Raw genomic sequence first — 142,542 nt, 5'->3', positions numbered from 1 at the left:
GGGCGGGTCTGGCACAGTGTAGTTCCTTGAGCAGGCAATACGCTCTCAATGGCGCTGAGCCTTGGAAATGGACGGTCGTACCGATGCGCATTGTTCATGATTAGGCTATCATTTCAATTTAAAAGCGTCCCTTAAACTATCGATAACACGTCATTTTATGTTTCTCCAATAAGGACCATTCATTATTTGTAGGGACGGATGGCGAGATCATTTACGTATATTTCTTTCCAAGCAGACAGACTTTGCGAACCAGAGTAATAAGACGTACATTAACCGATCTGTTGTTTCTTTGCCAATTTTATTTCTAGACGTCATTATTATAAATCGATTTTGTGACCAAACACCTTCCTGCGACCCAGGAGTTTAGAACACTGGGTGTTTTTGTGAACAAAGACTTGGCCTTTGGTGGCAGGAGCGTAAAGGTCGGTACAGGTTTTTTAAGGGCGGTCGGAAGTAACGAATGACAACCGCACGAGTCATTCAAATGAAAAGGGGGTGAGTAACACACATCCACGAAACTTCCACATCAAAAATAAAAGGAAGCCGTATCCCTAGTCACAGAACTTGTCTCATAACCAAACAATATGAGTTTGAATCCCCCCCGGATGTGAAGGTGCCCGGGCACTACGTATCTCTGCGGGAAGCCTCCAAATCAGTGTCATTTCCTTTCCCCTCTCAGAACGCAACAATCAATTTCCACTCCTAAATGTCACAGTTGACACCAGCGTGCTGCCTTTTTTTGTCGGCTTTTGAGAAAGACACCGCGAAAATAACGACCAATTTACCCAGCTCCAGGTTATGATGGTCTGAATTTATGTCTGTCGTCCTCGTCTGCATTTTCACCATGCGTGCGGTTTTTCCTTTTCTTTATAAAAGTCAACACCAAGTGTAAAAAAAGAGAGAGGATAGAATAGGATAGAATGCCATACGTGAAAGAGCAGCTCAATACTAAGTCGGGGAAGAGACAGATAATGACCTCCTTTACCAGGGGCTGAAATCAAAGTGAAATCATAATCCTGATCATCTTAACTTTTTTGGAATATAATTAAAACACGTAAAAAGTGAACGTTTAAATGCATCAGGAATTGACGACGTCGGAAGGGATTTGGGGAGAAAAAATAGGAAACGGTGTCAAAAACAATGATCATCATTTTTAATGACGTTACATTACATCATTTCGGAGGCACGCAAAACAAATAAATTAGCGGACGCATCCGTCCCAAGCAGTTTACAGTAAGTACATTTGGCTGCGGTCTTTCTGCGTCTCCTGTGAGGAAGGTCCAAGATTCGAGATTCAAGAACAGCCCCGAGAGAGAAAAGCTGTGGGAGAGAGGGCCATTGTGGCGACGCCGGCCACAGGATCAAGTCAGCGAGTCAGAGAAGTGGGAACAGTGGTGTTCTCAGCAGTAATGGAGAGGTAAAAGATTGAGTGTATTGTCAAGATTGAGCTGTTTTCGCTGCACAGACATCCAGAGTGTTTTTGAGATGCGCAGGGTGTGCATGGTCGGAGTGCAAGGTCTGTCATTCACTGACTCTTTGTTATTTCGCGGTCGAAGTGTGTGCTTCATTTGGTGTTTCTTTGGGGCTTGCAGAAACCCCATGAGTGAAGCTGGGGCATTTTCCTGCTCCCCTATCGGGCCCTGACCTCCAGTCCTCCTCCTGAGCTTCAAAAGAACTTCAACTGTCTCTCAACGTTGTCCTATCCCATAAATTGATCATTTCATACCGAAGTCTGGGTGAGGTGCCACTGAGGAAGTAATGAGCAGTCAATCCGGCGCTTGGTCAGTTACGTTAACAGTGGTATATTTACAGTATGTATTTGAATTACCTTTGGGTAGTTGTAATTCATATTTGACAATAGTCAAACACATGACTGTTTCACTGTTCTGACTGCTCCTACAGTATGCTTGACGGATGTGCCAGGCGATATTACGTCTTATGCTATTTCCCTGACCACACACTGAGATCTCATACCATCTACTGTGCAAAACCTCATTAAATATGTATGTAATCTATGACCAGCAGAAGGCTACAAGCGAAGGGGGCAGTTGAGATGCCCAGCAACATTGAAATGCCCTTTTTTTACATTTCTACCACCTGATCAGATGCATAGTAGGACTGATGAATTAATCAGTGTCATGAATCAGTGATGGGTCAGCAGCGGAGAGCATATTAATGGAGGCTTGTATGCAACACACATAGCCTTACCTGTAATGGCTCAAGACAGGTGCCAAAAGTTGTTTCATACAATTGCACAATTACGCTCATTTTAGGCATTGGGTCTGCACGCATTAATCATTTCTTATAGAGGAAAATATATATTTTTAAAGTATATCAACATTTTCAATATCTCCTGTATATTGAACAATTTCGACATTGATTACATCACGAAATGGGGCTTTCAATCCACCTCAAAGTAATGAAAGGTCCAGCTAGAGCAGCTCCCGAGCCGCATGTAGCTCTTTTGCCCCTCCCCAGTCGCTCTCTGTGACTTTGACAAAAAATTAAATCAAAATGGATAACGGTCATTTTTTCACATTTTAATTTTAATTTATTGTAGGATTTAAGTGATTTGAGTGTTACATTCTTCAATTGTAAAAATGTGTAGCCTATACACCAGGGGTGGGCAGACTACAGCTGGCGGGCCAGATATGGCATTGGTTAATCCGGCCCGCGAGGCATTTACATTTACAACAATCCTATAATATATTAAAATTTGTAGCATTCGTTTCACTGTTATTTTCCTGTAATACTTAATGGTACCACCAGATGTCAAGTCACTCTTCTTCACTTTATCTGATCGTCACGTGTGCGTCACCCATAACAAAATGAGTGGACAAAAAAAAGTTTGAGAAGTCACTTCAGCTGGCATCGCGTCCCCTGTCATTCCATCATGAGACAGCACCGCAGGAATTACAATTGGAACTGATTGATCTCCAGTCTGACTCTGTCCAAAAGGAGAGGCTCCGTCATACCGGATACGTTTTATGCTTCAACCGAATGAGACAAAGTTTTCAAACATCCGACAGTTGGCACAGAAGATGCTGGTGTCTTTTGGCTCTACCTAATAAGAGGAGATAAGAGGAAATAGATTTCACATATATTATACACTTTATGCTTGCTCATTTTTCAGCTCATCTGCTCATGCTCCGGCCCGCCGGTCAGTTTTAAAAACTTAATGTGGCTCTCGAGCCAAAAACTTTGCCCACCCCTGCTTAAAAAAATTAACATTTCAGTCGACTGAAATGTGCGACAGCAGGTTTAAGTTTTCCGAGTTACGCATCTGCTTTGTAAGCGCGGCACAGGAAGGTGACGAGGCACGTCCTCACGTGCCGAGCACCCAATCAAAAAGGAGTATTTGGCCCCTTACTGGCGCGCATGCAGACACTACAGCCAAAGGGAGAGTAGCTACGCGTTCCAAATCCCTGAAAAAGAAAAGTCTCGGAGGAAAATAAATAATTACAAAAGTGCGGGGACCGATTTGTTTGCTTTCACCGCCAACGCTGCTGGCTTACCGCTATGCTTGATCTGCGGCGAGAAATGGGCAAACAAAAAAAGGTAATATTGAAAGACGTTTCCAGAACATAAACGCGGAATTTGTTCAAATGTATCTGGCCGGGGATGATAGAAAGAGAGCGATTTTCGGAAACGCGGCGGAAAGCAGAGCAAATGTACTTTTAATAAATTTTAAGAACATAAATAAAGACATTTCCAACATAAATCGATGTGGCAAAGGCACATGTTGGTGTATAAAAAATTCAACAGAACGCAGGAAATGAAGTGTTTCACGCTCAAAATGTTATGAGGGCGGACGCCCATACCCCCGCCCGCTTCATGTGTCCCCCCCCCCAATGTTCAAAGAAAAGCTAAGCCACTGCTCCAGTCAGCGGGAGCTTCCAGCCAAATCACCGGAGACGTCTCTTCAGCGTCCTGCCTCTCATTTGCGCTTGCACTTTTTCCCAAAAATGGCTCTTTTGATAGTAAAGGTTGCTGACCCCCTGAGCTAGAGCAATTTAAATTAAATCAAACCATGCAGCCGTTACCTCTTCAAAATGAATAAGCTCACAGTGACGCTAGCATATGATGTGTTTTAGGTTTGAAATGTCCACAATTTGATTCTACACCAAATTAATAGAAAAAGCAGTCAGTGGATGCAGAGTAATTAGGTCAGGCTTTTGGTTAAAAATAAAAAATAAAAAATGCTCATTCTAGACGCAATGCAACAGCCCAGTTACATCAGCTCTGCCAATGAAATGTTAAAAATTATAGTGCAAAGATGAACATAAAGAGAGTGAAAATTATTCATTTACGTAACATATTTTGGAGACAAGCGTATGTTCAATTCAGTACAATGGACAGCTCCAACACGCATGGTGTTTTCGACCCAATGGCGACCTCGTCTTCTAACTGCTATCAATGACTATCATGGAACTATAAGTCAATCTCACAGCAGCGGGACCAGAACTTCCTTCTGTCCGTGCTGCTGCGATAGATATCTAAAAGTTGAAATCTAAAGTTGTAGCAACTGATCGTTTGTAATTGTACATTCAACCTATACGTTAAGTACTGGAGGTAAGTTAAGGTAGGTTTCATTTAGGAGTATTTAAATGTACATTTAATGCAGCACAGACAATTAATTCTATTCTATAATTATAGAACCCAGAATCACGATTGTGGTGCCTCGTGATTACGCACATTTTAGTATTTTTAGAGCTTATAGAGCTTATTGTGCGAAATCACCGGGTGTCATGACATTTCAAGCTTCAAGATTCAAGGGGTTTATTTGTCCCATACATATACATACTTCCATACATATATGCAATGAAATGCCTTTACAACGCACCTGGAGATTATGCACAACAGTTACGAAACCGAACATAACGGCTAACCTAATTCCTACCTGGCTAAATAACTGAAACTAACTGATTCCTAAAACGTAATGCAGTTAGTGAATAGAATAATATAAATAAAATTAAATAAAAATTAAATAAGACTCAAAAATATAATACAAAGGGGGGGGTACAAAATTGAAGGGAATAGAGTTATATACAGGGATAGGATATTTGTATTTACAGATATGTGCAGTAAAAATATTTACAGTACAGTATACAACAGCACGACACAGCAATACAGTAACACCCAACAGAACAGCAATACAGCGCAGTATACAGTAACCCAGAACAGTGATAAAGTATGCAGTACAGTATGCGACATACTGCATGTATGTATGACCGTATGTATATGTATGTGACAAACAACCTCTAAAACTTGAGCTTGAACTTGAACTTGTGTAGGGAGCACATTTAAACATACAGTATCTGGCAAGGGGATATAAAAGTACACAATGTCTTTTTCACTTTGTAACAATAGAATATGTCATTGTAGGTAGATTAATGGGTAGATCCATCAAGGAATTATTTAACATTTCATTTTCTCCCGTGGCGCCTCGGCCGCTCCATGAGTTCAAGGGGGTTTAGCATGATCAATACCATAGTGTTTGAATCATCTCTTTATTTTTTTGTCGTTTTATTCCTGATACAGATCTGTTTGAAAATGATCAAAACAAATGCGCTGTGGTTCAGAATGACTTGTGACCTCAGATCACGTAGAACGACGCCTCATGTTGCGTAGAGGGAGACAACACAGCAAAAAATGAACGGATTCACGTAAAGAGCTGAATAAAACATACTACAATTAACGTGCGCGCGTGTGTGTGTGTGTGTGCGTGCGTACGTGTGTGCGTGCGTGTGTGCGTGCGTGCGTGCATGTTTTGCATTATGAGTACATAATATCAATATTCATGGAACCACACAAACAATTCCACTGATGGCAATTATTCTCTTTGTAGACGTGCCATCGCTGCTGCAGATATACTGGTCTGCCTTTCTTCCCCTTTTTGGTGACTCTTTGACTCTCTGCATTATCACTGAGCACACAGTGACAAACACACACACACGCACGCACACACACACACACACACACACACACACGGCAGCACGGCATTAAGGTTCCCACCAACAAGGAGGAGCAGCACATTTTTTTTTATCTGCTCCATTATAAATAAAAATGTAACATACAGTATGTAAATCAGGTCCCCGTCCGGTAAGCGCTGGAGTGGGAGTCGTCACGTCGTTACCTCGACGAGGTAGGCAGCGAGCTCACGGTGTCTGGCGCCCCAGCATCCATCCACACATCCCCCAGCATTACTTGTGCGGCGGATGGGAGGCATTTGCATTAAATTGATTCTTTAATTATGCAAAGCTGCACTTCAAGGCGCTCCCAGGGTTAATGAGGGCCCCTGTGCACAAGAATAAGAAGTAAATAAAGAGGATAAGAGGTAAGTGATGTTCTTCAGTAGAAGAATCGAGGAGCCCCCTCTCTGGCTGGTGTATGGGTGGGGTAAGACCCGGGCTGTTTGTTCTCTCTTTTTTCTTTTTTCTTTAAGGGCCACTATGTTTAATGACGTTCAATCTGTTAAACACATAACTGTCTCACTGTGGGAAAACAGCGCCGTGTTGGATGACAGGGCAGGGCGGGGGGCGGGGGTTAACAATTTCAATTATCCGACTCTCATTATCGTCTATAATTACAGATGTAGAGAATTGATGAGGCGACGTGGTGGTTGTTTACTAATGTGCGGCGGATCATCGCATGAGACGGAGCGATGGCGAAGCCCATACTGACAAACGAGTGAATCCGTACGGTTGGAGCGGGACGGCGTGAGCCTCGGCGGCGGTGGCGCGTCGTTTTTTCCGACGTTTGCGGCCCCCGCTGAGGTTTGGTCTGAGGATTTCCCGCCGTCAAACGGGATGTCTCAATACAGTTCAATCTGTTTACTTTCCATTTATTTTCCATTTCCATCATCGGTATTAAAGATAGCAGAGGAGGCAATTTGATTTCACAGAGTGTGAAATGCCGGTTGGAAGTACTGTGTGTGCGCGGCCCCGCCGCTCTCAGCCAGTTGATCCGCGGCATCTCGATGCCGCCGGGTATATTGTCGAGCGCCGTGAAAATTGAAACACGAAATGCTTCATAAATTATGGAAACCACTTTGGGTGCACCTGTGTCAGCGCGAAATAATCAAAAGAGTTGGTTTAGTCAGCCAAAACAAAGACAAAGTCGTGACGATAACGGCCGCCTCGACTCCAGACCCGACATCGGAATACGCGCGGTCCACTCGCGGTGTTTTCGAGCGTCTCTCGGAGTGGATAAAAGGGTGCCGGGTTCAGTTATTTCTCTCTCTCGCGGACAAATATCTTTGCCTTATTTGACTTTGAAAGACAGCAGCGGTGGAGAAAGCAAAGCTGTTGAGGAGAAGAAAAAAAAGAAATAAATGAGTCCTGCTCCTGCGGAAAACGCTGGTCTCGTTGGGGGGCCGGAGAGCTCGCGACATTCGACACATTTCGGCGTGTTCCAGCCGTCGATGTGATGCGAGCGGGGACGGGCCCGCGTATCACTTTTCCAACGGCGGTCGGCTTCGTAAAAGCTTTAGTCGGTCGCAGCGGTTTGGCATCCATTAGTCACAATGGATGTTCCGCCGTTTATTCTTTTGCCGAGGCGGACGTACGGTTAATCATCCTGGTCGGCCCCGCTCAGGAGCTGGTGGAGCGCTGGGGCGGCTTTCGTCACCTCTCACCCTGATTATTGTTGCTCCCTTTTTTTTATTCCTCGTCCACAAGCGGCTTCATTCTGGCTCAACTTGTCGACGGCCCAGCAAGGCTTCTGACCGAGACCGGACATAGAGAGCATATTAATCCTCACAGAGGGTTTTCTGTGTGACTCAGAATTTGATTCATGAGCCTCACCCTCAACCCCAACATTTCTGATCTTTTAATCCCCATTTATCACACAAGGGCCCCTCGGATCCCTTGAGTAAAAGCTTGTAAAGCTGATAAAAGAAGGGGGGAAATGTGCTTTTACTGTTCTAGCTCATGTCAACTGAGTCGGTTTTACATTTTTAAATGTGCCCTTTAAACCCTCCCTGTGTACCGTTGGCACATGTATTTAGAATTTGGGTGTTTTCAACGCATGTGCTGAGTGCTGCATTGTAAAGAAGGCAGTACAAATGAAGGAAGAAGAGAAAGAGCTGTCACAGACTGCGAGCGGGGAGAGGTTTTGTTTTGCATGGGTGGGTTTTTTTTTTTATTGTCACTTTGCGGTGCCCTTTAACTCTCCCTAGCGCGGCTGTGGGGCGACTCTACAAACAATCCAGTTGATTAGGAAACACACCGGTGCAGAATTCCTAACTACACTCAAGCTTTTCGATTGGACGATACATATACAAATATATACAAATATACAGACCTGGGCAAATTTGTTGGTACCCTTACAGCTCATTGAAACAATGTTTCATTCGTCCTGGAAATGTTCTCATGTATACCTGCATGCCTTTGGTATGTTATAGATGAAAGCAAAGAAACTGAAAAGATAAATGATTGCTACAGAGATCAATTACATTCTAAAATGGCCTGGACAGATAGAAAATATTCTAAATAATTGGATTATAGTGATATTTCAAACCAACTGGTTTCTATAATTGGTATCACACATGTCTTCAGTCTTATAATCCGTCATTCAGCCTATTTAAATGGGGAAAAGTAGTCACTCTGCTGTTTGGTATCATCATGTGCACCACACTGAACATGGACCAGAGAAAGCGAAGTAGAGGGTTGTCTGAGAAGATCAGACAGAAAGTTATAGACAAGCATGTTAAAGGTAAAGGCTATAAGACCATCTCCAAGCAGCTTGATGTTTCTGTGACTACAGTTGCAAATACTATTAAGAAGTTTAAGGTCCATTGGACTGTAGCCAACCTCCCTGGACGTGGCCGCAAGAGGAAAATTGACCCCAGATTGAACAGAAGGATAGTGCGCCTGGTAGAAAGAGCCAAGGACAACTTCCAAAGAGGTACAAGCTGAACTCCAAGGTCAAGGTGCATCTGTGTCTGATCGCACCATCCGTCGCTTTTTGAGAGACAGTGGGCTCCATTGAAGAAGACCCAGGAGGACTCCACTTTTGAAAGAAAAACATAAAAAAGCCAGACTGGGATTTGCTGAAGTGCATATTGACAAGCCACAATGCTTCTGGGAGAATGTCCTTTGGACAGATGGGTCAAAACTGGAGCTTTTTGGCAAGTCACATCAGCTCTATGTTCACAGACGAAAAAATGAAGCTTTCAAAGAAAAGAACACCATACCTACTGTGAAACACCATCATCAAGTTTGCTGGTGACACAGTCGTGGTGGGCCTGATCACCGACGAGGATGAGAAGGCCTACCGTGACGAGGTGGCTGACCTGTCACTCTGGTGCCAGGACAACAGCCTCCTCCTGAACGTCGGCAAAACTAAGACGCTGATTGTGGACTTCAGGAGGGGATTACAACCAAGGACACACGCGCTGTTGGTGATTAATGGAACTTCTGTCGACAGGGTGAGCAGCTTCAAATACCTGGGAGTCCACATCACGGAGGATTTAACATGGACTTTACATACAGACACTCTGGTGAGAAAGGCGAGGCAGTGACTTTACCACCTCAGGCAGCTAAAGAAATTCAGGGTCTCGGTGAGAATCCTCAAGTCCTTCTACTCTGGAGTGTTGGAGAGCATCCTGACAGGCGCCACCACTGCCTGGTTTGGGGTGTTCTGCTCAGGACAGGCGGACCCTGCAGAGGGTGGTGTGTTCAGCCGAACGTACCACTGGAACTACCCTCCCCTCCCTGCCGGACTTATACACCAGTAGGTGTAGTGGCAGAGCATGAGCAGATCATGAAGGATCCTCATCACCCCAACAACGGACTGTTCCAGCTACTGTGCTCGGGCAAGTGCCTCCGCAGTCACACAGCGAGGACAGAGAGACTGAGACGGAGTTTCTTCCCTCAAGCCATATGGACTGTCAACGCTGAACTCACCAGGGGTCCTAACAAAAAGCACTGAATCACTCACACAGGCATGGAAGTAGTATACTGTACTGCAAGTTACTGCATCACTGGGTTACTGCATACTGTGCTGTATTGCTGTTCTGTTCGGTGTTCCTGTATTGCTGTGTCATACTGTTGTATACTGTACTGTATATCTCTATACTTTATTCACATGCACCTTACTGCACATATCTGGATATACAAATAGCCTATCCCATATACCTAACTCTATTCCTGTCAATTTTGTACCCCCACTTTGTATTATCTTTTTGAGTCTTATTTTATTTTACATTTTTATTTTATTTATATTATTCTATTCACTAACTGCATTACGATTTAGGAATCAGTTAGTTTCAGTTAGTTAGCCAGGTAGGAATTAGGTTAGCTATTATGTTCGGTTTAGTAACAATTGTGCATAATCTCCAGGTGTGTTGCAATGACATTTCACTGCATATATGTATGAAAGTATGCATATGTATGTGACAAATATACCTCTTGAATCTTGAATCTTGAATATTGAATCTGGAGGAGGAGGCGCGGTTATGTTTTTGGGCTGCTTTGCTGCGTCTGGCACGGGGTGCCTTGAATTTGTGCAGGGCACAATGAAATCTCAAGACTGTCAAGGGATTCTGGAGCGAAACACAGCTAAAAGAACCCAAGAATGGATAAGAACAAAACATTGGACTATTCTGAAGTGGCCTTCTAAGAGCCCGGATCTGAATCCTATCGAACATCTATGAAAGGAGCTGGAGAAGGGACCCTTCAAACCCGAGACAACTGGTGCAGAAGTTTCATCGAGAGCTACAGAAATCCCTTGATTGCGGTGATTGCCTCTAAAGGTTATGCAAAAAAAATATACGGTTAAGGGTCCCATCATTTTTGTCCGTGCCATTTTAGAATATAATTGATCTCTTTATCAATAATTTATCTCTTTTCACAGTTTCTTTGCTTTACTATATGACATAACATAGGCACGCAGGTATACATGAGAAAATTGCTTTTAATTCCATCACTTTTCAGGGGGAATGAACCATTGTTTCAGTGAGCTGTAAGGGTTCCAACAAATTTGTCCACGAAAGTATACAGTATATATACGATACACAGGCAGGAACCGCAGCACGGCGGAGAGGACAGGTGACATGGAGACTTAACCGTGACTTAACCCGGTGACAGTGACCAAGCCTCAGAGAGCCGGCCCGACCGGGAGGCGCAGATGGGACCGGTCTTGTGGACCTGACTGCTTCAAGCCCAAGTCACAAAAGGCGAGAGCAGAACGAAAGCGTGTAAACGTGAATGTCCTCAGCGGTACAGGCGAAGGATTCCGTCTTTCTCCCTCCAGACTCGCGGCGAGGGCAAGGATGAGACGAATGGCGGAGCAGACCATCGCTTAAAACCTCGACCCCCGGATTCTCATGAACCAAGAGTGTCAGGTACTGCGACAGAGCCAACAGTAAACCCGAATACTGTCATTATATTTTATTTGAAGAGTACTCATAACAAAATAATTGAAAACTGATGACATTCGGATCGATGGCAAACAAGGGGAAGTTTGCAAACTGCTGGTAAACTGGTGAATTTACACTGGAAACTCCCACCACAGAAGAAAAAAAACGTTTTACTTTTAGAAAAATAAAAATACATCATGGAGTCAAGGTCTTTTTGCACACAAAATAACTCATACCTGCAGAATTAGGTATTTGAACCATCTGCACGACTCAGAGAAGCTCCGAGAGCGACGATAACGTGCAGCCCGAGGTGACAATGGAGAAAGGAACGGCAGCCGAAGGCATGATAGCAGCCGCGACGGGGAAGTTACGGATAGAGTCAGAGAGAATAAGGAGAAACCCAAAAAACGCTTACGTAGAGCTGAACTCCCTAATAGAGAGAAATGTGCACAGAGAAAAAAATACAGAAAAGTAAGTAATCCAGTCATAGCAGTCCTAGTAATATGAGTGAACCATACTTTTCCGACAATGTTATAGGAGTCTTATAGGTTGTGCTGTAGTGTTTCTTGTGCTTTAGATGTGTTTTTCAACCACTGTGCCGCAAAATAAATTCAAACTCCACTTTAATTGAAATGCCCTTACGTTGCATATCAAAATTGCGAGGCTTTTACTGATTGTGCTGTAGTGTGGTGGGAATACTATATAGTATACCCTGTTAAAAATGTGTGTTGTGGCCAAAAGAAAAGGGTTGGGAAACGCTGCATTGGATGGAAAATGAAACCAGAGACGGCAGACTACAGGGAGCGTCACTGTCCGCAGTCATCAAGAACCAGGGGTTGGCAACAGTCCTTAAAACAATGTAATAAACTGGAAATTCAAAAAGAAATGCGATAAATCATGCGATTCCATCGCATGATTTATTTTAATGGCGTGAATTTAATTTTCGTATTTTTGTAACCCACCCAAGTACTTAGGATCGGAGTGGTATTCCGTGGTTAATTAAAATTCACAGATGAGCAAACTCCAGCTTAGACCAACTATGCAAGTCAAACATCCTCCTTCAAAATAGAACGTGACGCTCGCCCCAGAGACAGAGAGACCTCAAAAGCTTCAGACCGACTAGGAAGTGATTGAATGTTTCTGTGTACGACCAGAAAAACCGTCAGGACGCTTCGGCGCGGTATGGGGCAGTGTGAACTCCTGAATCCAGAGTTTCAGAGTGAAACGTAAAAGGGTGGTTTTAAAATGAAAACAAGACTGAATTGTACAAGCTTTAAAAAAAGACAAAAAACACACCAAACTTATGAAAAGGAAAAGAAATCTGGTGTGCATGCAACATGTTGATGGAGCGCAGCGATGCCGAAGCGCATGAACCATCTGAGCAATGATAATAAAAGGCAAAATAATCAAAAATAGATAGAACGCGATAAATACGACGACGTGACTCGAATCTTCCATTACTGGAGCAAATCCCTCCTCTCTACTCATCCATCACTCCTGTGCAGGGTTTCCGCGGTTAGGGAGGGTGGGTGCTTGCCTCTAATTTGGTATGGTGGTCTGGTACCACCATAAATGCATCTTTTCCCCAACGAAAACACAGCCCTGGAAAACCTTTAACAAGCATCATATAAAGACAGGGAAATCACTTCTAACTAACGTATGTTACTCCAGTAGAACCGCAAGATACGACTCATGTAAAAGGTGCGATAACACGTATCAGTCGACTTTGGAACAATCTCGCCTGATGTGATCGGGCAGCAGAGTCAGTGACTTATTTGAAGTCATGTCTCAAAACCCATTATTTTAGATCTGCTTTTATGTGATGATGGCCCCCTTTCTTTATCTTTTAAATTTTTGAATGATTTATATATTTTATTAGTATTTTTTTACTTTTATTTCTATTTCTAATTAACATCTTGTATCTATTTTTTTGTTTTTTTTGTCTCTTTATCCGCTTTTACAATTAAGTGACTGAATTTAATTACTGTTTATTAATGTTCCTTGGCCTTTTAATCTCAAGATCTTAACACTCTGCTTTTATTTCTCTGTCAAAGCACTTTGTAAACCCTGTTTTTAAAGGTGCCATATAAATAATAATAATAATAATAATAATTATTATTATTATTATTATTATTATTATTATTATTATTATTATTATTATTATTATTATTATTGTTGTTGTTGTTGTTATTATTATTATTATTATTATTATTATTATTATTATTATTATTATTATTATTATATAGTCCCAATTAATCCCGGTCGTGACACGGACTCGGACTAAAGATTGAATGGCGATTTAAAAAGTCAATGTTTATTCTCATGGTTCAGCCGCCTGGAGTCAGTGGAGGGGTGACAGGCTGATTGAGCCTTGGGAGGTAACAGCGTCCTGCCCCGGTGTGTCCAGAGCCCACTGTGACACTAAGGTCAGCCAACACTGACTTTAATAAGGGTTTCACTGTCTGTGGGATCACCGGCCCCTGTGGAATCACTACACGAGGAAGCACACGCACACACACAGACACATAGACACACACACACACACACACACACACACACACACACACACTATATAATATATATACTGAAAACCATGTTATGAGTACGATCCTGGTTTCTTGACCTGTGGGCCACAACACAAGAGATAAGCAATGTCCATGGTGATATATCACACTCACATACACACCTCTGTGGACAGACACGCCCCTGCGAACTGACACACACACACACACACACACACACACACACACACACACACACATACACACACACACACACACACACATATAAACACAAACACATGCACGCACGCAGCTACGCACGCATGCACGCACGCACACAAGCACGCACACACACACACACACACGCATGCACCTGTGGACAGCTGCTCTCCTTCCTCCATACCTGAGTACACCCTGTCCTCCACAGGCGGGCCAAAGGTGACATACAAAGACATCTGATACGAGACGGGCTTCCAAGGATTCCAGTGGAGCTGTTGTAGTTCTAATCCGCCTCCCAGGATGTGTCCACTGCTGCTTTTGAAATCGGCCCAAAATGAAGGCAACCTGAAGAGCCCAAAGAATACGCTGCATTTGATTTGGAAAATAAGAGACATAGATCCATACACACAAATGAACAGATGGATGCACACAGATAAATCCCACAAAATCTTCCCCGAAAGCTCAACCAAGTCAAATAAAGGGGCTGTCTTCAATGTCAAGGTCCTTTTTCAGCAGTCAACGGTGGGCGACGAGGGTAGCCGTCAATAAATCATGATAAATGCCCTCATGAAAGGCCCTTATATACTGAGCTGCTGAACATATTTATGCTGAAGCAAAACTCTTCTTGCATCTTGTTAATAAGTAACCAGAACAACTGCTTACAGCAAGCCAAGTGGGACAAATTGCAAAGTTGCATTATGTTCAGTGGTACCTTAATGTTATTTAGATTGGTGACCTTGTTCCCTTGTAGCTACAATTGACATTCTATTGCTAATATATTATCAATAGAAAAGAAATTGTGAAACAGTAAAACAGATTCAACTCAACAAATCAACGAGTATTTCAGTATCAGACTTGATATATATATATATATATATTTTATTTTTATTTTATTTTTTTTCTCTTAGTCAATTTTCATTTTGGAGTCGCTATCTTTTCGAAGAAACAGTATTTCCTTGTTAAATAGAATATGTTTTGTTCTCCACGAACCTCTGGATCAGCACACCACAGCTTGCAGTGACACTGAACGATCGTAATCTGATGATAATATATGTAAATGGAGTGTATTCTGCTACTCACAAGCTGAGTGCCAGCTGCTGTCATTTGAAGTTGTTGTTGTTGTTGTTGTTATTGTTGTTGGTGTTGATGTTGATGTTGTTGTTTTTATGAAGACTCTTTTATAAAGTTTTTAATGATGTCTGAGTTGATATCAAACCTCCATTCACAACATGGTTTGTAAAGAAATTATATTGTGAAAATGTATTTCTAGAATAGAGCTTTAACTCACACACACGCGCACGCACATACACATACGCACACACGCACGCACATGCACGCACGCGCACACACACACACACAGAAAGTCAATAAATAAATGAATTTATGTCTTGATAATGTCTGTGAATCCGGAAGAAACTGTCAAGTCTGCCACAATGTTCGATAACTCCGTGACTGAAATGTTCCATAGCTGATTTCTGACTATTAAGAAGTGTTGATGTAAGTTCATTTTATTTTTTATAATTATTAAAAATGAAAGAAAATTATGAATAATTGCAATTTAGATTAAAAAAATAATAATAAATCATTTCACAGAATGCCAGTCAGTCGAACCTTGGAGTCGTAAATACGGATAAGAACAAAACCCAAAATACACCAAGACAGTTCGGCAGTTCAGTGCAGAGTGTTTATTTACTCATTGATCAATGTTATTAACTGGTGTTATTTTAAAAAGAAGTTGGTAAAAAAAAATTGAAAAACAATGTTGGTGATTAATCTCTTGGAGTTGTGTGCCAGGCTCCGCTCAGAGCAAAGTGTTGAATGGAAAAATCTTCTGTTCTCTTTGGAGCTTGGCACGTAATGCCTGGTGCACACTATATTTTTTGTTGTTGTTTACATTTAATTTATTTGTTTTAAAGCAATTGCACTTACAGAACATGGCCAAACACTTTACCACACTCTGTGTGCCTATAACCGTGACGGTGTTATGTTGTGTTTCTATGCTCCGAATCCAATTGCCCTTCAGGGATTAATAAAGTTGTAAAAAAAAAACAACCCATGAAAATGCATGTGCACACAAATTGACACATGCACAGACATACACACACACACACACACGCAGGCACGCACGCACGCACGCACGCACGCACGCACACACACACACACACACACACACACACACCATAATGTAACACACACTCACGGACAAGGAGGTCTGCGGTCATTCTAGTGTTTTCTTTTTGGGATTCCTGAGGACTACTGTAGTTGCTAGGCAACCTGCGGAGCCTCAGAACGCGCTGCTATCACTACCGCAGATAAGAGGGGATGCTGCGTGTACGGGGGGATATAAGGCTAGAAAAGCCCATTCAATTAGCCAACATGACTATGTAACAGCTCGGAAGTTGGCACATACTGTAACCTCTTGGATATAAATATTCCCTCCTTGTATAGGGATACAAATCCTATCAGCGGCTGATTAAGTCAACAGCAGATTGGATTAAACAGAAATAGACAGGCATACACTGCATTATATAGCCGGCTGTACGTCACTATCTATTCATGAAAAGACGTGGATCCATATAATCTGCAAACCGCAGCTTTGATCCCGTCTGCGCAGTCAGTCATTCTGCTAATTTGGCGGTTGGGGCAGCCCTAGCAACGATGTGGAAACGATTAAAGCGATCGGAAGATCTCGAGAGAAAGTGAATCACATCCCCATGAATGTAGGTTTGGTTTTTTTTCCAGTTCATTACCGGTCGCAACCCCGCCGCTCTACTTACGGCTCCCCGAGTGGGAGGCGTTCCAAGCCGATCAAAGCGTTTCCAAAGCTTTTGGAGAGTCATCAATCAAACTCTAAAGGGGGGAAATTCCGGCACAAAGCAGCGGTTAACTCATTTAACGGATTGAAGGTAAAACTGTTTAAGTCTCACTTTGCGGCTCGCCGAGGCAATCTCTGCGGAGACCCACAGCAGCACTAACAAAGTGGGGAAGGATCGAAACATAATCAGATCTCAAAGTGCGGAAACAGAGAGGGTAGACGTTGCTCCTTTTTCATATTACAGTTTATTGTGGCCTGTGGTACATATTCATTTCAAAGACTGGGTGTGACAACATGTCAATCACTATGAGACCATCTACAACGTTATGATCATTTCCTTTGCGGCCTGTTTAAAGATATGTATGTACATTTTTATGTACTTATACATTTTTTATTTTCTGTTTTCCATAGGTCCAATGATTTGAGTTCCCAATCTTATGTGAACTTCCTCTCTAATTAACGTATTGATCGCAGCACTCGATTTAGGCGTGCAAGTTACTAGTGTTTTACGAGGAACCTGATTGTGGTGGACGAGAGGGAGAAGAAGAATCTTTAATTGGGTCTGGTCAAGCACCGGATGCGGACCACAGCACGGCTCCCTTTCCCGCGGCCGCCAAGCTGCCTCGAGGCGGACCAATCGGCGCCCCGCCCGGCGCCGATTGGTCCGACTCGAGGCAGGGAGATTTCTTAATGTTCGTCTGTCATGCAGAGGGGAATCGGCGCACGGGCTCGTCAGCAGCCCAGCGGCGGAACGCCATTCCTCCTGCGCCCGAGATGATCAATAGCAACCCCGATATTATAATAATCATCATTCTGTTATTTATACTTGTGGCCAGCGTGCCTTGTTGTTGAAGGTGGCAATAAAAAAATAAAATTCTCGCCATGTCGGCGCACCGCGGACAGAAAGGCTCCGTCTTCCTCCCTGAACCCTAACTTGTGGGCAGAGACCCCCACACCGATGAAGACCAAATCCGTCCAAAACACGTCCGTCTTTTATTTCTTTGTATCTTATGGTGTAAAATAAAGGCCCTTTTAAAACATTTGACCTAAAGCGACTGCCAACCCAAGTGTGATTGGAGGAGTCACACTATACAGTCACACTTGAGAAAAGGTTACCACAAACAGTTGGTCCTTCCATGCGTGTCCAATATATGAGCCTCTTCTTAATCTAAAACTCTCTCCTCATAGAGAAGGGTTGCTGCATGGAGCCCACCCCTTTAAAGTTAGAAGGCGATTCTGCTGGGAAAACCCGTCATTAAAGTTTTGCCTTTTCTCCAGTGATGATGATACTGTACGTGGTGCCTCATTTATATGACGAGTAATGGATGCCTCTACCGAATGCACCGGGTAAGACGACACGGCTGTCTTTTCACTGTCTGCCTCACACGCAGGCAAGAGAAGAAATTAAAATAACAAAGCCTCACGAATCCCCCGGGAATAAATAGCTGGCGTATTATACATTTTGAAATTATTTCTGGCACCATTCAAAAATAAAGTTGGATGTGTCCTGGTATATTTGAATGTCTCATTATCATTCCCTTTATCTAAATGTCCAAATATCCAAGAATATTGGCCCCGTTGTAGCAGAAAGTAACAGTAGTCCAGTGAAGAATGACGTTGATGATGATTGATGGGGTTGATAATGAATTTCAGACACAATGGATGAGTGGATGGAGGGATGGATAGGTGGATGGATGGATGAATGGGTTGATGGATGAATGGATGGATGTTTGGATAATGGATGGATGATAGATGGATAGTTGGATGATGAATGGATGGGTGGATGGATAGGGTATGGATTATTGGATGGATGATGATGGATAGATGGCTGGATGGATGGATGGATGGATGGATGGATGGATGGATGGGTGGGTGGGTGGCTGGATGGATTAATGGATGGATGGATATGATGGATGAATGGATGGATATGATGGATGAATGGATGGATGATGGACCAATGGACTGATGATAGACACATTAAAAAAACAGTCCAGAACATGTGTGCATGCACTCATGTGTGTCCGCCCATTTGACTTTGTACTAAATTGTGTGTGTATGTGTGCGTGGGAGCGTGTGTGTGCCTGTGCGTGTGTGTGTGTAATATATTGAGTTATGGATGTTATTCGTTGCATGTGTTGCTGCTCACATCCCAACAATCACCTTGGATTAGCGTTGGTAATGTGATTTTTACTCGTGTCCGTGTGTATGCGTGGGCACGTGTGTGTGTGTGTGTGTATGTGTGTGTGTGTGTGCGTGCATCTGTGTGTGTAGGTTTCTGTCATGCTACGTTGCTCCCACATAATATATGACATTCCTTCATGGCATTTATGTTTTTTTTGTACATTTTGTTGAACACGATTCGCAGCCAATATTGTTCGGTGCCTCTTGGGGCAGGGAGTCACGTGTGAACGCCTCTCCGGGTGTTTTTCATTAAAAACGCTTGTCTGAGCAGGCAGCTCTACTAATGCAGCGTCTTCAGACTCCTCCAAGCCGAAACGCATTACCACCCTCCAGCTCCTGTAACCCGCAGGTGGAAGTAAGCGGTGCCCTCGGTGCGAACCAATAAAACACACGTGAAAACAAAAGGAGAAACACGGCCGTATCACCGCCGAGGAAAGGATTTGTCGGCGGCACCAGCCGGGCGCTTTTGGCTCGCGGTGATTCAGTTCTTGGAAATGTGAAAGTTCACGGTAAGGAAACAGAAGCACATGAAAAACCAGAAGCACATTCTCTCTAAGCCGACGTGAGATTTTCATGGTGAAAAACATTATTTATTTAAGTTCATCCAAGCTTAGTGGGCTTTGTTTGTCAGCTGCAAACTTAGATGATTAAATTAACAACTTACAACAGATAGATAGATAGATAGACAGACAGACAGACAGACAGACAGAGAGATAGATAGATACTTTATTCATCCCTGAGTAGGAAAAAATAATAATCAAACACAATAAAAATTATAAAAAATAAAACGGATGGAAGAAATATATGGAAAGATTGGAAAATATAACAGTTAACTGCACACAATGAAATATGGCAGTATACAGTAAACCTAGTGATAAACAACCTAAAAATAACGAAAAAAACAATTTAAAAATAGAAGATAAAAATGAAAAAGGCCTAAAGAATGAAAGGTCATGTCTAAAAATAATAGATACGGCCCTATACAACAACCTATGAAATAAACAGTGACGCAAGATAGAAATGGTGATGTACAATAAATCTGTCATTACATATAAGCCTTAAACAGTGCACACCGTTTGGTCGACAAGCCTAAAAACCAAGAGATTCCATGGCAAATGTGCACTTCCGTAGAAACAAAATCCGAAAACGCAGTTTTCGCGAATGCTATGTTTTGAAAAAAATACCTGTTTACGTGTGGACAGGGCCTTGGGAAATGGGATGAGAGAACGACTCGCAGGGCGTCGCCCACTGGAGCTGATTAAAAGACACGAGAGCGTCTGGAGCGATCCGTCACGTTTGTGTTCCAAGTGATCTCGCCCGCTCTCCGTAAACGCCTGTGCATGTTAATCCTGACCTTTTGGGTCTTTTTTTCCTTTTTTTTCTTTTGCGCGCCAATCGACGGAGTCACATTCCCTGTGTTTATAAAAGTACTTGACGGATAAATTAGGTTGATTCGCTTGAACCGGAGCTGCTGCTCTTAATCACGGCGAGGCAGCTCCCGTCGTCCGCGGCGTGAGGGCGGTCCATGCCTCTGGCTTTGGGTGTACGGAGCCAAAATGTTCAAAGCATTTGTGTGTGTTTCATTTTCAATTCCAGGGGTGTCTGAAGTGCTCCTGCAAAGGGGCTGGCTCCAAGACGTTAGAGGGATCTCACATATGGGATCCTATCAGTTCTAATTGTGAGCCAGACAGTTTACTTTATCATTTATTAATAGGTGTATAATACATGACAGGCCAGGATGGATGGATGGTACCCTGGTTCTCCAGTGAGACGGTTTATGGATCACCCCTAATTGCCTGTTGCTCTCGCGGGGGAATAGTTTCATGAGGAGCTCCATCCGCCATTTGGCCTTAGTGGTAGATGCCCAGTCCCAGAGAAAGGGACGTCTGCCTGTCTTTTCCATTAAGGCCCATTTCATTTTTTAGTCATGTTTTTTTTCAATTAGACATTGGTTTGACAGGCCCGACAAAGAGTCTGGTAGAATTCCCCCAATTATTTTGCAGGTTCATGTCCCGCTGTTATACCGTTTGAAAAGAAAGGTTAGTACTTCCATTTCAGTTCTGTACACACAGCCTGGCTGATTGGTTCAGACGGAGCAATGAAATTAGAAAAGGCAGCTCAGACAAAATTAAAAAAAAAAAAAAAAAAAGACGCAAAATATAAAATGTATTCTGAAAAACAAAGACGCATTAATCTGAGTTAAAGCTTATATTATAGAAGGCATTATGCACCGGAGACTGTTTTAACTGAGATGAACTCAGTGATCGCGCCAGTGAATCCCCTAATGGTCACATTACTTCCCACCATGGATGAGTTTACTTCCAAGCTTTGGAAGTTGGACAGTTGTTGCCACCAAGCGGCGGTTATAGGAAACACACCGCTCACCCGAGGCCACAGTTTTCTCCATGCCAAGAGAGGGAGTGCTTAGATCAGTAAGAAAGACTCAGACTGGGAATTTGTCAGTAAAAAAAACCAACATTTATTTCAAACAATTAAAAAAATTGCTTTAAAACAAACAAAAAAAAAAAAACGTGGTCATAAAAAACATGGTGAAGATGCACAACTGCCATTACTGGCGCTGCGCCACACTTCAGCGTGGTCGACAAGCCCTCAGACACGGAGAGACGCCATCAAAACACGAGGGGGCCTTCTGCTCAGCCACAACACGGGCTGCTGCCGCCAGCGCCTCCCGCTCTCTAAAAAGCAGGGAGACCAGCGTCGGGGCTGCAGCGCCGCATGGCCCCGGTGTGGGATAGCGATCAGATCCGTCGCGCCTGCCTTCCGTCCGTCTCCGTTCTGTTGCCACGGTGGCCAAGGTCGGTTGCCGGGTTTAGCCGTCCGAGTTGCCCTGCGTTCGCAGAAGGGGAGGTCAACAATCAGAGGCGGGCTCTGTCCGGTTTGCACTCTTAAAACTATAGAGTGATACGTCCTTGTCTTCCCCCCCTATAACAACAACAACAACAGTAATAATAATAATAATAATACAATCAGGACAGCTGTATACAGCTTTTGTTGATTTTTACCAAAGGTAACAAACTTTTTTTTTACATATTTACATTTATTCAAACAAAATTGCCATGAGGAATATAAGATCACTTAAATGAATGTGGTTAACGTGGGATAAGTTACATTAAAAAAATTTTTAAAAAAAAAAGACATATCCCCATAATAAACGCACTGTATTAATCCCGTGGGCCGCACCAGAGCAAATGTAACGCCCGTTCTGATTGGTTGGCGCAAAGCCCGTTTCCGGTTCCGATTTCTGAACGGTGGCCCTGATTGGCTCCTACCTCAGTCCCCCTCACTCTTTGGCTTTCTTCTCGGAGTTCTGCAGCTTCTCCACTATCTTGCGTTCGTGTCCCCCGGGGTTCGGCCGGTTGGTGTTTTCGCTCGACTCCTTCTTGGTCCGGCCCTTGCGAGCGGCGCCACCTGGGGGCGAGACGTTCAAAAAACAGACACTTGAACGTAAACAAAAAAAAAAACAACAGCAGTCAACTTGGAACGCGAGCGAACCGCGGTTGGAGCGGACAAGACAGGCCACCCCGGCAGGAAAAGAGCGGTGTTACAGCAGCACACATCGAAACAATGGGTAACGATACTGAATGACTAAGAATATTTTAAACATGAATAAATAAAATAGAAAAAAATATGCAATAAACCAAAAACAACAACAACAACAACAACAACAACAACAACAACAATACAGCAAAACAATGATGGCGGCTCACATTCCCAATGACACAAAACACAAACAAACAACGGACGGACGGCGAGGTAAAGACGACGGTATTCTCACTCCACTCCACGTGTCTTACCCGTGTATTTGTCGGATAGGTTATAATACTCATATTCGTCGTAATACTGGTCTTCGAAGTGGGTCGGCTCCATTTTTTTCACGTCCACGAAACTCATGGCTGAAGATGGCGACTTTCCTTCCGAAAACAACAAGCTGTTTTCTGAAATGTTAAAGGTTCCGAAGAACAAAACAACAACAACAACAACAACAACGTCAACGTTCCTCCGTTGAACTTGACCGCAGTCCGTGTTTGGGAGCCGGACCCCGCATGGCTTTATAGCGCTCCGTCGCTCCGCCCCCGCCTCAGTGTCCCCTTTCAAGCAGAGTTGCATCAGTTTTTCGGTTAAAGTTTAATCTCGACTCCGCGTCCAACCGCCCAGCCGTGTCATCCACAAAGGCCGACCGGTTTGAGGTCAAAACGGCGGATATTTTCGTTTTCCTCGGCGTTATTCATTAGCCACCGTGGGTTCCGTCTTCCTCGATTAGGGTGGTGGTCTGGAGTCGGGACAGCGTCTGCGATCTGTTCGTTTAAAGTGGTTATCCGTGAGATTATTTTGTTTAAAAAGAAAAACCCTCATATTCAGGTCATTTTAGACGCCACTTTTTAAGAGACAGCGATGCCATTCGATGCAATTGTGCTAAGCATGTGCTCCTCTATAAGCTGTTTTCATTGTTTGGTGGCGGGGTCCGCCATTCCCCTTCAGGAATGCACTGAAACCACCCAACCAACCTTTTATGAGTGCAACTGTCATACTGTACAAAATGATATTCTACAAATGTCTCGTCCATGGTGATGCATTGGAATATATTTCATTTAATAGTCATCTCCTGGTGACAAATGGGTACGGGCTTGGATATAACTTTTTCCCAAATCAAATTGTTGAACTTCAAGCGAGAGCTGTTTTTGGGACCGAATTGATTCTCGCTGTCCCACAGAGTCCCATACTTTACAATAACCATTCTCACTCTTGGCTCTCTGGGGTTTTCGCTTTCAGAAACAGATAAGATTTCGATCATATTGCACCGATGAACCTCATTAACACCTGTAGTACATAGCTCACCCCTCTCATGTTCAGGACCCTGAACTCATTCTCTGGCCCACCTTTGCACATGAACTGGAGTGTGTGTGTGTGTGTGTGTGTGTGTGTGTGTGTGTGTGTGTGTGTGTGTCAACAGTACACGTGATACTGCCTCTCAGGCAACACATGAATTCAGTTGATTCGCATTATATGAGTATTTAATCAAAATTCTCTTTAAATCAAACTTTGGATCTTTTTTTTTTTTTTAGTTATGGCTCAAAATGTTAACAAATATAACATTGTTAGTGATCTCTAAGGTTGTAACATAGCTCACATATTTGTCATATAGATGAGTCACAGTGCCCACGATGCATCATTTATGAATATACTGATGAACCATCATGCGTGAGTCGTCGTAATTTGGCATTTTGTCACTTGTTGACATTGTTTGTTTCTAAAACTCCATGGCAGTTATGCTTCTGGATTCATCCCCCCCCCCCACACTGTTACACACACTCTGAAGAATATGATCCTTTATGTAAGATTATAAAACATTTAAACATGAACAACTATAAGTTGCCCCGGTGGTTGTGACAGAACCCATTGTAACAGTGAAGTTGATAATAAATACATACGTAATTTAACATCGGAACAAAGTGAATTCTGTTTATGTCTAGAATGTTCCATAAAGGGTTCCCTGCCAAGCGTAGAAAGCGCTTGTTTTTCCTTTCTCTGACTCACTGCCCATCATAAAACCCATAAATACGGTGCCTTCGTCCAAGGCTGCAGGAAAAACAGTCTGAGTAGGAGGAGTTTCACCGTTGCCTCCTCTTGCATTTCTATCTGCTGTTTTCGTGTTCTCCTTGGCCTACTTCACTGGTTCACTGGGAACGTTTTCCCTCCCCTTTCAGTGTGTTGTCGTGCAGGCGTTCGGTTTCCACCTCCGCCCTCAATCTTTATTTGTTCTCTTGGTGTGCTTTCTTCCCTGGCCCTGCCTCTCACTCCCACTCTGTTGGAGCGGACCTCACCATCACATGAGCTTTCTGCAGCACTGTAAATATTTATTCAAATGTGAGCTGGCCTGTCCAAGTTTCCTTCCCTGTGCATGCACGCGCACGCACTCACTCACGCGCACACACACACACACACACACACACACACGCATGCACGCACACACACACACACGCACACCCACGCAGTCTCACATGTACACACACAGCACATTGGCAGACATACTGTAGCACTACAGAGTACAAGCTGCACTGGGAGCAGATAAGCTATCTTTATGACCTTAATTTCTGTTTGTGTGCACTGTTTAATATTAAATCTGACTTTCTGCACACGTGGCGGCAGTCAGCCAGTGAAACAGCTGTCTATAATTCTTTTTTTTTTTTTTTTGCCTTTCTTTTGCTTTAAGTTCTGACTTTTACTTGATATCTTTGACTATCCAATTATTTATTCCTTGACATTTGGTCATATTTAAGCAACACAAGGTCTCTCAGTCCACTTGAATATTGGCATAATGACCATTTTATATGCTGACCCATTTTCTACTTATAGCCAAGTAGTTAAATGGGATATTAACATTTGAAAGTTGTAAGTTGTTCACTGTGAAGTACTCTACCAGAAAGAAAAAACAATCATGTGTTTAATCTGCTGAATGGAATGGTTGCGGTTGCATTACTTATTAACTAATGTTCATTAAGTGTAGTTAACCTTGTTAACAACATCCCACCTTTGAATGTACAGTTACCCACTTCAAAACGATGCACATTTATGTTAAGACATTAATGAGCAACTATCTGACACAACAGGAACAACAAAGCTCCTAGAGATGTCGTTTGGCGACTGAATGCCTGGTTGTGATTGTGTCCCTCTCGCCGATCCGTACAGCGCTCCCTGCTCACCATCTTACGGGCACAGAAGGTAGCCTGAGCTAGCCTGCGGCGAGTCAAAACAGACACGGTAGGTTAGTTCGACTGTAGAGAATACGTTTCAAGCTCAAGATGTTTTTAAAAAAAAATATATATTATTGAGAGCCAAGTGGCTTGTGCAAAACAAGTAAACGCACTTCTTTTAATGAGCACGCTAGAGCTAGCTAGAAAGCGAGCTAGTGCTAAAGCTAAATAATAGTGAAGCGACCACAGCATCGTTTGTTGTGAAACGTAAACATTGTTGGCTCGGGTCCACAATGTGTCGTTTCAATATGCAAACAAACTTTTAACTCAGTTACAGACATGTCAGCGGACACCAAGATAGCTGAGTTGCTGACAGAGCTCCATCAACTTATTAAACAGACTCAGGTGAGTTTGAAGTGAGTGTGTGTAATGTCTACTGTTTCGGGTGTTTAGAGGGACCACCAACCCCAAACATGTCACATAATTCTCTTGGCTCTTTCAGGAGGAGAGGTCACGCAGTGAGCACAATCTGCTCAACATCCAGAAAACACATGAAAGAATGCAGACAGAAAACAAGAGTGAGTGGCTGCATCTTCCACCTGCAGGATGAGGGGAGCAAAAGCTTTAGTCTGACCCCCCCGCCCGCTCCTTTGTTTATTTCTATTTAAATGCGGATGTCCAACATCTGGTGTTGGTAATGGTGCACACGATTGTATTGAATAGTATAGATGCACCGATAAGTACATTTTTTATCGTCTTTCAGTGCATCATATGCATTGAATAATGAAGTTTTAATTTAATATGAAGAGAACATCATCAGACTAAAATCTTATGACATGAGGTATGACATTTTTAAAGGAGTTTTATTTGAAAGAAACATATCAAATTTAACATTACCATATACTGTAGTTCCATGTGATGAAACTCAGTGATGATTTATTTTTACACTGCCCAACGGTTCTTTCTTCCCCTTCCAGCCTCTCCGTACTACCGGACAAAGCTGAGAGGCTTGTACACCACAGCCAAGGCCGATGCGGAGGCAGAATGCAGGTGAGCCATCGCACAATGTAAGCAACTGAGAGAGTGCACACTGCAGAATTCATTGTCATATTATATATATATATATATATATATATTATTATCATATCATCATATTATCCTTCAGCATATCATCAGTATTTTCATGCTTCTGTTCTTTCACAGCATCCTCCGTCATGCGCTCGACAAAATCGCAGAGATCAAGTCGTTATTGGAGGAGAGGCGAATAGGTGCGTGGATGTTTAAGTGTATAATAATACTACTTCAAGTTTTCAAAATGTTTAGTACTCAGAATTGGTAAATGCTAGTTGTTCTGCTGTTATCTTCATGATCAAATTGGGCTCAGAAAGGCAAAATAAATTCAATTTCAATATTTTAATCACACTTACGTTGTCACAGTAGCTGTAAATTCACTCTGAATTAATCTGATTTGAAGGGTCATTTGTAAAATATGTTCATGTTTGTATTTTGTTCCTGTTCCCCAGCTGCTAAGATGGCGGGTGTTTACAGCGACAGTGAGCCTCCCAGGAAAACGATGAGGCGAGGCGTACTCATGACCCTCCTCCAACAATCGGCCATGACGCTCCCGCTTTGGATTGGCAAACCAGGTGACAGGTAGCTGTCGATCAAAGACTCTCGGAGGTTACGAGAAAAAGCACCAGATTGACTACCCCAGTGGGAAGGGGAGAAATGACAGAACATGAAACTTAAAATAGATAATATCAGGGTTTCAATTTTGGACATTTTATCATCACACCCATTTCTCCAAATCAGATGGAAATCAATTCTGTTTTCATTTAATTTCATTATTCTTCCTTTAAATTAATTACACTGAAATTATAATGACGGCTTCTGATGACGGAACGCCCACAGCTTCTCAAACAGAGAGCATGTGATGATATTGTCGCACACCGATTCTCACTGAATGCGCAATTCCATTCAAATCCTCCTGTTATCACTGATCACCAACTTAATCAGTCTATTTTTCCATTAGTTCAGGTCAGGGTGTTGAAGAATCTAAAAAGCAGAAATTTAGCCAAGTAAAAATATGCAAACATAAAACTGGGATACATTATTAAGTGAAGGGATTTGTCCGACCTCCAGCCCTCCCCCGCTGTGCGGAGCGACGCCGGCCAGCAGCGACTACGTGGCCAAGCAGGGCGACAAGGTGGCGGCGCGGGTCAAGGCCGTGGACGGAGATGAGCAGTGGATCCTGGCAGAAGTGGTCAGCTACAGCCACTCCACCAACAAGTACGATGGGCCGTGTTGCTGAAAGTGAACCATTTCATTGATTCATCAGTTAAGGCTATACCTTCATATTTAAGTTTAGAAAGTTTTCAGGAGAAGACGTTTGCGAGTTATTGCATTGGTAAAATTGTTAGGGTTTGAAAGACGGGCATTGCCCTGCCAGATTTAGTCCTCAGAACGTGTTTTCATATTGACAAAGTCTGTTACGTTCAGTTGATATGTTGACATTCTTAATCATTCTGTAATCAATTACAGATCACATTCAAATTGCGGATCATGGTAAAGAAATTTGGTGTCAAAGGGTCTGACAAGAGACTAAATGCTTTTCTTTTTCTTCTCCTCCTCAGGTATGAAGTGGATGATATTGACGAAGAGGGCAAAGAGTGAGTCCTCCCGAATATTGTTGCTAACTTTTAAAGGGCTAGTTAATAAATTGTCATATGGATTATGAGATGAGGTCATCATATCATGGTACACAACTGTTGTGATCCAAATCAATGAGTTCAAGGGGACATCACTTTTCACAGCACTTTAAAAAGGTCACAGTTTCTACACCGTAGGAATTTCAGAAGCAAACGGTCTCTAGGTGCAGTACTCAGCCCGTGTACCGGTCTAATATGCTTCAGCCTCTGTTGAGATCAACATCCATCCCTGCATGCACAAGTCCTCCTCAAAGCATTCAGGGAATTTGTGAAGGTTTCCGTTATGACTTTGGCTGTCGGGACTATTTTGATTTAAAAAAAAAAAAAAATCTCAAGGTGAGGGCTGCAGTTTTTTTTGCATTACTCCTTAGCAAACACACATCATGACAATTGATTGACGTTAACATGCCGTCAACTCTTGAAGTAGTAGTGGTAGTACCATGTTTACGGAAATGTATTGGGTTGAAATATTTCGTGTGTGTGTGCAGGAGACACACACTGAGCAGGAGGCGGGTCATCCCCCTTCCTCAGTGGAAGGCCAACCCAGAGACCGACCCTGAGGCTCTGTTCAGCAAAGATCAGCTGGTGCTGGCTCTCTATCCTCAGACCACCTGCTTCTACCGAGCGCTCATCCACACACCGCCGCACCGGGTCAGTAGCCAACCGGCACCTGCCAACTAGCGCACTCAACTGCAGTGTGTTATACTAAGTTGAAGATGTAGCCACACCCTGATGGCTACCTAGATTGTTCTCGAAAACAGATGATCATCATCATCGTCACCATTTATATGCTGCTCACGGTAAAAATGTCTGCCTGACAGTCAAAGGGGAATATAACCATATGCTTTCCAAAACATAGGTAGTTGTGAGTGCAATCACCTGCATAGTATGACAATGCTCAGGAGATTTGTATGGGAATTTTGGTAAAAATAAACAGATTCAGCGTGCCAATTTGTCCGGCTCAGCACGTCGAGTCCATTAAGACACTGACTTCGCAGATTAGTCAGTAATCACACCCTGGATATGATTTGGAGGGAGAACAAGAATCTTGAAAGCAAAAGGGATGAGACAGAGATGATAACTTGCCACATTCCACCTGGTCAGGCTCGCAACCGGCCTCTTGCTACAAATAAAGTCATCTCATGATAACAACCAAGTGAACCATGTCACTCTCCAGCTTGCCAACTGCTGCTTGTGTGTTTAGCCACAGGATGATTACTCGGTCCTGTTCGAGGACACGTCCTACGCAGACGGGTACTCCCCTCCGCTCAACGTAGCCCAGCGCTACGTGGTGGCCTGTAAGGAGAACAAGAAGAAGTGATCTGAGAAGAAAGAAACGGATAAGAACAAGGACGCAATGAGGAAAGTCTGGAGGAGTCATCATCCAACACAACACTAACTTCTATCTCACAGAACAGATAACTGGGCTGGGTGATAATTTGATGAGATCGTTTATACTCGTTGTAATTATCATTCCACTATAAAATATTTTGTAGTGTCAATGAATGATCTTGAGAACATGTGACCTGAAATTTGTGGTCTGATGAATACATGGGAGAAGTTAAAAAGCAGTGTTTTGTTATTGAAACAATACCTTTTTATAGTTATTACATATGCCATCATATGCTTCAATGTTATAAACCTCAGTTGGGTTTTTTAAGATGTGATTCTGAATATATTTGCAGATGTTCTAGCTGATTATATCGATTTTTCATATCGCCCATCTCTATGAAGTAACAATCAGACATTGGTCCTCAAAACCTCTGTCTTCATGGTTTCCACCATGTGGAGATTCTTCTCAAACTTAAAGCCATTGCCGTGAACGTGTAACTGCACCCACTCATGTGATGGTTATTATCAGCGCATTTTCATGCATCTTCGATATCGATGTTTTATTTGTCTCGTCATTTAAACACCGACCCGTGCGACTTCACACTGTTTGATATTTCTATTGTTTTTGTGTTGTTTGCATGTAAAAAGGCAAATTGTGAAGAGTTTGTAATAATAAAAAACATTGTTTTGTAATTATTTTGAAGTCTCTGGTGAGATTTTATGCTGCTCAAGCACACAGAACACGTTGTTTGCAGTTCCATACCTCCCCCCGGTTCCGTCTCTTTGGCCCCCGAGCAGAATTCTGCTGGGGGCCCTCTGAATCATTTGCCAAAGTTGATTTTAATGATTCATTTATAATTCAAATGTTGATCTTTTTATTTCTCATGGCATTTGTTAAACCATGGATGTGTCAAGTCCGTTATGACTAATCTCATCTTCTATATTTGTGTACTTGAACCTCAGAATCAATATATTTTTTCGTAAAGTTCTTTCATCAGCTTGCATCACCCACGTGAAGGTCGAAAATTCAGATAGTTGTCACAAAAAGCTATATATTTTTTTTTTGCGGGTGGAAAAATAACAAAAAGATTAATAATATAGATCAATATTGTTGATGTTTTCCCATTTCCCCTCAAAGAACAACAAAAGAAAGCTGTAGGCACCATTTATGTTTATTGTTGGTATGTCATTATTTTGTTTAGATATATTTTGCAGTATTTTATTTTTTTCATTTTTCTCAGTTTTGTTTTTTTCCCACCGCTCTGACCCAACTTTGTTTTGTTTTGGTAAATGTTTTGAGAGAAGGAGAGTGCGCAAACAATGCGATCTGATGATGAAGCTAGAGGGGACTGGGGAAATACTAAAAAGAAAGATAGGAAGAGAGGATAGGAACAATTTGTGACAGGAGAGAGTGGAAAAGGAAAACCGGAGTGAGGAGGTAAAATGATAAAAACAAGGAGAAGTGAGGAGAGACAGGGTGAGGAGCACAAGGTAGTATTCAAACTCAAAGAGTGTCAATCACGTTTCAAATCATTCAACCCCAATTGAATTGACCAAGGCTTTGGAAGTAGGGATGGGAGAAATCCTCCATGCTAAAATGCTGTCAGATGCACAAATTGCTTGTGTTCTGTAGATCCACAGCTCAGCCAAAGGCCAAAGCCATTGAACTTAAGGTGATTCGGGTAAAAAAGGAGTGGAAGCATTTGTCCCAGGGAGATAACCCGGGGTGAAAGGAGTGATCTATGGGCTCTCTCTGAAATGATCAATGGAATATTTAGTCAAAGACATAGAAGGGGTCAAAGTTTGTGAGGCTGTTCGATTTAAAAACATCAAGAGACGGAATTAAGCAAGAGCCAATGACAGTGTTGTCATCATTCCAAGAAGAGGTTTTGCCCGAGAGAGTTACATTTGGATATTTGATATTATATATAACATTTGACGATGATATTTTAAGTGCAGCCGTACAGGAGACCTCCTCTGAGATGTCATAAACGTCAGCGATCTGGGCACATAGCAGCGGCCTGCAATTTCTGAGGTTTCATCGATTGCAGTGGAATGCCCGGAGCCTGATTGCGAATGGTCAAGAATGCTGATGTGTGTTGTTTTTTTTTGTCTTTTACCACCCGGGCTTGGAAAGGGCGCGGGCTTTGGACTTCTTGGGGAAGTGATGGAGAAGGGAGGTGAAGACGCGCTCATCCGTTCCCTCCCCCGCGCCCTGTCGTGGCATGTCAGACAGGCAGAGGGTCAGGCGTACGGACGTGTACAGAGTTAGGGGCCTAACTTTTTAAAAACTGCCCATTTTAATTATCTATTTGAACTTTGATTTATTTATTTTAGATATACAACTCTGACCTGGATGCAAGTGTTTACTTGAGTTTATTTTGTTTGAATAGTAAAAGCCCCCCCCCCCGTGCTTACGACGGCCCAATTGTTGCAATACATCTTCCACCCACTAGCTGCAGCAGTGAGCGTCTTGCGAGAGCAGCGCGAACAATGCGTGCGGCGAAGAAGAAGCCATCCCGGCTGACGCTTTGAATGCGGAAGTTATCTCTTCCGACGCTTGTTGTTTTGTTGTTGTTGTTTTTTTTGCCGTTTTACGCACAGCTGACCTGTGGCGCCATCGCAGCGGAAGAAGGAGGAGAGCGGGGAGCGTCGCGGGGATAGAGGTGGGCCGGCCTCCATAAACAGTCTTTTCTGAATTAGTTTCTCCCAAAGCCTGCCGCTCCACGCTCCGGCCAGCAGGGGGAGGGGGCGTGTAGGCGCACGGAAGCTGATTCGGATTCAAACCGACGCAGCAGCAGCAGCAGAAGAAGAAGGAGGAGGAGGCGGAGGCACAAGCGCGCTTTCCCGATGAAAGTTGCTTCCTCTCCTTTCCGTGAGGTTATTTAATTTATCTCGCATCAGTTATCCATTTACCCATTGATCCGTCGGGCTCCCGTGTTTTTGATTTTTATTTTAAATAAGATGAGATATTAAGTTAAATTTGCGTCCGACTAATTGGACCGTCTGGGCTCCCAACCGGAGGTAAACGCAGGATGATTATGATACGCGTGTAATGCAGACTTTGTGTGATCGTTCGTAGTTTAAATCTCCATTTCTTCATGGGGTTGACTCGGGTCAAAGTTTAGAAGTGTATACACGCCTACGCTTAGGATATTCAAACTTCACAACTCCACCCATAACATGTTACCAGACATTTATTTTCGCAAGTCAGATAGGCTCTCTACTTTGTTTACATCAGAAGCCATTTCTAATGGCCAGCTTTAATTCACTTTCTCTGAGTTCCAGTGGGTCAAAATTTTACATACACCATCTTGTATCTGCTTATGAATTCCAAAATATCAACCTAAAGGATCCACCTCAAGTGTATTGAACTATGAGGTTCTAATCTTTGTAATGGTCAACAATGTTGTCGCAAAGGTTTTGTATTCGAATTTTGTTTGTCCAAATTTGCCCCATTGTATTTATGAACTGACAATGTATTAATGTCACTAAAAGGCTTAAAATGTTATCAGTAAATGTTGTACGAGGCTATCAAATTGTTTCCCCCTTTAGATAATTTAAAAGAACAATATTGGACTGGAACTCTACTAATTTTATAGTTAAATTTTCTAAGTATCATTGCTCTAGGCCACGCAATTGTGTTCTTCAATGTTTTTGCTGCATCAGTTGACATCTTTTGGCATTTTTTCCTTCATTAGTGTGCAAGTTCTTTTACGTTTTCCGGAATGATACCAGTGAAACAAACACATTTTATTGTCCGTTTGTCAGTAACATTAATTGGCAGTATTTGAACCTGCCCCCTAGATGTCGGACAGTGACGGTGACCTGGAGGTTGTGAACCCTCCGCCCAAACGCCGTCGCATCATCGATCCATCAGCCTTTGCTGCAGTGCCTATCTACTCCAACAAGGTAAGGCCCAATGGTTACATCAAAAGAAAAAACTCAACTCAACATGTAGAAAATAGAAAAAAAGTAGTTTGAAACTATTTAAACGATTTAACTATTATCCTACTATCCTGGTTTGTGTTTTGTTCTGTATTCATAATGTTCAAATGTTCCACCGGGAACTCAGTCTTCCCTTTCACCGCCAAAGACACTCACAATAATTATAAAACCTAAACTGCCATTTTTCTGGGAATGGTGCATAAGTGAAGTCTCCCTGCCTTTCACCTGTAGTATCTGAGATAGGTTCCGGCCCTCCAAAATCCTAAGCAAGAATAATCAGGTGATAAAGATGGTTACCAACAAGTGAACCGAGGCAGTCATTATTCATATTCATTTTCTTAGTGTCTTTTCTACACTCCTCATACTGCTGAGGTGATACCCAACTACCAGCCGTCGTTACCACATAAAATGGCTACTGAATAGTTATATGCATTTTGGTCATTATGTAAAAATAAGTATTATGTCATTAATTCGGTCAAACCATTATCTCACTAATCTAAATGGACATCATATCTAAGTATGCTGCTATCTTTAGGTGAATGCCTGTCTACAGTTGAAGCCAACAGCTGCAGCACTAGCCAAAAATGGTGCCGCACGTGAGTCCTTCAAGGTTACTTTTTTTTTCCAGCAATTGAATTAAGTATGAAAAGGAAGTGTAAATAAATATTTTTTTTTACAATGTAGAAATACATCTGTGTTGTGTACCTTTTTGTCAGTAGGGCTGAGCATGAAGTTTGGATACCTAAGTAGCTAAACACTTGTCAGAGCCAAAAATCTTCTTGTTTCTGTGATTGTCAAGGTGACCACGCGCACACCGGCAGATGGGGTGATTCCTCTCTCTCCCCAGAGACATGCGGCCTCTTCACAGACTCTGAAGAAGAGGAGAACGAGACGGCAGAAAGAAGCGACGAAAAAGTGTGAGTTGGAAGCTCGGGGTAACATCTCGCACTAGAGAGGAGGTCAAGCCTTGTGTGTGAATCAAGGGTGCAGTCAAGTCACAATACATCTGCAAATATACATGACACACCAACAAGGTTTCTTGAATCATTCAGGGCTCAACACTAACTTTTATAAGTGGTTGTCAGGCTGCCATTAGATTTTGTTTGCTGAAACTGAAAATATGGTTGCCATTTTAAATCACCTTATATTTTGAGTAATTAAGTTTCTGCATCTGCATCTTTCCATTTAAAAGTAGCTCTCCACCAGATGAGGTCTGAGCCATGGTCATTATTAATGCTGTGTGTCTACAAAGATAAGAACTGGTTATTGTATTGTAACCACTTCATCATTTCTTATTATTTTTGAAGCCTATTTGTGTTTGGCTATTTGACAACTGAAAGGTTAGCCACATAAAGCTACCTCTCAATCCCACTGAAAGCACAGTCTGTGCGACTCATGTGTCGTCTCACTGAAGAAAACTCTGGAACACAGCCTGGGTTTGAAAGGAAACCGATAGCCCCGTTCCCACTTGCACTGAAAGCCGTAAATCTACTGGCAATGTTCCTTATTGGCGTCACGTTGAAGGGGGATCCGGTCCCGATGTTCCCTATAAGTCGTTCCGTAAACCCCCCCCCCCCTCGACCCAGTATCATTTTCGAGAAAATGCCAGTACGGCTGTGAATGGAAGCGTAAAAAAGCACAGAAGCACAAATAGTGGGTTTTTATGAATATTTATTTCCTGCAAATATTTTAAAAGTTATTTGTCGGGAAAGGGAAAAACAAAACAAAATTGGGGGGAAAGAGTGAACCGTGGCGCTCTTGTGGAGACGTCTGTGCGGAGACAGGTCTTTGTGTTCTTAAATTGTATTCTCTTTCGTCTTAAAATGCCACTCAGACCCTAGACGTGTCTCTTACAGTTGGGGTGCGGTGCGACTGTGCGCCGATATCAGGCACAAGCGCTTCATTGCAATAATCCATTCATCATTCAATTAAAATCCGTTCATAACTTTTCTCTATCTGGTTTTAGGGAAACCATCCGGTCGCCCTCTCCGCCTCTGCCCCTTGGAAGTCCTGCTGCCAGAGTGTCCAGGCGGGCTAGAAGGAAGATTCAGTAAGTAGGGAGTTGAGCTACAGCTGGGTGATTGTTCAGTTTTATCATGTAGTGTGTGTGGGGGAAGCAGGGCTGAGACATTTGGGCTGAGGCCTTGACCGGTGTGCTGCCGTCATCCAAGCACATTGTAGCCATAGACTGTGACACACTGTATGTAATGATGCGAATCAGTGTGTCAGTTGTATTCTGATGTCATACTTTACATTAGGGATGCTAATTTGACAAAAACTGTGTTTTTAGTTGTTTACACTGTTTAGTGTTGTTTCATTTGGGGGAACGGGGACAGACACGGAGGAACTTTTGCCCCATTCCGTTTGGCATTGGGTACAGCCCTAGAAATAATTGAATAATAATCGCACACACGCAAAATAAATCCCCCATATGTTGAATGGACATCCCAGCGACGAGCAGAGCGACTGAAAAGTTCTGTTTCTCCAGAAGTTTTTTTTTAATAATATTTTTTAAACTGTTTGACCGATAGTATTAATTGGTCAAAATTGTTCTTGTTGGTTAACAGTTAAAAGGTTAATTATTTACATCCCCACCTTACATTTCCCTATAGTTACGTTGAACAAAAGTAAAGTAGATCAGCCACCGTTGGATCATTTAACATTTTATATATAAGGGTGTTTTGTGAAATTACATAATCTTCATTTCCTGACTACGTTACAGCTGAAAGATTATGAACTAAAATATTGAAACATCAACCAAACCTCAAGCAAAGCCTCCTTTAAACAACCGGATACGTTTGTTTCGTTTGCTAGTGGGGGAATCCTACACTGGCCCATCTTAAATTCCTTAAATCCAGGACTCCTACTAGGATGTTTAGCACAATGCTTCTTTGAGTAATGAAATTGGTCCCGGGTTGCCATTTTTCCAAACCACTAATAGCTAACTACCTACAAAATCCTACAGAAGGTCTCTCCATCTCTTCTCCGCTCTTTCTGTGTTTCAGTGAGGTCAACATGAAACTCGGGGCCGTGTCCTCGCTCCTCTCCTGTTCACCAAAGTGGGCGCCACAGAGGGGAACCAGGCAAAGCCAGCGCTTGCGCAATAACCAATCAGCATTGAGCAGCAGGAAAAACGACGATGATGATGATGATGATGATGATGACGATGACGATGACGACGTCATCATTGTGAGCCCCGCCACCAGGTGGAGCTTGACAGTGTGTCTACATTATATAGATCTAATGATATTTGAGTAGATATTGTCTGGGATTTTGGATATCGTACTCTGGTGATTTCTTACTTTAGTAGAGTTAATTAATTACTTTTTTTTATTTTTTTAAGGGAATTAAGACCGTCCTATCTGAATTACTGGAAATATTACTCCCTAAATGACCATCTCATTATTGATATTGAGGTATTTGGTGAAAAATACTGTGATATCTGAATATGTCAATATGGCGCAGCCCTATGTCCAGGTCTCTGAGCCCCCTCCCAGTCAGACAGCAAAGCCCCCTGGTGGAAAGGCTGATCCCCCTTAAGTTCCGCTGTCGAACGGACCTTCATAAAGTCCCCGTTCTGTCCGTAAGTACGGCGAGAGTGCTTTTGAAATACGTCGCTCTTTACTTTTTAACACAAGGCCACTGAAAAGAGATGACTCACCGCTTCAAAGATAATGCAGATTTCACGAGTTGTAGATATAGGGATAAAACACCAAACGTCACTCCCAAGTTTCATTTCAGACCAAACTAAGAAGCCGCGACAGAGCAAAAAAAAAAAAAAAAAAAGTATAACAGAGATGACGTTTACCCACTCATGTCAACCAAAAATATTCATATTGATGCCAGAGTCAATTTGACAATTTACGAAAAACAATCCTGACACCGGATGAACTCTGTTTACATTTTCAGTCGGCACCGCTGAGCGAGGCGGTAGAAGTGCTGTCCGTCAAGCTCAAGGTCCCGCCCTCTCACATCCTGCTCCTGAGGCAGGAGATGGAGCTTTCTACCAAGCGGACGGTCAAGGAGCTCGGCCTCGGCATTGCTGACATCATAGGTATGCGGCGGCGCTCCTTTGTTTCCTTTCGAGTGATTTCGCACTCCGAGTTGGATGGAAGCCGCTTTTAGTCCATGTATGTCTGTTATGTATTATTTGGTCCCTAATGTATGTGCCCCCCCCCCCCCCCCCATTCATTGTGTTTCACTGTTCAGATTGTGTTGTCGTTGGAAACGATAAACAGGAAGCGGAGCCGAGCGGCGGCAGCGACGTCATCACCGTGCGATTTCAGGGACAGGAGCGAGGCTCGGCTCAGGAATACTCCCTCCACAGAGTTGGTGCCACACTGCTTCAGACTGCACCACACGGAAACAATCTGATAACAAATACGTTGCTTATTACAATAGTGACATTGCAGGCGAAAAATCAACAGTCGACTATAATATATATTTCGTGTCACGCTCTTATGTGATTGGGGCCCAAAGTCAACAAAACTTTTTTTTTTTGTTTTGTTTTTTTTGCAAAGACAGTTTAACATAAACGTTGATTAAATTTGTATAACATAGTTGTGGTTGCAGTGGACGAATGGAAATTTTCATTAAATCTGGATCAAACTGCTAAATGAATACTACTTAATTCTATAACTGGTGCATGTTGCCTCGACTACATTGATATCACAGCGACCCTGCACTTTTACTTCCTAATGAAAATGTAATGATAAACGGTCTTTCCATATGTGACCACCGCGGCAAAACGGCAAGAGCCGCCGAATAAGCTGAAAAAACCTTTCGAGAAGGAAAATTAGATTTTTCCAGATTCGTGTTCCGTTGTGGGGTTTTAAATTAAATGTTTTTATTTTTTTTTTATCTCAACGCATTTTCAAAACCGAATTTGATTTATAAATAGTAGATAACTGTTAAACCATTGAGTGAAATATTCCCGTCAGATGACAGGCAGATATCATTCCTCCGTATTCCATGTGATGTGAAGTCACAATGTGAAACCGTTTTCATCGAGTTCAACCTTTAAATCTAAACGTGTTTTGTACACACACCTGGATCCATTGTTGTGTAAGCGGCGTAACACGCCAATGAGAGAGGTGACATCACTCCTGTAAACAAGACGCCGAGCCGGGGGGGGGGGTGAAACGGCACCAAAAGCACCTCAAATCTGCGGCGGGGTCACATATGGTCCGTTTATGTTTCTGTCAGTGACTCACTTGCCTTGTCCGTCTGTCCTCTAGGAGGCGTCGCTGGGCTCCATCATCTCCAAGTATTTGGGAAGCATGTCCGCCACAGCCGGCCGTAAAGTGTGCTTTCTTTTTGACGGCTCGAAGATCGAACTCACTCAAACCCCAGCTCAGCTCGAGATGGAGGACGGCGATGTCATTGAAGTTTGGACTTGATGTATAAGGCGGATGAAAGGAAGGTACTTTGAAGGTGCAGCTCTTACCGGTGCACTTCTCCTTGGGCTTGGTTTTTTTTAAAGGCTGGGATATATTTGGCCCAGATATGCCATTGTTTAATTGTGATGATTAACTCGGGATGGGACATGATACATAATTAGATTGGGAAAACCCAAAAGCCAATGTTTCTCCACATGATGGTCCCACCTCTGACACCAGACCACGCCTAGACACTTGGGTGTCAATATGGAGTCAGCTCACAGACTGTTTATCTCCACAGCCAGCTGAGGACCAAGGCCAGAGCTCCGATATGGAGTCAATCTAAGTGGTGGTATTTGGTGTTGGAATTCATAAATAGCATTTTCCTGCGTGCCAAAGATCTCAGGAATCCCTGTGATGGGCAGGCCCTCAATTTCACATCTTTATTTTTTTAATTTAAATTCAGACAAGTAATGACAAACGACGGTTTGGCATTATGCAGAAAACAGATATTTTGCAGGAAATGAGACGGGAAAGTTAAAGGACCGTAGAAATCATCACGTCACCATTTATTTGCTACTCGGAATAAAAAGGTCCGCTTCAGTCAAAGGGAATATAGCCAGAAGCTTTCCAAAACACAGGGAGTTGTGAGTGCATACGCCAGCTCAATGTGACTGTGTTGCTCAGAAGATTTGTGCGGGAATTTTGGTTAAAAGATAACTGCTTTGGCGTGCCGATTTGTCCGGGCCAAGCATGTCGAGCCCATTCAAAAGCTGATTTCGCAGAGTGGTTACTTATCACACCCTGGATATGATACAAGAGGTAACAAAAAAAGAATCTCGAAAGCAAAACGTACAAGACAGAGATGATAACTTGCCGCATTCCACCTGGTCAGGCTCGCAACCGGCCTCTTGCTACAAATAAAGTCATCTCATGATAACAACCAAGTGAACCATGTCACTCTCCAGCTTGCTAACTGCTGCTTGTGTGTTTAGCCACAGGATGATTACTCGGTCCTGTTCGAGGACACGTCCTACGCAGACGGGTACTCCCCTCCGCTCAACGTAGCCCAGCGCTACGTGGTGGCCTGTAAGGAGAACAAGAAGAAGTGATCTGAGAAGAAAGAAACGGATAAGAACAAGGACGCAATGAGGAAAGTCTATCCCACAGAACAGATAACTGGGCTGGGTGATAATTTGATGAGATCGTTTATACTCGTTGTAATTATCATTCCACTATAAAATATTTTGTAGTGTCAATGAATGATCTTGAGAACATGTGACCTGAAATTTATGGTCTGAGAATACATGGGAGAAGTTAAAAAGCAGTGTTTTGTTATTGAAACAATACCTTTTTATAGTTATTACATATGCCATCATATGATTCAATGTTATAAACCTCAGTTGGGTTTTTTTAAGATGTGATTCTGAATATATTTGCAGATGTTATAGCTGCACCGACTCGTGATGGTTATCAGCGCATTTTCATGCATCTTCGATATCGACGTTTTGTCTCGTCATTTAAACATCGACCCGTGCGACTTCACACTGTTTGATATTTCTTGTTTTTGTGTTGTTTGCATGTAAAAAGGCAAATTGTGAAAAGTATGTAATAATAAAAAACATTGTTTTGTAATTATTTTGAAGTCTCCGTGGTGAGATTTTATGCTGCTCAAGCACACAGAACACGTGGTTTGCCGTTCCATACCTCCCCCCGGTTCTGTCTCTCTGGCCCCCGAGCAGAATTCTGCTGGGGGCCCTCCAAACCATTTGCCAAAGTTGTTTTGAATGATTCATTTATAATTTATAATTAAATAACACCAAGGAAGTTGGTGCGGGGTTTGCCAGCCTCGGTCAACGAGTTCTTCAGAGTGCGTGTCTTCCGAAGCTGCTGCTCCACACTCTCGGCGCCCGAAAGCTGATTCCGATTAACAGCGACAGAGAGGGAGACGCTAACAAGCCGGGGCGCCACCTACCTCACCTGCAGAGGGAGCGCTCGAGCAAAAAGCTTCACCTGAGACGGGTTCAAGCAGCAAAAAGAAGTCAGACAAGGCAATAAACCACAAGGAAAGTGACACAGCCAATTATAGAGCGCTTGTTTCGTTTATTTGTTACTCTGCTTTTATTGATGAATACAAAAATGTCACATCAGATCAGATCAGATCAGAAAATGATATTGATCGCTGCCACAATGTCCAATTTTTAGTTGCCGTTTTAGGATTATTTTCTTATTTTAATTTGATGTACATACGCCAGACCTCTTGCCCTTATTTGTAACTTGACTCTTACTTTTTTTTTTATAATCGACTCTTATTATATTAAAAAAAAAAATATATATATATATTTCCTCCTTCTCTTTGCCTTGTTATTTTATCTTTTACGCCCACTACGCAGCTGTTGCCCCAAGAATTTCATTGCACCGAGTGGCATTGTACGCGTGACAAATAAAACGAACTTTGAACTTTAATCAACTGATGAGAACGGATTTTTTCCTTTTGGAGGGTTAAAGACAAGGAAGTTCATTCTTACCCGGAGGGAAATCACAGCAGCACAGAACAAGCAGAAAATAGAAAGTTAAAAAAAAAGCAAAATATGTGACAGCATCCAAGTACGTAACGGGACGTAGACGATTCAACGCTTCGTTCGTTCTAAATTTAAGCAAATAATAATAAAGAGTTATATTAGAAAAAAACAACTTCTATAAAAACCAATACCAATATAAACATAAGCGGTAACGGCGGAAAAGCTGCTCGGTTAATAACCCACAGGCCACATCGGCCCTTCGTACACGTCCAAGGACACGGGAGAAAAGCTAAACCCCGGGGACAAGGATATGGGGGCTCAGGGGGGCCTACATGTGCTGTGGTCTGGGCTCTTCTGCCTCCCCCTTTCCCTCGCATGGCATCCCCTGCATAGGACTTTATGCAGTCCTTGGCCAGGTGGCCCAGTGACCTGCAGTTGTGGCAGGCCAGAGGCTCGGGGCAGTCGTTCACCTAGTGCCCTGAGGCCTGGGAGAACCTGCACCTCCAGGGGCCGCACGCTCCTTCCGTGTGACCGTGGCCCCCGCACCTTCGACAGAACGCGGGCTGCCTGGCGTAGGTCACGTATCCCCTATTCGCCCCAATGCTGAAGAAGGCTGGGGGTTGCGTCCATCTCTCGACACCTGCGGGATCCTCCCTCAGCAGCACCTGGTAGCCACTTGCCGAGCCAAAACCCGTTGGCGTCGTTGATGCCCCGAGGGGCCGTGAGCAGCTCAGCGTACCCGCCGGGAAGCCTGCCACTGCCTGGTCCGTCTTGTATGGGTCATACACATGTACCGTGACCACCATGAAGTACGGTCTGTCTAGGGGATAGCACGTGCGTAAAGCATCAATCCATCAGCGGAACGCAGTTCAGTACAGACACGGCCTCCCACAGCAAGCAGACATTGCGCAACTCTTAATAATACAGTGTGGCTATGTATTTGTCAGTGTGTATCTAACATTTGGATATAGCTGATTGTATAGTTGTTTACATTTTTTTCTTGGTTAAAATAAAAATACATGTGTATATAAAGAAAATAGATCAAATAAAATAAACAAAAATAACCAAGCAGAAAAATATACATTGGCAATAGTACCAAATTAGAAGCATACTATCATCCATTTTATATAATATTCATAACACAGACACAAACGTTGTACTTTGATGCACTCTGCTGGACAAAACTGGAACTGCATTCACAACATTCACTTATTAAGCAGCCCACTCAGTATAAGTGCATAATTTCAAATAACCACAATACAAGAAACATTCATACATCTATAGAAACGTTTACCTGCAATAATGCGGCACACAACACGAAGAATGGTCAATATTCGTTGGGACAAATACAGCCTCCCTACAAAGAGAGCATGGATTGCAACAGGTAGCCAAAACCCACATGTTAACATTAGGTTTCAACACTGTTATAAAAACACAATGCATTCATTATTTTACACCTGACTTGCAACGGAGCCCAGTTAACATGTGCTCAATCAAAATCTACAAACTACACGTGAATATATGTGCTTTCCACAACTTTTATGGCCGATTTATCCAAGACCATTAAATTATGCGACTTACCACAGTAAGCAGACACTGCGCAACTGTGGGTATCCCAGAATTCCATCACGAAATTGACACAAATCAAATTACCCAGTACCACAGGGTGGCACTGCCCACATCTATGTCAGAATTTAACCAACGTATTCAATTCAAGAGATTATTTGTCACATACATACACATATGGCCATACATATATGCAGTGAAATGTCATAACTCCTGTGATCACGCACAATAAGCTCCATAAACTCTTAAATGACCAATGACCTCTTGACACGGTTTCCCACGCAATCCTCCTCAAACACCTATCCAACCTCCTTGGCGTCACTGGAACAGCTCTGTCATGGGTTCACTCATATCTACCAAACAGGAGTCAGTTTGTCAAGATCAATGGCTCCTCCTCCCCCCCGCGCCCCAGTCAACCATGGCGTCCCTCAAGGCTCTGTGCTCGGTCCAACACTCTTCACCGCTCCCCTTTGGCCAGATCACTCGGCACCACGGTCTCAACTTCCACTGCTACGCTGATGACACACAGCTTTATCTCAGCACCTCACCATGCACTCTGCTCGCCCCACAGCCTCTAGTCAACTGCCTCCATGCCATAAAAACCTGGATGAAAACAAACCGACTCCAACTCAACAGCAAAAAGTCAGAGCTCATGGTTGGGGCCCCAAAGCCGCTGCTCCCGAAGGTCGGAGAACTCCGCCTCCTCGTCGGCGGCTGTTCCATCAAAACATCTCCCGGGGTCCGCAACCTGGGCGTCATCCTGGACTCCACCTTCTCCTTTCAGTCACACATCAGATCCATCACCAAGTCCGCCTTCTATCACCTCAAAAACATCTCCCGTCCCCGTCCCTCGCTCTCGGACTCCGTGGCTGAAGCCCTCATCCACGCTTTCATCACCTCCCGGCCGGACTACTGCAACGCCCTGTCCGGGGTTTCCAGCTAAGCCCTGGACAGGCTCCAGTATGTGCAGAACTCAGCTGCCAGGGTTCTCACCCACACCAAGCCCTGGCAGCGCATCACCCCCACCCCCATCACCCCCACCCTCGCCCCTCACCCCGTCTGGGGCGCCGTTGGCACCGCGCTCCGGTGGGTTATCTCCCAAATAGGAGTCTTGCTGTGTGGAGTTTGCATGTTCTCCCCGTGCTCACATGGGGTTTCCTCCACCTAATGTCAGTAAGGACCCCCACCAAAATAATGCACACATCACCATCGTCTGACCAGCGATGGACACCTGGTACCAGGTCCCCGGGCGCGGAGGAAGGACAAGAGGCCTCATTTCACCGGCCGCCGCCCAAAGAGCATGTGCTTGTGTGTGTGTGTGTATATGCATCTGTTGTAGTGTGGCCTGGCTCCCGGTCAAGATCCGCATCTCCTACAAACGCCTCCTCCTCACATGCCCCATTTCCCCTTCACGCACTCGCCCCCCAATGCCCGTCCGACCTCCTCCATCAGCACACTCCAACCCGGAACTTGCGGTCCTCAAACATGGGTCTGCTGTCCGTCCCCCGTACCACATTACGAACTTTCGGGGACAGAGCTTTCAGCGTGGCAGCCCCCACCGTCCGGAACTCTCTCCCTCCCGTAATTCGAAACGCCCCGACCCTGGACACTTCCAAAACAACCCTCAAGACCCACCTTTTCACCGTGGCCTTCTGCCTTAGTTAGTTAGTTTAGATATTCTTCTGTTTTGTTTTTTGTTCCTCTCTCCCTTAATCTGTCCCCCCCCGCCCTTGCTCCTCTCCTGTAAAGCGACCTTGGGTTCTTCTGAAAGGCGCTATATAAATTTAAGTTATTATTATTATCATTATTATTATTTTTATTATTATTAAAATACTAAACTGTGCGTAATCGACACAAGGTGCTCATACAGGCGGCGCCACAATCGCGATTCGGGGTTTTATAATTATCTAATAGAATGAATTGTCTTTGCTGTATTAAATATACATTTATATCATCCTAAATGAAACACCGTTACATAGCACCTACTATGTTTAGCGGCAGAAAATAAGGATCCTCACATCTTGTGCACAATTAGAAAAAACATAAATGACCTGCAATTGAATTAAGCAATTTGGCACGTTTCATGTGCCTCGCACGTTGGTGTCGGGGAATATAATGAATACATCGACAAACCTGCCGTTCATTGAAAAGCGTAATGCAACGCATGTGCGCCACAGGTGAGGGCTGACTCAACAGGTGAGGGCTGACTCAACAGGTGAGGGCTGACTCAACAGGTGAGGGCTGACTCAACAAGGCTGCAAGTTACGTACATAGTTTACTTTGAAAGGTGATTCCCCACCTAAATGCCTACAATATTGTAATATTTTATATATGAAATAACTACCGGTATATGAATTATCTTTATACATATATACTTTTTTTTAAATAATTACTATGTATATAATAAATAAATAAATAAATATATATATATATAGAGAGAGAGAGAGAGAGAGAGAGAGAGAGAGAGAGAGAGAGAGAGAGAGAGAGAACAGGCATGTTGGCCATGTCAATGAGGAGGACAGCAATAATCACATATATTCAGACAAGCTCATTGAAATATATACATTTCATACGCGTCTCCTTTACTCTCACGGTACAATTGCGATGCGGAACATATCGTGTCGAACTACCGTCGACCATCGGTTTCGTGTCGGACCTCTGAGCAGTGACACACTCAGCCCCGAGTCGCTCAAACTCACTTGCTCGTGGCAAAGCTGTTGCCGTGGTAACCTAGCCGGCATCTTTTCGAGCGGAATATAATACTACTAAACAACAATAATAATAATAATAATAATAATAATAATAATAATAATAATAATAATATCATTAATAATAATGAATATTATCATAACAACAACAATAATAATACTTAATAATACTAGTGCCAAGTGCCAATAATAATACTTACTTAATAATACTTAATCCTGGAGTTAGTTGGGCTTGTGGCATCTCCTCGCTTACAGCGTGACGTCTATTGCCATGTCTCTCAAGGAAAGAAGCAGCAGCAACGAACCCCCACGCCCGACCGTGTGTACGACACATGCAGAACAAAAATGACATAATATCATGTAATATTGATTTCTTTCTTTCCTCCCTCGTCGTGTTTTACAACCCCGCCACACCGCTCGAATCCACGGTCTCGTTCCGAATCTGTTCGCACCTTTGGGAATAACCGCAGACGTTGTATCGCGCTCCGAAATCGGGAGACACGGCCCGGCGCCGTGCCGTGTGACGGAGAGCCTTCGATCGCGTGTCCTACGGACGACGACGCGACGACGCCCCCCGGGGCCCGGGGACCGCGAGCGGCTCGGCCCCTGTGTCGTCATCGACAGAACGCGAAACCCGCCGGCCGCGAGCGCTAAAGTCACGTGAGTCAAAGCGGAAGTCGGGGCAGACCCAACATGGCCGCCGCGACGAGTGGAAGCGTACGCGGTTCCCTGCGTGTGCCAGTGTTTGTTTGACTTCATCAGCCGTTCGCCGGTGTCCTCTGTGAAAACAAACAAACAAACAAACAAACAAACACCAAAAAAAAAGGTCGCACGGCAGTCTCTCTCTGGCCATGAGTTTTTTGACCTGATTTTCGAAAGGACCGCACTGGTCTCGGAGCGGCGACGGGATTTATTGAGAAGCGCCGAGCCGGACTCCTCTCAGGTAAACAAGACAGGCGAGTCATTTGCTTCTCACGGACGCTGACCGACGTCCAACGGGGAAGCACACACTCACGATAGCGATTTTGCTGTCGGGTGATTACGCGGTGGTACCTGCGTTGAACGTCAACCGTTAACCATTCAAAACTGTCGGTAAATACGGGAGCGTTTTAGTTGTGGCGACCATGAAATCGTCTGTGTGTGGGGCGGATTACACTACAAGCCCCGATCCGAACAGGCAAAGGTTGTTCTACACGGTGGTGGGGATATTGCTTGATCTGGTGGCGCTCCTGTTTGAGAACGTTCATACTTTACTGACGCACAATTCGCGTCAATACGTCATGAGTCTTCTCTAAACAATGAACATGTTCTGGAATACATTGTTGACGTGATGTGTCGTCGAAAAAGTCTTCCCTTTCATGAAACCTGGCTACTGTCTGTCCAGACCATCATTCTCAAATCCCCCCGAAGAGTTTGGAAAGAGTCAAAATACTTTCATTTGGTCTTATCCCCACCACACACACACACACACGCACACACGACTGTATTTTCACTGTGTTAGGTTGTGAAACTGGGGTTGTTGACTTCCCGTGCAGACCCCTGTTTCCCTTAGCTAATCACATTATCCCTGTGCACTGGCTGCGATGACCCCCAAAGCTAGTACCAGCTATGAAGGCATCCATGTTGTCATAAAATGGCACGTTTAAGAGCCGTGGTTCTCAAACCTTTCTTCAGTCTACCTCAGATCTTTTCTCACGCTCCTTCACTGACATTGGGAGGAAATGCCAGTGGTTCAATGTACAATAATGACTGTTTTGCTCATCTTACTGTGCTCTCCCTGACCACAGTAGACCGGTATGGACGTTTGGACTCAATCTTATCTTAGAATAAAAATCCTTCTCGGATTGGGGTCCCGGGGACAAAATGTCATCAAATAGGGTCTTTGGCCAAATGTGTATCAAATTGATGTTCCTTCATATGACATTTGAGAGAATCGCTGTTTTAGAGACAAAATAAAGGTGGTTGTTGTTTTTTTCAGTGCAGATAGCTGACACTATCTCTCTGGTCTCTATGTTCTTAATGTACTGGTGTTTGGCTGGCTTTTCCTACCGAGATTACTAAAATGTGATCGTGTTGACACAAAAAATTCTTGTTGCTGTATTTCAACAGTTGGCAAGATAAAATAAAACTTTGTTGGTGAAAAATAGACCTGATCATATCTACTTCAGACTGTGTTGAATATATTGCAGTGGTTTTACATGATAATGAAAGACATTTTGTTCCTTATGTTGCTGTGTAGGGATGTAAACCACAGGTTTCAAAAGAGTTTGATAAGATCTGACATTTGGTGAAATCACTAAATCCACTATGATGCAATACAGAAGACTGCCGGCATCATTGGTCAACCTTTTACAATCATGAGTTGGACACATGCAACTTAAAATGGAGTTGATAGTAACATTATTTTGCTTCCATGTATCATACATAAATTAGCTGAAATTCCTTTTTCAAATCTGAATAACAACATTCTGTAAACATTTACTGTGCCACATTTCTCTGAATTTATAATGATTAAACGCGGTATATGAAAACCATTTTATCTTTTAATGTGAAAACAAACTGGAACGAAAGGTCAATAAGAAGCCCCTTCAGAGTTTTTTATTTTTTTTTTGCTCTGAATTATATTGCAGAGTGTTTATAATATGGGCTTTGATTGTGCACGTTGTCTTGACATTGTAATTCTGTCGTCTTTCGAATTGGTCCAAACCGATGTCTTGATGCATCCACAGAAGCAGCGGCCATGTCTTTGGGCGAGCCCATCACCGACTCGACGCCCTTCCTCTCTGACGACAGTGAGACAGAGGGGGCGGAGGATTTGGGGGCAGAGTCTGGACAGCACAGGGAGGAGGAGCCAGCCAGCGGCGTGTCTGATGTCAGAGCAGTGCTAACCGTAGCTATCCTCTGCTACATCAACCTGCTCAATTACATGGACAGGTTCACTGTAGCCGGTATGCAAGCAGGCCTCACTGGCAGTCATTTGGGATTCATAAAAAATTATTTTCAATAGTTGAGTTGTAAGTGGCTCGTATGAAAGACAAATCGACTAGTTGCTGTTTAGTGGATGAAATGTAACAGAAGCTGATAAATTTTAATGATGATTAAACAAAAAGGAAAAAAAGTTAAGGATGAATGTCTATAGTAATATCATGCACGTTGAGTACCATGTAATTTATGTACTGTGCCCACCCCATTAGGTGTGCTTCCTGACATCGAGAATTACTTTCAAATTGGCGATGGAAAGTCAGGCTTACTACAAACTGGTAAGGAGTAAGGTTGGGTGGTATGGACCAAAAATCACATCTCTGTATTTTTAGGCTGAATGGCGATTCACAATATATACATGTCTGTATTTTATGCGAGGTGGGCCAAAGTTCAGTTGTAAGTCAAAGCCACATGTGAGATGTCACAATCACTTTTATTTGAACAGACTGATGAGAAAATACAATACAAAGACAGGGTTTCCTTCCCTGTTTGAAAACATACACAATTGAATCTTTTGAAATGAAAATCTCTCTTATTCCGTTCGTGAAGTCTTGAATTGAATTTTGCATTGAGTCTCATTCATTCTCATTGGACAGCAGCAGAATGAGCCTATACTGAAACGTAGTTTGTCCATTCTCGGGCCGGGCGAAACTGCCAAAATTTAATATCACAATATTTTTGGATGAATACCTCGATAACGATATGTCTCTGATGACTATTGGTGCTTTTATGAGGTATTCACACACAAGAAATACTTGGAAAAACAATGTTTAGTAATGTGGATTTTCTAACCAAGCAGGCAGAGGCATTGATTAGAGCAGCCAGAATATTGCATCACTTTGCTGTAATGCAGCCTTAAAAACAACAATTAATTATATCTTGGTATTCCGATAACAAAAATCCCAGACACAGACGATATTATATAGATATATCGTCCATCCCTAGTAAGGAGATGCCAAAATAATATTCATTTTCTGTGTCCTACTGAGAACCTGAAACCTGCAAGTAGTCGGCTAAAATAAACAGTTATTTTACTGGATGTTACCGTGACACCTAACCTAACTGTTCTGAATCCTAAACTCATAGTTTTGGCTGACAAACAGTATAGATCTTGTTAGTGTACAGTAGAGCAGAATGATTAAGCGCTTATGTTTTTCTCCATTAGAGAATTTGATATGGTCAACATTTTCTATTTTCTCTAATAAGGATACTGTATTTTGGCCCAATACGGGACCAGTATCGTTATCAGTGTTGGTCCGTCTCAATTGCTAACTGAAAGGAGATGGTCAAGGTGACCAGGGATATGCCTGCAACTCCATTCATTTAGTCACTGCAAATTGTGTCCTGTATTTGGAGACTTTGCTAGTTATGAAATGTGTCAGGATATAAAACAACTGGATAAGACCATTTGAGATAACTAAGACATGCTGTGTCTTCAGTTTTTATTTGCAGTTACATGTTGCTGGCTCCATACTTCGGCTACCTTGGCGACAGGTACAACAGGAAGCACATTATGAGCGGTGGCATCGCTTTCTGGTCGCTAGTTACTCTGGCTAGCTCCTTTACACCTAAAGAGGTGAGTTGAATATGGAATTCTGACACTTATTTGCCATCCTAAGTCTAGGTGAACAATAGTCATGTATTTTTGATTTATTATAATTACTAAAGGTGTCTGCAGTTATGCAGTTAATAAAAAGTGTTAAACAACCTTTAAGAAATTGGAATGTTAAAGTATCATATAAACTTCACTTGAGATGGTGGTTTCATTTGAGGGTGCTGTTGTTTTTTGGGATTTTTCATCCACATTGACAATCTACTGACCATGAAGGCACTGCAGTTGCCTTTCACTTATTCGGCATGCTCGATCTTTGCATTTTTAAAATTGTAACCGGAAAATCCCAATACAGGTACTCCTCACTTAACGACCTACCTGTTTAACGACCGTTCGGACTTAGGACCAGCTCTCTGACCAGTTGGTATTGTACACTGCTTACAATACCGTGTCATCTCAGGGTCAAGCATCTCCTCACGCATTACCCTTTATACGCTGTATACTCTATATACACTGCATATACTATATACACTGTACACACTGTATCCATCTCACCTCATCACCGTTCTCAGCCTCAGCTTCGTTCCCGCAGTCTGTCAGTATTCACTACACTAGCGTTCCCAATGGCCACGCCCCCTTACCCTGAAATAACACGGGTCCTCGCTTATCGACCAATTTGCTTAACGACCTGGTCCTAGGAACGGAACTCGGTCGTTAAGTGAGGAGTACCTGTACTAAAAGAATACATACTGAAGCAGTGGCTAAATGTCATTGTGATATCGAGGTGTGTATGGTGACCCCAAAAACGACCAGTATCCCCCTTCCTAAAGCTGTGATAAACTCAATCTCCCTGTGAGCTTGTATAATCAATAAATAAAATAAATGATGAATAAAGCATATATGCCCCCCACCCCACCCAGCATTTTTGGGCTCTTCTGTGTACACGAGGCCTGGTTGGCGTGGGAGAAGCTAGTTACTCCACCATCGCCCCCACAATCATCGCAGACCTTTATGTCAAGACAAAACGCACACAGATGCTTTCCATCTTCTACTTCGCCATCCCAGTCGGCAGGTGAGATTAACATTATAGCTGGTATCAATATCCTAGTATGTGACTCATTATGAACTGGAATTTCGGTTATCCTAATACGTTATATTTATGTACAGTATATAGCTTAAGTGATGTCTTTTCATGCTCATAATGCTGTATGATAGTAAAGTGGTCCTCCTAACCTGGGAACACTTGGGCAGTATGTCCGTATAACTAATCCGTCTAATATTCACCTTTTTCTCGCCTGCATTAAATGGTCAATGTTTAGAAGCTATTTCTCGCCAATATCATACACTATCTTTGGACTGGGATCTCCGAAATATTGTCACATCATATATTTTTGTTTTTGCCGTTATTACCTAAACTCTTTTTTAGAACTGCTCCTGTGTATTTTGTTTCCAAAACATTATATGCCTATATAGTTAGCTCAACAATATATACTTTTCCCATTCTGTGGTTTGTCAGCGGTCTGGGCTACATAGTGGGGTCCAAGGTGGATAACGTCGCTAAGGACTGGCACTGGGCTCTACGGGTAAGTTCCTCTGAGTTTGGCTGTGTTCACATTTCATATGGAGGGAAAAAGCATTGATGCGTTATAGGCAAGGGCTGGGCGCTTAGTTATTATTGGGTTGAGGGCACAGAACAGACACTTAGAGAAATAAAAGTCTGTAGTTCAGTCACTGGCAGGCTCATGGTGTGTGTCTCTGTGGTGTTCCTCCAGGTGACTCCAGGCCTGGGTCTCATCGCTGTGGTCCTGCTGCTCTTTGTGGTCCAGGAGCCCAGGAGAGGAGCCATCGAGGCCCGGTCAGAGCACCAGCTGCACAGGACCAGTTGGCTGGCAGACCTCAAGGCCCTGCTCAAAAAGTAGGCCTCAACCAGGGCTGCATAACGGGCCTGTCTAGTTGAAGCCAACTATATTAGCTTTTTCCACCTTCATGTGACCAATACCTGCAGTGCATTATAGATCTGATCTATTTTCTAGTGTACCTTTTTACCCTACAGTTAAAATGTAAAAATATTTTCATATGCCTTACCACAGCTCTTGGCATGGTGAATTCAAGAAGGTTACAAAGTGTTAAGCTATTCAAAACTTGGTTGGAATAATATCTTAATTTTTATTTTGATTTAATTTGATAAATGTATTTACCGAGTGCTGAGATGTTAGTAGTTTAAAACTGGGTGAGGGAAGCAATGTTATTGTTGACGGTGTGTAGATGTCATGGATCGGGTGAAATCTGAGACCGAATGCTCTCCAGCTTCCCAATATAATGAGCAGCAAATTTCTCTGTCCAATCATTTCAGTGTTCCAGATCTGTACTGGCTGGTCCATTTTGAACAGAACTGATAACACTGAATAAGGTTTTTGGCCTACGATTGTTTTTAGATATTATGCCAGAAAAGTTGTGAACGATTGCTGACTTTCCAGGTCCATTCATATTTTTATCAGAGGCGTTTCAGGGATCGGATGTGATCATTAAGCCAGGGCAGGGTGTTCGATTTAAGCTTTCTGGTTCTCTAATTTATTTTTTTGGTCCAAAACAAAGACATCTAGTAAATCCACATTCTCTGGGCAGAAACATAGAAAGTACCAGATCAAGGATATGACCTTGGGAATGTGTTGGTTCTTTAACTGATTGTAGCAGGTTAAACGATTCGACAAGGTCCAGGAACTCACCAGACATGAGGTGGGAAGAACAACATACATGGATATTAAAGTCGCCTAGAATAAGGACTCTGAACTCTTATCTATTGTTTGTATGACAGAGTATTTGGTGATACAATTGTTGTTCCCAGGTGGTCTATAAACTAAATACACATTAAAGGAGCAGGAGCTGTTATAAGAAAGCTTAACACCTCAAATGTAATAAAATTACCAAAGGAAATAATTGGGCACTTAAAACATTTCTTAAAAGAAAACAACAACAAACAAACAAACAGCTGAACCACGCCTCTCCCGCAGGGTCAAGGAGGATGGAAATGATTAAAATCCAGGGGGCCACTTACACAGCAGAATCTGCAGGAGCCAACCATGTCTCAGTTACCATGAGAAAGTCCCAAGTTATTCAAAACAGTCAGTTCATTAATTATGAATGACTTGTTACGCGGTGACTTTGCAGTAAGGAGGCCACATGTCTGTCACATCTAGAGTTGAGGGCAGCTGGGCAGATGCCCGGCTGAGCAGACGTAGGTCGGAAGTATTAGCTTACCGCCGAGGCCTTCTGGGGCAACAGGGCCGGTCGTTGCAGATCACCTCAATTGCGGAAACCGGAGGCGACCGACAGGGCGAGCACCGTGCAGGTCAGGAGGTTAAAGCTTTACGGGAGTGCAAGGTCAGATCAGTGTTTGTTGAGAAGAGGTGTGAGCCTTCCTTGGAAGGATGGAGGCCACCTTTTTTTTTTTTTTTTTTTTTTTTTTTTGAAAAGGTATATCTGTCCCCCTATTATGAAGAAGTGGTGTAATATACTTCCCACTTCTGTTGAATTTACATCATTTCGCGGAATGCGGCCGTAGAAACCACTTTGGTAAGGAAAGTTCTAATTCGGTTCTGTCTTCTATGTAAAGAAGGTTTCTTACCTACAGAATAGAATTGACTGAAGGAAGTCTGCTGCATGTATTGCTCTCGAGCAACGTAACACACCTGTTGCAGCTTTCTATATGCCTGATAAGAATGTAGTTCTTTGCAGAGTATGGAGACTTACACGGGTCATGCCTCAATCTGTTAAATGAGTTGAACGTTGCTTTGATGTGCGGTGTTCCTCTTGCAGCCGTAGTTTCATGCTGTCCACCTTCGGTTTCACGGCGGTGGCCTTTGTGACAGGCTCTCTGGCCCTGTGGGCTCCAGCCTTCCTCTTCAGAGCCGCGGTGTTCACGGGGGAGAAGACCCCCTGTGTGCAAGCGCCCTGCGACACCTCTGACAGGTAACCCAACGCGGGGCTGCACCACACATGCACCCACAGCCCCCGCTTTTACGTCACACAGAGACACAGACAGGTTTACACAGACAAGGCTGATTGAATCCCAGAGACCTGATTGACTCATCAAGTAGTCATTACTGGTTGCTTGAAGTGTCATAAGTGTTCGAATGACAGACTCTCAGGGCTCCTATTATGTGTTAAGAGTGATGTCTATGCAACTGAACCGACATTCTAATTGATCTCTTTTCAGTTGAGATTTATATAAAGATTCCATGGCTTTTCATTTCACCAGGAGGTTACAAATAATAATAGCGGTTAGCTCTTATTATTTCTAACTCCCTGTGTGCCTGAAGCAACTAGATCAGTTCTGGTGTTAAAGGGGAAAACGTTGCACAAAAGATACCTTAGTTTCTGATCATAACTGTGCCGGGAAGTCAATCAGAAGTATTTCATAACCTTGATGGTAAATTGTCACCGTATATGAAAATTATTTAACATAAGCTTATTTTGGTGGGGAAAAAAAACTGGGAGAATAGCTAACAATTAAATAGGATCAAAAACTCAGATATCAATTGTGACTTCTGACTAAATAGTTGTCTGAATCTACCCCCACCCCCCGCCACCCCAGTCTGTACTTTGGGATCATCACCTGCGTGACGGGCGTTCTGGGTGTCGCCAGCGGTGCGGAGGTCAGCCGGAGGCTCAGGAAGCGCACAGAGCAGGCCGACCCCCTGGTGTGCGCCGCAGGGCTGCTCCTCTCAGCGCCCTTCCTCTACCTGGCCATCGTCTTCGCCCAGGCCAGCACCATCGCCACATACGTGAGTTTCCTGGGTGCTTAAAGTGGATGTAAAGATTATTTTTTTATTTGGTCTATTTTGACCTGGGATTTTGTCAATTGATGAATAGGATTGTTTCAAGGAACCAAGTCTCCATGTATTTTTCTGTAATACATGCTCGAGGAATACTTTGTTTAATCTCCTCCAGTTTAATGCAAGGGTACGGTTGCCATGTTTGGTCTTAAACGTAATGCTCTGTGTATTTATATCACACCTACTGTAAAGCCACTGCAGCCTATAACTCCACATCCCCTTCTGACTTTCACTGTTCTGTCGACGTCTAACCCTGTGACACCTGAATTTCTGTATCTTATCTTGAATAAACAAACATGCACGTTACGGTTCTTTGGTTGTGCACAATGTCCCAGTTCCTAGTTTAAGGTGTTACGGTGGTGTATTACAATCCAGAGACCAAACAGAAGACAAGGATGTGACATCTAGTTTCCGTCTCTTAGCAGCCCCAGCCTGTTCACACATAACCAGTCAGTTGTAAGGTATCTAAAGTGTTTTCTGTCCGTGTCACTTCAGGTCTTCATCTTCCTGGGAGAGACCTTCCTCTCCATGAACTGGGCCATAGTGGCAGATATATTACTGGTAAGAATGGTTTACACCTCCCATTCGCTCTCTGTAGAACTCTTATTTTACCTCCTATCGCTCCCTTTCCCTCACATTTAATCGACGTAGAATGTGGGGAATATGCTTGGACGCAGGAAAGGGGGACCGTATAAACTTCAATATTGATTGTTGAAGCTTGTTGTCAATTTCCGTCGCTCGGATCTAATGTCTGTTCTGAGCGTCGTGTTTCTCTCTCTCTCCGCAGTACGTCGTGGTTCCCACGCGGCGTGCCACGGCGGAGTCATTCCAGATCGTTCTGTCTCATTTACTAGGCGACGCGGGGAGCCCCTACCTCATAGGAGTGGTATGTAGACACACAACTAAGCAGGGCGGCATGAAGTGCCAGTCTCACTGAGGGCGACAAAATGTGCTTTTGCTTGCTGCACTAGGGCGATTGCCTTACATTTCATTATGCAATTATTATTATTATGTTTTTTATTTTTTTATATAACTTTATTACTCCTACAACGGAGACAGTTTTGCAATTTCTCTGCATTTACCCCTCCTAGTATCTGAAGTATCTAGGAGCAGTGGGCTGCCATATAGAGGTGCCAGGGGGAGCTGGGAATTGAACTGGCAATTACGTTCCGATTACCAGACGACCTGCTCTACCCTTCTGAGCCACTGCCCCCACAATTACTAGATTTGTTGCAGTTTTCCCCACAACCAATAGCAAATAAAATAAATGTACATATTATATGATTAGTATTCATTAGTTATTAAAGTAATATTCAAGATGGTACTCATGAATGCATGAATTATAGTTGTCCAATAATACCTTCACACTTTGTTAGGTGGCAGAGCTTATTGATGTGCCATAAACCAAGTGGAGCCTGATAGGCTCATGAAAGGATAGCTGCTTTAAAAAAACGTGAATCGCCCGAAAAACACCGGGCAGATCTGACACAAGCAGTTCCCAGCGTTTTTGTAAAATGTTGTGTAAGAATATTTTGTTTTATGTAGGTCAGTGCACACAGACAGCTCAACAGGGAGTGTCAACAACAGATTTTTCCATTCTGTCGTTTGTGTGAAGGGCATCATCATGTTTCTATCTTGCGGACTCCAGATCTGCTGCTACATGTTATCTGTAATGTTCTGCTTGTCCTGTCTCATCACCGATCTCAGACACTTTTACCAAGCAGAGCAATAGCAGCAGAAAGGTAGTAAATCAAGTGGTGACACTAAAACCATGAGGGCGGGGGGGAAGAGTTTGCTTCTATTGACGAGCTTCTGTCGTGGCGGCCTGCTGAGTGACTGTCTCTGTGCGTTCAACAGCTCTCTGACAATCTGAGGGAGGCCGATTCGTACCTGTGGCAGTTCCGCTCGCTGCAGCTCTCCCTGCTGCTGTGCTCCTTCGTGGCCGTGGCGGGAGGGGGCTTCTTCCTTGCCACCGCACTCTTCATCAAGGGCGACCGCGACCGCGCTGAGAACTACATCCAAACAGGTAAGGCTTGGCGGGAGGCGGGGTGCAGCCTAAATGCAAATATTTGGGGTCCAAAACTGTATATGTGCAAAAAAAAACAACCCAACTTTTTTATTCGTGTGTAAAATTAAAGTTGGATCATCCTGAAATGTGGGGAAAATAAGCAGAATGTGAAATGTTGATTGTTTTCATTTCTTATTTGTTTGTATTTATTTTTATTTTTTTCTTAAAAGATGATGAGCCAATCGTTGTTCCCAAAAGTGGACGGTCGACTAAGGTGCCCGTGTCCAGCGTGCTGATTTGATGAGGGACGGCAGATGTCACAGGCTCCTTTTTGGGAGAGTTTTGTTCTGATTGAGTCCCCTGTGTTTAACATGGCCGGAGGGACTTGTCTGTTTTTAGGACTGTGGAAACTGTCTTCAAGAGTTTTAGAAAGATATATTTTAAGTTTTTCAGCTTTTTAATAATCTTGTTTTGCCCGGGGAGAAGCTAAAAGCTATTTTTTAGGAGAAGTTTGCATCCACTGATCATCTGGCAGACGACTTGTTTTTCTTTTGTTCTTAAACGCACCAGGCATTCGACTTCATTTATGGAAGTGCTCCTTACCCCAAGGGCTTATGGGAAATGTATCTGCTGGGGGAACACACTGGAGACTCAGAGCGCCCCCTGCTGGCGAGTCTGGACCTTTGTTACTGTCTCTGAGAAGATAAAAAAAAAAAAAAAAAAAGATTTTAACAGTTGGACTTTTTAATTCTCATGAGACAATGCAGAGCATCTGCTGAAACTGAAACATTTTGGGTTGGTGCCAAGGAGCTTGTCCAATCACTGGACCATGATTACATGAATGCAACCTTTATAAATACGTAAATCGAATCCATATTTTAAGTATAACCTCTACTCTTGCAGTATGACAACCAAAAACATTCTACAGCCAACTTTGACTTTTATTTTATTTTTGTAAGTATTGAAATATGTAATTAATCTCTTTTCAAGTGGTTGTATATGGTTGAACGTGTATATTTTAAGAATAACTTGACTACTCTATAGTTTTTGACCTGACAGTTCTGAACCATCTACTAGAAAGGGTGAAATCACCAGGTCCTTCAGTTGTCAACCACTACTTTTATTGTAACTCTGACACTCTGGTGAGTTTTATTTTTCCTTTCATTATGGTTTCACTTCAAACATTGATGGGAAAACTTCAAGCGCATGGTTTATCTGACAGCAGCAGACCCCTGTCATCTACCAAAACAACACTTCACACCTTTATCCTTTCCAAAACTTGCAGGTTTTTTTTTTTTTACCACCAGGTGTTTTTTCGGTGAAGGGGTTGGAGTAGGAAATTTGGATCATTTTGGGGTTTAATCACATTTGAGATTACTTAGAGTGTGAAAGGTTCCAGGCACATTTGCATAAAAACAGGTACATTAAGCAAAAAAAAAAAAATCTTTAAATGATTGTCAGTATGTACAAATGTTTGATAACATCAGTTTTTTTTTTAGACAATAGTGTTTTGTGAAACATTAAAACAACGGGAATTTACTTACTAAACAATTTGCTATGTTTGTGCAGCATGCGCATATTCACACACTACACACCCAACACACACCTCTGTGGTCTGGTGCAGGAATATTATCAACTGCCAATGTGACTAAGCATATACTGTGTATTATATCCTTTAAGTCACATTGGCATATATTATAACACTTCAAGTATTACAAGATTGCCAGGCTGCTTTTAGGTCATTATTATTCTTAATCTGTCATTATTTAACTCTAACAATAAAGGTTTAATAATACATGCAAAATGTAACGGTAAAAATCTGTTTGCACAAAATGTTGCACTTTGGCGGTTCCTCGGGTCAACCGTCCATAAATTTACAGGTAGTAAGAATTAATCCGAATTTCATCATATCAGTTAAGCTATTAAATAATTTACGTACTGCTAGGCATTGTGGATATATGCATTTTGTTTTGTGTTCTTTTCCATGAAGCCTGCGGTTAATAAAAATAAAAAAACTAATTGATTCAGCAGATCCACAGCAGCTCAGAGGAGTAGTGAGCGTTTTCATTCATAAATGCTTTGTAATTGTGTCAGTACAACTAGTGAGCTCAGTGGAGCAGTTCCCATACTAATCCCCAGCATTCCCAGTCTCTGTTATGATCTTCCTTCCATTGGGCAAATGTGGCACCGATGAGACAGATTCATGTTTTTAAAAGTTCTATTCCCTCTAGATTCAATGCTGCAGTAGAACTTGCAGAGTCTGTTACCATAGTAACACATAATTGGCATGGTTTCCTGTTCAACGGTGCTGTTGAGTTGGCGTCCTCTCCTGCACACACATTCTCAGAATTGTCTACTTTAATGAATCGCGTTGAATCAATGTGTTGTGTTACTTGTTTGGTGTTTTCATTTGGCTTTAGTGGGGTCAAATTGAATCCTAGTTGCACTTACAAGTTAAAATATTCCAACCAAAAAGTCAAAGTAATCACACAAACCCTTAAACTTAGTTTTCAAAATTCTATATTTATGGAAAACAAAGCCTATTTTTAAATTGGCTGACATTTTTGTGACTGTTGCTTTCAGCACAAAATGTAATCCTCAAATTTGACCTGAGGCACCCAAGAGGGGCTTCACCTTGACCTTTACCATTATAGGGTAAAGGTCACTTTCTCGCTCACTAAGGGACGACTCCTCGTCTTCGTAGGGAAGGAGGGATGAGAGTGAGTGTCATCTATCTCTCGGCTTCCTCCCCTCCGTGTGGTTTCCTGTTTAGGTGGGAGGATGTGAGCAATTCTTGCTGCAGTCTTCACTCCGTTCTGCACTGAGGTGTGATGGTAGGACTTGGCAGCTCTGAGGTGTTTTATGTAAAAAACAAAAAGGAACAGAGTTGACCTTTGAGATGTGGGCCTGCCACCTTCTCACGCTTACAACATGGTGGAAAGAGTTTATGATAAAGGTTCAAAGATTTAGTTTTTCCTTTAGTCTACTGTTGGAGAAATTGCTAGATGATTATATTTTTCATTCGGCCCCCTATTGCTACTACAACCCTTCATTCAGAGGTATGTCAGTGCTCCAGAATTGGTCATGTTCCTAATAAATCATAATATGATTCTTTATGGAATTCCCGTATGGTTGTTCTATTTCATTGTGATTTTTATTTTTTTAATTTTTAATTATTTGTTTTGGTGTCAACTAGAAAAGGGTGTGAGAATTCAAGAAAGATGACAAATGATTGAAGTGCCTGTGGCGGGAGGTGAAATCAAACGTCTCCAAGAGGCCGTCAGAGGTGGTTGGTTGATGTGACTAGCGGAGCTTCTCGAGTGAAAGGAAGGAGGGTGGGGTTTGAAGCTAGAGAGAGGGAAAGAGAGAGCGACACACAGCATAAGGGGCCGAATAAACAACAAGTTGAGGAAAGTGAAGAAGGTAGAGGATCGTCTCAGCAGTGAGGGGTGAACTCGGCAGCCATGGCAGGTGTTTGCTCTCCATAGACGCCTCATGAAACGCCAGCCAGCGGCTCCTCAAACTGACGGAACTGATCCTCTCCATTCCACTTCTCAGGTGTGGGTGAGTCTACTTTGGTCTTGCTATTGTCTTATCGTCTTGTTTACTGGTGGTGTACTTTGTCGCCTCTAGGAGATGGAGGAGCCATCTTGAGATAGACAAGGTCTCAATACCAAAGTGTTTAAGCACACACGCACTACTAGCTATTTATAAGCTATAAACTAGCTGTTTATTTATTGAGAATGTGCAACAGTCCATTTTTTTTTTTTTTTAAATAGTCAACCAACTTGATATGTGGACTGAAAGACAAAGCAATTTGTTAATTTATTATTTAAACATATTTGCGTTGCATTTAAAATATGAGTGGTTTAAATAGACAATATACAATAAAACAACAGTGGCAACAGCCATGTCCCAATAACATAGAGAGGTGAAATGCCTCTTATGAAAGCACTTATGTTGTGAAAAGTTTAAGCCACCGTCCAATGTGCTTTAAAGCAAATATTTGGACGCCTTACAACATGCCATCCATCTACTCAACTGGTTTGGCCAATCAAGACTATTTACCATCCCAGGCCTTGGACGCGGGTCAGATAAAAATGACAAGCAGTTACCACTCTATATAAGTTTATGTACATGCAAACTGATTATGAAGATCAAGGTTCAATTTTTTAGGAAAATCCGTTGCTGCTTGTTCAACATGGAGCCCGGTACAAGATGGCTGCCAGTCATGTTTAAGTCTTGAATTGCACAGGGAGGCTGAAAAACCCTTTTCGAGGTGCACTGTCATTCCCTCATCGTTTCTACAATTGGATAGGCTTCAATTGGGGCCTCTGGTGTGCGGAAAGCGTTTTTTCCCACGTTCGCTGCGATTGCTCACTGATGACTCCCAGATCTTTACCCCCCCGAACATATATAACTAAACATAACTATCTCAAACACAATACCGAATTCAACAACTTCTAACCTTAAACCTAAACATCCCCAACATTTTGGCACATGGAGAGCTTCTCCAAGGCTGCTGCTTGGTCTTTTTGGGAGTGCTTCAGCACAGAGGTGGACCTTCCAGGCTCACAAATAGAAAGTCCTACCGTACCCCATTTTAAGTCAACCACCTGCAATTGTAGCAGGAGTTAAGAATCAGAGGAATACTCAAAAGTACAAATGCAAAAGAAATCAACTTCATTACATTAATGTTTATTTTTGTTAACTAGTTTCTTTTTTCAAATTTGTCCTTACAGAAAGCATTCCAAATTATGAGAATCATGCAGATGGTAAATTCAACGCTCTTTAACTTGCATGTAGGATCAGACTGAATTAGAAATGTGACATCTCTCATGTCACGTCTCACCATCAAGACTCACGAATGTATGCACAGACGTGGACAAATTTGTTGGTACCCATACAGCTCATTGAAACAATGCTTCATTCCTCCTGAAAAGTGATGAAATTAAAAGCTATTATCTCATGTACACCTGCATGCCTTTGGTATGCCATAGAGTAAAGCAAAGAAACTGTGAAATAGATAAATTATTGCTAAAGAAATCAATAATATTCTAAAATGACCTGGACAGATTTGTTGGTACCCCTTAGAAAAGATTATAAATAATTGGAAGATGAAAATCGGCCCCAGATTGAACAGAAGGATAGTGCGAATGGTAGAGAAAGAGCCAAGGACAACTTCCAAAGAGGTGCAAGCTGAACTCCCAAGGTCAAGGCGCATCGGTGTCTGATCGCACCGTCTGTCTCTTATTGAGTGACAGTGGGCTCCATTGAAGAAGACCCAGGAGGAGTCCACTTTTGAAAGAAAAACATAAAAGAAGCTGTCAACATCATACAACATATCAACAAATTTGTCCACGTCTGTATGCACAAAAACTCCAAAAAGACGTGACAGGCCAAAATCTGAAGTGGGACGATGTGAACTAAAAAGTTATGGTTCCTAGGTCGACATGAACATATTACGATTTTTTTTTTTTTTTTTTAAGTTAAACATTAAATAAGAGCCTGCGTCAATTATTGATTGGAAAAACAAGATAACTGACCCCAGATGATGTTCTAATGTAACGTTTTCCTACGTTACGACAGTCCATGGCAACAGCTCCTGACATGATGATCGGCTGGAGCGGCTACCTGGTCGCTGCAATTGTCCTCCTGTCCATCATCCTGCTGGCGGCAGCCTGCATCGACTGTGGGACCAAGGGCCCGCTAGGTACACAGCCTGACACGTGAAGGCCAAGAAAAACATATATAATAAATTAATTGTTTTTAGTCTTTTCGTCCATGTCTGACCTCATTAGCGTAATCTAACTGTCCTTCACCAAATAACTGCTCAGCGCTTAACTGGACATCCCTCATCCCAAGTATAAGTTAAATACAATTTTTATCTCCTTCCCGTGGAGGCATGGACTTCGCCACACCTCTGAAGGTGTCCTGTGGTTTCTGGCCCTCCATGGATCAGGCTTGTTGTTCCAGGACATCCCAAAGATGCATGATTGGATCGGACCCTAACCCCGCCCATCCACATGATGTAGAAGAAAGCATGATTCCTCGGACCAGGCCTCCTTCTTCCATTGCTCCATGGTCCAGTTCTGACGCTCACGTGCCCATTGTAGGTGCTTTCAGCGGTGGACAGGGGTCAACATGGACACTCTGACCCGTCTGTGGCTACACAGCTCCATACACAGCAAGCTGTGATGCACTGTGTGTTCTGACACCTTTCTATCATAACAGCATCAACTTTTTCAGAAACTTGTGCTACAGAAGCACTTCTGTGGGATCGGACCAGACGGGCGAGCCTTGGTTCCCAACGCGCATCAATTAGCCCTTAAACACCCATGACCCTGTCGCTAGTTTACCGGTTGTCCTTCCTTGGACCACTTTTGGTAGATACTAACCACTGCATACTGCGAACACCTCACAAGACCTGCCGTTTTGGAGATGCTCTGACCCAGTCGTCTAGCCGTCACAATTTGGCCACTTGTCCCAACAAAAGGATCTGCTGCTCACATCTTGGTGCCAGATACCACAGGACACCTTCAGAGGTCTTGTGGAGTCCACGCCTCAACGCGTCTGAGCTGTTTTGGCGGCACGAGTAGTTACACAATATTAGTGGTTATTAGTGGTGGTTTAAATGTTGTGGCTGATCAGTGTAATAAGTGTGTATTAATATTAACCCTTTATCCCCCCAAAATATTTTCTTTTTCTTTCTAGTGTTTATCAGACAAGAACATGCCTCAGACGAATACATACCGTAAGCTCCATTGTTTTTTTTGTTTTTTTTAAGTTTACAATGTAAATCACATGTCATAATCCCTGTGTCTATATATTGCTCCTGTTGTATTTGTGTGGGCTTTGAACTTGTGTATTGATTGTAATTATTTCTACACTGAAAAACAGCAACACAAAAATGTACCAATATTAAATGCAGAATTAAGATTAAATTCTAATTTGACGTTTTAATCAAGTTCATGTTATGTTGATGTGACAAAGTGATCTTACTGTTTAACGATTGTGAATGAACGGCTCACATCCCGGGTTCTCTAATGTTCTCTCTCTTTCAGATCCTTCAGTATTATCCAACCATGTGAGTACGATGCTGTTTAGAGACCGGTCTGGTTCTGTTGTCAGGTGATCGACTGTTGTTTTGTTTTTGTTTTTTTTCCCCTAAAAAAAAAAAATAAAGAAAGCAGGAAGTACAATTCCTGTGTGTTTATTGTTGCCCTAACTTAGACAGAGAAGTCAATACAACACCAATAGCAGAATTTCACTACATTTACCGCTACATTTTTAACTCCCTAATAATATATAAAAGACTGAAGGTAAATGGAGTGGGGCCCCATGTCAATCAAATGCAGATAAATTCTGCGTAAAAGTGTGTGTGTGTGTGTGTGTGTGTGTGTGTGTGTGTGTGTGTGTGTGTGTGTGTGTGTGTGTGTGTGTGTGTGTGTGTGTGTGTGTGTGTGTGTGTGTGTGTGTGTGTGTGTGTGTGTGTGTGTGTGTGTGTGTGTGGGTAGACGGGTTCTCTTTCAAGACAACCACAGAAAGCCATGATGACTCAGTCGCTCTGTGTGTCCCCTCCTCATCCTCCCTCAGTCACAGGGAGGATGAGGAGGGTGACACGTTGGCAACAGTCGCCATTTTCAAACGTAGACACGGAGTAGAATTAAATCCGTTGTTACACTGCATCAAAGTAATTTTTTAATAAGTATTTCTGATTCTGATTCTGAAACACAATCTATTCATTAATTCATCCTTTCTTTTATCCAATTTTTTTTAAATTTATTTTTCTTCCACGTATTTAATGACACAAATCCGGTTCTTCTGGTTGCCGGGGCGATGCTGCAAATGTTCCTGTTTTATTTCTTCGCATCCGCAGACCAGCCGAGCAGCAGCCTGAACAGCATCCATCCGTCCTCAACCCCCTTTTACCACTTGTGAGTTTGGTTTATATTTATAAATCATATTTACCGCTCTATCCGACGCGAAGGGGCCAACCCGCTTCACGTGATGCGCAAGTGTTTTGTTCCACTTCAAAGCAAACCCCAGGTCAACTGAGCTCTGTCTCCTTGTGTCCTCCTCAGCTCGCCGTCGTTGAGTCAAGCTCCAATCATTCGGCACCAGTCCTTCACTCCCACAGAGAACGGTGAGATTTGTTTATTTTTATTCTTCGGCGGGTATTTAGTATTATGCACAAATCTGCTTTGAAATGAGCTATGTTGGTGTAACTGGCTGTCTGCAGACAGCTAGTGTTAGAGTTTGTTCAAGCCTGTGGTGATAAACAGTTTCTTCTTTTTCAATTTGTCTTTACAGAAAGCGTTCCAAGTTATGAGAATCACACAGACGGTAACTTCAACTCTCCTTTACTTGCGCCTAGGATTAGACTGAATTATGAGTCTCTCGTCATAGGACCCCGCGTAGACGGGATTGCATGGACGTTCGTGATAACTCTGAAAAGACGTAAAAGGACAATCTCAACCGGGCCCATGTTAAATATATGGTTGTGGCCGTTAGTTTGATATTTCCATGTTACGAGTTTATTTTATTTTTCTACAATACAACAATACGTCGGAGAAAATGTCGTTCTGAAATCAGAAACAGGAAATGCCCATACTCTTTTCGTTCACACACATGTGAAGCGGAACACCCGAAATAGGGTTGAAGATGAAAATAATAATAACAAATAATAATAATAATTAAAAAAAAAAAATAATAATAAAAACTTTTATGTTCAGTTGACCTGTAACAGCGTTCAGTGGCAAAACTGACCAAAAAGTGTAAGCTACCCATTTCACGTTGAATATAATAAAGAGAAATGACCACAAACAAAAGATCTTAGTGAGACGCTGAAGTCATGGAGGTCAAGCAGACAACACCTGATGAAGCCAAATATCAAACTTGGATCTCTGAATCATCGTGCTGTGATTTGAACCACACGTCCCGCATAAAATGCTAAGTTGAATTCATCTCTCCGTCCCCTCGTCCGTCCACATTTGACTATTTCCATTATCGTCACCGTTTTCCAGGGCCCGACTACGAAAGCCCTGCGGAGGACGAAGACGACAACAACAGAAACTACATGTACGTCTCCGCCTTCTGTGCGGTTATTTCCGCTGCTTTCCCTTCTCGCTCGCGTCCTCACCGTCGCCCTCTGCCTCCCTCGCAGCGAGGTTTTGCCGGATCCGCAGCCGGCTGACGTCCGTCGGTCCAGTCAGAGCCTCGCCTCAAACCAGAGTTCAGGTAGGCTCTCACCTGTCGCCGTGCAGCCGCCATTAAAGGTCCCGAGTGATTTGCTTCAAGTTTTGTTTTTTTGTGTCCCCCCCCCCCCCCCCCCCCCCCCCCCCAAGTGCTTCGTCAGTTGTCAGTACGGCCCCAATTGGAGTGGAAAGAAATCGGTCTTGGCGTCCTTTTGAGTTTTGAGGGGTGTGTGTGTGTGTGTGTGTGTGTGTGTGTGTGTGTGTGTGTGTGTGTGTGTGTGTGTGTGTGTGTGTGTGTGTGTGTGTCTCACTCACAAACATTGAGAAAGGAACCTTCAAATGCTGTTTAAAAAAAAAAAAAAAAGATATATATATATATATATCTTATGTGTTAAATACAGATCAGAGGTGATTAATAAACCTGTAATGCTTTGATTGTCCTGTTGTATTTGTTGTCCACAGTGGAAACCTACGTGAATGTGGGAAAAATGCCTAAGGGAGACGGTGAGTGTTTGTTTGTTTGCTTGTTGCAGCTCCACAAGTCCCTCCGGAGCCGGAAGCCTCTCTGGGAGAACCGGCAGCGACCAACCCTTCACCCCAAACTGTTATCTCTTTACGTTAAATAACATCCTTAGATACAACCCTGTGCGGGGAGAAGTGGCTGTGAAAGTGGCGGTGAAGGCTGTTAAAAGTCTGCATTTTCAGTAGACATAGTTGTTGCTGTACTCTGTTGTTGCTATAAAATGCAATTTCCCCTGCTTATACGGGACTATTTTGACGATCTTCTTACAAAGATCTGTTTTGTCTTCGACACCAGAGTCATACACCTCTGTTCTCCAACAAGACATATTACAAACGTACTTGCAGTCCGTGCAGCCATGACTGTGTTGAGATTGAAGCCTTCTGTCGGGCTTCTTCTCGCATGCGGTCAGATTACCGGCAACGCATGCAAGACGTTTGGAAGTAACACTGAATCTTAGAAACCTTTCTGGCAGCCCACCTGACATGGTCTTGTTGGTCTTATCTACACGTACGCACAAAACTGTATTCCACAGTTTTCTCAATTGCTCCCACGAAATCCTTTTTCCATTTCAATGCTTTCTGGTGCTTTGGGTCGTTGCACGTTGTGTTTCCGTTTGAATGATTTCTAAAGTTCTCGGTCTTTCCTTGGAAGGCATTAGAATCGCCCGGTCCCAGACTTGTACGTTGGTTCAACAACTTGTCCCGAATTCTCTGATCTGTGCACGTTCCAGAGCTGTAGACTCACTCTGCTCCGTCTTTCTCCACAGCAGACGGGGATTACATCAACCTTGCCACCGGTAAATAGTTTACTATTGTTATTTGATGCTGACATGAGTGAAAATCCAATTGTGCCGATTTAAAATAATTCCATCAACAACTGACCACGACATATCACAACAGCCCCAAACACTGCTATGATATGTGACCTTGGAAGGATGCCATGGAAGTCTATATCCACAATGTTAAATTGAGGAAAATAAATAGATGTAGATGTCTGATTCCATAGCTAGAACAATATAATCACTGGGCAGTGAAGTCTCAAGGATGGGCCACAGCACTATTATATAAAGATCAATACATTTTAGCCTGGAAAAATGCCAAGAAGACTAATAATAACAAAAAATGATATGAGTAAAATAATAAAAATAAAATAAGTAAATAAATAAATATAATAAATACATATACTATTTATTTATGTACTTTTTAAAATTCATTTTTATTATAATTATTTTACTCTTATCATTTTTTGCTATAATTATATTTTAATAAAAACAAATTAATAACTAAATAAATAATATAATAAATACACATTTATTTATTTACTTTTTAAAATTAATTATTATTATTATTTTACTCATATTTTTTGTTATTATTAGTCGTCTTGGCATTTTTCAGGCTAAAAGTGTCTGGAACAGGACAATCCCAGAACCCCTGGACATTGAGGTCTTGTTGGAACCTGGGTGTTCTTCTTGTGGCGCAAGTTTTATCCACATCGATCTACATTTGTAGCAGGAATGTGCACAACCGTTGCGAATTTGCCAGAAGTTGATGAACGTTAGCGTATCTTGATCAGTTTTGTGGAGCGGGGCGCCTTGTGACATCATGAACTGATCTCTACACAGAGAGTTGCGCTGCGTAGGCCTGGTTTTCTCCCACACTATTTTACTCTTGTTGAGATTACAAACCGGAGGAGCCGACGCGGCGTTCACGGTTACCTCGGAAATTTGTAACTCACGCTGCGTTTCGCAGAACCGGACGACTGTAATACGTACCTAACACGACTAAATCTTCGTAATTTAATTAGTTTCAGGCGCGGGCTCTTTTGTGACGTAACCATTCAAAGTTATACAAGTCCAAGCTTCGTCTCTCAGAAGTCATTCTCATCCAGCATGGTGTTTGTTCACAGACGATCCCGGCAGGCCTCCAGATCATCCCCGGGACGTCTCCTGCATGAAGGGGACCCTTGTATGTATGTATCAGCCCACTAAGCCAAAAAAAATTACACCAAATATCCACCTATTGTCCAGTACCAGCTGCGCTCGGCTCGCTCTCTCTACTCTGACAGCAAGTTGAGAGAGAGAGAGACACACACACACACACACACACACACACACACACACACACACACACACACACACACACACACACACACACACACACACACACACACACACACACACACACACACACACACACACACACACACACACACCGCTGCAGCGCCTACACAGCCAGTCCTGCCTCCTGGCCGGGGCTAGTGGCTCTGGCTAACGCTGCTAACGGGGAATTGGGACACGCTGTCCCCGTAACTTGTCCTCGGGATCCATTGCTAGCTCTGTTAGCCTTCTCAGAGGCTTTTCAACGAGTCCTCAAGAGGAATATTGTTTTCATTGATGTTAAAAAAAACCCCCAACAAAACCTTTTAATTATGGTTGATATTTACGAGTCATTCTGCTGTTCTCTGCTACCAGCCAAGAAAAGAAGCGTTGTACCTCGTCATGTTATCGCTTTGTTGTATTTACCTTTTAATAATCTAGAATTGTGTCCCAAACCTATTTCTTCGAATGGAGCCAAATAAATGTAGTCATTTATTTCCGCCACATTTTAATGGTGTTTTTTTTATTATGCCACTCACAACAAACTACTATAGAGTAAAGAAACAACATTTCGATTTTGGGACGGTTTACGTTCACTTCGAGTCGGTGGTGGAAAAAGCTAAGTCTGGAGCCCTGCCGAGCCGACGCAGCGTTTAAAGGAAACTCTGAAAACTAACTCGTTCTGCGTGTCACAAAACCCCGAAAACTATGACCGGTCACAAGAGGCGTTGTCATAACGCAGGAAGTTCTAAGATCGAAATTGTTGAAACACCGTTCTTGAGCGTAAGTGCAATACGATGTGTTTTACGGAACCTCGGAAACCTGTAATACGTACCTAACATGACTAAACTGGACCCCGTGTATTGCTGCCTGCAGCTATATTTATTATTATTGTAATTCCAGTACATAGTGGGTATGGGAGACCCCAGTGTTTATATAAAAAAATAAAATAAAATTCTCACCAAAATCCTGGATGGAGCGTTGGTCAACATGGTTTAACAGAGAAAATACCAAGACTGAAGGGGATTTACAGTATCTCAGTGGCTTCTCAAAGAACTGTTTGTTTGCTGTTTTACATCAAAAACCTTAGTGCAGCTGATGGAAGTGTAGGAGGAAAAGTCCATCTGGATCAGAACGCCTGATTCAGCAGTGTGTTGGATGTTGCTTCTGCTTTTGTTGAGGGTGAGCACAGATTTTCAAACTATCTGCACGGGAACTATGAGTGCACTGGATTTAATCTGTACATCTGAGATAACTCGGTCAATAATACCTAAGAATATTCCGCAAATTCCCATCTTTATATGGCTTACATGACTGACGTCACATCCAATTTCTCTGCTTAATTTGTCAGTATTTGTGTGTTTTCATCTGGGAACAATACAGACGATGACGACGACGACGACGACGACGACTATGTCAATCAACCCGCTTTAGGTACGTTTGCCTCTATTAAACGGTTGTGCCCACTCATTACTACCCCAGATCAGTGGTTCTCATACTTTTTTCCTCGAGTGAGCGGTACAAAAACCGTCAGGCATCTAAATTCACCGTACAGATCCGAGACAGATCAGATAGAATTGCTCAGAATGGAGAGAGCAAAACAAAAAGAGTAGCGAGTCGATCGACAACCATGCATGACGTGAACGCAGCCGAAGTTCTTGGATGGAGTTTGCTGGCAGCAAATATGAGATAAGATGTGACTAGTTTACCGATAATCCAGCGCTTTCATCTTTACTCCTTTTATGAATCTTGCTGTACGGCGTCTTCCAAATGTGACAGAACTACTTTCTAATCACTGTTATTTTGACCATTAAATAAAATTAAAAAAAACTAATCTAAAGTTTGTGCTCTTGTATCTTTCCCCAGATGATGACCAAAGCAATGCATAATAGGACAGAAACTGATTTGTGAGGTAATCGCTCCTGTGCTTGCAAAGGGAATTGGTGATTTCAACAGTTGATCTCCCTTTTATTTTAAATCTGATTTTGATGCCCTCTGTTTATTTTTACGAGACATGGGCCAAAACTCAGATAAGCGCAAACATTTGAATTCAGAATCTCACAAATCCCCTTCCAAAGATAAACTTTCTAGAAAGAAACACATTTCTGTCATGTAATGAAATGTATTTGATCAAATCTTGCTAATGAGGAATTTTCCCACTTTTCAGTCTTTTTAATGTAATTGCACTTGCTAAAATATTGTATTGCTCAGTAGCCCGTCTGGTTGTGTTTAGTTTACTTAATGTGATTTTCATTTAGATTTTTCTGACAACTCCTGAGAATTTTTCAGTTTACCTTTTTAATTTTTTACTGTATTTATGTTGTGAAGTGAATTTAAAACTGTCTTCATTTGAAAAGTTTCTTTTTCTAAAATAGTTTAATTAAAAGTGATCGGAACGCTTGCATCACAATGTCTTAGGGATTTTATACCTTGCATTTTGAAAGGACCAAATCTATATTTTTAGATTTTGGAAAATTCAAACAATATGGTGACGACTACATATTAGCTGTATTTTGTACTTGTTAATTTTGTGTTAAATCACTGGAGTTTTCGCCTTTTCATATTGAATAAATGTGTGTATAACTTCAACAAAAATGTGTTTCAGTAGTTTTCTCACCATATCATTCAAATTAAATAAATGCAATCTTGACTCCCAATAATCTGAGAATAAGGTTTAGGATAAAAAAAAAAAAAAAAAATTAACCAGTTTTCCATTACACTTACAGTAAATGTAGTTAAGATACAGATTTACGGTAAACATGAACAATCTTAACATTTTAAAATGAGCGTGTTGGGGAAATAAAACCTGGGGGAGCAATGCTGGAGATTGCCAAGTTCAATTTTTATTGTTTTTTTTTTTTTTTTTTTTTCAATTGTTTCATTATTTTATGAAGAGGGTGGCCTGCAAAAGCAATGTGGCAATTAGGAGAGAAAAGGTGAGGGGGGGGGGGGGTGGGTGGGGGGGGGGGAGGGAGGGAGGAGAGTCATCACATCTTCGTTCCCGTCAGTCCAAAGGTTTTTCGGTGGCTAAAGTTCTTTGTCGTGTTTGCGTCCTCTGTAGAAAAGTCGCTGCGTTCGTATAAAAGAAAAAACCCATAAAATTTTCTCTTCTCCTAAGTTGATTGAAAGTCCACATCTGACATCTGTCTTACTCTCTCTCCTCTTTACTAAAATAACTTGCTAAAAAAAAAAATAATAATAATAAAATGTTTTTTTTTTTTCCTTTATTTGACTTGTTGGGAAGAGGTGGGAATGTGCAGCGTGTGTTGAGGGTTTGTTTGCAGGGCAGACGGGAGGCGCCTCCAGGTTCAGTTTCCAGTCGGATGGAAGGTGAGCGGCTGGGGGGCGTGAGCCTGCACCTGGACAGCTGGGAGACAGACAGAGGGGACGCACAGTCTTAAAAAGGTTCAAGACAGTATTTATTTAATTTTAATTTTTTGGGAGGGGTAAAGCTATAAACGTTTGTTGGCTGTGGGGGTTAAGTGGTTGTTGCCGTATTATTAGGTTTGCTATTTGTTTTTTATTTTTTCCATCAACCCAGGCCTTCTAAAAAAGTTTGCTCATCATGTTCTCATCATTTACAGTGCTGGTCATAAGACACTCACTTTCTCTTGTTTTGATTAACAATCATACTAATTTGAACATAACTGTCATCTCTAATACATGAAGCCTTACTTTTAATTGTTTGTTAATCATTTAGAATACAGAGCCAAAACAGAAAATGTGTCACTGTCCAATTATTTATGGTCAGCAGTGTGTTACCAATTGGGTAAAGTAAAGAAAAATTCATAGTCCGGCAGTTGTTTTATCAGGTAGGGCTCTACTAAACCACATATTAAAAAAAAATATATATAATAATCCACAGCTATTACATTAAACTTCGTAAGCCCACAGTAGGGCTGAACTGTTCCCATCACATGCGGTTGCGTTTCCATCTGGTACAAGTTGTACGTTTATGTCCAACGTCGCCATTGTAGAGACTCACTTCGTAGGGCGAGTCCAACACTTTTCACAATTACGGTATCAAAACGATTTCCGTTTTTTATTTTTTTGGTTTAATACATTTGCAAAAACATCGCCTGTGTCTATCGGAGGGCCCTGAAAAGACAACACGCGTGGTACGGGAACCCTGTCTGCCGAGTCCGGCGCTTTCTCGCGTGCCGGGGGAGTGGAGTGCCTGCCGCTCACCTTGGGAGGGGGTGATGTAGTAGTGTTGGTGCGCTCCCTGCTGGGGGTTGGAACCGGGGGCTTGTTGCTGGGGGGCGTAGTGCAGCATGACTGGGGGTCCGTGGCCCGCTGGGTGGTGGGGTCCCGACATGCCTGCAGCTACATGCGCCTGAGGAGAGGGGTTAGACCAGCTCCATCAGAAAACAATTCTCCATAGACTGACTTGACTAAATTCAAACATCATGCTCGTACTCATCACAGTGTCTCCAAATGTAATATTACCAGATGTTTTGTTTTTTTTACAACCAATATGGGATTTTTAATTTATTTATTTTTACATAAAACGGGGAGTGCCTGCCTATTTTTTGCACGCAGTGCACTGTCGCTCTTACAATATGAACGACAAGCACTCCTGGACGTCCGCTCAGACTTTTTCGCAACTTACCGGAGTACGTGCTGCGATCCCTTTGTCCTGCCGCCGCTGTGTTTACCAATACGCCGGCGGAGGAGAAAGAGAAGAGGCAAACGTACCGGACTTATATGCAGATCTCAGACGAGATACTGCAACCCGCCGCTACCGAGCATTTTACTGGCAAATGTTCAATCCCTGGACAATAAAATGGACGAACTACACGCACGGATTGTTTTCCAGCGGAACATCGCAAACTGCTGTGTGCTGGCGTTCACAGGAACCTGGCTGGACGCTACGGTGCCGGACTCTGCCGTTACTCCGGCTGGATTTTCCATCTCCCGGCACGACAGAACCACGGCGTCAGGGAAACGCAGAGCCGGTGGGGTCTGCATTATGGTTAACGCTCGCTGGGGTTCGGATATATCAGTACTTTCAAAACACTGCTCTCTGGACCTGGAGCTCTTAACTATAAAAGTCCGTTCCTTCTACCTCCTGCGGGAATTCATCTCCGCTATAATCGCGGCAGTCTACATACCCCCGCAGGCGGATGAACCGTGCGCGTTAGAAGACCCTTATGGAGTAATCAATGGACTGGAGAACGTTCACCCTGAGGCAGCTTCTATTGTGGGTGGGGTTGTACTATACACTTGACACAATAAAACGCTTTGAACTTTAAAACAACCAATTACGCCTGTTGATAAGCTTAACGAGAGCTTCTTCATTGTCGAGAGAAAAAGGGCGGAGCTAATCGTTTCTGGGTTATTACAGGACTAGAATCCCACTGAGATGAGTCTCATACCGCGGTTGTTCGGGTGTTTTTATGTGAGCCATTATGAATTAGTAACATGTCACAGCTCTGGTTATTTAGGGAAAACACTTGTTAAAAGGTGTAACATGCTTCAGCACCTGTGTGAGCTGGCTGATCTGGGGGAAGCCGTGCTGAAGGGCCTGGTGGGGGGACAAGCTGTAGGCCTGCATGGGGTAGGAGGCCTGCTGCGAGCTGTGGGGGGGCGGCAGGTTAGAGGGCCCAGACAGCGCCCCCGAGTGGTAGATGGACTGAGGCTGAGGCCCGCCCTGACCAGACTGCAGAGCGGAGGTGGTTAGAAGCTGAAACATTCCATGTCAGACATGACTCAGTATGCACACAGGGTCGCACGACACAAAATGATAAAGATATGAAAATGACTCTGAGCTCTAGACGCGATGCTCAAATTCACATCAAACAGTTGCCTAATATGCAAGGTGGAATATTTCATACCTTCACTAACGGTGATGCAGTTTTTAAAGTAGATTAAGAATTTTTTTTATTTAACATCATTGAGCTGCTTAAATGTTAATTGTAATGCATAAAATATTGTGATAAGTTACAAGATTATACTTTTTTTTTTTCCCCATTTGCTAAGGTTGTGGGTCATTATTTTATCCATCTATTTCCTTTAGTTATGTACACCGATCAGCCATAACCACCACTAATAACCACTAATATTGTGTAGCTCCCCCTCGTGCCGCCAAAACAGCTCTGACCCGTGGAGGCATGGACTCCAAAAGACCTCTGAAGGTGTCCTGTGGTATCTGGCACCAAGACGTTAGCAGCAGATCCTTTAAGTCCTGGCAGCTGAGGTGAGTCCCCCATGGATCAGGCTTGTTGTTGCAGCACATCCCACGGACGATTGATTGATTGGATCGGACCCTAACCCCGCCTATCCACATGATGTAGAAGAAAACGTGATTCTTCAGACCAGGCCACCTTCTTCCATTGCTCCATGGTCCAGTTCTGACGCTCACGTGCCCATTGTAGGTGCTTTCAGCGGTGGACAGGGGTCAACATGGACACTCTGACCCGTCTGTGGCTACGCAGCTCCATACACAGCAAGCTGTGATGCACTGTGTGTTCTGACACCTTTCTATCATAACCAGCATCAACTTTTTCAGCAATTTGTGCTACAGTAGCTCTTCTGTGGGATTGGACCAGACAGACTAGACTTCACTCCCCACACATGTCAATGAGCCCATGACCCTGTTGCCGGTTGTCCTTCCTTGGACCACTTTTGGTAGGTAATAACCACTGCATACCGGGAACACCCCACAAGACCTGCTGTTTTGGAGATGCTCTGACCCAGTTGTCTAGCTGTCACAATGTGGTCCTTGTCAAAGTGGCTCGGATCCTGACGCTTGTCCATTTTTCCTGCTTTCAACACATCAACTATGAGAACTGACTGTTGCTGCCTAATATATCCCACCTCTTGACAGGTGCCATTGGAATGAGATGATCAATGTTATTCACTTCACCTATCAGTTAATGTTGTGGCTGATCGGTGTGTGGGATTAGTGGATAATCGGTTTTCTCGTTTACTACTCGGGGAACAGGATGTTTATGATAAGAACACTTCCTGTGGAGCACCCACCTGAGCGTGGCCCGGGCTGGGAGCAGTGTGCTGAAGGGGGGGCTGAGTCCCTGTGGGGGTGCTGGAGGGCTGGGGGCGGTGCATGGCGCCCGAGTGGTGGGAGAAGGACTGGGGGGCTGAGAGAGAAACTGATTACTTCTGAACTTCAAAGTCATATCGTACACCCCAAAGCCATGTAGGACAATAACAGAGTATGGCCAAATCTCCAGTCACACAGCAGGGCCGTGCACTCTCTTTTTACCGTATATAGCCTGTTGGGGCCCCTGGGGGCCCTCAGCCTGGCCTGGGTATTGGTGGCCTGTAGGGCCCATTGCCTGGGGTGGGGCTCCAGCCGTCAGCATCCTTGCACCCCCCTGTAACACTGAGTACATTGGCTGGAATGACAGAGAAGGAAGGATTTTAAAAAGCCATATTTGTGGATCAGGTACTTTGTGAAGTTTTTTTTTTTAGCACTACATTTACGCAGATGTTTCTTTATAATTTTGTGATAATTCTAAAAGACTAAAGGAGAGGAAGAAGGCAGCCTACCTGTGCATGGTAGTGTGGGGGCGTGGCCTGGAGCAGCTGGCCGTAGTGCAGGTAGGACTGGGGGTACGGAGTGGCCACTAGTGGGGGCCCTGCTGCCGAAGCGGCAGTCTGAATCATAGATGAAGCCTGGGAGACATGGGGGTCTGAACGGGGGCCGACCATCGGCCCCTTGGCTCTAGGGTATTTACCCTGGCTGACTGCCGTCATGGCATACTGGTACATCTGAGGAGCCTGGTGGGGGAGTAAAACCATTAGGACACAGCTCCTCTAGTGGCCAATAATGAAATGTTGCAACTTCAAAAATAGCATAAAACTGGCAGCCGGTTTATACCTGTACAGATTGTCCTTGGAGAGGAAAGGGGGAAACATAGGACAGGTATGGTGTGGGGGGGCTGCTATAGATGGCTCCCGCCCCAGGCTGCCCTGGAAGTGGGGGCAGCACCACGGAGGGGCTGGGGGGAGCTTGGCGAGGCGGGGTGGGGGTGGGCGCAGGCTTTTGCTGCGGACGGCACAGAAAAGAACGAGAAACAGCAGAGAGACAGTCAGTCTCAGGGTGTGCACAGCTTGTAGAATCAAACACGGCACTGTAATCAGTGAAGTCCGAGCAATACTGAGTCCGAACGAGCGTGTGCATGGGTTCATGCAGCAGTCTAGGTGGACTTACCAAGGGGGGCGGTCCTTTGATGGGGAGGAACTCTTTAGCGTTGGGATTCAGAGTAGAGTTTTTCACATGGCTGGAAGGAAATGGGGAAAGAATAAAAATTCACTTTGTTGCATTTTACTTCTCCTTCCTGTCTTCCCATTCCACCGCTGTCACTTCCAAATAGGATTAAATCGCATACTGTTAAAGTGGTATACCATATTCACCCTGATTGCTACTTATGACTACGACAGCAATGGAGAGCGAGTGGTGTCTGCTTTTTTTGACAGCTGTAGGGTAGGTATGCGGAAACATATTTAAACACTCCTAATGGACAAATTTTATTATTCGAGTGTATACTGACATATTTTAAAATCTAGACCCATGAATATAAGATGACCCCACTTTTTCCAAATGTATTTCCAGGAAAAAAAAACAAACCCAGTCTTATATTTGGGTCAATACGGTAGTTGCGGTAGATAGCTTCTCTCTCTTGTTATAGTAGAAAGCATAGAATACGTCCTCATCAGATTCCTTCATTTAGTAAAAACCAGACCTTTCCACACAGTTGTGTTTTTGGAGGCGTGCCGGTCAGCACACCTTCAGATTACATTTGTTTATTCAGATCTAAACAACAGTTTGTTTCAGACTGTACTTACACCGCAGCTACGGCCGTGCTCTCGCCCTCTGGCCTGGGACACTCACTGCCGGGGGCCACGGCCGGCTGAGGGCCTCCTGGCATCGGCCCCTCCGGCCCTGCGGGTGGGGCGGCTGCAGCGGCGGCGGTCGTGGGCGGGGCGGAGAGCTCAGTGGTCTGCTGCAGACCCTGCACAGGGGCCGGTTTGGGGTCAGCGGCCTGGGGGGCCTCTGTGGGGGAGGAGGGGCTAGCGGAGGGGGTGGAACTGGGCTGGAGCTGAGAAGAGGAGTCAGAGAGTTTCCAGGTAAATCTGCTTCCGATGAGTCCTGTTACCTGAATTAAAGCTGAAGGGGGAGAACTTCTATGTGGTCGCGAGCGACTCCGTTCTGTTACACGACGACTCTGCCCAAAATCAATGTTTGATTCCACTTTGTCTTACCCGGAACTCTTTGCCAAACTTGCGGAGCTCCTCGAGCTGGGACCTCTGCTGCACTGAGGGAACTGGGGAGCGGGGACACGCGTCAGCAAAGTCCACAAAGTACCATGTCTGCTTCACTGAGGAATGAGAGAGGGAGAGGCCTCCATACCTTTGCTGTTCTTGCCTTCCTGGGGGCTCAGGGCCTCTGATCGCTCCTTCGCTGCCGAGTTGAGGATTTCATTCACTGGGAGGAAAACAGAGGTGGGACTGAAACCCTTTTGCAAAGAGGAGCTGGGTTCCGGCTGGGTCAGGTGACTAGGCCCATCCTACACACACACTCTGCACGTGTATTTCTGTGATCGCGGAATAAAATACAGGACAGGTCGGCATTTGTCCTGTTCCCTAATTTGAGTTTGATTCCTCTGCCTGTTAGACCATACATGTGTATAATATCGTTATCATGATATGAGACTAGTTATCGTCTGGGATTTTGGTTATTGTAATATCTTGATGTGGTTTAATGTTGTCTCTAAGTAATGCAACTTTCTTAAACTCAGATTTTTCAAGCTGTTCTAATGAAGCCTCTACCTGCTTGGTAATATTATCCACATTGCTAATGATATTTGTAAGTAAACACCCTGTGAAAGCACTATAATCAGATTATTTTTGCATTCTACCCTTTTGACCTGGCGATGACCTTTGGGTGAAGCTTCAACAAGAAGGACTACACCAGTTGTTTCAAGGTCGACCAAGACTTGGAGTGACAGCTCAAAGTTTTTTTGTCCTGTCTATCAAGTGAAGGCACTGATCTTCAGTGCTGCTCTAGAATTGGTCGATTAGAGCAACATGGACGGCGCCAAAAAAAAAAATCCTTTGAGTAGTTGGAAATGCTTTTGCCCAAAATATTTATTGTCACATCACAACTGTATTTGGCAAACTAGAAACTTGGAGGAAACTTTAATGTAATTTTAAATATCATCAAATAAAGTGTGTATAAAACAACTGTCCCAATAAAAAAAAAACATTCAGAGATATAATACTGAAAGGGGTTAGCGGCACAACAAATGTATTATATAAACACTAATATCTAGTCACTGTCCACATTCTGTCTGAAGCCCGATATCATCCGAGGACTTCTGGAAGATAAATCCAGAGCGCTCACCGTCCACGGGAAACAGCGGGGTGGGGCCAGAGGGCTTGGAGTTGGCCAGTGGGACTGAGGAAGAGGAGGAGTCCAGGTACGCAGCACCAGTCACAGGAAGCTCCTGCGGAGGGACGTCTGCTTTCACGGTGCGAGCGACTAACGCACAGAGAGAGGGAGTGATTTTATATATTTTTCAAAATGTGGGAAATAAGCAAATAAATCACCCAATTTGGCTATCCCATTTCCAAGTGGTTAACAAAATAAGGAAGAAAGTACATTTAAAAATCAAAGTGCAATGCTGAGAGAATTAGAATAATTGCAAAATGGTTATAGCGTCGAACCATAGATTGATGCTACAGACGTGAGGGGGAGAGTCTGTACTGCAGTAAATGGTATTGTACTGTGATGTGCACATACTTGCAGGTGACGACTGGGAGGAAGCTGCTCGCAGGTTTCTGTTGTTCTGAAATCTCTGTGATTTGGGAGAAGTTCTAGAAGGGACTGAAACAAAGAGACACACTGTTAGCATGATGCACACACTTGTAAATAAATATATATAATATAGAAGTACTTTCAAGATAAGCTTTCAATGTAATACCAGACAGTCACATATTTGCTTTTCTTTAGTACCAACACTAATAACTTGCATTAAAGGTTAGGATAGTCTTTTTTTTTTTTTTAACTCTTACATTCTTTAATGTTGTTTGGAGTTGTATTTTCTTCTCAAATGGTGTCATTATCAATATAAGCAAACCCCAGATTGTCACCTGAGCCAAGATCAGACTTTCCTTCACTCACACAAGTGCTCTGTGATGCTGTGTGTGAAAAGCTATTAGGGCTGGGCGATATCGATAAAACAAATGCCTCGATTCATTTGTCAATATGGCAGCCTTAAACATTTAAACGTATCACGATATTACAATTACCCAAATCCCAGATGACGTCCACACCCACGAACGCTCTTTGTGACATACCTCCGTTGACCGAGGGGCGGGAGGCATCGGTCTGCGGGTGCGACAGCGTGTGGTTGGAGCAGGGGGGGCTAGCGGCGGCCGGGGGGCTGCCCTGCAGCTGGTGGGGGGAGTAGGCCGTCCTGACTGACAGCGGGCTGCTCCTGTCGGAGGGGGACTTGGGGGAGGAGGTGGGGGCAGGCTGTCGAGGAGAGGCTCCTCCCCTCATGGTGCTGGGGTTGAGGCCCATCTCCCTGGCTCTCTGTGGCAGAGGGATGTACTTCCCCTCCCTGGAAGGAAGAGATGGACCAGAGTGGATAAAAACACGGAGCTGCAGCGTAACGTGAGTGGCCGCATGTCGGAGACATAGTGAGAGGGGTGGAAAGCAGAATTAGGATTTATTGCCTTTCCTCGATATCCAATTACCGGTTTCCCACAGCACGTCAGACAGTCTTTTAATTAGAAGTATTATTGTTTTTGTTTTTTTTATCCCATTCTTCAATCATAAAACAGTGTATGCCATAAAAAAATCCCAATAAAAAAAATGACGTTATAGGTCCCTGGGCACTGCCCTTACTGTTGTGAAACCAAAAGTACAATCCAATGTTATCAGCTATCTGCTTTCGGGGGCAAGGAAGTTAAACAAGTGTAAAGGTCAATGTGGGGAACCTCAGCTTGGATTATTTACCATTGGATTTTGAATACATGGCTAGATGTCTAGATACCAGATAAAGAGATGCTGGTCCTCACCTGGTAGCAGAGCTGAACCCGGGGCTGGCTCTCTCCTCCCTGTCCCTCACCACAGCGCTGTACTTGTCCTCCTCGCTCCTGCCCTCGTCGTTCTCCAGCGACACTCGCCGTCGGTACTGCGAGCTGCTCTCGATCTCGCTGGCGAGCCGGGCGGCACGCGCCTCCCGCTGCCGGTAAACCTCAGACTTTCCCTTCTCCAGAGGTACCCTAGTGGGCCGGGGGGAGGGTGTCCGGTAAATACAGGAGAATAACAGGAATCCATATTGGCAGCAGGTTGATGTGTAATCAGAGGTGGATATAGAGTATTGACATTTTGATCCTAAAGTAGAAGTAACATTACTTGTATCTATAGGATCCTAACCAACTCTCATTCTGAATATGCAACACAAAAAACAATACAAAACACCCTCTAATTTATCAGTATTTCTAAGAACCCAGTTATAGTAAACCAGAGGGATTGCTGTGCAATACTTGATTCTGATTGGTCGCTTGTGAGCTATTGCTGAATAATGACTGATGATCGGTTAATAATGATTAATTAATCTTAGCTGAAGCTCTTCAACTTGGCATACTAATAGTAAATTAATTTCCAATCAATATTCTATGTCAATGTATTGATTTTTTCTTAAACAGCCATCGTGGCTGAGGTGCGCCACTGGCCCGGCTCATCCACACTGTCAGGGAGGTGGAGCAGCTATGTTTTGTATGAGCATCATTACTGGACATTTTGACTGACAAGTTTATAAAATATATATATATATATATATATATATATATATATATATATATATATATATATATATATATATATATATATATATATATATATATAAAAATAATTTTAATTTTATAAAAATTTCCAGGCAAAAAACAGTAATTACAGAGCCAAACATCAAGGAAGGGACATAATGCCATAAAGCCTAATGCACTTTTCCCGCAGTTTCATACCACAACATCAAAGTTACATGGTGCAAGAACAGGCGTTCGGAGGGGTGGGTGGGAATGAAAGAGGTGCCATTCTTCATATTCCAAGTCAGTGCACCATCAAAGTGATTTTGAAGCTGTTATTGTAAGGTGAAAAAAAGAACATAGTGTTGCTTTAATATAAATTGGTTCGCTAAAGGTTTAGGGCTGCCCCCTGGACATCGACGAGTCGAATCATCAGTCGGGGACCCAACCGTCAGTCGACTGAGATTCAAGTCGAGCAAGCTTTGTTTTTAGTTTTTTCCAGTGTGCATTACAATAACAGGATAAAACAAAAGGTGAACATAAATAAGGGGAATCAGAAATATATTTTTCTATTCTAAATAGAAAAAGTACCCACATGACAACATGCGCTGCAGGTTAACTGATGAGAGAGAAGCTGAAACCTCAGGTGGAGTGCTTGGTAAATGAAGCCAGCGTCCATGTCTCAGAAAAAGCAGCCATTCTGCAATTATCTGGGCAGCTTTACTATACATATAAGTTATAACGCAGGCAATAAGTCAGTTTACAATTAAATATATATCTTATGTACATCTCTGCTAGGCTCATCCCACGTACAGTGGTGAAGATGATGGCAGCTCGTCCACTTCATCCTCACATCTGAGGGTGGCACAATATGACACAATGAGAGGTAGTTACGGAGAAAATTAAGGACGGTGCAGCAGTAAGTCCCACTACCAATCAAACTAAAGTTGTGGTCGGGCCACTGAACTGGTGGAGAAGAAACCAAGGCCGCTATCCAAAGCGGTCCACAGTAGCCAAACGCGTATGCTGCATCCCCTCCACGTCCACACCATCGGAGCGAATATTCTCAAAGGCCAGATACATTGACCAAGTAATGTTGACAAAATAGTTTTCCTCTCCCGCAACATGTCAAGGCTGAAGATGAACACTGGATAACATGGGAAAGTGAGGCCACTCATCTGCCTTTTGGTTTAGCCTAGGCCAATCGTATAACTATTTTTCGTGCAGGAAAAAAATGACTGAAAACTGAACAAATGTTTGCATTTTTATCTTAAAGATTAGAGAAATAAAGAAGTAGGCCTGTCCTGTTGAAGAAGAGATGTCAGTTATTCTATAGCAGGCAATGCCATGAATTTCTTTAAAACGTTGACATTTAATAAACGTCTCCATAGGAGCTGGTAAATTCCCACCAAGCTGGGAAAGAGCGATCATGACGCCCATTTTTAAGGCTGAAGCCCCAGACCGAGCAGGCAACTGTAGAACAATTTCTATTCTCTCAAAGGTCCTGGAAAAAATGATTGCAGCACAACTGGTTGACGACCTTGAGAGCAATGAACTTATTTATCCTAAACAATTTGGATTCAGGCCAGGGTACTCAACAGAAACGGCCAACTGCTACCTCACTGAACACATCAAGAGCTCATTAGACAGGGGTAATGTAGTGGGAGTGGTGTTTGTAGATGTTAAAAGGGCTTTGGACTAGGGCTGTACCCGATTCAGAATGTTGTCAGTCTAATCCGATTCATCTGTTCAATGTGAATATTCGACTCTATTTGTTTTAGTTTTTCGCTTTTTTTTTTTTAAAGAAATCATTTTCAACTCCCAACTCAAATTTGATAAACACGTTAAAATGCTATGCAAGAATGTAAAGACAAATCGGAACTCTGTTAGAATGATAAGACATTACATACCTCTTAAGGCAGCTCAACCGTTCATACATACCATGATATTTTCCACAATTATACTATTGTGTTACTGTATGGTGCCAGGCTTCAGTTAACTGGCAAACCCATAACATCACTATACAAACAAGCACTGAAAATAATGGATCAAAAACTAATGAAACGGCACCACTGTATAATTCTGGAAAAATACAAGTTGCTCAGTTACCAAGTTCTCTTTTATCAAATTGATTTGTAAATATTTCAACAATCTCGCCCCAGCTTTACTTTGTCCATATGTGACAAAAACAAATACCAACAGAATCGCCACTAAGGGATCAGGAAATGGCAACTGCGGGGCGGCAAAGCGCAAAACCCCTTTCAGTCAGCCACCTTTTACAGGGGATACATTTTTGGAATGCCCTACCAACTGCAATAAAAACACAAAATGATCTGAAAAGCTTTAATGAAAAGGTAAAATACTGGTTGAAACAAAACAAAACCAAACCTGTACAAACCTACTCAAAGACTACACGCATGCACGCACACCGACGATGAACATATGCACGTACACATATATTACCTTGAATTTGTGAACACACACATGTATGTGCGCGTGCATGCACTAACATGTTGTATGATCATGTAAAGAATGTCACAACTTATTATGTGCTGACTTTAATGTATTTTTTGGTAATGATAATATGCAATGACCATTTTTACCAGGGACAGGGGTCGCAAATTAGGCTTTGCTAGAAATCCTATATGATCCACATCTGTTTCATGTTATAACCTGTAACAGTTGGTTTCTGCATTGTGCCTGACAAATGAACAAATAAAAAATATAAAAAAATAAAATAAAAATAAACAAATAAAAGTATCAGGGTGTTGATGGTGAGAGTGCGGCTCTTCGGGTTTGACTCACGTGTACATGGAGAGGCTGGAGTCGTAGGTGGACTTGACGCCATACGCCTCCTCGTTGAACTTAAACATCTCGTTGGCATCCCAGCCGTTAGACTGAAGCACAACAGGAAGCTCATCAGCAAATTTTAGAAATGCCACATGGAGAAGACAACATTCATTTTGCGGCTGTGGCAAATCCGATTATTGATCAGGCTGGATAAATTAATGGAATCATTTTGTCTCGCATGCTGAACGTAAATACAAATGTATTGATTTTCCTTGCCCACCTGGGGGAGCTGTGGAAAAAACCCGCACAAGCCCAAACATACTGGTTCTTAGCGCCGATAGCTCTGAAAATGAGCACACTGGGAAACTCGATGCCCCTGGAATGTGAATTCTAAGCTGTGGAGCTGAAAGGAGACACTGTGTACTAAACATACCCCAGAGCATGTCAATACCTTTTCTTTCTTCGCAGAAAAGCCCCATGGTAAAATGGTAACGTTGAAATTGTGTTGACATGTATGCTTTGCAGACTTAGAGCAAAAACAGACGTCAGCATTTATTTTTTATTTTACTAATTCATATTAATTTTATTTAGACTTTGACTTTTTTGTTGAAAAAGGTTTTGTTTTTTACGTCAAAATGATAGCTTCACTGTGTAACATAACTTGGATCATGAAAGACGGCGTCAAATGAGTTCACGAGAACCCAGGAAAGCAGACAAACGGCCTGTGACTTCCCACGTATGGGTGCCTGTGCGTCGTCTACTTTCTGTGGAAGGCTGGGTGGGTGTACTAGGAGATGTGTTGGTATGTGTGTGTGTGTGTGTGTGTGTGTGTGTACTCACTGTGTCTGTGTCCAGGTCAAAGTTCTCTCCGTTCTCCTCTCCTCCATCCCAGCGCTGAAGAACCTTTTCTCTGTGTTCACCGTTCAGCCGCGTTGAGGTTATAGCTGTGTCAGTGAAGGTGTCTGCGACGACAATTCATATGATCACTTATGATTATTATTATCAATGGTCATTATGGCATATTCAAATTAGAGAAATATTACAAGGGAAACACCATCTATGAGAAAATGACGAATGCTGACTGAAAAACGAATGCTTCCAATCTGCGTCACTCAATTTTGATAGCTGAGATTTGATGCAATATCAGATTCTCAGTGTCTCAATATCACCTGACACCTGGAGATCAGCCAGTACAACACTCCTCCCAAATTGCAAATTAATTGACTTAAAAAAACAATAACAAATACCGCAGCTCGGCTCGTTCCGACGTACCTCTGATGGCGAAGGTTAGGTCCACGTCACGGCAGGTCATGGTCACCAGGTCGGCGGGACTGAAGACTATGGTGTCCGTGATCTCCTCCATCTTAGGAGCCGCGTTCTGTCCTCCTCCTCCCTCCCCCCCACCGCCACCGCCCCCGTCGCATGCCACGCCCTCGTTCCTCTTATGGACGGCATCCACGGCCAGCTCGCACTGACAGAGCGGAGAGAGAGAGCGCGAAAGACGGTTTTATGGTTTGGCAGCTGGAGCATATCACAAAATCAACAACTTTGTAGGTGCTAAAAAGACGCACTATAAGAAGTATCTGGTGTTTCACCAAATTTAAAAAGGAAGCGGAGGCAGAGTGAATCCGGAGAGCGGTTCTTACCTGGGAGCTTAGTGTCTTGAAGATGCCTTCGTATATGGCGCCATTCTTTACCCTGACATCGCACGTGGAACCCTAATACCAGCAGAGCAGACGACAAGATGTTTAATACTTACTTAATTTAATGACCAGAATGTATTGTACAGACAGCACTTACCACGACAGCTGTAAGATAATGAAGCATCCGGGCATTGTTGTACACGCCTTCGAAAACCTGAACATAAGGAAAAGCCTGTGAGAATAAATGTCGGACTTTCAGTACTTCTGACCAGGGGTAGAAGTAGTAATGAGAAAAATAAATTCAACATTCTACTCAAATAATAAAGTACAGAAGTAGTTCCTAATATATGTACACAAGTAAGAAAAGTAAAAAGTACACCTCCTTTCTATGTGAATCATGCATTCCATCCTTGATGCATTAACATAGTGGTTAAGGTAAAAGTGTTGGTCACATGCTTTTCTTTTATTGTTGGCAGGCTCAATATTGGCCCAAATGTCTCTTTACAAATTGATTGCACCGCCTTCAAAAACAAATTTTTATCTAATCTATCCAGTACCTGCAGGTGTTAAAAAATAATAATTAAAAAATAAATAAAAATAATCCAATAGAGTACAAATGTCTGTCCCATGAAATGGAACTGCTCAAGTAAAATACAAATACCCCACAAAATGTAAAAGTACTTAGTTACTTTCCACCCTTGATCATTTACTTATCATAGAGAACAGTTTCATTTGCCCACTCGTGTGGGTCAAAGCACGGAATCATGTCATCCACTTGAATGACGAACACATTAACTTATGGGGTTTGATCATCTTAAGATCGATCGAAGGACAACTTTTACTGCACATCCCTGCCGCAGCTTTTGACACTCAAAACGTTTTACGTTCGAATTCCACCTTCGCTCCAACAGGTGGGAGACACTCTGTCCCGATGGTGACTCGACTCCTTCAACCGTTTATGGCCATAATGCATTAGAACTAGAGTTGCTTTGTCCCCTTCCTCTCTCTCCCAAACGACAGGAGCCGAATGTGCGGAGGACGATCACCAAAGGAGACACCCGAGAGGGAAAAGGAGGGAAGCGATCGAGAAGACGGGCACATTTTAAATATCACGTGATGTTGCGCTGTCATTGCGTGAGGATATGGATGACAATGTGATGGGAGAGCTATTGAAAAGGTTTTTATTTGTGTGTGTGAAATTGTTGAAATGGTTTGTTGTCCAGTGCATTCTTTTGTTGGTTGTCGGTTTACTTTCTTAAGATGTTGTATTTTGAACGTAATGTTTTAATAACACGATTATTTAAAGAAATAATACAAAGTGGAGTCGATTTTCTAGGGACCCAACCATTGCATAACTACAACCTGTTTTGATAAAAAGCAGATATCACCAGTGACAACTCACAGGAGATGATTGAGTCTGAGACGGTGGCTTCATTGTGTTTCTTAATCTGAAAAGGAAAATAAAGAGATGAAGTTACTCCATGTCGATGCCATCTACCTGTCAAGACATCGGGGGTGCTGCAGTGAGAACAAAAATACAACTAAGTTAGCCTGAAAGCTAAAAGCTCCCCGCAACAAGGGAACACACACATCGGGGCGGATCTGGGATTTTTAAAGCAATCTTCCAAAGCTTATAACACCTATAATCCCACACTGGTTGACAAAGTAAACCGATTTAAACCCCCCGTGGTCACGTTGATGCGTTCTAATTCCAGCCCGGTTAGCAGCTAGCTAGCCGGCTAACCCAGTTAGCAATTTTACGCTCAGCCCGAAAGACACGCTTGACGTTTCCCCAAAGTAATGCCATTTCCACCGTCCAAAAGATGACAGTACGCCACCGGCTTGATAATAAACGTGTACTTTTTCGTCATGTGCATCCCTGTGGTCCCCGTCCTGTAGATTGTGTCAGAAGTCGCACGGTTTGATAGGCCGGGCGCTCGGTAAACCGTTGAAAACAATAACAAAACACGGGCTTTGGGGTGCGCTCGTTTCCCGCAGAGCCCGGCGGCTGCCGACCACGTGACCCAGAGCGGGCTGGCGGGCGGCGTGCGCGTTGCTCCCGCGAACCGCACCGCGTTCGGCCTCGACTCGTCCCGTTTGGGTTTATTGCTCCCCGGACGCTGCCGCGGCGCTCCGGCTCCAGCGGCGTTCGTTTCGAAACCTTCAGAAATCAGCAACTTACCGGCCCCCGCGAGTCGAGGGCTGCGGCGCCCGCGAAGTCCCTTTAACAAGCGCACCAATTGGAAGTCCCGCCCCCGCGGCCACTGGGAGCGCCGAGGGGTCAGCTCCCCCGTCAGTCAACGCTTTCCTCGGCTCCGATTGGCTCGGCGGGTTCGTCGTCGATCTCATGAGGCGGTCTCCGCAATTACCCAGGTACCAACGACCAAGGAGGAGCCCCTCATACATCGAATTAATATTTAGTCCGCTCTGTGTTGACAACAGCCAAATTATACCATAATAATTATTAACCATTTGGACACGACCCGGATCTCCACAAAATTACCACCAATTGGATCTTTGATCGAGAACACACGATTATTTCCAGATTTTATATTGTATATTCTATTTTATATTATATTCTGTTGTATACAGCCGTGCTGTTTGTGAACCTCTGTGTCAGGGATTGTTGGTGGGATTATATTTCAAAGCATGCAAGACTTTCCAAAACATAAAAAGATTATCTAAGGTGTCATAGTTGAGTTCATTCAATTTCAAATCGAGATTCTTATTTCCAAAACAATATTCTTGAATTTTATTTGAAGTAAGATTGTATGTATTTGAAAGACACTTGTGTCCGTTGTCGCCGATACAAACAACTCAAGTGTGAGGGCTGAATGTGCTCCCGAAAGCCATGATCAAAATAAAAAATAAAAATCCAGACTGCGGCTTAGTGGATACGAAAACCTAAATTAAAATCCGGGAATGAAAACTCTTTAAGGGATCGGAAGTAAAATATCAAACATACAGCACCGTTTAAAAACAATATTGCAAATTGTTTTACTGACCTTCAAATTTGATATCAAATTTATGGGTTGATATATATATATATATATATATAATTATTTTTTTTTTTAAAGGAGTATAATTCAAACACTTGTTGGGTTGAGAAACAAAGAACCCCACACAGGAGACCAGAGTGTTTCACTATATTTATATTATATCATTATCATTTGTAGTACCTGAAACTAACCACACGGGGGGAGGGGGGCAACAGCGCCCCCCCCTTGACACACGGTCCCAGCAAAGAGAGAAAAACAGAGAGAAAGGCACAAACAGTTTTCAAACTGAGGGAAAGGACACAAAACATTATGACTCCGAGGGAAAGGTGCGTAAGGAGCATGAATATGAATACCAGACGGAAAAGATGTGAGCGGCGGGTGGAAATGTCAACAGTGACAGGAGCAGAATGACAGAGGGGAGCAGAGTGACTCGAGATGCCTACAGGAGACGAAAAATACAGAAAGGCACAAGGAGAAAAATCAGGTGTCTTCCACGGATGTTCTTCCATTTTCTTCTGCCATGTGTTGTGTGCGTGAGTGCGTGTGTGTGTGTTTTCACAGAACGGAAGAGGGGTTGAGAAGCAGTGTGTATGTGTGTGTGTGAGAGAGAGAGCGAGAGAGAGAGAGAGAGAGAGAAAGAGCAAGAGAGACAACATCTGGAGGACCGTAGCAAAACGTTTCTGTCCAGAGAATAAAATGTAAAAAAAAATTAAAATTAAAAATAAAATTAAAAAAAAAAAAAGGCACAAAGAATCGACAACTGAAATCCAGGATAGAGCTGGAACAAATGTTACATGTACATGGAGGAGGCATACAAAAAAAAAAAAAAAAGTCATCTTTAAAACCAAAATAAAATTAATGCTATTATTCTGACAGTCATTATTATTATTATTATTATTATTATTATTATTATTTTCATCATCAGTATTATTGTTATTGGTTTCATCATCACCATGGATAATAGTTTCAGCTCTGAAAGAAAATACACCTCTCCACCTTGTTTTTCTACTGTATGGTGTAGTGATGAGTGGAGAGGGAGAGAGGGATGTGTTGGTGCTGAGTGTCTGAGGTAATGCTATCCTCCCTGCTCTGTTCTCTCTGGCTACGTTCAGACTGCAGGGAACAGTGGCTCAAGTCAGATTTCTCTTTTGTAACATCTTTCCACGGTGTCCTGTTGTCGTGAGGTGAATACATCGCAGCGCCGGGAAATCAGATTTCTATTCCCATTTCACGATGATGAGAAGATGGGACTTCCCCAGGATATGAGGCTTTAAAGAGGGGGAAGACATGGGTCAGACATTCAACCAAGAATTGCATGGTTTCTGTCATAATGTTTCATCAGCTGATCACCATGTGACCCAGACCTGGCGTTATGGGCAGGCAGGCCCACCCATCCAGCAATTTGGCCCTCCCAGGAGAGATCAGCATCATTTTTTAAATTACCAACAAGAAAAGATCGGTAACGCAACGAGGCGGTCACTCAGCAGGTGCAGCTACACTACAAGAATCAACGTCCGTGAGCAGTTTTGTGGATTCCAGTAATCAAATGGGAACTAGCGTTGACGTTACCACCAAACTAGCAACCGCAGCGGGGACAGATGCAGCCACCACCATGGCTCCCCCCCCTCTCCCTTCTTCTCCTCCACCACCACCATCACAACCACCACTACTACCCGGGCTTGTGTCGCTGTATTCGCTACCAGCAGCTACCTCAGAACCGGATGGCAGTTGTGCATCTGTTAGCAGCCCTTCTCCCAACCGTCATCTTTAAGAATCAAGCAGTGTAACTCCAGATGACCTCAGAGTGGATAAATCCAAAGACAGTTTTTCAGTTTTGACTCTTCTCAGGGAAGAAACACACTTTTGCCAGTGAAAGGTACAAAAGCAGACCCCGAGTCGAGTACTCTGCGAAAGGCGATGCTGCGTACTGTTTCCCCTTGTAGACAGTTTAGGGCACATGCATCATCGGATTTAACGTTTACAGTAAAAGGCTTCAGACTGGAAACATGCCTTACAAAAGGATAAGGGACTGAACGGACACACCTCTTCTAAGCCATCTAGTGTGTGGGAAACGCTGGAGAAAAACAAATGTGCATTGAGATTGGTCAGCAAATCACTACGCTTGTGCACAAAGAGCAGTTGGCGCGCAACAAATATTATGTGGGGCCCCGTCATTGAGATTTTGGCATTTCTGGCTATCGGTCATCTACCTTATAGAGGTGACCGCGACACTTTAGCATGTATGGCACAGTCTGGCAGTGGGTTATTCTAATCAATGTTTGAGTATACTCTCGACAATAATCCAGAGCTGGCAAAAAATTGCCCCTACCATTCCCAAGAATACAACCTGCACAAGTCATGACATACAAAATTAAATAATAGAACCGACGAGCAAACTGGTGACAGGGCATATTGTCGAGCAAATAAGAGACTTTTTACACAATCAAAATCGATGGAACCCGAGACCCAACGGGCTGTGAAAATATTCATATTGTACTGCGTTCTGTTGATGAAAGCTACACCATAAAAGTGAGGCTGTTGACCACGGCAGATGGAGCCGTGGAAAAAGTTTCACACAGGAAATCATTTCGGAACTAAGAAAAGCTGGCCTGAGCACAGACGACATACTCAGCCGAGTTTACGACAACTAATTCAACTTGCTTTTGAGAAGGACCTGACGAAGAAATGCAAGACAGGGTGTAAAGATAGTTTACTGAGATTTCATTTATCTGGGAAACGTCGGCTGCAGCTTCATTAGGCCCAGCCTGAACCACCGAAGTGTAGTAAGAAGGCCACAATCCTATTAGTCATAATCGTTTTTGTGCAAGTTGTTTTCCTGAATTGTCTTCCAGCTTCAAGGTGGTTAATAATATTGGGTCATTTTCAGTGTATGTTTGTCCATGTTTGCCAATATCGAGTAATAGATATGTGAAAGTAGAATAAAATGTCCCGGGAGCTGCACACTGTCATAGTCTTGCTTGTTTGATGTGTAGTGCTGTCCATGGTGCTGTAACAATGTCGCTGTTTTAGTGACTTTGATTTTGACTGACTTAGAGCTCAGACTGTTTGTGGTTGAATTGCAAGGTTTAATAGTGGGGTGAGACTACACGACTTTGACATACTTTGCCATCCTTATAAATAATAGGCTGTACCCAGCATCGGGTCACAATTCATTTATATTGACTGAACTGAATTTTAAGTGTCAACATTACAATAAACAGTAAATAAGCATATCATTTCATCGTCTTTTAACATATAAACCTAAATAATATTGAACTATTCAATATTAATCTGTTGTTGCATTAAAAAGTCTGGGGAAAAAATGACTTTGATTGTCAGGGCCCGCCCATAAAAACAAAATGCCCGGCAAGTTACTTTCCTCTGGCACCGGGACTGACGTGACTATCGCAGCAAATATTCCCTGTTGAAAAAATCAAAAGCTTGGACTTGGACGGAGAGATGGATGGACTCGTCCATCCATCTCTCTGTACCTTATTGGCATCAGTTATTGTAGTTTGTTTGTGTATGCGGGGCACAAAAAATATATTAAAAATTGGTTAAAAATAAATTAAAAACAAAATGAAATTGGGCATTAAAGCTACATGTGATGCAGTTTTTGTGGTGAAGTATAAACCCCAATTCCTATTAGCTTTGGAAGAGGTCCAACACAAGCCCAAGGTAACCGTTAACATAACTCTCCACAGTGCTGATTCTGTAGATGGACTGAACAAAATAAACCAAACTTCCGATCGTAGGCATTCCTCTCAGACAGCGTTGAGAGGATCTGCATGAGAATTGTACAAACACAGAAAATTTAGGCTGTTCTGCGCTAGGTTCTGCAGTCTGAAGGTAGCACACATCGCGGCGAGCACTGTGTGTGCAGGGCATCCATGAGGTAGCAGGCTTCACAGGGCCCAGATCTCTCACAACGTGTGACCCGGGGCCGACGCCGGGCGACAAACCGCCAAAACAACCAAAGAGCAAAGCTTATCTGACAAAATTTTTTTTTAAAGAAATTAGTGTACCGTTTTGTAAAGTCTTAGAAAGTTACAAGTGCGCTTCTCTCCTTTTCTGCAGGTGTTCTCCGTCTATCTCTCTCTCCTGGCGGGCTGGGCAATACGGAGTTAGTCGCGATCGGGTGGGATGTCGACGTCCCGATTTCCGATCATACGGATAAAATCCTATGTTAAAGAGTCCGACTCCCGATTATTACATGGAACAACGTGGCCACGTGCGGTGAAACGCAACTTCCGACCCAACCTTTATCGTGTTTCTTTCCCTAATAAAACTCCCTTTAATATTTCCCACCTGGCATTGTGAGAAATTTCACGTCACGTGTGCACAAAATTGTGCAACGTCATGACAATACACTCAGAAAGAGGATCAACGGTAATATCAGTTTATCGCCCAGCCCTGCTTTCGTGCTAAAACAAACAACTTTTGTTTTTGTTTACTTGTGTTAGTACATCCAACCCCCCCCCCCCCCCACCCCACAACCCCCCTCCCCGGCTCACCTCAGTCTAACAAAATAAAACACTGGTTATTATAAATGGCTATGATGTTCGCTGCCTCATCTGCGCGCACACACACACACACACACACACACACACACACACACACACACACACACACACACACACACACACACACACACACACACACACACACACACACACACACACACACACACACACACACACACCTTCCCTCCCCTCCCCTCTCCTTTCAGAAGAAGGAGTATTGGTTGTCGACAGCTCGGGGGGCTCGCACGCCCTCCCTTTCCTCCCCCTCCCCCCCCCCCCTCCAGCTGGAGGAGAGGCGTCTCTCGCTCCTCCCAGTCCTCTACTGACGCTGCTCCTCCTCCTCCTCCTGCCACCGCCGCCGCTTCGCCCGCACCGCCGACGTCACTGCCGTTCGCTCCCACGCCCACTCTTTCCCCTCCTCCTCCTCCTCCTCCTCCTCCTCCTCCTCCTCCTCCTCCTGCAACACCTCCTCCCCCCAGGTCGCCGTCACTCCCTCGCTCCGGCGGGGGGGTGGGCGGAGGAGGCCGGCCGGGTGGGAGAGGCGGCGGAGGAGGTGGGGGCTGGGGCGGGCTACGGGGTCTGCTGGTCAAGTCTGTGGGGGAGAGGGGAGTAACAGAAAGAAAGAAACAAGAGCGAGAGAAAGAAAAAGGGAAAATTTATTAATAATATGAATGAAGGACGGCAGGAAAGAGGAGGAAGCCAGAGCGTTGGTGGGGAAACAGGGTATAACAACACAGAGTGAGGAAGGGAAAAAAACAGTGAGGTTAAAAAATAATAATAATAAAAAAAAAGAGACAGGATAACGACACACAGAAAGAGAGAGATAGAGAGAGAGAGAGAGAGAGAGAGAGAGAGAGAGAGAGAGAGAGAGAGAGAGAGAGAGAGAGAGAGAGAGAGAGAGAGAGAGAGAGAGAGGGAGAAGGTGAGTTTCAGTGTGTGAAGGCAGAAGTCGGCAGTCATTGGTCCAGAGGAGTCATGAGATCAGTCCAGAGGCGTGCGCGCATGCGCGCACGCGCACACACACACACACACACACACACACACACACACACACACACACACACACACACACACACACACACACACACACACACACACCCTTTAGCCTTATCATTTCTTAGGTCTAACAAGACAGACTAGACATTCTAAACATAAAGTTGTTGTAATTGTTCTGGTCTCCCCCAAGATTCCCATTTCTGTAAAAATAACAATAAAGTGTAGTGCACACTTAGTGTGCACTGCCAGAATCAGAAAGGTATAGACATAAAAAAAGATATATATAGACTAATACAAGACTTCACAAGAAAGCTATTAAAAACTATTGAGTCTGTCTTTTCTTTTACCATTTAAAAAATTTAGTTTGCCTAATTAACCCAGGCTTTCAGTTGATCTGGAGGCATTTGTTCTAATGTTGCAGATATAGGAGAATGAGGAAAACAATAAAAATTAAACAAATAAAATCCTCTCTCACACCATCAAACACTCCACACATGGTCCCTCTCACTTGGTGGGCTGGAGGGGGGAAGGGGGTCTCACTTACACACAGTCAGAGATGGGGGTTGATGGAGAGTCAGGATGGCGCGTGGTGATGACATCACAAACTGTAGGCCGACTGCCAGCCCTGTCCCGGCCTGCAAAGGATGATGGGACGGATTCAACAGACGACAACAACAGCAAAAACAACAACAACAACAACAACAACAACAACAGCCAGGTCAGAGCACCACAGGAGGCATCAGAGCGGAGGGAGTGGATTGGTAGTGAGACGGACTGGAGTGGGAAAGTAAAGTCATGTAAAGAAGTAATTTATATATTTTTTCCTCCTTGTGTTTTAATACCTTTATACTGTATAAAAAAAAAAGATATCTTGAACGCACATATTTATGACTTATGAGGCTCAAACTTTTCTGTCAATTGATTCTACACCGACGGTGGTTGCTGCATTTTCAACATGCCACCGTCTCAATATGCATCAATGCAACTTCCCCAAACTTACTTTGTCATCAATAGCCACTCTTTGCAATTTGTACTAACAAAAAACCTTTCAAGCCTGTAATCCGCCATTTAAATATAAGAAAGATGTATTGAAAAATGTACAGAATAATGAAAAATAAATGAATAACAACTGAAAATAAAAAGGAAAAAAAAATTGTAATACGTTAAAAATTTTCATAGGCTTTAACACAACTACAACCTTTCATATCAGCACACACACCTCCACAAATCCCACCACAATGGTCAAAAGGGCAAGAATGCCCAAAGGGGGAAGAATCCTGGCAATATCAACCCGACCAGTTCCTGTCTATCGGATAGTACCCCGACAAGCAAATGTGCACCTCTGGGATCAGTGTATAAACTTAGAGCAGCTCAAATGAAACATTGACAACAGACATTGATAATAACTTTCGATGCCTAACCTGTGTAAAGGAGAGGGTGGGCTGGCTGAGGAACACGTTTGGGGGGTTTAGTAGGGTGGGGGGCAGAAAGAGGTTTACAGTTGATGTCAAAATGAGACTGAAAGTGGAGGTGGATTGGAGTCAGTTGTTGTAATGGAATGACATTGAGGCGTTACAGTCAAACAGTCGAAACAACATTAAACTGTGAAGTGACCACAGTGCGTGAATGTGTGTTAGATAACTTATTCTGCGGCCCAAAACGGAGGCGCATTTCAACAATAGTTGACAAAATAAGCAATATTTCATACTGAAATGAATGGCAGTTTTTACATATAATTTATTTTCAAGAGACTGTGTTAAATTGTGTGTGTTTTTTTTTATATTGTCTTTACTAAAAACTGCAGATGCAAATGCAGCAACAACTGGTTGACGACTACTTCCTGTTGACCATTCATCAGGAGGTACTAAACAGGGAGTCCCTTAGCTGGTGGGATTTCTACATTAGGCATTTACGAAACAAACAGTTCTGGGGACTATCTAAGGGGAAATAGGAAGTGGGGACATCCCCCAAGCCTAGATACCTTCAAGTAATTTTTTTGTGGTTGCATTTGCACCGCAAGTAGGAACGCTGAAGTGACGTAAGCCAATGGGGTTTCAGCACGAGTTCTGTGTTGAATTTAGTCTAAACCTTCACTGATTTCACCATATCAGTCCACCAAAATCTATTTCTGAACAAATTTGAGGCCAGAAATCAGCAACCCAGTTCCTGAATTTTCACAAATATTCGATCTACAAGGTGAAATTTAAGAGTTTGTTCCAAAGGGGCATTCTTTGTTTCATTCAATCGACGTCAGAAAATAAATACATCTACAATAAAAATAGTATTTTCATTGGTTTTAATTTTTACTGGGTTTTTGTTTGTTTTTTTAATCGCTGCCGAGTGTACGTGGGCTGGTCCCCGCCCAGAGCGACATGACTCGAATGGGGCGGACTGTCCTCATCACCGTGTACTTACATCACTGAAGGTTCCTCTTGTGCCGGTTAGTCCCTGCCCCGGAGTAGGAGCTAAAAAAGTCCCTAAAAGCAGCATTCTAAAAACTAAGATCGTTCCTAGTTCATGGAGTGCGGACCAAAAAAAAAAAAAAAAAAAGAAAAAAAACGGGGGAGTGTTCCTCCAAAAGTTCTTGGAACTATGAAAAAGTTCCTGCGATTCGAAAACGCCTATTGTCCTTGGCCCTTCTCTGCCAAGTGGCCGTCACTGGGGCACAGGTAATTTGTATGTCAGAGTGAGAGCATGCAGAACTGTTTTTAAAAAAACACATAGAATCACATGGCGCGCACACACACACACACACACACACACACACACACACACACACACACACACACACACACACACACACACACACACACACACACACACACACACACACACACACACACACACACACACAATACAATATATATTCAAAATATATATACCAGCAGCCAAGGGACAAGTATGAATATGTGTGGGTGGATTAACAGGACAAACAGACACTGTAATCAAACAGCCTTACATCAGATACACATAGTATAAATCTGCCCATAGAGCTACAAAGGGAATTTAACCCCTCAACCACATGAGTAATGGTGACATGCTCCGCCTATCAGACTAAACTCTCGGTCCACTCCACCAAACAGACATTAACATTATATAAATGAGACCATAAGTGAACTAGTATTCAAACAAGATAACAAAACATTTGGGCGAAGTCAACTTAAAATCCGGTTTGATTAGTATTGCGTATCATTTATCAAAATAATTTTATGCATATATAAGAGAATTCAAAACATGCTTTTCTATTATATATGAGTTTTGCCATAATTAAGCAGCCCAGGATCAAAATGGTTATAATGGAATTGTTTTTGTGGTTTGAATTGAGAGGTACTTGTAAAGAAAAGGAGCCTGTATTGTGCAGACCACAACGTTTCAGAAAACAATAAAGCGTTTTTGTCTCGTACTACAGGAAATAAATGAGTAAGTGCATGCCGCTGTCCGTCGGTTCTTGGGAGAATAACCGTCGTTACACCTAATAGTGCAAACGACAGCAAAACCCAACTTTTAATTTTGATTCCCGCTTTTATGGAATCTGGATTTGTATGGACCCCCCCGTAATTTACTGTACCTGGCTGTCGGATTGCCGTGGCGCCCACGAAGCTGATGAGCGTGACATCGGAGGCCCCCCCGGACTCCAGGGGGATCGGGTGTACGCGGAAATGCTCCAGCATGTCAAAGATGGACTGGAACCAGAGGTGCTGCACCCGGCACTGGCCGTCCTCGTTCAGAGACAGACGCAGGTGCTGGCGGGAAGAGGGAGAACGCAGTTAGAAGTCAAAGCAACTCAACTAGAACGCAATAAACTGTACTGATTCTTACTAGAAAAATCTAGTTTCTTGTTAAGTAAAGTTTCAATTCAGTGTTTAAGTGGCCTATTTGTTTTTACGGTATGACAGTACCTCTACAAGCCTGTATTATACTATATATATATATATATATATATATATATATATATATTGTTCATTAATCTAAATTTTCATTTGACTTGAATGTAATTGTTGGATCTAGAGTTGCTCTTATCGCCTATAACCTAAAGCCCATTTGTTGGAGTTTTGTATATAGTTTGTCTGATGTTTTCAATAAATCTTTCAAAACTAAAAACATTTCTTACATTTCTTGCATTGGCCCACTCCCACTAGCCTACAGCCTCATTCCTTTGTCTGAGAGTGACAGAGAGAGGGAGCCTGCTGCAGATCCACACCTCTTACGGCCCCCACCAGGGGGTCATGAATTTTCAGGTCATTAGCTAACGGCTCATTTCACACCTTGTGTCAACTGAAATAAAGTTGTGATAAAACCTTGTTTTTACCTATTTAGACATCAGATTTGATCAACTATTTTGACTTCATTATATAGCCAAGACCCAGATTAACAACTTTTGTATTGCCAAAACAATTCCTCAATATATTCCAGTGTGTGACGACAACATTTCTGGTGGCAACACAAAATACAAAAACATACTCTTTATATTTTGTGTGTTTTAGATCTATCCAAAAGCGTCATCATGATACTGAGCAAACTATTGATGGCATATCAATGTAGCTGTGATTTTCCTTCATATAGATATATCAACCACTTTGGAGTAAGAGTGTGTTAAGTTGATCATATTTAGATAAATATCAGACCACACCAAAATCACAACCCTTCTCTGAATTCAGCTTGGACTCCAGAGGGTTAAGACCGGACCCAATAATCAGGGATCCAGCACGAAGTGCCAATAAACACTTTTTTTTTAAATGTTATTTATTTATATTGTTTAGATTGTTTACTTGTTTAAATTGTCCAACCTCACAAAAAAGAAAAAGTCATAATGCTTGCTCAGCGTGGCTTAACATATTTAAAAAGGCGCTCCTGGTCCAAACACACCCACACGCACACACACACGCAAGCACACACACACATAACCACACACACACCTTGGCCTTCCCCTGGAAGTTGAAGGTGAGGACGTATTCCCCGCGGCGCGTCTCGCTCTGCCGAACCAGGAAGACTCCGTGGCTGGCGATGCCGCCGGCCAGCACCAGCTGAGCCGCCTTGAGGCGCGACAATGTTCCGTGGAACCACTGGCACTCACTCAGAGGGTGCTCCACCGTCTCGGAGGATGTCACCTCGGAGAACAGGAAGGACCCTATGCGGAGAGTCAGGTCATTCACTTCAGTTTAGTGTGGAGTCTGGTGTTTTATACTGCAGTAGTGAAAGAATTCCACACAACCCTGCTAACAGAATATCAAGAGAAGTTGGATATAAGACAGGGTCACACAGATACCACTTTTTTTACCAATAGTTTGAGTCCTCAATTCAAACTACAAGTATCAGCCACTGCAGAGAAGGTTCTGATCTGAATTTGAACCACAGATTTGAACCGCGGCAAAACAACCAGAAACAATTATACCATTTAACATTTTTATGACAGCCTATTGTCCGGTATTGAACAAAGTTTTCCAACAGCCTCCCTACAATGTGTGCGCCCACACCGGTGTTGCTCCCTGAACTAGTTGAACTAGTTCAGGGAGCACTTTCAATATCACCACAATGGAAGGCAGCGAAAGCAACCCACAGTATTCTCACCGGGGTGAGTGGGCTGGAGCTGAAGTACTGTTGTATTTAGCCATTTTGATGAGAGGACAAATTAAACCGAGAGTATTACCCATCTGTTCAACATGCAACAATACAAGAGGTACTTCTAATGAGTCAATTGTGCGAAAAACCACCTGCGGCTTTATTTGCTATGTCAGCAAATACAACTTAAAGCTTATAGTTAAAAGCATGCAGGGACTTTGGATTGAAAAATGAATTCAGTGTTTGTTTGTTTGACTTGCTTAAGGTTTGCCAATGAGTAAACTGAGGCTTTTGTTGCTTGCTGTATGGACATTTGATTTGTTTACATATGCTGGTGTTCCGTTACTGTTAACACCTGCTTTTCATATGTTTACACATGAAAAGCAGATATGACAGTGCAGGCAGTAGATAGTGCATTTTTATCTACATTAATAAAAAACAGTTCAGACAGTAGTTTTCCACCTGTTATCTGAGTGACAGTTTGGTTAACATGTTCTGCAATTCATAAAAAAAAATTAGATTTGATATAAAATGTGAAATTATTTCAATGTAAACTACGATTTATTAAATCTATTTTCTTACTGTGTGTGTGTGTGTGTGTGTGTGTGTGTGTGTGAGAGCCTGGCATTATGTGCATAGTTGGCAGTCACCTGTGGCATCTGGCGTTTCGGCAAAAGGTGTCCCCAGGCCAGTCCCGCCTCCTCCAAGAATCCGGCCGTCCGGTTCATCAAGGGGAGCTCGAGGCGGTAACTCCGGTGGCAGGGGATCCATCAAGGGGGAGGAGCCTCCAATACCCCCATAACACACTGCTAAGAAACGTTTAAAAGAACAGGGCTATTAAACACATGAAAGCAATAGGCTTGGGCAGATTTAAGATTAAATCGTCAATGGCTGATCGACTCCATCGATCGTGGTTGACATAGATGACGGATGTTTTGTTTTTATCTGCCAGGAAAAATCCGAGCATCGCAACGGAGTAAGTGCAGTTTACCGTGTTCTGAAACTGGAGGAGTGAGGGGAAGAAGTAGAGAGGGGAAGAGGGAGAGAGGGGGCGGAGGCGGAGGCTGAGCCCCCCCCACCACTCAGAGCGGTCGAGTAACCACTGGTGATTGAATCTCGCTTCTCCGCTCTACAGTCCCGTGCAGAGACTTTGAGGGGCAGGTGCTCAAAAATAAATACATAAATACATACATACATAGCCCCAGCTCCGGTTCTAGCCATTTTGCCGCTCTGGGCAAACACAGCAGCACAGCAGAGCGCAGATCACAGGCGCCGCAATGGTGCACATCAGGACATCTGTGATCTGCGCTCTGCTGTGCACCAACATCGTTGGTGCCCCGGAGACACGTTCCTCACATTCATGTTCCTCACCTGGAACATGGCTGTTTTTGTGTACCCCATCCCCAGATAAAATCCTCTATTGACTGCAATCAGCGATTGGAATTTTGCACAATTGCCCAAGCCTAGAATGTAATATAAACAGACACTTCAATCAAATGAGTAAGTAAGTAACATTGAAGGATGTTACTGGAAACAAAAACACCTTTCTGAAAACTTGGAAATGTCGGAAGTTTTTTTGTGGCTTGAATGCACTACTGTAGAATGATGGACATGCTATCTACTTTTCACTGTGCAAGACTATCCAAGAAACCATTTCTTGCCCTAGTTTCAACTGGCATCCTCTGTCTGGACTCACACTTGCATACGATAGGCGCAAACTTTGTTGCTGCCGTTACAGACAGACTAGAACAGATGTGTCTCGTGTGTGTTTGAGCAGAAATACACACCTTGAGAGAGGCGGTCTGCAAACTCCGGCGTGCCACTGATGTCTAGTGGTCCTCCACACATGCCATCAGTGTCTTCTTGTTCACTATAGCGGAGAGCAGGGAGGTATTAAAACTTGAAAATAAATAAATAAATAATAATAAAATAAAACAAACACAAGCACCCACACATCGGCTTTTAGTTCATAAGAGCTTAATTTATTAAAAGGCTTTGGTGTCTTTGGTGATTTTTTGTTTCAATACAAGCAATTTTCTTATTAGGAGGAATTTTTTGCCCTTGACTTTAACAGCTGACCATGATGATACCTTTAATAAACTATATTTTGGGTCTGGTAATAACGATTTCACACCTTATAATCAAAAGTTTAATTTCCTTGCACTCCAACAGGTGAAAGAAGCACAACACTTTGGCTTCATGTTTTCCTCACAGACTATACACACGCGTGCGTGTGCAAGCACGCACACACGCACACACACACGACAAAAGCGAATGTGGAAATTTGTGGAGAAATGAATGTGGAGAAATACACGCAATCAATATTATCTAAAATGTCCTAATGTTAAGACCAATGCCAACTACCCTGAGGCCACGTTACCTCAGACAAATGCCGTTCCTGATGTCGCTCAGCCAGGCCCTCATCTGCACAGCGTCACGTGTCTCGATAACATACTGAACCCCCCCTTCAAGCTGTAAGACAACCACCACACAGGTACTATGTCGGCATTATCCTCCATCAGGCTCCGCATTAGCACACACTCTGCTCTAAGGAGAACCCTGTAGCTGTAAAATGTTATAAATTCCGAATCTTTCAAAAAATTCATTTTTTAGGAACTTTCACTTTTTCCCACGCATTACTAATGATTCTTTCTCAAATATTTATTGTGTGTAAATATCCTATTAACTTACCAATACCAATCCCCAAAATAAATATATATATATGTATATATATATATATTTATTTAAAAAAATGATAAATGAGTTAGCTCTAGGTATAAAAGAAATTGTAGAGAAAATATAACTAAAAACAAAGAGGCACTTATTTGACCAGAAAGTGATGAAGAGGAGTGTTTACCTGCAGGAGGAAGGTGTTCTCCTTGTCTGGGACTTCCAGTGCTGTGGTGCTCCTCACATCCACGATGGAACAGCACGGTACAGTGAGACGAGGCTTGGACGACTGAGAGGACGATAAAAGCAGTAAAGACTTAACCAGTGCTACCATATAGTCTGCGTTGGCATTCGGCATATTTCTACGAGTCCTATTGTAATTCAATTAAAAACACAATATTTTTGCATGTATAGATGTCATTGAAGAGGACCAACTTATATCTTAATTTTAATTGTCCTATTAAATGTGTTGAACCTTACATAGATTTTTTTAACATGGAATCTTGAATTTATAAGCACAATATACATACTGTAGAAAACATTAACCAAGGCCAGAAAGTACATGTGGAAAGGGAGCATAATGTTTTTATAGTGGAATAATTGAGAAGATATGTTCACTACAAAGCCAATGCTAGCCATTGATGTAATCTGGGGGGTGGCATTCAAGACTTATGTTCAGCCTGACAAATAAAAGCCCATTCTGCCAAGTGTTCACAGTCCCAGGTTCAATGTGACTTTTGGAAACAATGCAAAAGAAGCAATGTTCTTTTTTTTTTTTTTTTAATCGTCCAAGCTTAAATTACCATTGCTTTCTAAGGCTTTATTTTTTGCAAAAAGGGAAAGTGAACACATCAATATCAGTATGTGTACATGTTGTTTTTGTTCTATCTTACTTTCCTTTTGTACTTGCTGCTGTAATACATGAATTTCTTATCTTGTCAAAATGTTTAAGACACCTAGCCCTAATGCTTGCCAATCAGCCGATACAACCCAGTAAATCAGTGTTATTATTATTGCTTATTGTTTATTTGCAACACCTTTTCCTGTGAGACTTGAGGACGCTTGCGGAAGCCAAACATGGAGTCTACAGAGAGAGTGGCGCTCACTCACCTTGGGTGGGATGAAGAACTCCAGGTAGTACTCCTCACCGCGCTCAACTCCTTCCTTGTCCCGTTCCCTAAGGACCAGACGACACTTGTGCCAGCGGCCTCCTCTCCACGGCACACTGCCCCCGCTAGCCGGAGGCTGCAGGGGAGCCGACTGCAGCGCATTGCCAGCCGCCGAGGCCGCGCTATTGCTGTCTGTAGTGTGGTGCAGGAGGCCGAAGGAGAAGCCGGGAAAGCTGTGGCTCCCTGCAAACTCATCGCTGGACGAGCTGATACTGACGCCTCCCTCCCGCACCAGCCGGCCCACCTTTCTAGGAGGGCCCACAGCACTGCTGGGAGGGAGCGCTGAGGAGGCGTGGGAGCCCGTGGGCCCGGCGGTGAGGAGTGGCGGAGGTGAGCGGGATAGACGGAGCTTCTCCAGACGCTGGCTCCACTTCTCTTTCTCGCCTCCTTCGCCGTTGCTTCGCCGGCGGTCGCGAGCCGCCTCGAAGAGCGACAGAGAGGTGGCGCTGCTGGAGGAGGATGGGGGCAAAGAGGAGGAGGAGGAGTGGGGCAGGGAGAGGGGAAGTGACAGAGACACAGGCATGGAGGTCGGTGTCGGGGGCTGGGTGCCCGAGTTCCTTTTGGTGGAGGAGGAGGCGGCGTCCTGCACGCCCATGGTGTAGCTGTAGCTGGAAGGCAGTGGGCTCTGGGCGGAGTCACTGGAGGAGCTCCTCCAGTGGAGGATCCCTCGCACGCTGCCACGTACACTGCGGCCCACACTACGCAGGGAGAAGCGCTTCTTCAGTTTGCTTTTGGAGTTGGCCATGCCAGTGCCCTTGGTGCCGGAAGGGGGTGGGGTCGAGGAGGAAGAGGGAGGCAGGATTTGAGTGGAGAGCGATGGGTCTGCATTGTCCTCCGTAGACTCAGGCTCTCTCTCCTCGGGCTCCACGTCTTCCTCTACAGCCACTCTCCCTAGCCAGCTATCCTCTTCCTCCTCAACTGGGGCCTCCTCATTCCCAGCGACCATCACCGTCCCCCGCTCCTCACGCCTTCCGTTGTTCCCCCCGACAGAGGAGGAGCACGAAGAGGAAGAGGACGGAGGCAAGATTTGGGTGTGTGCGTACGAGTCCTGAAATGTCTCACCGCTACGCGTCTCCAACACCAGCTGACCCGACACATGCTTTGCAGATGTCCTTGTGAGGTTAGCTGAGGCACACGGGAAAACAGTTCCTCCTGACATCGGCAGGGGGGAGACCATCTCCTCTTCCAGGGAGGTGGCGTCCGACTGGGGGGGCCAGCTCCCCATGTCCTCCCTCCCGGCAGCACAGTTGGGCATGGGCGTCCCCTCCAGCTCGCTCTGGAAGTGACGGACGAAGCGGTCGGTGAAGCGGCGGCAGAAGGCGGCCGCAGAATCTGGAGAGTAGTGTGGGTTCTCAAGGAGAAAAGCCCGGAAGTGCCGTGCAAAGTCTCCAGCGGCCACGCGGGCGTGCAGCTCACAGAATTTGGTCCAGCTTAGACAAGGCGATGGAGAAGGTGTAGGGGTGTCTGACAGGGAAGAAGGGGCCTGTGGAGGGGGGCTAACCAAGGGGGGCAGCGGAGGTGGCCGAGAAGAGAGGGGCAATAAAGAAGGGGAAGGGGGAGATGGAGATGGAGATGGGGGCAGGGGAGAGGAGTTTGCTGCCCGGGGACTGGGCGGGGTCAACAGAGAGCCGTTCATTCTCCTGATCGGCCGGGGCCACCGACTGACTTATGATGGATCGAATCACTTCCGACCTACGAAAGCAATGTGAAGTGATTGCACAGCTGGGGTAATTGACTGAGCGTAAACACGGCACATTGGTCTAATAATTTACAAATTGGTGTGAACTTTAGTGTTGCCTTCATTTCCATTTAAAACAAAGAGTGCAAACCGCACGGATAATAGACCTAGAAGCGACCAAAATTCAAAAAGGGAAGGCTCTCCGCTACATTCTTTCTAAACATATTTTTCTATTTAAAAAAAGAAAAATAGTCAGTTGCTGGGCAGGAAGGGAATCAAAGGGCAAGGGGAGGGTAGTGTGTGATTCACAAGGCCAATTCCTTCTTCACCACCTACCACAAAGCCAAAGGACAGCTACAGCCTGCAAAATAACACAACACGTAAATAAAAGCACACATTAGGTCTCCAGAGTGAGCACCTGAGTTTCTCTATTAATTTGGTTGTTACAAGCAAATTGTATTACAAGAATTTGGTACAGAAGGCATAAAGGTGGCTTTGTCTAGGTTTTCCTACATTTGAAATTAAAGTGACTTATTGCGAATCATGCATTAGGTAGCATGAAGTACTTGGCTATATGTCAAAACAAAGTTGCTGCATACTAATGGCTGTCGTTAACATACACGAGTGCTGAACGAGATGAATAAAAAGTGATGAATGAGATGGTTGGGATCTCTGAGTTACCACCATCACCTTGGAGGTGATTTGTCAGTCCTGCTCATTCAGCTTTCTTTAATACATGTGTCATAGCGGTAAAACACCCATCTTTTGTTATATTGTATTCTGTATATTATAACCATATCGTTTTCAGCCCTGGTAAACACAGTATTGGTACACATTTCATATTTTTATATGTTTGAAAACTGGTACAATTTCCTATTTTTGACAGTGTGAATTGTTGATGCAGAGTTACAGTTTGGATTTCTTGCATAATGCCATATTCTCCCATTCTGTATTTTCAGTTGTTGTTTTTTAATTCTGTATTTTTTTTGTTAAATTGTATTTTGCAATAACTATTGTTATTACTATATTATTATTGCATATTGTGTGCTGCTGTAACACCTCAATTCCTCTCCGGGGATGAACTACCTATCCATCTATCTATCCATCTATCCACCGTCAGCTAATAACAGCAACCCAATGTCTGCTTGCTGACATGACACATTATCAGCACCCAAACTCGCTGCTTTACCCAACACAGACTGTGGGAGCGACACCGTAATGTGGATAGCGACGTAAAAGCTCAGTATTTTGAATCTGGGCACGTAAGGTCCCAAAGCTAATCTAAGCTAATGACGCTACCGCTAGCCGGCTAACTAACGTTAGCTATTAATAAACCAGCAAGTTAGCTATCAAAAACTGCTCCTCCAACAGTTACAAAGCCGTTCGCCCCTACCTGTAATTCACGCTCTACTCGTATTTCCATCCGCGCATTTCAGTGTAAACGGGCCATGATCCACCATCCTGTCGTCCCTACTAACTGGACAGTCATGTTATAATGGTTGTTGTTGTTGCTAAATATGAATATTGCTGTGCCTTGCCCGCAGCTATCGCGACAGTTGGGGAAGCGGTGCGAGAAAACGCCGAGAAGAACCGATTTCTCGCGCCGCTTCCCCACTCTCGCGATGGCTGCGGGCTTTCGGCGTGTTTTCCCCCCTACACGTCAGGGGCTCGTTCAGCGGTTGCCGGGGCGGGCGTCGGGTTCCGGCGAATCCACACGATTGCGTTGTTGTTGCGGAATAGAATCACCAACAGTTTTGAATCGCATAACTGATTAAATAACCCCTTCCCCACCACAATCAGAAAATGAGCTGTCATTTGAGTGCTCATGAGAAAACAAGGCCAGTTGATTACCACCGATTATGAAAAGCTACTTCTAGACACACACCAAAGTAGTGAGTATTGAGTACAGTGAAAATATCAAAGCATATTTGGAAAACATTTGTTGTTTATTTAAATGTTCAATGGATGGATGCAAAAACACAATGTAAACAAACCACTTTTTAAATGTGGTTCCGTAACATTTTATGAAATCACTTATTTCCTTGAACATAGAGTGCAACAAGTGTTCAGTTAATGGACTTAAAACTAGTAAGCAATCAAACCGATGAGCTCAAAGTCCTAAATAACAATTCACTTTAGTCGACATCTTCAATGGTGGGGCCCTGGGAGCCGGCTCTCGCGTGATCTCCACAGCTGCCTGTGGGCATTCCTCCCTGATACAACTTGGAGATGATGGGGTTGCACACCTTCTCCAGCTCTTTCAGCTGATGTTGGTATTCCTCCGTATCAGCCAGCTGGTTGTTCTCCAGCCAGGAAATGGCCTGATCACACTTCTCGATCACCTTCTTCTTCTCGTCCTCACTCATTTTGCCTTTCATGTTGTCGTCCTGCACGCTGGTCTTCATGTTGAAGGCGTAGGACTCCAGAGAGTTCTTGGCCGTTACCTTCTCCCTCTGGACGTCGTCCTCAGCTTTGTATTTGTCAGCATCCTGCACCATCCTCTCGATCTCTTCCTTGCTGAGCCGGCCCTTGTCGTTGGTGATGGTGATCTTGTTTTCTTTGCCGGTGCTTTTGTCTGCTGCGGAAACGTTCAAAATGCCGTTGGCGTCGATGTCAAAGGTGACCTCGATCTGGGGAACGCCTCTCGGTGCAGGTGGGATTCCCGACAGCTCAAATTTGCCCAACAGGTTGTTGTCCTTGGTCATGGCTCTCTCCCCTTCAAAGACCTGGATAAGGACCCCGGGCTGGTTGTCGGCGTATGTGCTGAAGGTCTGGGTCTGTTTAGTGGGGATGGTGGTGTTGCGTTTAATCAGGGACGTCATGACTCCCCCGGCCGTCTCGATACCCAGGGATAGAGGGGCCACATCCAGGAGCAACAGGTCCTGTACATTCTCAGAGGTATCGCCTGTGAGAATGGCGGCCTGAACAGCGGCGCCATAAGCCACTGCCTCATCTGGGTTGATGCTCTTATTGAGCTCCCTGCCATTAAAGAAGTCCTGCAGCAGCTTCTGAATTTTGGGGATGCGGGTGGAGCCTCCAACCAAGACAATGTCATGGATCTGGCTCTTATCCATTTTGGCATCCCTCAGTGACTTCTCTACAGGTTCCAGCGTTCCCCTGAAGAGGTCTGAGCACATCTCCTCAAAGCGAGCCCTGGTGATGGAGGTGTAGAAGTCAATGCCCTCGTACAGAGAATCAATCTCAATGCTGGCCTGGGAGCTGGACGACAGGGTTCTCTTCGCCCTCTCACAAGCTGTGCGCAGCCTCCTCAAGGCCCTCTTGTTTTGGCTGATGTCCTTCTTGAATTTCCTCTTGAACTCCTCCACAAAGTGGTTGACCATGCGATTGTCAAAGTCCTCTCCACCCAAGTGAGTGTCTCCGGCTGTGGCTTTCACCTCAAAGATGCCGTCATCAATGGTGAGGATGGACACGTCGAAGGTGCCTCCACCCAGGTCAAAGATCAGCACGTTGCGTTCACTGGACTTGCCTTTGTCCAGGCCGTAGGCGATGGCGGCTGCTGTCGGCTCGTTGATTATCCTCAGAACATTTATCCCGGCAATGACACCTGCATCCTTAGTGGCCTGGCGCTGGGAGTCATTGAAGTAAGCTGGAACTGTGATGACAGCGTTGGATACCTTCTGGCCGAGGTAGGCCTCAGCGATCTCCTTCATCTTCACGAGGACCATCGAGGAAATCTCCTCGGGGTTGAAGGATTTGTTCTCCCCCTTGTATTCCACCTGGATTTTGGGCTTTCCTCCGTCACTGACCACCTTAAAGGGCCAGTGCTTCATGTCGGACTGCACCACCGGATCCTCATACTTTCGTCCAATCAGTCGCTTGGCGTCAAACACCGTGTTGTTGGGGTTCATCGCCACCTGGTTCTTGGCCGAGTCTCCAATGAGTCTCTCGGTGTCTGTGAACGCCACATAGCTGGGGGTGGTCCTGTTGCCCTGGTCGTTGGCGATAATTTCCACTTTCCCGTGCTGGAAAACCCCCACACAGGAGTAGGTGGTGCCCAGGTCAATGCCAATAGCTACACCTTTAGCTGCAGACATCTTGCTAAGATAGTTTTCTGTAAATAAACAAAAAACGCAGATCTTATGTGATTTTCATACACAACACATTACTTGTACAGTACGTTCCTTGAGCACGTAGTACACAGCACAATGATAGCTTAACATTATCGTCTCCTTTCGGCTGCTCCCGTTAAGAGGTCACCACAGCCTATCATCTGTCTCAAAAACCTTCTGTTCTGCGCATCTTTCTCCCTTACACCAACCGCCTGCATGGCCTCCCTCACCACATCCATAAACCTTCTCTTTGGCCTTCCGCTTTTTCTCTTGCCTGGCAGCTCCATCCTCAGCATCCTTCTCCCAATGTGTCCAAACCAACTCAATCTCTCACCTCGGCCTCGCTCACTTTTTCACTAAACTGTCCAACCTGAGCTGTCCCTCTAATGTACTTAATCTTAATCCTGTCCATCCTGGTCACTCCCAATGAAAATCTCTACATCCTCAACTCTGCCACCTCCAGTTTAGCCACCTGCCTGTGTGTCAGTGCCACTGCCTCTAAACTGTAGAACATTGCTGGTCTCACTACCGTCCTGTAGACCTTCCCCTTCACTCTTGCTGGAACTCTTCTGTCACAGATCACTCCGGACACTCTTCTCCACCCACTCCACCCTGCCTGTACTCTCTTCTTCACCTCTCTCCCGCACTCCCCGCTGCTTTGGATGCTTTACCCCAAGTACTTGAACTCATCCGCCTTCTCTCCCTCCACTCCTTGCATTCTCAGCTTTTCGCCGCCCTCCCTCCCCATTCAGGCACGTGCATTCTGTCTTACTCCTGCTGACTTTCATTCCTCTTCTCTCTAATGCATGCCTCCACTTCTCCAGGCTCTCCTCAACCTGCTCCCTACAGATCACAATGTCATTTGCGAACATCATAGTCCATAGAGACTCCTGCCTGATTTCATCTGTAACTTGTCTATTACCATTGCAAACAAGAAAGGGCTCAGAGCTGATCCTTGATGCAATCCCACCTCCACTTCGAATGCGTTTATCACGCCGACTGCACACCTAACTACTGTCTGACTGCCCTCATACATATCCTGTACCACTCTTACATACTTCTCTGCCACCCCGACTACCTCATGCAATACCACACTTCCTCTCTCGGCACCCTTTCATATGCTTTCTCTAAATCCACAAAGACGCTGTGCAACTCCCTCTGGCCTTCCTTGTTCTTTTCCATTACCATTCTTAAAGCAAACATTGCAGCTTTAGTACTCTTTCCTGGCATGAAACCATACTGTTGCCCGCTGATCCCCACCTCTCCTCTTAACCTAGCCTCCACTACCCTTTCCCATAGCTTCATGCTGTGGCTGATCAACTTCATTCCCCTGTAGTTACTACAGCTCTGTAGGTCTCCCTAATCTTGAAGATGGGTACCAGTGGACTTCTCCAGTCCTCCGCCATCCTCTCCCTTTCCAGGATGGTGTTAAACAGTCTTGTTAGGAACACCACTGCCATCTCACCTAAACATTTCCATGCTTCCCCAGGTATGTCATCTGGGCCAACTGCCTTTCCACTCTTCATCTTCGTGAATGCTGTTCCCACCTCATCCTTGCTAATTTGCTGCACTTCCACTATCCCCACATCATCCACTCTTCACTCCCTCTCATTTTCTTATTTATCATCTCCTCAAAGTACTCCTTCCACTCTGATCGCTTAATATTATAACTTGTATACATTGTACTAAGTTCAAATAACTAACCTATACTGTATAATTTATATAAATATAGAAATACACATACGACATGTTCATTTAATAAATACAAAGTAAAGTCATTACAAAATTGATTCCAAACATAGTTTACAATGTCTAACCCTTTTTCTTCAAAAACAAAGTAAAATAAATTAATAAAAATAAACAAAACAAGGCAATTCCTGGTCAAACTGTGCTGGCCCACAGCGTGTGTGGACACCAAATGACGATGCCCACTATATGAGATTTACTTTGTGATGTCACAAAGCTAAACGTTTGGAGCAGCTGCTTTCAGTTTCCATCAAAGCCGACACGCACACACAGACTTTCACAATTCGACCAGGAATTGTCTACAGTAGTCATCAAACTTATATGCTCTTATGTTATTAAATCTTTTTGATCAGATTTATAATATTATATACTATTACCTAGTATTAAACTTTTCTTCTTGTTGACTGATGGCAGCTTCTCCAAATCTTCTCCTTTACTGATGGCAACCCCTCCAAATCCTTCTCTTCGTAATCTTCTTATTCTTGACTGACGGCGGCTCCTCCAAACACACAGCTTTATAGGGGGAAAGTTGTGACTTCAAAAAGACATGACATGATGATACCCCCTTGTAGCCGCAGCAACCGGGGGGCGGGGCTATATGGGGAATTCCCCATGTATGTTTACATGTGTTTCCTTTACGACCGGATTTCTGCCGCCCTCGATTGTTTACCACACAAAAAGTGGAAAATCTTGTAAACTGCTGGCCGAAACCTCCCACAAATTTATAGAACACTTATCCATATCAACCCGTTCATTGTGATATATTTTGTGTGTACGTGGCTGAAAAAGTATGGGATGAGTAGCGTGGGGGAATTTTGCTATGGTGATGACACTTAGAATTATTCCATATCTTTATATAATGTATCAAAATACAAAATATATAAAATGATATCACATAATGTGAATTTTATTACAACAAATTTTGGCCTGTACCTACATAAATCATATCAAGGAAACTATATTTAATGCACTTACCAATTGAAATCAATATTGTACAAATCACCTTTATATAAACTTCCAATGCCTCAGGCCACCTCTGCACTTTCAACTTTGGATCAGAAATAAGTGTATATAATTCACGACAAACAAATTTGACAGCTGCAATTGAAATTTTTACATCAACCCTGATTCAATTTGAAAGATACATGCACTGCCTTCCTGCAGATTATGCAAATGTTTTAGGTTTAAAACTCATCTCCTTTGTTTGGTTTAGTGTACAGGGTATTCCTTGAAATTAGGATTTATTAGATACAAGTTTCTCCTTCCAAAGCCCTTATTATTGATGATATCTGTGAAAAAAGTGTTGATTGTTTTCAACGTATAATTGATTATATCGCCTTATGGGATCAATTCACCAATTTGTTAACACTTTAGTATCACTGCATACTGTTTGGTTGGTGTTTATACAATTTCTGACATTAAAACACCATTCTATGTAATAACATTTTATTGGTCATTGTCTGGGTACCATTGGGTGATCCACACCTCCTGACAGTAGTTAGTGACAGCCTCCGTAGCCAGGATGACAACCTAAGCCGACTCTCAAACATCTTCCCTTCCATCACGACCAGTCTTACTAAATTAATGGGAAGCTGATCAACATTGCGATGCCCCTTAACACGCCCACTTCTCTAACCGTATCTGGTGCAATTCTTAGTCCACATTATAATAATGAAATCTGGAAAATGATGTTTGGACAAAAAAACCTCCAAAAAATAAGTCAAAGTTAATTAAAACTTTTATTGCAATGCAGGAGCAACACATCAATGAAAAAATAGTAACAATATTCGACCAGTTTACAGCAGTGACAATTTCCATTTCAATGACATCTTTTCATTGCAAGTACAACAAGAACAAACACATATAAAGACTCATCAGAAATTAGTCCACAGTAAAACAAGACGTTTTCAATTTGGTTCATTGCCATCACACAAACACAAACGTTAACACACAAATATGAAGATAACATGTGAACATCATGTGTCGTAATAACATGAATACATTGTAAACTGTAATGGTAATCAAGCTGATAAGCTCAGAGTCCACAGTAACAATCCATTTAGTCTACTTCTTCAATGGTGGGGCCCTGGGAGCCGCCTCTAGCCTGCGCTCCACAGCTGCCTGTGGGCCTTCCTCCCTGATACAACTTGGAGATGATGGGGTTACACACCTTCTCCAGCTCTTTCAGCTGATGTTGGTATTCCTCCGTATCAGCCAGCTGGTTGTTCTCCAGCCAGGAAATGGTCTGATCACACTTCTCGATCACCTTCTTCTTCTCGTCCTCACTCATTTTGCCTTTCATGTTGTCATCCTGCACGCTGGTCTTCATATTGAAGGCGTAGGACTCCAGAGAGTTCTTGGCCGTTACCTTCTCCCTCTGGACGTCGTCCTCAGCTTTGTATTTGTCAGCATCCTGCACCATCCTCTCGATCTCTTCCTTGCTGAGCCGGCCCTTGTCGTTGGTGATGGTGATCTTGTTTTCTTTGCCGGTGCTTTTGTCTGCTGCGGAAACGTTCAAAATGCCGTTGGCGTCGATGTCAAAGGTGACCTCGATCTGGGGAACGCCTCTCGGTGCAGGTGGGATTCCCGACAGCTCAAATTTGCCCAACAGGTTGTTGTCCTTGGTCATGGCTCTCTCCCCTTCAAAGACCTGGATAAGGACCCCGGGCTGGTTATCGGCGTATGTGCTGAAGGTCTGGGTCTGTTTAGTGGGAATGGTGGTGTTGCGTTTAATCAGGGACGTCATGACTCCCCCGGCCGTCTCGATACCCAGGGATAGAGGGGCCACATCCAGGAGCAACAGGTCCTGTACATTCCCGGAGGTATCGCCTGTGAGAATGGCGGCCTGGACAGCGGCGCCATAAGCCACTGCCTCATCTGGGTTGATGCTCTTATTGAGCTCCCTGCCATTAAAGAAGTCCTGCAGCAGCTTCTGAATTTTGGGGATGCGGGTGGAGCCCCCAACCAGGACAATGTCATGGATCTGGCTCTTGTCCATTTTGGCGTCCCTCAGTGACTTCTCTACAGGTTCCAGCGTTCCCCTGAAGAGGTCTGAGCACATCTCCTCAAAGCGAGCCCTGGTGATGGAGGTGTAGAAGTCAATGCCCTCGTACAGAGAATCAATCTCAATGCTGGCCTGGGAGCTGGACGACAGGGTTCTCTTCGCCCTCTCACAAGCTGTGCGCAGCCTCCTCAAGGCCCTCTTGTTTTGGCTGATGTCCTTCTTGAATTTCCTCTTGAACTCCTCCACAAAGTGGTTGACCATGCGATTGTCAAAGTCCTCTCCACCCAGGTGAGTGTCTCCGGCTGTGGCTTTCACCTCAAAGATGCCGTCATCAATGGTGAGGATGGACACGTCGAAGGTGCCTCCACCCAGGTCAAAGATCAGCACGTTGCGTTCACTGGACTTGCCTTTGTCCAGGCCGTAGGCGATGGCGGCTGCTGTCGGCTCGTTGATTATCCTCAGGACATTCATCCCGGCAATGACACCTGCATCCTTAGTGGCCTGGCGCTGGGAGTCATTGAAGTAAGCTGGAACTGTGATGACAGCGTTGGACACCTTCTGGCCGAGGTAGGCCTCGGCGATCTCCTTCATCTTCACGAGGACCATCGAGGAGATCTCCTCGGGGTTGAAGGATTTGTTCTCCCCCTTGTATTCCACCTGGATTTTGGGCTTTCCTCCGTCACTGACCACCTTAAAGGGCCAGTGCTTCATGTCGGACTGCACCACCGGATCCTCATGCTTTCGTCCAATCAGTCGCTTGGCGTCAAAAACCGTGTTGTTGGGGTTCATCGCCACCTGGTTCTTGGCCGCGTCTCCGATGAGTCTCTCGGTGTCTGTGAACGCCACATAGCTGGGGGTGGTCCTGTTGCCCTGGTCGTTGGCGATGATTTCCACTTTCCCGTGCTGGAAAACCCCCACACAGGAGTAGGTGGTGCCCAGGTCAATGCCAATAGCTACACCTTTAGCCGCAGACATCTTGCTTCAAGGTCGTTTTCTGTAAACAAACAATTATAAAGCGCAGATCTGAGAATGTGATTTTCATTAACAACACAATATTACTTATGAAATACTTGTATTTGGCATGTGGTTCACAGCACAATGATTAGTTAATATTCTTGTGTATTTAAATTGTATTTATGTTCAAATACCAAAAATATGTACTGCATTCTATCTTAGCCCGTGTTATGGTTTCCATGTGTATTTAACTAACTACAAGCTGAAATCATTACAAAATGTATTCCAAAGAGAGGTTGTAGAAAACAAAAAGTTAGAAGAAAACCAGATTACCAACAATCACCAAAACAATATGTTCCAGGTTGAAGGCTAAACTTACCGAAGGTTGAAATGACTTTCCTTCGTCTCTCCTGGTCAGAAAAATAGGAGCGTTGTGCCCGCTGTTCGCTGCTTTCAGGCGGCTGTGTCTCCACTCGGCTGGACCTCCACAACTTCGTGCCAGCGTCCCCCGCAGAACCGTCTTTATACCCACTGGCTCCGTTCGGGACACTCCCAGACGCTTCTCGGAGCTCGACCAATGGGAGCGACGAGCGCCGGTCCCGCTCCCGGTATGACGTCACCCTGCCCAGAAGGAGGGAGAAGCGTCGAGAAGAGTCGAGAAGAGCCTGACGCGACTAGAGCCCGTTGCGACGCGTGTTCGTTAAGACTCCTGTGTACGACGTAACCGTGCGCACCGAGGTGTTGTGGTTTTTAAGTTATGTGTTTCGTTTCGTATTCAGGGAAATTTGCAGTGACTTCAAACAAAGTCGTTTGTCACCATCTGTTAGTTTCGTGGAAAACATGTAGACAGCAAGGCAAGACGCTGCCATGCTGCTTTCAACTAGGGCGAACTGTATTGTATATTATAAAAGGTAAGCACACACGAGTCATCTATTTATTTAATGTTATTATAGTCTTCCATGTAGTAGTGTGCGAGCTTCCTTTCTTATTGAACACAGCGGGAACAGGATCGGACAGTAACGTTCTCAGCTGCCAGGATGCGTTTTTCCTGCTGTATTGGAGGTGATTGTAAGACAAAAAAAACAAAACAATTTAAAAACTTGTGTGATGGTTTTCTTTTTTTTTTTAAATCTACAATTTCTTTGGACCTTTTCTCCGTAAATCGCAGTGAACGTGTTCTTGTTGGGACAGAAAACCGTCAGATATTATAGTTTACGCTACACGGTTAAACTAAAGTGGACAACAGAGCTCTCTTTTGGCCAAATCACGCAATTGCATTTCCAAAACAATAAAGAAAACGCGCTAATGTGACGGGGAAAACAACAAAAAGAGAAACAGTATCAATACATCCAGGTATTGTGCCTTTCAAGAACGGTCGTTTATTTAGCCTATAAAACCGCAGTTTTGTGAAAGAGTACACATTTCTTCCAAAAGTCTTCTAAATGTAGAAATAACAACGACCCATAATTGAAGAAAAACACGAAGTTTGGACGAGAACTTTCGAGAAGGGAACGAGGACGCTTCCCGACGCTTCTCAGAGCTCGACCAATGGGAGCAACGAGCGCTGATTTTAGTTCCGGTATGACGTCACACGCCTCAGACAGCGATAGAAGCGTCGAGAAATGTGACGCAAATACTGTGAAAAGCGTTGCGACTCCAAACTTTTATTATTTCTGTCCGTTAAGAATATATTGGGCAACCGTTTGTAGTCTTTATTATTTTGGTTTGATACTGAGTGTTTTTTCATCTTAAAATGGTTGCCTCTATATTATTCAGTACATGGGAAGCACGTGGTTTTTCTTCCGAAAACTTTTGTTATTGATGAATAAATTATACATCAACGAAAGGTTTAATAAGAAATTCATGTACAGTATATATTTAAATTATAACCCAATCCGCAAACCATTCACGGAAATTAAACAAACTATTTAAAATTGTATTACAGTATAATATAATCTATATTTGTTTTTATTCAATGCATTTTGCTTGTTTTATTTTGTTATTACTATTTGATGGTCTTTTATTTATGTAAAGCAATTTGAGTTGCATTCTGTGTATGAAATGTGCTTTTCAAGTAAAAGCTGTTATGATTTCGATTGTTGATAAATATAACAGTAACAAATATATACATAACAAATATGATAAATAATACCAGCCAGGTAAATTTGATTGTAGAATTGACTTTTTTAAAGAGATCGTTTGTCGGTCTTCAAATTAACTGACTGGATTTTTTTGTTTTGTACATCCCTGCACTACTGTTCAGGTTTTTTTTTACTTAAACAAAGACAAATATACTGATCATATTGCACACATTGTTAATATTTCCCATACTCTGCTATTCTGTATTATAAATATTTCTATCTCTATTCTATTTTGTTTTAATACTAATATTTACTTTCCAAGACGTTTTTGTAGTACTTGCTTTTTTACTTATACTCCTATTATTGTCTATGTTGTATGTTATGCACCAACAAACCACAGCAAATTCCTTGTGTGTGAAAACTTACTTGGCGAATAAAGTGAATCTGATTCAGATTATTACACAGTGTGCTAGATGTGGCAATAAAATCTGGACAGTGTGTTAGAATAAAGATTTGTTTGAGAAAATGTTCCAGGTTGAAAGTAAAGGAAATGGAGGAAAGGTGTAAATAAAATAACTTCACCTAACCGTCGAAAATATAGCTAAGAATTGTATTACAACCTTTGGCCTGCACCTACATCAATCACATAAAGGAAACTATATTCAATACATTTACCAGCAGAAATCATTAATGTACAAATCACCTTTGTATCAACTTCCAATGCCTCAGGCTCCCTCTGAACTTACAACTTTGGAATCAGAAATAAGCGTATATAATTCACGACTAAAAGTAAATTTGACAACTTCAATTTTTACATCAACCATGATTCAATTTGAAAGATACATGCACTGCCTTCCTGCCGATTATGCAAATGTTTTCGGTTTAAAACTCATCTCCTTTGTTTGGTTTAGTGTACAGAGTATTCCTTGAAATTTGGGTTTATTAGAATAAGTTTCTCCTTTCAAAGCCCTTATTATTGATGATATGTGAAAAAAGTGTTGATTGTTTTCAACGTCTAATTGATTAGATCGCCTTATGGGATCAATTCACCAGTTTGTTAACACTATAGTATCACTGCAACATTCAAGATTCAAGAGGTTTATTCGTCACATACATATACATACTTTCATACATATATGCAATGAAATGTAATGCAGTGATTTGCGGTGATAACACATAATATGTCAGAGGAAATTTCTTTCTACTATACCAACTAACTGATTCCTAAAATGTAATACAGTAAGTCGTATACTTATAGAATAAAATTAAAATAAATAGAATAAAATAAAATGGAATAGATAAAGGGAATAGGCTTATGTATATGGGATAGGCAATTATGTATATACAGATATGTGCATTAAAGTGGCATGTGAATGAAGTGAGGTAGTGTTTGTGGGATAATACAGCACAGTATACAACAGTACGGTGCAGCAATACGTTAACACCGAACAACCCAGAACAGTGACACAGTATGCGGTACAGTATGCTAAATGCAGTAGAGTAAGGTAGTGGAGCCTATGTGTGTGGCTCAGTGAGGACCCCTGGTGAGGTCAGCATTGACAGTTCTTATGGCTTGCAGGACAAAACTCTGTCCCTCTTCTCTCTGTGTGACTGCGGAGGCGCTTGCCTGACCGCAGCAGCTGGAACAGTCCGTTGTTAGGAATCAGTTAGTTGGTCTATTAGAAAGAAATTTTTCCGAGGACATATTGTGTGTTATCACCGGGTGCGTTGCATTACATTTCACTGCATATATGTATAAAAGTATGTATATGTATGTGACGAATAAAACCTCTTGAATCTTGAATCTTGTTGGGGTGTTGAGGAACCTTCATGATCCTGTGGGCTCTGCTACTACACCTCCTGGTGTATAAGTCCTGCAGGGAGGAGAGGGTAGTTCCAGTGGTACGTTCAGCTGAACACACCACCCTCTGCAGGGCCCGCCTGTCCTGAGCAGTGCAGTTCACAAACCAGGCAGTAATGTTGCCTGTCAGGATGCTCTCCACCGCTCCACAGTAGAAGGACTTGAGGATCCTCGCGAGACCCGGAATATCCTCAGCTGCCTGAGGTGGTAAAGACGCTGCCTCGCCTTTTTCACCAGAGTGTCTGTTTGTAAAGTCCATGTTAAGTCCTCTGCGATGTGGACTCCCGAGTATGTGATGCTGCTCACCCTGTCAACAGAAGTCTCATTAATCACCAAGGGCGTGTGCGTCCTCGATTGGAATCCTCGCCTAAAGTCCACATTCATCTCCTTCGTTTTGCTGACTTTCAGGTGGAGGCTGTTGTCCTGGCACCAGAGTGACAGGTCAGCCACGTCCTCGCGGGAGACCTTCTCGTCGCAGTCGGTGATCAGGCCCATGACACCGGTGCCGTCAGCAAACGATAATGATGTTGGAGCTGGACCTGGCTACATAGTCAAGTGTGTACAGGGAGTATAGTAGGGGGCTGAGGACGCAACCCTGGGGGGATCCTGTATTCAGGGTGAGGGAGCTGAACAAGTGCTTCCCCACCATAACCACCTGGGGCCGGGCTGTGAGGAAGCCCAGGATCCAGGCACACAGCGGAGTATTCAGTCCGATATCCTTCAGCTTGACAGCCTGTCTGGTGGGGACTATGGTGTTGAAAGCTGAACTGTAATCGATGAATAGCATTCTCACATAGGCCCCCTTCCGGCCATCCAGGTGCGTGAGCATGGTGTGCAGTACCTGGGAGACCGCGTCATCCGTTGATCTGTTCTGCCGGTACGCGAACTGCAACGGGTCCAAGGTGCGGGGGAGGGAGGCGCAGATAATTTATAATAATTTATGATAATCCTTAATCAGCCTCTCGAAACACTTCATGACCACCGAGGGGAGGGCCACCGGACGGTAGTCATTCAGGCAGGCAGGAGAGGCGATTTTCGGGACAGGAACGACGGTGGACCTCTTGAAGCAGGACGGGACCACTGGTTCAGCCAGGAAGATGTTGAATATTGTAGTGAACACTGGAGCTAGCTGGTTAGCACAGGTTTTCAGTACTCGCCCAGATATGCCGTCTGGGCCCGCAGCCTGCATACTGTTTTGTTGGTGTTTACAAAATTTCTGACATTAAAACAACATTCGATGTAATAACATTTTATTGGTCATTGTCTGGGTACCATTGGGTGATCCACACCTCCTGACAGTAGTTAGTGACAGCCTCCGTAGCCAGGATGACAACCTGACAGTGAAGTCACTAATGTAAGCCGACTCTCAAACATCTTCCCTTCCATCACGATCAGTCTTACTAAATTAATGGAAAGCTGATCAACATTGCGATTCCCCTTAACACGCCCACTTCTCTAACCGTATCTGGTGCCATGCTTAGTCCACATTATAATAATGAAATCTGGAAAATGATGTTCGGACAAAAAAAAAAACTTCCAAAAAATAAGTCAGTTAATTAAAACTTTTATTGCAATGCAGGAGCAACGCATCAATGAAAAAATAGTAACAATATTCAACCAGTGTACCGCGGTGACAATTTCCATTTCAATGACATCTTTTTCATTGCAAGTACAACAAGAACAAACACATATGAAGACTCATCAGAAATGAGTCCACAGTAAAACAAGACTTTTTTTTTAAATTTGGTTCATTGCCATCACACAAACACATACGTTAACACACAAATATGAAGATAACATGTGAACATCATGTGTCGTAATAACATGAATACATTGTAAACTGTAATGGTAATCAAGCTGATAAGCTCAGAGTCCACAGTAACAATCCATTTAGTCTACTTCTTCAATGGTGGGGCCCTGGGAGCCGCCTCTAGCCTGCGCTCCACAGCTGCCTGTGGGCCTTCCTCCCTGATACAACTTGGAGATGATGGGGTTACACACCTTCTCCAGCTCTTTCAGCTGATGTTGGTATTCCTCCGTATCAGCCAGCTGGTTGTTCTCCAGCCAGGAAATGGCCTGATCACACTTCTCGATCACCTTCTTCTTCTCGTCCTCGCTCATTTTGCCTTTCATGTTGTCGTCCTGCACGCTGGTCTTCATGTTGAAGGCGTAGGACTCCAGAGAGTTCTTGGCCGTTACCTTCTCCCTCTGGACGTCGTCCTCAGCTTTGTATTTGTCAGCATCCTGCACCATCCTCTCGATCTCTTCCTTGCTGAGCCGGCCCTTGTCGTTGGTGATGGTGATCTTGTTTTCTTTGCCGGTGCTTTTGTCTGCTGCGGAAACGTTCAAAATGCCGTTGGCGTCGATGTCAAAGGTGACCTCGATCTGGGGAACGCCTCTCGGTGCAGGTGGGATTCCCGACAGCTCAAATTTGCCCAACAGGTTGTTGTCCTTGGTCATGGCTCTCTCCCCTTCAAAGACCTGGATAAGGACCCCGGGCTGGTTGTCGGCGTATGTGCTGAAGGTCTGGGTCTGTTTAGTGGGGATGGTGGTGTTGCGTTTAATCAGGGACGTCATGACTCCCCCGGCCGTCTCGATACCCAGGGATAGAGGGGCCACATCCAGGAGCAACAGGTCCTGTACATTCTCAGAGGTATCGCCTGTGAGAATGGCGGCCTGAACAGCGGCGCCATAAGCCACGGCCTCATCTGGGTTGATGCTCTTATTGAGCTCCCTGCCATTTAAGAAGTCCTGCAGCAGCTTCTGAATTTTGGGGATGCGGGTGGAGCCTCCAACCAAGACAATGTCATGGATCTGGCTCTTATCCATTTTGGCATCCCTCAGTGACTTCTCTACAGGTTCCAGTGTTCCCCTGAAGAGGTCTGAGCACATCTCCTCAAAGCGAGCCCTGGTGATGGAGGTGTAGAAGTCAATGCCCTCGTACAGAGAATCAATCTCAATGCTGGCCTGGGAGCTGGACGACAGGGTTCTCTTCGCCCTCTCACAAGCTGTGCGCAGCCTCCTCAAGGCCCTCTTGTTTTGGCTGATGTCCTTCTTGAATTTCCTCTTGAACTCCTCCACAAAGTGGTTGACCATGCGATTGTCAAAGTCCTCTCCACCCAAGTGAGTGTCTCCGGCTGTGGCTTTCACCTCAAAGATGCCGTCATCAATGGTGAGGATGGACACGTCGAAGGTGCCTCCACCCAGGTCAAAGATCAGCACGTTGCGTTCACTGGACTTGCCTTTGTCCAGGCCATAGGCGATGGCGGCTGCTGTCGGCTCGTTGATTATCCTCAGAACATTCATCCCGGCAATGACACCTGCATCCTTAGTGGCCTGGCGCTGGGAGTCGTTGAAGTAAGCTGGAACTGTGATGACAGCGTTGGACACCTTCTGGCCGAGGTAGGCCTCGGCGATCTCCTTCATCTTCACGAGGACCATCGAGGAGATCTCCTCGGGGTTGAAGGATTTGTTCTCCCCCTTGTATTCCACCTGGATTTTGGGCTTTCCTCCGTCACTGACCACCTTAAAGGGCCAGTGCTTCATGTCGGACTGCACCACCGGATCCTCATGCTTTCGTCCAATCAGTCGCTTGGCGTCAAACACCGTGTTGTTGGGGTTCATCGCCACCTGGTTCTTGGCCGCGTCTCCGATGAGTCTCTCGGTGTCTGTGAACGCCACATAGCTGGGGGTGGTCCTGTTGCCCTGGTCGTTGGCGATGATTTCCACTTTCCCGTGCTGGAAAACCCCCACACAGGAGTAGGTGGTGCCCAGGTCAATGCCAATAGCTACACCTTTAGCTGCAGACATCTTGCTTCAAGGTAGTTTTCTGTAAATAAACAATTATAAAGCGCAGATCTTAGACTGATTTTCATTAACAACACAATATTACTTATGAAATACTTGTATTCAGCATGTGGTACACAGCACAATGATTAGTTAATATTCTCGTGTATTTAAATTGTATTTATGTTCAAATACCAAAAATGTGTACTGCATTCTATCTAAGCCCATTTTATGTTTTCCATGTGTATTTAACTAACTACAAGCTGAAATCATTACAAAATGTATTCCATAGACAGTTTGTAGAAAACAAAAAGTTAGAAGAAAACCAGATTACCAACAATCACCAAAACAATATGTTCCAGGTTGAAGGCTAAACTTACCGAAGGTTGAAATGACTTTCCTTCGTCTCTCCTGGTCAGAAAAATAGGAGCGTTGTGCCCGCTGTTCGCTGCTTTCAGGCGGCTGGGTCTCCACTCGGCTGGACCTCCACAACTTCGTGCCAGCGTCCCCCGCAGAACCGTCTTTATACCCACTGGCTCCGTTCGGGACACTCCCAGACGCTTCTCGGAGCTCGTCCAATGGGAGCGACGAGCGCCGGTCCCGCTCCCGGTATGACGTCACCCTGCCCAGAAGGAGGGAGAAGCGTCGAGAAGAGTCGCGAAGAGCCTGACGCGACTAGAGCCCGTTGCGACGCGTGTTCGTTAAGACTCCTGTGTACGACGTAACCGTGCGCACCGAGGTGTTGTGGTTTTTAAGTTATGTGTTTCGTTTCGTATTCAGGGAAATTTGCAGTGACTTCAAACAAAGTCGTTTGTCACCATCTGTCAGTTTCGTGGAAAACATGTAGACAGCAAGGCAAGACGCTGCCATGCTGCTTTCAACTAGGGCGAACTGTATTGTATATTATAAAAGGTAAGCACACACGAGTCATCTATTTATTTAATGTTATTATAGTCTTCCATGTAGTAGTGTGCGAGCTTCCTTTCTTATTGAACACAGCGGGAACAGGATCGGACAGTAACGTTCTCAGCTGCCAGGATGCGTTTTTCCTGCTGTATTGGAGGTGATTGTAAGACAAAAAAAACAAAACAATTTAAAAACTTGTGTGATGGTTTTCTTTTTTTTTTTAAATCTACAATTTCTTTGGACCTTTTCTCCGTAAATCGCAGTGAACGTGTTCTTGTTGGGACAGAAAACCGTCAGATATTATAGTTTACGCTACACGGTTAAACTAAAGTGGACAACAGAGCTCTCTTTTGGCCAAATCACGCAATTGCATTTCCAAAACAATAAAGAAAACGCGCTAATGTGACGGGGAAAACAACAAAAAGAGAAACAGTATCAATACATCCAGGTATTGTGCCTTTCAAGAACGGTCGTTTATTTAGCCTATAAAACCGCAGTTTTGTGAAAGAGTACACATTTCTTCCAAAAGTCTTCTAAATGTAGAAATAACAACGACCCATAATTGAAGAAAAACACGAAGTTTGGACGAGAACTTTCGAGAAGGGAACGAGGACGCTTCCCGACGCTTCTCAGAGCTCGACCAATGGGAGCAACGAGCGCTGATTTTAGTTCCGGTATGACGTCACACGCCTCAGACAGCGATAGAAGCGTCGAGAAATGTGACGTAAATACTGTGAAAAGCGTTGCGACTCCAAACTTTTATTATTTCTGTCCGATAAGAATATATTGGGCAACCGTTTGTAGTCTTTATTATTTTGGTTTGATACTGAGTGTTTTTTCATCTTAAAATGGTTGCCTCTATATTATTCAGTACATGGGAAGCACGTGGTTTTTCTTCCGAAAACTTTTGTTATTGATGAATAAATTATACATCAACGAAAGGTTTAATAAGAAATTCATGTACAGTATATATTTAAATTATAACCCAATCCACAAACCATTCACGGAAATTAAACAAACTATTTAAAATTGTATTACAGTATAATATAATCTATACTTGTTTTTATTCAATGCATTTTGCTTGTTTTATTTTGTTATTACTATTTGATGGTCTTTTATTTATGTAAAGCAATTTGAGTTGCATTCTGTGTATGAAATGTGCTTTTCAAGTAAAAGCTGTTATGATTACGATTGTTGATAAATATAACTAACAAATATATACATAACAAATATGATAAATAATACTAGCCAGGTAAATTTGATTGTAGAATTGACTTTTTTAAAGAGATCGTTTGTCGGTCTTCAAATTAACTGACTGGATTTTTTTGTTTTGTACATCCCTGCACTACTGTTCAGGTTTTTTTTTACTTAAACAAAGACAAATATACTGATCATATTGCACACATTGTTAATATTTCCCATACTCTGCTATTCTGTATTATAAATATTTCTATCTCTATTCTATTTTGTTTTAATACTAATATTTACTTTCCAAGACGTTTTTGTAGTACTTGCTTTTTTACTTATACTCCTATTATTGTCTATGTTGTATGTTATGCACCAACAAACCACAGCAAATTCCTTGTGTGTGAAAACTTACTTGGCGAATAAAGTGAATCTGATTCAGATTATTACACAGTGTGCTAGATGTGGCAATAAAATCTGGACAGTGTGTTAGAATAAAGATTTGTTTGAGAAAATGTTCCAGGTTGAAAGTAAAGGAAATGGAGGAAAGGTGTAAATAAAATAACTTCACCTAACCGTCAAAAATATAGCTAAGAATTTTATTACAACCTTTGGCCTGCACCTGCATCAATCACAAAAAGGAAACTATATTCAATACATTTACCAGCAGAAATCATTAATGTACAAATCACCTTTGTATCAACTTCCAATGCCTCAGGCTCCCTCTGAACTTACAACTTTGGAATCAGAAATAAGCGTATATAATTCACGACTAAAAGTAAATTTGACAACTTCAATTTTTACATCAACCCTGATTCAATTTGAAAGATACATGCACTGCCTTCCTGCCGATTATGCAAATGTTTTCGGTTTAAAACTCATCTCCTTTGTTTGGTTTAGTGTACAGGGTATTCCTTGAAATTTGGGTTTATTAGAATAAGTTTCTCCTTTCAAAGCCCTTATTGATGATATCTGTGGAAAAAAGTGTTGATTGTTTTCAAAGTATAATTGATTATATCGCCTTATGGGATCAATTCACCAATTTGTTAACACTATAGTATCACTGCATACTGTTTTGTTGGTGTTCATTAAATTTTTGACATTAAAACATTCTATGTAATAACATTTTATTGGTCATTGTCTGGGTACCATTGGGTGATCCACACCTCCTGACAGTAGTTAGTGACAGCCTCCGTAGCCAGGATGACAACCTGACAGTGAAGTCACTAATGTAAGCCGACTCTCAAACATCTTCCCTTCCATCACGATCAGTCTTACTAAATTAATGGAAAGCTGATCAACATTGCGACTCCCCTTAACACGCCCACTTCTCTAACCGTATCTGGTGGCATGCTTAGTCCACATTATAATAAGGAAATCTGGAAAATGATGTTTGGACGAAAAAACTTCCAAAAAATAAGTCAAAGTTAATTAAAAACTTTTATTGCAATGCAGGAGCAACGCATCAATGAAAAAATAGTAACAATATTCGACCAGTGTACAGCAGTGACAATTTCCATTTCGATGACATCTTTTTCATTGCAAGTACAACAAGAACAAACACATAAAGACTCATCAGAAATGAGTCCACAGTAAAACAAGACTTTTTCAATTTGGTTCATTGCCATCACACAAACGCAAACGTTAACACACAAATATGAAGATAACATGTGAACATCATGTGTCGTAATAACATGAATACATTGTAAACTGTAATGGTAATCAAGCTGATAAGCTCAGAGTCCACAGTAACAATCCATTTAGTCTACTTCTTCAATGGTGGGGCCCTGGGAGCCGCCTCTAGCCTGCGCTCCACAGCTGCCTGTGGGCATTCCTCCCTGATACAACTTGGAGATGATGGGGTTGCACACCTTCTCCAGCTCTTTCAACTGATGTTGGTATTCCTCCGTATCAGCCAGCTGGTTGTTCTCCAGCCAGGAAATGGTCTGATCACACTTCTCGATCACCTTCTTCTTCTCGTCCTCACTCATTTTGCCTTTCATGTTGTCATCCTGCACGCTGGTCTTCATGTTGAAGGCGTAGGACTCCAGAGAGTTCTTGGCCGTTACCTTCTCCCTCTGAACGTCGTCCTCAGCTTTGTATTTGTCAGCATCCTGCACCATCCTCTCGATCTCTTCCTTGCTGAGCCGGCCCTTGTCGTTGGTGATGGTGATCTTGTTTTCTTTGCCGGTGCTTTTGTCTGCTGCGGAAACGTTCAAAATGCCGTTGGCGTCGATGTCAAAGGTGACCTCGATCTGGGGAACGCCTCTCGGTGCAGGTGGGATTCCCGACAGCTCAAATTTGCCCAACAGGTTGTTGTCCTTGGTCATGGCTCTCTCCCCTTCAAAGACCTGGATAAGGACCCCGGGCTGGTTATCGGCGTATGTGCTGAAGGTCTGGGTCTGTTTAGTGGGGATGGTGGTGTTGCGTTTAATCAGGGACGTCATGACTCCCCCGGCCGTCTCGATACCCAGGGATAGAGGGGCCACATCCAGGAGCAACAGGTCCTGTACATTCCCGGAGGTATCGCCTGTGAGAATGGCGGCCTGGACAGCGGCGCCATAAGCCACTGCCTCATCTGGGTTGATGCTCTTATTGAGCTCCCTGCCATTAAAGAAGTCCTGCAGCAGCTTCTGAATTTTGGGGATGCGGGTGGAGCCCCCAACCAGGACAATGTCATGGATCTGGCTCTTGTCCATTTTGGCATCCCTCAGTGACTTCTCTACAGGTTCCAGCGTTCCCCTGAAGAGGTCTGAGCACATCTCCTCAAAGCGAGCCCTGGTGATGGAGGTGTAGAAGTCAATGCCCTCGTACAGAGAATCAATCTCAATGCTGGCCTGGGAGCTGGACGACAGGGTTCTCTTCGCCCTCTCACAAGCTGTGCGCAGCCTCCTCAAGGCCCTCTTGTTTTGGCTGATGTCCTTCTTGAATTTCCTCTTGAACTCCTCCACAAAGTGGTTGACCATGCGATTGTCAAAGTCCTCTCCGCCCAAGTGAGTGTCTCCGGCTGTGGCTTTCACCTCAAAGATGCCGTCATCAATGGTGAGGATGGACACGTCGAAGGTGCCTCCACCCAGGTCAAAGATCAGCACGTTGCGTTCACTGGACTTGCCTTTGTCCAGGCCGTAGGCGATGGCGGCTGCTGTCGGCTCGTTGATTATCCTCAGGACATTCATCCCGGCAATGACACCTGCATCCTTAGTGGCCTGGCGCTGGGAGTCGTTGAAGTAAGCTGGAACTGTGATGACAGCGTTGGACACCTTCTGGCCGAGGTAGGCCTCGGCGATCTCCTTCATCTTCACGAGGACCATCGAGGAGATCTCCTCGGGGTTGAAGGATTTGTTCTCCCCCTTGTATTCCACCTGGATTTTGGGCTTTCCTCCGTCACTGACCACCTTAAAGGGCCAGTGCTTCATGTCGGACTGCACCACCGGATCCTCATGCTTTCGTCCAATCAGTCGCTTGGCGTCAAAAACCGTGTTGTTGGGGTTCATCGCCACCTGGTTCTTGGCCGCGTCTCCGATGAGTCTCTCGGTGTCTGTGAACGCCACATAGCTGGGGGTGGTCCTGTTGCCCTGGTCGTTGGCGATGATTTCCACTTTCCCGTGCTGGAAAACCCCCACACAGGAGTAGGTGGTGCCCAGGTCAATGCCAATAGCTACACCTTTAGCCGCAGACATCTTGCTTCAAGGTAGTTTTCTGTAAATAAACAATTATAAAGCGCAGATCTTAGACTGATTTTCATAAACAACACAATATTACTCATGAAATACTTTTATTCGGCATGTGGTACACAGCACAATTAGTTAAATGTACACTTTTCCACATTAAAATATCTAAAAATGACTAGATCTATGTTATGTTTGTTAAGTTGTGTATTCACATTATCCCAATTGTTTCCAACAATTTTCAAACCCAGAGATATCCGTAATTCACAATTGCAGAGATTGAACAATCACCTCTAATATTGTCCCGAAGTGTGCGCGGCCCCCTGGTGGGCCTTGAAGGTACTGTAAATGGGCCGCGAGAGGGAATTAACAATAATAATAAAAAAAAAAAGTTGTTAATTTTTAAGTTTGAAATCATGTTTGAAATTACCATACATTTTATAATTCAATGTTTATATTGAACAAAATAATCAGAACTCATAAAAGAAAGCCGTGGTATTTAAATTTACAATTCTTCACTGAGGTGTGATTAACGGTTTGGGTGGACCGCATACATTACATTGTCTCTTGGCCCATGTTGTTTTATTCATGGTTTATTTTAGTACGATCCGAAATAATTACAAAACGTATTTCAACGAGAGTTTGTAAAAAAAAAAATAATAATAATAAAATAGGAAAAGAAAATAAAAGTAAGAAGAAATAAGATTTTGCGACACAAAGTTTTGCATGTCGCCCAACAATTACGCGATTGAAAGAATAAAACAAAATAGGAAAACAAGCAATGCACTCACGATTCGTCGTCGATGAGAAAAGCCAAAGAGACTTCGTTGGTCCGGTCAGCTGCCCCCGCCCGGGTCCGCTCCGTCAGCTCCTCTCGCCGCCTCTGCCGCCACCCGTCGGCCGCTGCCCACCTTTATGCGACGCGCGGCGCTACTTCCGGAAAATTTCGGTCCAATCAGAGTGCAGCCGGCGCAGTGACGTGCGCGGAACTAGAACGTTCCAGACGCACCCAGGCCTTGGGAGAAGCTTCCAGGCCGCTCCTACGTAACTCAGTCAGCGACGACGTCACGGAACGGTAGGAATTCTGTCACATTCGCTGACGATATATTAAAAATAATACATGGAAATAAAAACGGAAAATACGAATAAGTACTTAAATCCACACATGCATAATATCTTAGTCTTTATTTAATACTTATATCTACGGTATTTAATTTGATCTGTGGCCCGTTTCCACCAGGGACAAAAAAAAAAAATCTATAAAACTATATATATATAGATATATAACTATATCTATATATATATATATATATATATATAAATAATCATCTATCTGTACTTGATAAATACCTTATTAGTAGATAGATAGATAAGGTACAATTCGACTAAAAAATAAATAAACAAAAAAATATTTGTTTCAACTAAACTAAAGGTGAACTAAAAAATAACAACCCATCAGAAGAAGGTGATATACTATTAAACAAAATATTTACTGAATTTCTCAAATTTGGGTAATCCTGACGTTGATCCCTCCCAACAATAACGTTCTGTCTGAACATTAAAAGGGTTAAGGAGTGGCTAGAAAGAGCAGCGTTGATAAAAACCAACTGATCTGAGCGCCTCTCTTGCGAACGGTCTTCTGGCTGGAACGCCGGAAGACACGCTAGTGTTCAAAACACGACTCCATCGCCTCAAAAGTCAAAGGAAACGCTGAAAGTCAACCTCAATTATTGATGTTTTATCATCCAGCCATATCATTTGTAATTCTACCCTAAAACGATGACCGGTCCTTTCCAGGAAACCCCCGTGACACACACCAGACGTGCTCAATTTGTTGGCTCGATTTAGGCCACGTTGTGATGTCACGATGACGTGTGACCAGGGAGCGTTTCTAAAATGAGAAGTAAACATTTTAGTATAAAGGCAAATATTTAATGGTTATTGTAAACAAATGATACAGCTTGAGAAAACGGGGGACATCGCCTTGAAAGTGTTCTGCAATCCTGCCAAATGTGACCGACACACACACACACACACACACACACACACACACACACACACACACACACACACACACACACACACACACACACACACACACACACACACGACTACTGTTGCCACACTGCAGAACATGGAGGAACCCGGACAACACGGGAGGCAGTGTAGTCGCCGATGGTTCGCCTCTTCACACCGGGGAGACGCGGCTCTTCAGTGGTATTTTCCTGAGCGATACGGAGGCAGTGAAGTACAAGGGGGAAGACGCGGCGGACCGCGTTCACGCTCGCCGGATAAAATTCACAGGACTACAAAACAAGTCAGGGTTAATAGTTTAGGTCACGGAGGAAGACGTCCATTTGGAGAAGTATGACTGCAGTAGCATGCCACAAACGGAAGCAATATCCATACCAGGTTAGATAGTGAGATAGAAAACCTCTCTCATGGTGCATAACCTGGAAAAATGGCATTATATATTTTCATATATATATATATATATATATATATGTATATATATATTTTTTTTTTCATATATATATTTTCATATATATATTTTCATACATATATTCATATATATACATATATTCATACATATATATATACATATATTCATATTCATACATATATATATATATTCATATATATATATATATTTCAGTAACAAGAAACATGATTATTCTTGATTTTACGTTATTACGCTTATATATATATTTTTTTTAAATGAAAATATATGAAGAAAACCTGTAGAGGAAACTTTGGTTGGATATAAATTTGCTCCGGTAAATAACTCTAGTATACAATGTACATATTTAGGTAACTCTATTTAAATACTAATTAGACTAAATTAAAATGAATACTTTTCTACAAAATAGTATGTATAGTACTGACATCTTACATGCTGTCTTCCGTGGGACAGAGAGCTTGGAGCTCCGTAGAAGGCGTGTTCATGACAACACCTAAACATGCCGTGCAAACAGAGTTCTGCCATCCCTTTGTTTTGACTCTATTGCCGAGCACTTTTACCTGGTTTCCGTAATTTCATAACCCCCAGAAGGTATAAGGAATACATTTAGTTCATATGAAGTAATCAACTCTGGAAAACAAAAAAACAAAAAAAAAAAAAAAAAAGGTGAGTTTTCAAAAGCGGAACAAAAAAAAAATTTAAAGAAATGTCACGGAACCAACAAACAGGAAAAAAACAAAAAACGACCTCGGTCAATTGGTATACAATGGATAGAGCTTTCATTCTTTTCACTACGGAAAATACTTTAAAAAAGTACAACTTGAAATGGTCAGACACGGCGAATATCAAAAATATGGCACACGTCATGTGACAGATACAGCTTCGTAATACAATAGTCGTGTATAGCAAAATTCTGCCAAGGAATGGTTTTCTCACAGTGGGCTGCAGCCTGCGTCCCGTCGCCCACTCGCTTCCGCGTGCACGTGGCGCCGGGGGACGCCGAGGACGACGGCGTCTTTGCAAACGGCACCCGCGTCTCGCTCAGCGGCCAGACGACGACAACGGACATGTTCTCCTGTTCGCGTTAGATAAGCTTGCGGAGGAGTCAAGGCACAACAAGAGGTGGGGGGAAACAAACCAGAGGACAAGGCTTGAGAAGCGCCGTCTCTACGTCTCAACAGTGATTTTGGGTTCGCCCGCCCTCTAGCGGCAACGCCGCGGAACTGCCAGTGAGCGAGGCCGCCGGCTCGCAGCTGTGGTTTCGGATGAGACTCCCGGTGGAGAGCGAGGGCGATACGTTAGTCAGTAAGTGCTGGTTGTTCAGGGCGGGCGAAAACAAACAAAACCAAAAAAAAAAAGGCAGTGGCGAGAATCCTCAAAGAGAGGAGGGTCTTGATTCACGGACCACGCCCACCCAACCCCGCCTCCTTTAGCCGTGCGCCCCATGACATCATCAGGTCACTGATCAAAAAAAAAAAAAAAAAAAAAAAGGATGCCGTGCTGACGATGGAGTCACTGGAGCTTCATCGCCCCCGCGGTCTACTTCCTGAGGGCTTGATCGGGACTTGATTGTTTGGTGACTGGAATTAAAGGAGAGATTCAATCCAACATGGCGTCCAGCTGGTCCGCGAGGTCGTCGAACATATTCCCAATGTCGTCCAAAATGGTCCCGGCAGACTTCACAGTGTTGGCGCCGCTGGCGGGAAAATAGAATACGGTGTTAAAATTAAAATTTGTTAACTGTGAACAACCTTCCCATTCTATAGATTATTATTTATCTTAACACGTGTAATGTTGTTTTGAACCACTCTGTAGATCTGTCGTTATGTTCACATGGTGACTACCGACACGAATGACAGTTTTCAGAGTCCCCGTGGGAAGCGGCGTCGCTTCCTGCCGCCTCTCGACCCGCTACAAACCTGGAGCGCTTTCTAATTCACCTGTAGCCGAGAGCGCGGGCAGCAGCGTTTGCCCACGATGGAACCAGAACCGGCAGAATAGACGATGAGTGAAACGGGCTGTTCCCGCCAAAAAAGGGGGCAAAACAGACAGCGCAAACACACGCAATCTAAAGTAACCCCCGCCCCCCGCCCCCCGCCCCCCGTCCTCATGGCAAACCCCGATGCCGGAGCTTGGAGCTTGTGCGTTGTAATACAGGTACTCCTGACTTAATGACCTAGGACCAGGTCGTTAAGCGAATTGGTCGATAAGCGAGGACCCGTGTTATTTCAGGGTAAGGGGGCGTGGCCATTGAGGACGCTAGTGTAGTGAATACTGACAGACTGCGGGAACGAAGCTGAGGCTGAGAACGGTGATGAGATGAGATGTATACAGTGTATATAGTATATATACAGTATACTATATATACATATAGTATACTGTATATAGTGTATATAGTATATATAGTGTATACAGTATATATAGTGTATATAGTTTATACAGTGTATATATATAATGTATCTAGTATACTGTATATAGTATATAAAGTATATACAGTGTATATTGTATATATAGTATATAGATTGTATATAGTATATAGAGTGTATATAGTATATATTGTATATATAGTATATATAAGATAAGATAAACCTTTATTAGTCCCCCAAAGAGGACTAATAAATACTAATAATATAGTATATACAGTGTACATAGTACAGTATATATTGTATATATAGTAAATATAGGGTGAGACGCCGCGCACACACGCCACGGTATTGTACGTGTACAATACGTACAATACAGACTGGTCAGACAGCTGGTGGGGAGTCCGAACGGTCGTTAAACAGGTAGGTCGTTATGTGAGGAGTACCTGCAATAAAGGTTTATCTTATCTTATCTTAATAAAAGTAAAGCGTAGAAAAACTGTACTGCTGTACTGCGTGCCGGAGACCCCCAGCCCACTTCGAGCACTAGCTATGGTGGATGCCCCCAATGCCCCCCGCCCCCAATGCCCCCCCATAGCAACGGGTCTGCACGAGCACGTTTTCAACACCCTGTCCACGTCTGACTTTAGCTTCACATGGGACGGCCGCCTGGCATGGATATCTGTGGATCCCTGTCACTCGTGCCACTCTCCCACCTGTCAGAGCCGTCCTCCTGGGTCAGCCTCCTCTCGACGGCCTTCAGAGCGGCTTCCAGGGACGTGCTGGTCTGCTCCAGCCTCTGCTGCACCACCACGGCACCGGGGGCCGAGGGGTCCGGGCCCACCACGCACACCTGGGGCTTGGCCGGCGGTGGAGGGGGTGGCGGCTGGACTCGGTGGTGGTGTGGCGTCGGGGGGCTGTGGGTGGGCGTGGGCGGGGAGGTGAAGGCCACGCTCTGGACCACGCTGATGGTCACGCCCTGGGGGGCCGAGGCCGCTGCTGGAGACAGAAAGGGAGGAAATGTGAAGAGCTGAATGTCGTCGTCAGCTCCAAGTCAAAATATCACATTTATTATCACTCAACCAATGTTGCCTTTACAATGCCCTTCACAATACTGTAGTCATAATACTTTGTTTTAAAAAAAAAAAAAGGATATTGCCACAGTCATAACGTGCTAATAATAGAATGGAATATAAATAGATGTTAACAAAAATATAACAATAATCCATAGAAAATAAGATCATAAAAGTAATTTGTCACATAAAATCTTGAATCTTGTGAAAACCAAGTAAAACTACAATGATATGATGTTTTGGCCAGATTAATCAGTACACAGACAAATATATATAACTACACATAAGGATTAGTATGAGAACTATAATTAGAACAGTTAATATAATACGGTAAAATATAATGTAATACAGTGATTCCATCTAATGTACTCTGGCTGTCGTACCCTGTGCTGCCAGGAGGCTGTGTCGGACGGGTTTGGGGGCGGTGGCGGGAGGTTTAGGGGAGAGTGGCGGTCGGACGGGAGCAGGAGCCTGAGCCTCCATCCGGGCCTCGCTGAGCCTCGGGCCGTCTCCCTCCTGGTTTTGGGACAGGGGTCTCCCAGCCGACTCCTCCCTGTCCCCGCCCGGGGAACCCCCAGGATGATCCTTGTCCTTGGGCTTGTGTCTCCGCTTCACCGTGTCAGATTCCTTCAGGTTGAACTCCGGCACCTCTTCGCTCTTGGCCTGCTGCTTCTCTGGGGGTTCCAGCACAGCCTCGGCCCTGGGGGGGCCTCCCACCTTGGGCCGCTGCTTGATGGTGAGGTTCCCCTCCTCTGCGAAAGGGATGCACTCGCTGGAGCTGCTTTGAGGGGAGGAGGAGCCTTCCAGCCCCCGGCCTCTGGGCTCCTCCTCCTCAGAGTCAGACTTCACCCCCCTGTCCACATCTGGCTTGGCACGGGGGCTCTGATTGGTTATGCACTCGCTCTGCACCCTCCTCCGGGCCCCCGGGCCCTGGGACTCCTGGGCCGCAGTGGGGAGGGAGGGAGGAGAGGGCTCCGGTTTCGGGGCTGGAGTCGGAGGGTTGTTCCCGTCTGAGGAGGAGGAGGTCTCCAATGAGGCAGCGATGCTCCTCACGCTGCGGGGGCTGTCCGTTATCACGCCCCCGTCGGTCTCCATGCTGCTGTTGCTGCTCACCGAGCTCAGCCTCTTGGGCGGAGGGGGAGGGGGGCCCTTCTTGCGGGCGCGCACCGCAAAGGACTGACTGCGTCCCACTGCGCTGCTGCCGTTCTTCTCGGGGCTGGACTGCAGGCGCGCCAGCTGGCCGCGTCCGGGCCGGCGACTCAGCGTGGCGTAGGAGGGCAGGCTCCCGCACGGGGGGCCGGTGTCCTCGTCCTCGTCGTCCTCCGCCTCCCCGTCGGAAAGGGCGTAGCGGATGGCGCCCTGCAAACGCTTCTTGGGCGGCGCCAGCGTCAGGGAGTAGTCGTGGTGTTTGGCGGGCGAGCCGCCTTGGGGGTGCAGGTAGCTGAAGCCCCTCTGCACCGGGGAGCCGTGGGGGGAGGGGCCCGCAGAGCCGGGGGCCTTGGGCTTGGCGGGGATGGCGGGGTACTTGAACATGGTGGCCGTGCCCAGAGGAACCTGCTTGAGCTGCTGCTGCTGCTGCTGCTGCTGCTGCTGCTGCTGCAGGGGCCTCGGGTCCCAGCCTTCCGGAACGTTCCTTTCCTTGGCCGGGCTGCTCTCCAAGCTGCGGCCGCCCAGGCTCTCCTGCGAGCGGCTATGGGGGGTGATGGAGGCGGTGGGTGGCTCCTGGGACCGCCCGGACCCCCGTGAGCGAGCGTCGCTGCTCTCCTGGCTCTGTGACATGCCCACGGCGCTCTTGATGTCCTGACAGCCACCGTAGTGGCTGGACATGGCCGACTGCAGCTCGGCGCTCAGCTCGCTGTCCTGGAACGTCAGCAACTGAGGGGTGTGGGGGGAGGGGCAGTCGCCTGAGGAGGTGTCGGGCGGCTCGATGGCGACGAGGTGCAGAGCCCCGGGGGTTTTACGGCGCAGGGTGCCCTGGCCGGACTCGGCGTTCATGATGGCCCTCTGGATGTCGCACAGCTTCTTCACAGCCAACATCAGTTTCTTCTGGTGGCCTGAAGATAACATAATTAAACGAAAGGCCCAATGCCGTTATTGTCATCACTTTTAATTGTCATAGGGTTATATTTTCAAAATGACATCTTGTATTGTTTATAGTTAAACTAGTAGTCTAACTATAGTCAAATGTTTAAAATTTTCCATCTCCATTTTCTTTGGTGAATTACACTGACGTTTAACACTGATGATACCATCACTAATCAGTTGATACCATCACTAATCGGTTTCATTACTAATGTTCAACACTCCACTGGACAGCAGTGTTTCTCAAATGGTACTCATACCCTTAGTAGTACGAAAAAAAAAAGAAAAAAAGTGTCAAAAGTAAAGAATATTGGTTTTATATATATATATATATATATATATATATATATATATATATATATATATATATATATATATATATATATATATAATTTAAAAAAAAAACACATTTGACGCACATACAGTGCATAATTTATGTTAACTTTCTTTTTTTCTCCCAGTGCCAGTGAAGGGTGTACTCAGCTGAAAGAAGATCTTAAGGGGGGTTCACGCCGAAAAACAGTTTGAGAACCACTGTTATAGATTAGGATTGTTGGTTTTGGGTCAGTTGAACACAACAAACGAATAATCTAACATGCTTCAAAAATGTGTCAAATAAGCAGAACATTTAAATGGATTTCTTTAATATTGTACATTGGTTTAATTATCAGATATTTTCATCAGAGACATAAAGTGCCGCAGTACTGATCCCCTCTTTTAAAGGTGCTGGACCGATATTGGGGAGCAGGATCGGTGTCGGTCCATCCCTGGCATTAAGTCGTGTTTCCATCTGACACGGGTCCCTACCGAGCTTGGTGATGCCTATTTCCTGCAAGTCCTCCCACGTGAGATCTCTGACAATGTTGATGGAGTCATAGCCGTTCTCCGACAGCTCCTTGTGGTACTGGGGGAGGCCGATGGCGCTCAGCCACTCGCCCAGGTCAGCCTGCAGGAGAGGGGCAAGAGGAAGTAAAGCCCACCGTGTCCACCGGATCCTTTTTTTTTTTGCTGCCCTCACTTTCCTGAAAGAAACTCATGAACAGAACCTGACTCATCAGAACCCCATAAAGCTATGGCTCATAGCTTTATAAACCGCTCAACTCTGTCGGGAAAAGATTCCTCATCATGTAAGAATTTCGATGAGCTAATTTATCGGGTTGCGGAATATCACAAAACCCGGCAGAGAAATCCATGCACTCTGAACCAATAGACAAACATTTGAGGTTCTTACCGGGATGTATTCGGGCAGCCACTCGGAGATGCTGAGGTTGCCTATCTCGATGGAGATCTTCTTGCGGTGGCCCGGCTTGGTGACTCCGATGGCCGTCAGATCCTGAAGCGAAACGCCACGTTAAACGTCAAGAGAGGACGGCGACGCATCTCCGGACGCGCGGCAACGGATGAGGCTCGAAAAGTCAACCGTATGCTGCTACGGTATGGGCGGAGAGCTCTAGTCACTTCGTAGCCCAAACAATTATTCCACGGTGCTAGGCACCATCTCAACGATCGATTATCTGCATCACATAAAAAACACAAACACATGAAAACGCGATATTCCATCTCGCTCTAGAAGACACGACCCGGAAAATCTGCATTCCAAAAGGAACCGGTGTGAATGGGAAGAGGAGTGAGATCACCTTAGAGCTGAAGCGACTGAGGGCTCTTTCAAGCCATACACAAAAACACCCTTATATTTTCCTTATATTCGTGTGTGTGTGTGTGTGTGTGCGCGCGTGCGTGTGTGTGCGTGTGTGTGCGTGTGTGCGCAGTACCTCCGGGGTCATTCTGCTGATCGTTGGGACGTCGTAACCGGCGTTGATGAAGTTCCCGGTGTACTGCTCCAGCTGGAACTCGCTCAGCCATTGATAGATGGCCTCCGCGTCCTACCGGACAAATGGGAAGAAGGTGAGAGACGTCCAGGAAAAACACAGGGTCCCTTAAATCTCTAATCCGGCTCAGGACGTTTTGGACATTTTCTACCACTCTCCCTCACCCGACCTCCCTCTACGTCTTCGATATAATCCCCTATTCCACACCAGGAAAGGCAGAAAGTACGATCTGGGAATCTGGACGATCCTTATCTCTCTCAAAAATGTTGTTAAATTAACACAAATACAAGGGGGTAAATATTTTACAGGAGAGCCGTTTTCCCCAATGCCCAGGACAGGGCAAAGCGAGGGTTGGGGGCCGTGTATACAAGTTTACAACACGGGGGTCCGTCTCACCTTGCCCTCCAGAAGCTGCTGCGGCCGAATAAACTGCTGCGTGAAGCTCTGCTCCGCCGGCCGCTGCATGGCCGCCGGCTGCCTCCGAGGAGTTCCTGCTGAGACATGTACACAACACAGCTCCTGTCACTGCCAGGTCTACATCCGTTGAGATGAGAGGGCCCTTTATTTAAATTTTGCGGGGAAAGATACCAGATACAGGCACAGGATGAATGAAGTGTTATATCGCTGACCCAATTATAGGCCCGAAAGAGATAAAAAAATAAAAATAAAAATAAAAAATTCCGTCATGAAATTTGCAAAATAACTTCTGAAAGGCCGTACAGGTGTGCGGATGCTGCTTAGGAGTCTCATTTCATCATTAAAAAAAAAAAAAAAAAAAGTGGCACTTTTGATGTTTAACAACAAACTCAAAAGTGTGAAAAGGTTAAAGAGACTAGGCGCACCTAGCGGTTGGTCAGCCTGTTTGTTGGGGTCTGGAGGTCCGGAATCACCAGCAGGGGGTGCAAGCTGCGCAGAAAAACAAAAAACGGTTAGAAACCCACCAGGTAATCACACTCGGATCTTCCTGAGGACTAACTTAAGTTCTAAGGATGTACATTCCAGTGTTATTCCAGTATTGATAAATGGCCACTGTTATATTTTAAACAATGACATCCTATGGCGTTTTGATGGAGCCTTTTCGGATCTAATCAAAGCGTCCCATCACCGCCCTTAGGCCCGATGTGCCGGTACCTTGCTGGGGCTGTCCAGGTGGGCGGTGTTGTGGTGATGCCCGTTGGGTGCGTTGTTGTTGCTCTCCGTGCTCTGGCCGCTCCCGGCGCTCCGGGTGCTGCCGACGCTCCCGGTGCTCCCGACGCTGTTCCTGTCGCCTGCTGGACGAGCAGAGTAGAGAGGGGGAGAGGGAGAGAGGGAGAGGGAGAGAGAGAGAGAGAGAGGGGGAGAGAGAGAGAGAGAGAGAGAGTCAAACAAAGAAAAGGAGATAAACACCTGGCGAAGTGACAGAGGTCCAGTCGGAGCCTCGGCCCTCTCAGTGTCCCTTTTTCAAAGGACAATGGGCGCTCGAGCTGACGGACACATTCCACATCAGTCTAAACGAAGCTGGCAGCCGCTGGCTCGCTGATGGGTCACGCCGCGTATTCGGCGGTCTGAGGGAAGAGGGCCGACGGGCCTGATGGCATTGGGCTGGGGGGGGGGGGGGGTGGGAGGGGTACAGGCCAGGCTGGTTGCTGGCATAGAAGCGGTGCAGCAGAGGAGGTTTGCATTTTTGCGTAGCGGGGAGCACGGCTGCAGGCGCTAGGTGGAGAGGTAACGCAGCGTTATGACCAACTAACTAACTAACCAACTAACTAACATTATCCAAAGAGCGGACACAGCTATTCTCACACAGCATTCAAAAGGTTTTGGGCTCACAGGGCCTATGGCGACCTACAGTATATAGAATCACTCGACAGCTTTAATTAGGGCTGGGCGACCAACAATCTCTTTTTTCTGTGTGAGCTTTGAGAGGGAGTTATATTTAATTTAGTTTGATATTTTATTTTGGATGACCACATAGCTTTATGTAAATGAAGTGCTCTCAATATGAGATCTTTTAATTCAAAAGTGGATCTCTCTCTTTCTCTCTAAATTCCCTCTGATTGACGTGATCAAAATCTTTGCATCGTCCAGCCCTAGGTTTAGAAAAGGCTCCATCAAAACGCCATAGGATGTCATTGTTTAAAATATAACAGTGGCCATTTATCAATACTCAATACTGGAATAACACTGGAATGTACATCCTTAGAACTTAAGTTAGTCCTCAGGAAGAATTTATTAGTTTTCCGTTTTTTTTTTCTCAAAATCTTTTTCAATCCACTTATTTGGGGCATTTTGAGTCATCTTTGATTTTTCCAAAATTCAGACTGCAACAGAACTTGTCGCTAGAAAGATAATATCAAGATAATTGTGGAGAACGCAAGTCCAGACCAGCAGAGATAAATGGCCAGTTTGAGACACTACGGCTGGGACACACTGTTACCCCTGGTGGTCGCAGAGGTGAACAACAACTGATACTGAAGTGACATGATCCACACACGAGCCAGAAGCAGGTGATCATGATGATTGCCGCAAAAAAAGGGAGCACAGCCGAGGCAGCCGGTTGGCCAGGGGGCACAATGTGGCGGGGCGCGGGGGGGGGGGCAGGAAGGGGGCAGGAGGGCGGTGTCCTCGGGTGGGACTCTTACCATCGTAGGAGTTCCTCAGTACCCAGATGTCCTGTAGGGGACACCCAGGCTGAGTCAGGCAGCCCGGAGACAGACCTATCAGACACAAACACTCTGTTGGGCCCGGGGGGGTGGCAGTGTTTTGGGAGGCGTAGAGCTCACACAGCGACCTGGTCTTCAGCTGTGGATCCTGTGTGGAGCTGTGTGAGGCTCAATGGCTGCTAAATACACCAACTTGTACCTAGTTTTGCTCATACTCTGTGCCTGTTATATGGTGCAGCGTCATAACCTATAAGTATTGTGCATCATCCTCATATATAATCACTGACCAAAGCTATACAATATACCCGTTTACCCCTGTTTATTTTCTAGCTTTGCTACTGCTACCCAATTCATTCGATAGATTCTCCTATTTGTGTTTATTTCATTTCATCTTTGCAGTTTTGTGGGTACAAGAAAGCCAGTAGTACCATGTTACATTCCGTTTTATGTGCAGACTTAAAAGGTAGACATTTTTTTCCACTGGAGTTGATTTCAAATGATTGAAAAAAAAAAAAAGATAAAAAAAATACCCAAATTCTTTTGAAGGTGAATTCACTGATTGCGTGTGTGGACAATGTGACGCCACTCAATGTGACAGAAGACCAGGGTATTGGCTGTGTATTTTTTATTACTGAAGATTGGTCTAGACCCCTTTGCCTTAGATGGGAATGGAGTGAAAGCAGCAACTGGAAAGCATCACACCTCAGTCGGCTTCATTATTGAATCCGACTCTTACCTCCTTTGATCTGGTTCGATTCAAGCCTTTTAAACACCCATTTCCTGTGTGTGTGTGTGTGTGTGTGTGTGTGTGTGTGTGTGTGTGTGTGTGTGTGTGTGTGTGTGTGTGTGCGTGCGTGCGTGCGTGTGTGCGTGCCCATG

General features: G+C 43.9%; 12 protein-coding genes across 16 annotated transcripts in view; 4 read left to right on the top strand and 8 right to left on the bottom strand.

Moving 5' to 3' along the window:
- Positions 1–21,533: 21,533 nt before the first annotated feature.
- Positions 21,534–23,130, bottom strand: nupr1b (nuclear protein 1b). The gene is made up of 3 exons (XM_080010188.1): positions 22,894–23,130; positions 22,369–22,507; positions 21,534–21,926 (listed from the first exon to the last, which is right to left on the bottom strand). The coding sequence occupies exons 1-2, from the start codon at positions 22,988–22,990 to the stop codon at positions 22,380–22,382; spliced, it is 225 nt and encodes a 74-aa protein (XP_079866314.1). The 5' UTR covers positions 22,991–23,130; the 3' UTR covers positions 21,534–21,926; positions 22,369–22,379.
- Positions 22,514–30,519, top strand: sgf29 (SAGA complex associated factor 29). The gene is made up of 11 exons (XM_080010187.1): positions 22,514–22,667; positions 25,708–25,858; positions 26,123–26,196; positions 26,294–26,369; positions 26,769–26,841; positions 26,995–27,059; positions 27,315–27,444; positions 27,934–28,080; positions 28,425–28,460; positions 28,988–29,150; positions 29,704–30,519. Exons 3-11 carry the CDS (start codon positions 26,131–26,133, stop codon positions 29,818–29,820), a joined length of 873 nt encoding a protein of 290 aa, XP_079866313.1. The 5' UTR covers positions 22,514–22,667; positions 25,708–25,858; positions 26,123–26,130; the 3' UTR covers positions 29,821–30,519.
- A 2,128-nt stretch (positions 30,520–32,647) lies between these two features.
- nfatc2ip (nuclear factor of activated T cells 2 interacting protein) lies at positions 32,648–40,785 on the top strand. 3 transcript variants are annotated; one of them, XM_080009287.1, is made up of 11 exons: positions 32,648–32,706; positions 33,639–33,743; positions 34,315–34,375; positions 34,579–34,696; positions 35,746–35,829; positions 36,785–36,985; positions 37,245–37,362; positions 37,689–37,833; positions 37,989–38,107; positions 39,017–39,201; positions 40,153–40,785. In XM_080009287.1, the coding sequence occupies exons 2-10, from the start codon at positions 33,639–33,641 to the stop codon at positions 39,176–39,178; spliced, it is 1,113 nt and encodes a 370-aa protein (XP_079865413.1). In that variant the 5' UTR covers positions 32,648–32,706; the 3' UTR covers positions 39,179–39,201; positions 40,153–40,785. The 3 variants fall into 3 exon arrangements, with proteins under 3 accessions (XP_079865413.1, XP_079865412.1, XP_079865414.1); XM_080009286.1 differs by having other exon boundaries at positions 32,654–32,855; XM_080009288.1 differs by having other exon boundaries at positions 32,654–32,855; positions 39,017–39,212.
- Positions 40,786–46,651: 5,866 nt separating this feature from the next.
- On the top strand, positions 46,652–60,251 carry spns1 (SPNS lysolipid transporter 1, lysophospholipid). The gene is made up of 13 exons (XM_080009223.1): positions 46,652–46,896; positions 48,683–48,901; positions 49,148–49,213; positions 50,375–50,511; positions 51,408–51,559; positions 52,004–52,070; positions 52,260–52,402; positions 54,304–54,456; positions 55,082–55,271; positions 55,818–55,883; positions 56,110–56,208; positions 57,180–57,348; positions 57,561–60,251. Exons 2-13 carry the CDS (start codon positions 48,694–48,696, stop codon positions 57,629–57,631), a joined length of 1,521 nt encoding a protein of 506 aa, XP_079865349.1. The 5' UTR covers positions 46,652–46,896; positions 48,683–48,693; the 3' UTR covers positions 57,632–60,251.
- Positions 60,252–60,785: 534 nt separating this feature from the next.
- Positions 60,786–71,682, top strand: lat (linker for activation of T cells). Of its 2 annotated transcripts, none has more exons than XM_080009121.1 (14): positions 60,786–60,888; positions 62,920–63,043; positions 64,045–64,084; positions 64,395–64,417; positions 65,210–65,267; positions 65,415–65,476; positions 65,644–65,676; positions 66,357–66,411; positions 66,497–66,570; positions 66,990–67,031; positions 67,820–67,846; positions 68,956–69,018; positions 70,529–70,579; positions 71,012–71,682. In XM_080009121.1, the coding sequence occupies exons 1-14, from the start codon at positions 60,826–60,828 to the stop codon at positions 71,032–71,034; spliced, it is 738 nt and encodes a 245-aa protein (XP_079865247.1). In that variant the 5' UTR covers positions 60,786–60,825; the 3' UTR covers positions 71,035–71,682. The 2 variants fall into 2 exon arrangements, with proteins under 2 accessions (XP_079865247.1, XP_079865246.1); XM_080009120.1 differs by having other exon boundaries at positions 67,817–67,846.
- Positions 71,683–71,975: 293 nt separating this feature from the next.
- atxn2l (ataxin 2-like) lies at positions 71,976–88,347 on the bottom strand. Of its 2 annotated transcripts, none has more exons than XM_080009416.1 (22): positions 88,219–88,347; positions 87,761–87,806; positions 86,516–86,572; positions 86,362–86,433; positions 85,988–86,186; positions 85,556–85,677; positions 84,731–84,822; positions 81,197–81,403; positions 80,471–80,736; positions 79,914–79,997; positions 79,515–79,652; positions 78,522–78,596; positions 78,374–78,435; positions 77,957–78,210; positions 77,322–77,391; positions 76,989–77,156; positions 76,658–76,888; positions 76,371–76,503; positions 76,130–76,245; positions 74,631–74,831; positions 73,334–73,481; positions 71,976–72,512 (listed from the first exon to the last, which is right to left on the bottom strand). In XM_080009416.1, exons 1-22 carry the CDS (start codon positions 88,233–88,235, stop codon positions 72,454–72,456), a joined length of 2,817 nt encoding a protein of 938 aa, XP_079865542.1. In that variant the 5' UTR covers positions 88,236–88,347; the 3' UTR covers positions 71,976–72,453. The 2 variants fall into 2 exon arrangements, with proteins under 2 accessions (XP_079865542.1, XP_079865543.1); XM_080009417.1 differs by having other exon boundaries at positions 74,631–74,807.
- Positions 88,348–94,415: 6,068 nt separating this feature from the next.
- On the bottom strand, positions 94,416–105,910 carry sh2b1 (SH2B adaptor protein 1; the record flags this gene model as incomplete). The annotated part of the gene is made up of 9 exons (XM_080008873.1): positions 94,416–94,472; positions 95,421–95,511; positions 98,445–98,619; positions 99,793–100,004; positions 101,086–101,241; positions 102,223–102,305; positions 102,816–102,907; positions 103,293–103,394; positions 104,216–105,910. The coding sequence occupies 9 exons, from the start codon at positions 105,908–105,910 to the stop codon at positions 94,451–94,453; spliced, it is 2,628 nt and encodes an 875-aa protein (XP_079864999.1). The 3' UTR covers positions 94,416–94,450.
- A 2,177-nt stretch (positions 105,911–108,087) lies between these two features.
- LOC307236479 (heat shock 70 kDa protein) lies at positions 108,088–110,007 on the bottom strand (the record flags this gene model as incomplete). Its single annotated transcript, XM_080008917.1, has 1 exon — positions 108,088–110,007. One exon carries the CDS (start codon positions 110,005–110,007, stop codon positions 108,088–108,090), a length of 1,920 nt encoding a protein of 639 aa, XP_079865043.1.
- Positions 110,008–113,790: 3,783 nt separating this feature from the next.
- LOC307237249 (heat shock 70 kDa protein-like) lies at positions 113,791–115,747 on the bottom strand (the record flags this gene model as incomplete). Its single annotated transcript, XM_080009947.1, has 1 exon — positions 113,791–115,747. One exon carries the CDS (start codon positions 115,745–115,747, stop codon positions 113,828–113,830), a length of 1,920 nt encoding a protein of 639 aa, XP_079866073.1. The 3' UTR covers positions 113,791–113,827.
- A 5,811-nt stretch (positions 115,748–121,558) lies between these two features.
- LOC307236672 (heat shock 70 kDa protein-like) lies at positions 121,559–123,953 on the bottom strand (the record flags this gene model as incomplete). The annotated part of the gene is made up of 2 exons (XM_080009153.1): positions 123,835–123,953; positions 121,559–123,497 (listed from the first exon to the last, which is right to left on the bottom strand). The coding sequence occupies exon 2, from the start codon at positions 123,476–123,478 to the stop codon at positions 121,559–121,561; it is 1,920 nt and encodes a 639-aa protein (XP_079865279.1). The 5' UTR covers positions 123,479–123,497; positions 123,835–123,953.
- A 3,013-nt stretch (positions 123,954–126,966) lies between these two features.
- LOC307236914 (heat shock 70 kDa protein-like) lies at positions 126,967–130,086 on the bottom strand. The gene is made up of 2 exons (XM_080009501.1): positions 130,005–130,086; positions 126,967–129,244 (listed from the first exon to the last, which is right to left on the bottom strand). The coding sequence occupies exon 2, from the start codon at positions 129,223–129,225 to the stop codon at positions 127,306–127,308; it is 1,920 nt and encodes a 639-aa protein (XP_079865627.1). The 5' UTR covers positions 129,226–129,244; positions 130,005–130,086; the 3' UTR covers positions 126,967–127,305.
- A 3,131-nt stretch (positions 130,087–133,217) lies between these two features.
- LOC307237068 (CASK interacting protein 2) overlaps positions 133,218–142,542 on the bottom strand; it is a gene marked incomplete at its 5' end in the record, with an annotated part of 63,265 nt that continues 53,940 nt past the window's right edge. Inside the window, 10 exon segments of the mRNA XM_080009686.1 lie at positions 133,218–133,370; positions 134,754–135,036; positions 135,494–137,164; positions 138,000–138,138; positions 138,424–138,525; positions 138,965–139,075; positions 139,418–139,515; positions 139,864–139,927; positions 140,153–140,292; positions 141,643–141,717. Of these exon segments, the coding sequence (XP_079865812.1) occupies positions 133,274–133,370; positions 134,754–135,036; positions 135,494–137,164; positions 138,000–138,138; positions 138,424–138,525; positions 138,965–139,075; positions 139,418–139,515; positions 139,864–139,927; positions 140,153–140,292; positions 141,643–141,717 (2,780 nt within the window). The 3' untranslated portion in view covers positions 133,218–133,273.

This window comes from Zeus faber, assembly GCF_960531495.2.
Source record: "Zeus faber genome assembly, chromosome: 11".
NCBI classification, from domain to species: Eukaryota; Metazoa; Chordata; class Actinopteri; order Zeiformes; family Zeidae; genus Zeus; species Zeus faber.
Note: the sequence above shows the minus strand (reverse complement) of the source record. Positions and strands in the feature narration are given on the sequence as shown.

Coding starts and splice junctions, on each gene's coding strand:
- sgf29 (XM_080010187.1), top strand. CDS start 26,131: ATGTCAGCGGACACCAAGATAGCTGAGTTGCTGACAGAGCTCCATCAA. Junction 26,370..26,768: donor AATGCAGACAGAAAACAAGA/GTGAGTGGCTGC, acceptor TTCCCCTTCCAG/CCTCTCCGTACTACCGGACA. Junction 26,842..26,994: donor GATGCGGAGGCAGAATGCAG/GTGAGCCATCGC, acceptor GTTCTTTCACAG/CATCCTCCGTCATGCGCTCG.
- LOC307236914 (XM_080009501.1), bottom strand. CDS start 129,225: ATGTCTGCGGCTAAAGGTGTAGCTATTGGCATTGACCTGGGCACCACC.
- atxn2l (XM_080009416.1), bottom strand. Junction 86,573..87,760: donor CTCAGACTCAATCATCTCCT/GTGAGTTGTCAC, acceptor CCTTATGTTCAG/GTTTTCGAAGGCGTGTACAA. Junction 77,157..77,321: donor TCAAAGGACCGCCCCCCTTG/GTAAGTCCACCT, acceptor TGCCGTCCGCAG/CAAAAGCCTGCGCCCACCCC.
- nupr1b (XM_080010188.1), bottom strand. CDS start 22,990: ATGAGTTTCGTGGACGTGAAAAAAATGGAGCCGACCCACTTCGAAGAC. Junction 22,508..22,893: donor CCTATCCGACAAATACACGG/GTAAGACACGTG, acceptor TCTCGCCCCCAG/GTGGCGCCGCTCGCAAGGGC.
- nfatc2ip (XM_080009287.1), top strand. CDS start 33,639: ATGTCGGACAGTGACGGTGACCTGGAGGTTGTGAACCCTCCGCCCAAA. Junction 35,830..36,784: donor CGGGCTAGAAGGAAGATTCA/GTAAGTAGGGAG, acceptor TCTGTGTTTCAG/TGAGGTCAACATGAAACTCG. Junction 36,986..37,244: donor ATTGTGAGCCCCGCCACCAG/GTGGAGCTTGAC, acceptor AATATGGCGCAG/CCCTATGTCCAGGTCTCTGA.
- lat (XM_080009120.1), top strand. CDS start 60,826: ATGAAACGCCAGCCAGCGGCTCCTCAAACTGACGGAACTGATCCTCTC. Junction 67,847..68,955: donor TTACATCAACCTTGCCACCG/GTAAATAGTTTA, acceptor GTTTGTTCACAG/ACGATCCCGGCAGGCCTCCA. Junction 69,019..70,528: donor CATGAAGGGGACCCTTGTAT/GTATGTATCAGC, acceptor GGAACAATACAG/ACGATGACGACGACGACGAC.
- spns1 (XM_080009223.1), top strand. CDS start 48,694: ATGTCTTTGGGCGAGCCCATCACCGACTCGACGCCCTTCCTCTCTGAC. Junction 49,214..50,374: donor GTCAGGCTTACTACAAACTG/GTAAGGAGTAAG, acceptor CTGTGTCTTCAG/TTTTTATTTGCAGTTACATG. Junction 54,457..55,081: donor CCCTGCGACACCTCTGACAG/GTAACCCAACGC, acceptor CCGCCACCCCAG/TCTGTACTTTGGGATCATCA.